Source organism: Cryptomeria japonica, chromosome 9 (assembly GCF_030272615.1).
Source record: "Cryptomeria japonica chromosome 9, Sugi_1.0, whole genome shotgun sequence".
Lineage (NCBI taxonomy): Eukaryota > Viridiplantae > Streptophyta > Pinopsida > Cupressales > Cupressaceae > Cryptomeria > Cryptomeria japonica.
Window position 1 is genome coordinate 383,830,308 of NC_081413.1, and position 144,179 is coordinate 383,974,486.

Consider the following 144,179-nt stretch of genomic DNA (forward strand, 5'->3'; position numbering starts at 1 on the left):
CTTTTTCTAAGCCTTGGAGGGAGGTTTTGTTTGCAATCATGCGCTACATCACTCTGGATGGAAGATTTACCAAAGTCTACAGCTACCATTTCGTGTTGCTCAGCCACTTTAGGTATGAAGACAAAGTTAACATGCCCTATTTCCTGATTTGCTTGATGAATGCCACTATCAAAGCCCATAGAGAGAACCCTAAGGTAGACACTGCTATGCACCAAGGTCTAATGGTTCTAATCTATGATCATATTAAAGCTAATCAAATCGCCCACCCCCAGCTTTTTATCTCTGATTCTAAGGAGGAAGGGTCAGACACTGATTTTTTTGTGGGTGAGGATTATGTCAGTGATTCGAAAAGTGAGACTGAGGAGAGTCTGGAGGACTCCGAGGTTAAATTGGGTAAGAAAAGAAAACAAGAGAGCAGTAAGCCATCCTCTTCTAAGAGCAAGAAAAAAAGAAAAGAGAAGGTCTTCCAGATTCACTCTTCCTTGGAGGAGGAGGTCTCTAGGAACTTTGAAAAGGATCACTCTCTATCCCCTCGGAAGAAGAAACATAATTCTTCTTTTCAAAGAAGGAAAAAATAGAAAAGGCAGGGCAATCCTGAGCCAAAGACAGAGGACAAAGAGTAGAGCAAGGATTCTGATGCGGACCAAAAAGTTGAGGAGTTTACGGGGGATGGTTTCAACTAGAGTGTTGGTGGTGATGTCGAACAGATTACCGATGGAGAAGATCCCAAAACTGATCATGCCAAGGTTGGTGAAAAAATCCCCCCTTATAACCCTTATGTTGAGGGTTTGAAGGGGTTTGTGGACATCCTCAACTAGCTCATAAATAGTCACAAGAAATCTATGGAGGAAAACAAGAAACTGAGTCATAGGATTCAAATTCTGGAGACTATTAGCATCGGTGAAGGTAAATCTATGGTTGAGTATGTTGAGGATTTAGGAAAGACTATTGCCGGAGCTGAAGAGATTAGGGATGCCTTCAATCCAAGGTTTGAGAAAGTGGAGAAGGCCCTAGAGAAAATTAAAAATAATGACACTGTTAGGGACCAGAGAATGGTGGATGCTGAAAATAGACTCAACAAAGTCGATACATGTCTCAGAAGCATTGTTGAACAAAGTTATAATATTCTGAAGGCCTCGGCTGACAACATCAAAATCCTAATTAGTAAGCTAGAAAATGAGAAGGGATCCCTGGAGTAGGAACCTGACATGGAGGGCATGGAAGGTGTGCAAGGACCAAGAACAAGGACCAGAGGCAAGACGAGGGAGAAAAAGCCAAACGAGGAAATCGAAGAGCTCAAAGTTTCTTCGGCGAATTATGACTTGTTGGTCATCAAGGCTGCTAAACTTCTAAAGTCTCTATAGATGTTGCTAGCTATCTAGGTCTTTATTTCTGGTTTTTTCTACTTTGTTGTTCCTAGTTTTTTGTTGTTCATTCAGGTTGCTAGCTTTCTTGCCAGTCCTTTGTATGTTGTCTTATGCTGGTCTACTTGATCTTTGTTGAACTATCTTTTGATCTTTTTGTAAAAGGTTTCGGGTCCTTAAAACCTATTTTTCTAATTAATTAGAACTTAGGAAAGAGGATAATCAACTCCAACCAGTTAATCAAATCAGAATCTCAGCCCTTTCCTTATTTGGATTGAAGCTAGATCTATTGGTTTCACTCTTTTTTCCATTTTTTTGGTTAATTTGGAATTGTTAGTGATTTAATTATCTTAATTGCATGCTATATTATGATTTAAAAGCATTTATTATTTAAATTCATAATCCAAATTGTTTAACATTGTTTAATTTCTTGGTTAATCAATCATTGTTATAACAAATTGCATTGCTTAATCATAGTTTTCAATTTTGGCATTCAAAATTTCCTCCTTTGTGCATAAGTTTTGTTGCCATTAGTCCTACATACAATATTCTAATGAGAATAATTTGTAGACATAAGGCTTCCCAAGGTTTAAACATTAAGGATATGGAGCCTTTGTTGGATAACTTGTTCCATGAGAATGTTGGTGTTTCTTTGATCCAACAAATGACATTTTATAACCATTCTCCTCATACTTCTAATGTTGTGGATGAATCACTAACTAGGGTTACTATTGACCAAATGGAGAATATTGACAATGAATTTGAAAATCTTCAACAATGGATGAGTCAACAATACCCAAAAAGTAAGGCAAACCCTTTGCTTGAAGGATTGAAAAGAATGGTGCAAAGTGATAAAATTGGTGTGGATTTGTTGTGTGACCTTTCTCATATTGTTGACACTAATATCATTTCAATCAAAAGTTATATCAAAGTCCTTGGTTACTCTCAACCCACTAGTCAAGTCAATTATTCCATTCCTATGCCTACATCCTTTCCTAGTGTGCCTACATTTACATCTTCTATCATGACTACTTCCATACAAAATGTTAATCCTACACATGTTAGTCATGGGGGGCAATCTTATTAATCAATATTCTTACATACCTCCTTTTGTGAGTCTTCCCTTTGTTTTACAACCATCTCCAATACCAACATATCACAATGTTCCACCTCCTTATTCTCAACCTCCACCTACATATAACAATGTTACTCCTCCATCGCAATCCAACATGTCCAATTTCAATCCATCCACTGAAGAGACCATCAATAACCTAGCCCAAACTATTGCATCCCTACAACATCAATCGGCTTACATTACTCAATCCAATTTTAATGTTCTCACATTTGATGTAGTGATCTCACTATCTGATGGAATTATCTGTGTGGTTCCCCCTAAACATATGGAAGTCCCTCAATTGGAGTTGTATAATGGAAAAGGTGACCCCTTGACTCATGTGAAGACATTTCAAACTTTGTGTAGCAATTTTTCTCATGACCCAATACTTATGACTAAGTTGTTTACTAGAATCTTTAGAGATAAAGCTTTGTAATGGTATTTTTATTTGTTTTCATATTCTATTACTTCATTTCAACAATTGGATAATGCTTTCATTGAAAAATTTCAAAATATATTTGGTCTTAAAATTACTTTGACTGATTTGATTCATTGTAAGGAGTTAAAGAAAAAGTTATTGATTTTATTGGTAGATATAAGCATTTGCATTCTTTAATTGCTTATCAAGTGTCTGATTGTGATATTCAAAGAGTTTTTATTGCTAATTTACAAAAATATATTAGAGATAAGCTTCTATTTTATAATTTTACTTTCTTTACATAATTTTGTGTAGTGCTTCATAATTATGAGCTTCATGTGAGTCAATTTGAATCATCCTCTTCAATGGCTCTAGTTGATAAGAATGAGGGTGCTCAATAATCATTTGTGAAGTTTAAACCCAACAAAGGTTACATCAAGATAAATGACAACATCAACACTCAAGTGGCAACCACAACATCAAGTGTGGCCCCTTTATCCAAATACTATAGAAAAGAATTAACACCTATTTTTGAGTCTTTACATTGTATAATGTCCAAACTGGTAAATGCTAATGTCTTGAAACTTCCTCCCATCGACCCATTTGACACTTCTAAACCATTTCCACCCTACCATGATCCTAAATCCTTTTGTAAATATCATTGTCAACTTGGCCATGACACCAAGAAATGTTACACCTTTTTGCGCACACCATGACATGCTTTCAATACTCATGTGACTTTGCAAATTAGGCCTTTTGCTTTGTAATTTGGTATTTTTATATTTCATGACTCAAAGTAAGTAAATCTTACTAGGCTAGTAAAGTCATGCTTTATCTTTCTCTTTCATATATTGTCCCTTTTATCTTGATATTGTTAGCACACCCTCTATTTTCAAACTTAAAATTCCTACTTCCATTTTACTAGTTGTCTTCTTTATCGGTTATGCCTTCATCGGTAAAACCTTAAAGGTTCTTGAGTTCTAATTTGATCCAATGTCCTGATCCCAAAGGAAGAGTCATTATCTATTGGGTGGTTGGGCAACAACCAAAAATCATTACTACCCAAAATTCATGATTCTTTCCAATGAGCGATACTCCCTTATAAGTCGATATCGAGTCATCGAAGATTTTAAAATCTCTTGTTGCAGGTTCCATAAGCCTTTGGGTCATCTGATTGTCGTAAATTACACAACTCCCAAGTGACAAATCAAATGAAAATTTTTAAGTAACCTCTTTAATGGTTGATTAAATGGCTAAAGGGATGTAAATGTGGTGGCACAATTCACTTATTGCAGATAAGATTTAATGCACCAACCTTTGAGTTGATCGAAGTAATGCACCCTATCATTGATAATGTAATTCATTTTTCATAATGGTTTTGTCTTGTGATAACCAATTGTCGATTGTTAATCATGACTTAAACTAGCCAAATAGTGAATGGGGGAATATTATCCAAGGGCAGCATACCCTTGTATGGAAAAAATAAACTGATTTTCCTGAATTTAGAAAGACAAATACCTTATTAGGTAAAATTGCAGAACAAGCCAAAAATATGAACAATGACTGCAAGAGGAAATAATTGTAAGAATAAACCTTGGTAATTATCACTTCAGACAATAATAAATATGGTGCTCAAAGGAAAAGCTCCAATGGTACAACCTGATGTCAAACATATGCAGGAGGACATCCTCTTTGATTTGACTGACTTTGCTCGAGAATATATACAGGATGAAGAGGAATTTACTATCGTTCTCTGGGTACTGATTGAAGAAGAAACAAAGGCAGAGATGATTGAAAATCATATTGTGGGCAGGAATCCAGTGTCTGATTAAGAAATAGAAAATTGGGATTATTTATGGTGTGGGTTTAGTGTAAAAGATGTTTTTTCATGAGTTTTTATTTGCTTGGGGTAATTTTTGAAATGGTCATTTTCAAGACCGTTACCTTCCCAAAAACCATTACTTTTAAACTGCAAATGTATGTTAGTCATAAAAGGGGCTTTTAGACAATAGATTAATGAGAGGGGAGAGAGGGAAGAGGAAGAAGGGTTTTTGTTTGGGGTTTTGGGAATGCAGACTTTGTGTTGTGTTCTAAAAAACAGGACAGATCTTAGTTTAGTTAATTTTAATACTTTAATATCAAGTTAGGAAGCTTTGAATAGTTTATTTGATTGGACTTTTCTCTATAATAAATAAGTTTGCATTTTTCTTATGTGGATGCATGTATGTTCAATTTTTTGGGCGTTGAGTCATTTAAGTATATGTTTTTCCTTCATTAATAATTGTTATATAGAGTTTATATTTGAATAAATATTGAATAGCAATGCCAATTGTAGATCCTTTGATCTCCTCGTCTTGAACTTAATAATATCTATCATGATTTGACATGAGAGTGATGATTATGTTGGAAACAATGTAGCAAACTAAGAGGGAAGGGTGAATCAATTTGCTCACAAACTTTACACAACTTAAACACAGTTTCAGATTTGATAATTAGTAATGAAAGCACAAATCAGTGCCACATCAAAGACACACATAATACCAAGATTTTTCACATGGAAAACCTGGTTAAGGGAAAAATCATGGTGGGAACCTACCCACAATGAGATAATACCCTATTAGAAGTATATAAAATATTATAATGGGGAATGCACATGCATTCAGGCACACTTCCTAGAGCTCACTGCTCAAAACACATAACAAGAAGGCCTCCAACCCTAAGGAATACTCATTGTCTTACAAGAACATTCGGATTACATCCGAAAGATCATGAACTGATAGAATAGCATATGATGCCTGGTTACAATTCCGATTAAGAACACAGTCTGATCTACTCTACCACACTTCTTCACACTTCTGAAGGATCAAAACATTTGTCTGCACACTTATCCGATCACATACATTCGAATATAATCGCAAATAACATATAGATACATCTCTCATAAGATTATTACATATATTTATACAAATCATCAACCTATAATTCAAGGTCAGCTCAACACACATTATAAATTACAAATAATATGACCACAAACGCTACAACATTACATGTAGACCAAAACAATGTCAGCTAATACATAGTATGGACCTAAACCAACACCTCGAACAAGAAACACCTCTAGAAATTATGCCTCAAACATCCCCAACATGTTATAATCATCCAGTCGACCAAGAACATCGTATAACATGAACATATCGATGAATTAATCAATAACGAGCACAACGATCAATATGGACTATCAACATGGATAGAACATAATCTAGAAATAGCCACAAGCATCATGAATTACCATAGAAACAACTACAACATCACCACTTACTAGAATCTTCATCATCATTATACTAAACCTCAAGAACACACACTGAACTGACTGTCAAACTAAAAGATTCACTTACAGACCTTCAAATCATGAACCATCTAAATTGAGGACACATATGAATGTCCCAAAGACCGCCAAATCCACAAACCAAGATATTTCAATGCAGAGCAATGCAAAGCAAAATCCAGAAGACCGAACAACACAAACAACTGAGAAACCAATTGAAATACTGAATCTCATAACTCAGTCAAATCACCATGTTGACATCTGAAACTCTAATTGAATCAACTAGAGATACCTATCTCAAAACCCTTTAATCCGCAACAACTCATCTGCAACACACTGGTTAGACTAACTCATTTAATTTGACTACAACTCTAGAACAAATAGAGGAATATGTTGGCATCAATGACAACACATCATTCCATCAAACTTCTCAACAATATCCAATAGATTAGTCGGAAAAATTCTTTCATTATTTGCATGTTACTTTCTTATTTTCCTTTAAGTCTTTCTAGTCAAAGGGCTCACCTTTCTTGCTTTCAAGTTAAAAGAATCCTCCGAAAAATCTCAAAACTATATCATAAGAGGGAGTTGTACCTCTCAAATTCAATGGAAAGTTGCAGAAACAATTGCAACTTCTCAAACTATTATTAATAGTTTGTTCTCATGTCTAGGCTAAGAGTCAATATTGTTATATTTTGAAGAGAACCAAATCTATTAACTAATAGATATTAGAGTAGTAACATCCTAAAGTCCTTGAGGATTTAATGTGTCTTGTCTCTTTGATATCTTGATGGAATTTTTTCAATGCAACTTTGTACTTTACCATGAGTATACTTAGTCTCATACTCCCACTAAAGTGGGGGCTAAATGTATCATCATAAATTGTATTCGATTACAATTTTTTCATCACCTAGGCCTCACTTTGGCATTCCAACTTTCAATGCCTGATCACAATGTTGATTTTGCTCACACCCCCTATCAGTCTTACATTTTTATTATTTTATCTTCTTCTGCCTCATGTTGAGTCCTGATTTTTTAGGACAAGTGTGTTGGGCACCCTGGTCCACTTTATCAGGATCCATTTTTGGGCACTACAATGGTCATTTCATTTGAGCAATAAATTTGATCCCATGACGGCCTACTCTAGAAATGTAATTAGTTTTTGAGCAGTCAAGTACAAAAGGAGGTCTAGCCCTCTCATCTGAAACCTAATCAAAATCAAGATCTCAGTTACACTCTAGAAAATTCAAGTGAGAAAGCAATTAGTGATTCATCAAGCATAGAAGCAAAAGTGAAGTCAAGTTCAAGTATTGAAAATGGAATACATGATCAACATTTTATGAAAACATTCTACTTGAAAAACCTTATACATCTTTCATCTCTTTCATAAAAAAAATTCAATTCAACCCATACATATTTTTGTAGCATTGTAAATTGTAATCGGTCCAATTTAGATCTCATGTTTGTGCTCCTAATTTAGTGTGTCCTATCACCATCCCCTCTCTAGGTCTGATTTGATCCTATTCTCCAATTTTGATGCCATGAACAACATTTGGTGGGCCCCATCTTGGAGGTCCCTCTCGCATTTCTCTTTGTATTGGTCTTATTTGTTGGGGGACCAGGGTGTGGAGTGCCCTGTTCTAGACCAGCATGCCCCAAAATGCCCCAGTCCCCTTCAAATAGGCCCCAATTTGAAATGGGGTAGGCTCTTTACCTCTTCGATGGATTTTGGTCCTCGGGGCTACACATGACCATTGGAGGTCCTAATACAATGCACATACTTGCATGAAGATTGAAGTAACTCTACTCCACAATGCTTGAATGATGAATATGTAGCCTTGAATCTTTGAATATACTTTATGATGAATGCTTCATGGATGCACAAATATTAGTTATAGATAATGGATGGACACATAGCTTAAAATGAATTGATAGAATGTCTTTCTTTATATAGGGTTCCCTAAGTAAATTACCAAATAGGTTGACCTCCAATGGTCATGTGTATCCCCGAGGACCAAAATCTATCGAAGAGGTAAAGAGCCTACCCCATTTCAAATTAGGGTCTATTTGAAGGGGACCGGGGCATTTTGGGGCACCTTGGTCTAGAATAGGGCACTCCACACCCTATTCCTCCAACAAACAATACCAGTACAAATAGAAATGGGAGAGGGACCTCCAAGATGGGGCCAACCAAATTTTGTTCATGGCATCGAAATTGGAGAATAGGGTCAAATCAGACCTAGAGAGGGGATGGAGATAGGAAATGCTAAATTAGGAGCACAAACATGAGGTCTAAATTGGACCGATTACAAATTACGACGCTACAAAAAGATATATGGGTCAAATTGAAAAAAAAATATGAAAGAGATGAAAAAGTCAAGCAAGCAAAGCTTCAGAACTAGAAAGCTCAATTGGGAAGTCTAAAAATGGAGGATTACATTATTGTCTTTTTGCTCTAGGCTGATGAGATTGTCAGCTCTATTAAATCACTCAATGATTAACTAAAGGAAATGGTAATTGTAAAGGGCATACTTAGATCTCTACCCTCAAAATTTGATCCCAAGGTGGTCACAATTGAAGAAATTAAATATATTAACAAAATTATTTTGAATAAGTTATTGTAGTGTCATAAATTGTATCCTCATACAATTTTTCATACTCCTTTGGGTCTCACTTTTCTATTTCTCCCTTTATGCCCCCAAGATTGAATGATTCTTCTCAAATCAATGCCAAATCTGAGGACTCTACATTGTTTATGGCTCTATCACCTAGATCCCATCCTAGGAGGACTAGACAAGGGTGCCTAATGCCATAGTCCAAGCAAAAGGGGGCAAAATTTGAACCCTTTAACAATAAAAAAATGTTGAATGGGAAAGTGATCTCGATATTGACCTTCTTCAAAAATTTCAACATGCTTCATGAGGTTGAGTATAAAAGCAATTCTTACCTCCTCATTTCAAATGTCTCTCAACTACATCTCTCTAAAAGCTTCCAATTCAATTCCAATTGAGCAAGTAATGAAGCATTCTCAAGGTAGTGAAGGAGAGGTAAAGTATTTAGATATTCAAGAATTCAAGATGGCATCCATGATCAAGTTCAAGTGAAGGCATGCATGAACTTCCACCTATCAACATCAACCTTTCATGAGACTTGAAGGAAAGGAGGTTCATAGAAATGTATAACATTTCAAATATGTATTTCCTTAAGGTTTTCAGCCTTATCCCTATAAGGGTAAGCTCTCTTTTCCATCACCATTGTTGTAGGGTTGATTCCAACCCGAGGCTTGACCTAGGAAAACCCTTATACAACCCAATGCTATTTTCTCTCTCTTCTATTTGTAGGATTCAGATCTGGCATAAAAGGATTATAGATTCATAAAGTGCAAACTAAGACAAAGATCCAAACTTTGAATAAGCAAAAATCTCTAGTCACTAGCAACTATTGTCAGTGATCGATACTTTTTCGATGAAATTTTAGAGAGATAATATGTGTGACATCTTGATTTGAAATATATTTAAAATATTTGCATTAGACATCTTTAGGTCAGTGGCACCTAGCCACATTGATCGACACTTTGGACTCAAATTGCATATGCAAGTTCCTTTCTGACTCCTATTTCCATATTTGTCTTCAAACTTTTCAAATTTGTTCAGTACCTTACTTTTCATGTTGATTATTGTCAAATTTACATCTTTATACCTAGTTCTTGTTGGTATTATGGATGACTTTGTCATGTGTTGCATTGGTTTTGTCATTGATGTCAACACTTATCTTTCTGGAGGTCTACTTTTTTGATTTAGCACTCTGGTTACATTGGTTTGTTGTTGAGCCGGCACATTGTGGTCTCGGCATGGATATTGGCTTATGCACAGTCATCGGTATATGTTTCACCGGCAGCTGAGGAAGTTGATGATGACTTGTTATCATCTGGATATCATTTTTTTATGTTGAAGATATGGATTGGATGTTTACATTTGGTGTTTTTCTTATTGGACTAATTGGATTCACATATTTGCCTTTACTGGCAAATAGCTAGGATATGGACGGGTACAAGATATCATGTTCCAGATCAACACGGCCCGTTTTGGAAATGGTTTATTGATTGGATAATATGTAAATGTATTGAGGCCGACATATTGTATTGCATCAAGACTTATTTTGTAAATGTAATATCTTTAGGGAGCCTACCTAATCATTAGGTCTTAGGTTTTGTATAAATAACTATAAGATCTTATTTGAAGATCATTATGAGTGTGTGCAAATATTGAAGATCATTATGAAGAGAAAAAATAAGTAGATCCTTGTGCGAATCATGCAGATATTATCTGAAGGTTGAAGGAAAGGTTATGAAGGTTTTTGGCACTCATGGTCAGAGCTTAAACCAATACTGAATCCAGTATTGCAGATGTTATTCTGAAGCAGTGCATTGTTTATTGAATTTAACCATCCAATTGTAATCAATGTGACTCCTATTTTGTGATTGAGCAGTGAGCTCTAGGCGGTTGGCATTTCCGCATGTGTAGACCCCATTATTGTATACACTTACTATCTACAGTAGTATCATCTGATTGTGGGTAAGGTTTCCCACCATGGTTTTTCCCCTTACAGGGTTTCCACGTCAAAATCTTTGTGTCATGTGTTGTGGATGTGTTTTACTTTCTGTTTCATGCACTAAGTTATACTGGTATTAATATAACTATTAATCTATTTTACCGACATTGAGCTTTAAGTTGGAATAACTTTTTTCTTTGGGTTATAATTTATTGACAATTGATTCACCCCCCCCCCCCCTCTCAGTTGTCCTTCCCAGTTCCTAATAGTTCTTGCATTTTCTCATTCTATCATATCCAATCATATCAAAAATAAAAGAAGGAATAATCAACCATTGTGCCCAGCTCTTCTAATGGTTTGAACTTGGGCCTATTGATTATTCTTGAATGTATTGTTGATGTGAATGGGTTTGATTCCTAGTTTGAATACTTAGACTAGTGAACTCCATTTACAAACACTTCATTTTAGTGAACATGACATTTCTTGCATAATTTCTAATTTGTAAGTTTGCATATGAGTTTAATTCATGACATTTTCAAATTTAGAGACATTAATTGTTGGAATCTATCATTACTACAGAAAATTTTGCTTAATTAAGTGATTGATTGACCATTCTATTGATATATTGCATTGTCCAATCACTTGTTTCATTGTTATAGTTATATATCAATTTTTAATTGTTTTATTTATAATTGATAGTTGTATAAAAAGAATTTAGAGCATAAACAAACTTTATTAACTTTTTATTCCTTGTGCATGAGTTTCATTATCCATTGTCCTGAATCTAATAACGGTGGGAAGAAGTTATAAAGTTATGGCTTCCCAAGGTTTAAACACTAAGGGTGTTGAGCCTAAGTTGGTTAACTTATTCCCTATGAGCTCGAGTGAATCCTCTTCTCTTATTCCAAAACCTACTATGCCTAACATTGTTAAGAATCCTTCCTTTCATGCTTCTTATAATCAAGATGACTCTTCAACTCAAGTGTCCAATGAATAATTGGGGAAGATTCACAAGCAAGTGGAATGTCTTCAACAATTTGTGACTAAAGAACACTTGGGTGGAGAGGAAATACCCTTAATTGAAGGTTTTAGGAGGTTGATTCAAAATGATGAACATGGTGTGCAAGTGTTACGTGGTATAGGTCACATAATGGATAAAAACACTATTAAATTGGCTAGTTGTGTTGAAGTGATTGGGCATTCCAATCCTCCAAACCAAGTTAAAATTTCTTTGCCTATCCTTACATCTCTACCTAACATGCAAACTTGACCATATACATAAGCATCATCCAATCTCACTTATGTCCATCTCAATAAGAGGTTCATGAAATATTATTACATTACAAGAGGACTCAAATGTCCTATCAAGATACAATTAGATTTCAATAATCAATTGGAAAGAATAACAAAATACATGGGAAATGGATCCACTAAGAAAGCTTGGTGTGCTATGCTTCAGACCCCAGTGATGATATACACACTGCCTAACCATGTGGAATAAAAAGATCCACTTCCTTCATGCTAGGAGACAATCACAAGGCCAAAAGACACTCACACATGTAAGACACATGTGAAGAGGTACAAACACTCATTCAAACATGAAGAATACACATCAAAGGTATGAAAATACACAACATCCAAGAATGAGGGATATCAAAACATCCAAATTCCAATAACATATGTGGCAATCACCTAAGAATCAACAAGTCAATGCCCATAGGAAAATAAAGATCGTCTCAACTACTCAAGGGTTAGATATTAGATAGCAAGAAAGGAGAGTATCGTCGCATAGCTTGAAGGGATAGCTTACTCCGAATTGATTAGTCTTTTCCAATAGACAAGGAGACTTTATCTTACTAGATCAACTCCCCATGAATGGCCATTTCTTCCCAAGTCATCATTTGTCGTTACAAGCACTCAAGGCATGAGAGGGGCACCCCTTTTGGTTCATTATTAAGAATGTTTTATTACTTTTTACTTTTTACCATAACTTCCCAATTGGTTATCGTAGCGGCCCCTTTGTGTGCCATTCTTGATTGGAAGCCACTCCATCATTGACTCCAATACCTACACCCTAGGCTCATCATATTTACCAAAGAATGCAGAATTAAAATCAAGCAAGGCCATCTCACAAGGTTTCACCTCACATTGACAATTTTCTCAATTCATGAAAATGCATACAACATAATCCAAATAGATATAATTTAACATTTGATAAGGCATATCTATACCTCCACATTATTCCATCATTATTTTCATCAAAATCACATTTTTTCATTTTTCTCAAAAACTTAAAAAGTAGCAAATTTCATCAAACTATATTAAAATACCTTCAAAATTTATAAAAAATTTAAAATCGTCAAATCAAAATTTCAAAAATATTCTTTTGGTTTAAAAGTGTCTAATGCCCCATTTTCAACTTAAATTGCACGTCTTCATCATTCAAAGAAAAATTGGGCACAGTAACCCCGTATTATAGAAAATTCAAATAAAAAATTTACAAACAATTAAATGAATTTTTTTTTTCAATTATTAAAAAAAACAAAAATTGTTTTTCCTACTCTATTAAACATTTTCCAAGAAAACAAACAAGAATGAAGGAAAATGGAGAAATGAGGAACATACCTCAAATATTGCTGAAAATCCCAAATTCACTCTCTACACAAAATAATAGCTCGAATCAATCCAGCAGTATGATCTCTTCCCCATTCCTATCCCAATTCACTCAATCTCATTCAAATCCATTCATGAATGCTTTCCCCATTTACAAAACAAATTTCCCAAAGAGGACTTTTGCCCCATATTTTTTCATCAAAAAATAGAGAAGTATGAAAAATGAACTCTATCTTTTTTTTTAACCCCCAATACATTATTGTATACACATAAAAATTGGCTATGAGCAATTAAATAAATATTTTATATTTATTTAATAGTTATTTTTCTATTAAATAGTTAATTTGAAAAGATTAATTTATTTAATTCATTTCGTGTCTTTCTATTAATTAATTTAATTGAAATATTTTATTAATTAATTCATCTATCATATTCCTCTAATTAATAAAATATCTAATATTTAATTATTCTTCTAATCAGTTAATTAAACATCTAATATTTAATTATCTCCTCCAATCATTCGAATATCTAATATCTAATGATTATTCTTCTATCCTATAGTCTCAAAATATTAAATGATTTCCTAAATTATTTAATTTTATTTCCAACTCACCTTCCATCTCCACTTCATCTTCCCTTTTCCAACGCATCCATCATGTGACTAAATTAATTCAACAAAATTAAAATAAATAAAACATTTATTAGCCACTTATCTTCAACCTCCAAATTTAATGAAATATTGTGTACATACACATATTTCATAACCTTCTTCTATATTCTCCCCAACATCCCTACATCTGAGGAAGGACTTGAGTCCACTTGTCCTCTCATGCCTAAATCTTCTCCAACCATCCCTAGATTCCCTCAGTCAGCAACCCAACCAAGGTGAGATGAGTGACACTTGTCTTCTCCTTCCCCCTTTCTCTCAACCTTCACCTTTTCTCATAGCCATCCAAACTAGCAGAACTGATCATGACCGTTGATTTAGGCCACATTATCTTATCCTCTCAAAGTCTATAAAATCAGGAGTTTGAGTTGAGAAGAGTCAGTCTTCAAGTGAGTTTTCAAAGCTAATCATTTGTGAAAACTTATGCATCTGTGAGTTTTAATCTTGAAGCAAATAGCATAATCATTTTAGCATAATCATTTTAGCATAGTCATTTAGCATTGCATATCATAGTATCAATTAACTATCAGTTATCAGTCCATTCTTCATATACCATCTTGGAAGCTATCAGTGCTTGTCTGAGAGCACACCATCTGCAACCAGGAACAGTGGAGTTAGGACACAATGAAACATAAATCATGAAGGTAATAATAGTATTTTTATTTTATATGTATTTCATGTAGTTTCATTGGTTGAGTTTGGATTTCCTGTAGCATTTCCTTTGTATTTTATGAAACTAACATGTTGCGGGTAGTATTGTGATGATGAAATTCAAGTCGACACATTTTGACGCCCACCATGGGGCTCAAAGCCTCGCATATTCTTTCTAATATCCTATCTAATTCTCGCAAAAAGCAAATTTAAAGCATTTGTAATACAGATTCATGCCTGTGTGAGTTCTGACAGTGCTTTTTTTATAGGTTAGCACTTTTGTCCTTCAAGTTAGCGCTTTTGTTTGTAAATCAATGCATTCAATCTCTAGAACAGTGATTTTGTCCTTCAGGTTCGCGCATTTGTTAGTTTGGTTAACGCTTTTGTCAGAGAATTCTCGCTTCTTAGTCCGCAAAGCAGCATTTTTGTGTTTCAGGTTAGCATTTTTGTCCTTTAGGTTAGCGCTTTTGAAGTGAAAGATAACACATTTGTTAGGATAGCACTTTTGTTTGCAACTGACAAAATTTTCTTGCAAGTCTGAATGTCTAAGGAATTTTTCAAACTACTGACATGCATATGCAAGGTTATTTTTAAAACAAATTTCATGCATTTCCTCACCTAGTTAATTGAGAGTTCTAATTTGGAAAGTAACACATCATGTCATGCTCATTTAGCTTAACTAAGGGGGATAAATTAACAGCATGCAACTTGCATTTTTGAGTGACTTCTTTAAAATAGTTGCACAAATTTTACAAAAGCTAAAATGGACTTGTGTTTTCCGTACTTGATGAAGTAGTAGGTAAGTATGCTCTCACCATCATACGGTGATCAGAAAACTAGACCTACTTTCTTTTATGTATAACCTTTAGAGGGCCTACCTTCTTGAGCTTCCTTGAGGAGGCTAATGAGAGGGGAACGACCTAAAGTGGAAACGGGCTAATACCGAGTCCTTCCAATCCACTCTAAATAAATCATGTTTGTGATGAAAGTCACAAGCAACATGTGCTGATAAGTTCATACCGACACTATGTTTCCCCATAAACCCTATGGAGCGTAACCTCTATAGGCTGGGAACCTTCTATATTTACAGAGTTGAAAGTGACGCATGTATGGCCACATGACCGGAAGCCTTTACTAAAAACCACTTGTACTAGTTGCCAAAATCCTTCTAGTTGTTGGCACAGGAGATTGGACCTCTGAAGTGGCTCACACATATACAGTTCTTAGTAGAGATATAAAGTTTGCCATGGGGAGTTTTCATGGAAATTGGTGCTTGGCTGCCCCAGAGAAGTGAGTGCCAAGGGTGGAGCCTGTGGGGTGAAGCATCTAAATATCCGCTTTGAATAGCGTAGCCTCGGGGAAAACCCCATGTGAGATTCAACAATTATTGTCTTAGCCTGCCATAGGATTTGTACTTGCTTGTGTATTTTGTTTTTCAAAAACATTGTGTCTTCTATGTCTAAGACATGTTCAAAATGGTCAAAAATGTGAGAAAATCATCATCTAAAAAAATCAGCGAAAATCCAACAACTTGCTGAAGGATTTGAGAAGAATCCTTTAAACATAATCAGAATAGCACTTTCAAACAACAAAACAGTGCTTTTATCCCATAATTTAACGCTCTTTGCCACAAGAGTTAGCACAGAAGCTTTTTCACATCTAAAAAGCATATCAAACCAAAATTTCAACATCAGTATCAAAACACTTCTTGAGTAGATTTGTCTCTAAACTATCACACATTTTCAAACTAGTTCAACAACTGGGTCACTAATCCAATAGGCTATTTTTGAAAAGTTTCCACAAGCATAAACATTTGACAAGCTATTGATTCAAACATTTTAAGTGCAAAAAAAAATCAACATCATTGTCAAGTCTCTCATCAGGATATATCAAATCCTCTATCACGAAGCTTTATCAATTCATCTTGTGTTCATTATCTTGGATATATCTTTCCTATTTTGAACCTGGGTCATATCAAAATCAAAATTGCACCAACATTGGAATCAAACAAACTTGTGAACTATCAGATGCTTATATGACTTTTAAGTATCGCCTTAAGAAAAGAAAACCCAGTTACAAAGCTACCCAAAAAAGAATAATATTATTGTATATCAATCGCAAGATATTATTAAAACATATGACATTCCTACACTGTTTTTGTCGCTATTTACGTGGCTGCGGGACAGAGTTTGATGGAGAAATTTTGCAAGGACATGCTTTTCAACAAAGAGACACTTTATCACAATGAACAAACAATAGCGGTAAAATAAACAAAGCATATCTTCCTAAACCAATAATCACTTATTGAGTTGTCCTTTGGAAACTTCAAAAATTTTGAAACAATTACATGCTAGTTTGGACTAGAGCTCAATATGAACAACTTAGAAAACAAAAAACACAAATGGAGGAAGAAGATAATTCGATATTCCAAACTTTTGGGTATACCGTTGTTGACGAAGAAGCAGTCAATAGCACCATTAGAGACCTTAAGCAAGATTTCAAATTTGATAGACTAATGGAAAAATTATTGGTAAAACAAAAAGAAATATCTTTTGATGTTGGCAAAATCAGGAGCTAAATTGCCACAAGACTTTAACATAGAAATCTTGAAACAAGATGCGAAGGCAAGTAACACCCAAAATGCAGATGATCCAAATAACAAAGATGAGAACAAAGAAAGTCATGAAGAGACAAGAAAAGATTGGGATGACACAAGAAAAGAGCATAATGATAAAAGAACTTACGAAGAAATAAGGAGAAACTATATGGATAGTCTGTTGTTAAACCTCACTCAACAAATGCAAACTCTACAACAACAAATACAAGATATGCAAAATGGAACAAGCTCCAAGAAGTATTCATTAGAATATATTTTCCCATATCCTTTCGATAAAAATTTGAATATGGCACCATTTCCATAGCATTGCGAGATCCCTAAATATGACAAATACGATGGAAAATCTGATCCTCAGGATCACATTAGGGAGTTTTGTACTATGAGTATGGAGTTTGCGCACAACGAAACTTACCTGATACATCTTTTCCCTAGGAGTTTAAATGGGCAATCAATGGAATGGTTTTCAAGATTACCATCCAAAATCAAATCTTTTGAAGAACTCATGAATAGATTTATTTCATAATATTCCTACAATGTAAGGAATGAGATAACAATGTTGGATTTATGCAATGTTAAACAAAATAATGGTGAATCTTTTATGATCTTTTTGCAGCGATGGAAACGGATGTTTAATAGGTATTCAAGAGATGTACCTAATCAAGAAAAGATGGACATATTCATTGATAATCTTATCAGTGAAATGAGTTATTGACTAGAAATACAATGTCCTCCCTCCTTCGCCAAAATGATTGAGAATGGTCTGAAAAGAGAAGATGCGATGGTAAAGAAATGAGAGCTAAAACTTTACAATAATTCTTACAACAAAAACAACAACAACAACAATAACAAACCCAAATTCTGGTCAAAGAATAGGAATGTCATCAATGGAGGAAATGACGACAATAGTGCTAAGAAACAACAACCAATTTTTAATCTATCAAGTCAAATCCCAAACAATAACAATCAAGAAAGCAATAAAGCCAAGTCCTTTTTCTCCAATCCTTGCAAGAAATTCACAAACATTGGAGAACCATTAGAATCAACTTTAAAAACTCTTCTTGCAAACAAACTGATTGTTTTACCAGAAGCAAGAAGTTATGAGCCACCAATCAAGCCTAATTGGTGGAATGACAATCATTTTTGTAATTACCATCGGAATAAAGGACACCAAATAAATGATTGTCAGGGATTGAAACACCTTATCCAGGATCTAATTGATAATGGAACTATCACAGTGGATAGCCATAAGACAAACGAATCACACCTAGCTTTCAAAACTCCACTCCCGAATTATGATAAAGCTGAACCATCCCAATTGAAAGATGACAAAGGAAAAGGCAAAGTTAACTACACTTAGACATGTGATGATGTGGTAAATGTCATCATTTTTAAAGATAATCTATCTTCAGAGCCAATCAATGTCATTACGAGAAGCAAAGCAAAGGTCACCTTTCCGGGTATAATAAAAGACTCAACATCCACTTCACAACAATACAATTTAGTATAGCAATTACAAAGGATACCCGCTCAAATATCAATTTTGGAACATCTCAAAGTTTCACCTATGCATAAGGAAATTTTGGAAAAAGATTTAGTGGAAACAACAGTTCCAAAAGACTTGGATGTAGATCAATTCCAAAACACGGTGGGACACCTTATAGCCCCTCATTGCTTATCCTTTTTTGAAAATGATGACGCGTCCTTGCAACATCCTCACAATGCTCCTTTATATGTTGAAGTCACCATTAATAAAACTCGTGTCAAACGCGTACTCATAGATGGTGGAGTGGGCTTAAACATTCGTGCATTAAGTTTAATAAAAGCTTTGGGATATTCAGAAAATACAATAGATCCAAAGAAGAAAATAACTATTAAGGCTTATGATGAAGCAGAGCATTCTTCTAAAGGAATTGCCAATCAAAATAGGACTTGTGGAAAGGAATACATTATGTTAGGTTTTAGATTTGAACCTCTCTTACAACATTCTTCTGGGAAGACCGTGGATTCACACCATGCAAGCAGTTCCTTCTACATATCATCAATGTGTAAAATTTCCTCATAAAGGACAAGAGGTCACTATAATTGCAGACTCTAGCCAATATTGTAATAATCAGAAGCCAACACAAGATACAAGAGTTCCACGTAACAGAGAATCAGTATATCCTACCAAATAAATTCAAGAAAATTTATGGGAAACCTTTGAGAAAAAGCTCAAATTGAATGATGAAGGAATGGGGAAATATTCTTTGCATAATTTTCCACTTTCACCTAAGTCATATGGAAAGCCTACAAATATCCAATCAAAGATCTCAGAGAAATCAAAAGATATGTTTAATGGAGCATTTGTTAGAGCTGGAACCCTTGAAGAAGAAACCAAAGACAAGGACATTCTTGGCTGGTTGTACAAAGATGAAAATGAAACTATAGAAATGGCTGTAGAAATCAATATTCCCATAGAACAATATGGCAATGGTTATAAAATCATTCAAAAAATGGGATATGAAGGAAAAGGACCAATTGGTAAGCGACATCAAGGTATTTCAGAACCTATTTGTCCCCACTGTGAGGCCCTACCCCGACCTATCCTATCTCTTCAGTTATTTTCATATTAGAACTATTTTGGATGCTAATTTTGACACACTATGGATATAGAACTTTTTATGATCCCACGATTTTTGGTAATATTGATATATATTTGATGCTCCATTTCTATGCCTTGTGGATTATAGAATATTATATGATTCCAGATTAGGGTAATATTGTGATGATGTATGTTATTATCTGAATTTTAGGAATTGTTATAATGTTAGAAACACGTTTGCATAACTTGTAGATGGAGCAAATTTTGAGGATTATGATGAATTGCTTTGATTTGTGACAAATCGTATTTTATAATGACAAGTCTTTGCAGAATGGATGTATTGCATTCTGATTATGTATTTTATATTATATGAGGCTATTGGGAAGTACTAATGTTTAAATTGAGTTGTGCAGGAGATTAACCATGTGACCATGGAAATATTATGGAGAATCGAGCCTAGGCCTATGTGCGTTAGTAAAACCAGGGGTTGTCTATTTGGAGAGACAACACCCCGTATGTATTGTATTTTATTTTTTAAATGTAAAATGTTGCATGAGTGTAAATTGTGTTTATTGAATTGTTTAAATCATTTAAGGGACAATTGCCATGTATGTAATTGTGATGTGGAATTATGTTGTAGTGTCACTTGACACCTATGTGGTATGTTGTGTTGGCAATTTGTCATGTCACCTTTTTCGAGAGTTTTATTTTTTGTTAATTGTTATATCTCCTATTTATCCTTGAAGGAACCAAGAAATCTAGGTTAGTGAGCCACAAGGAGGGTCAACTCAGAGTTGACCCGTAGGTTAACTTCAGGTGGACTTTCTGAGGGTCAAATCAACTCCTAGAGTCAATTTTAGAGCATTTCTATTAGGCCTCATGGGGTACCTATGGGTGAAGGCCAAAATTGGCCATGTGTCTTTCCCTTAGGACTTGTTTAACCACCCAAAAAAGTGGTTTTCCCAAGATGGACGAATTCCATCTATAGGAGTGCCCTCCTTGGTAGGATAACCTTCTTGAAGGGAGTAATCCCTCTTCCCCATTCCATTTCCCTTCTCTAGACACCTAGGTTAGGGAGTGTGTAAGACCTAGGGAAGACCAACCCAATGAGGGATCCCTCACTCTATCCAAGAGGTTGGAAGGAGTGAGAGAGGCCTTCTTAGGCTAAGAATGGAAGCTTAGTGAGCTAATCACCCACTCTCCATCCTTAGAGATTTTTGGAGAAATTTTGAAGAAAAACCAGTTTTAGGATAGCAGATCTGGGGGCTAAGGAATTTTGCAGACAAAAGATTAGAGGATTGGGTAGCTCTTCATCAAGCTTTCCCTTAGATTTCCTTTGGCAGGTCAAGGTTGGTGTTATTTTTCCCCTCTTATGTAAATGTAAAAATGTTATAGAATGTTGGAATGGAAATTGTTGTAACTCTTTATTTGTGTTGTATTTGTAAAATTTATGTGTTTCTTGTTTATTTCTGTTTTATGTAATGTTGTGTTTTGGGGAGAGTTCAAGACCATCCTTTCCTTGGGAGGAAAGATTGGTCTTGGGGGTGGAAGGAGCTTGATAGCCCTTAGGGTGAGAGGCTCTCATTTTGAGAGTGATCTCAAGGGTCTGTCCATGAGACCCTTGCTGCTTTCTTTTGTGTTATTTCACTTGGGGGTCATAAGGGGGAGCAAATATGGCATGCTTGCCTTTTTGGGGGTCATAAGGGTGCAGGGATTAACGATGATTTTTTTTGGTTATGCTTTCATGGGTGCCATGAGTTGGTTGTTAGTTCTATTTAGCAGATTTCTCACCTAGGGTACTTGGTCCACTTCCACCCTAATAAGGCATCACATTTTGTGATGGAGTTTTCAGCTTGGGAAATGGTGTCTCTGTTGTGTTATTTTCTTCCCCTTTTGCTTGTTGTATTGCTTGGTTGTAACCCCGTCTAGGTCTTGATTCTCCTAGCTCGGGGGTGGCTTCTGGTAAGCCTAGGCTGGGAGGTGAGCATCCCATGGTCACAGCCCTAAAATGTTACATGCAGGTTGCTGGAAAAAAAAAATCTAGGAGTTGCAGATTTGTTTGGTTGCAGATTTTACTCAGATACAGAAAAGCAAAAAAAGAAATGATACCATGTGTTTTTCCAAGAAAATATTAGGAGTTTTAAGATGTTTTCTTTTATTTCAGTTTGAGGAAATGTTTTCTTTTATTCAAGTCCTCATCATTAAGTATGAGAGACTGGTTGGATTATTACACCCATTTTAAGTATGGGCCATTGTAATTAAATATTCTGTAAGCAAAGTAAATTTTATTTAAATTCTAAAGCCTATTATGTTGTTGTATACTATATAAAAATTCTGTCTCAGAAAGAATTATGTTATCTTGTTTATTTCTGCATATAAAATAAAAGAGAAAAAAAAAAGGAATGCATTAGGTTTCAATATTTACTTGCATAGTTTAATTACTGTTGTTTTATTGCTTTGAACTCTGTTTAGGCATAGCAAAAAAAAAAAGGATCTAGTATTTACTCATTGTTGTAGAAAGCATGTTGCATAGCTATTGTAAAAAGAAAGATATATTAGTGAATGCTGTATATTAGGATAAATTACACCTAGAAAATGGGAATCTAAAATCAGTGAATGTGCCAGTTTTTAACCCACTCCTGCAAGTTGTGAAACAAAAAAATATAAATATATATGAACCTGGTTATTGCTGTTAATAGACTAAGGCCTATATGCTTAGATGTTAGAACTTCAAAGCAAAATAAGGGCTCCCAACCCTATTGTCTTAACGTTTAATTATATATATATATCTATAAATATATAAGTATATATATTGAAAAATATATACCTATATATATATATATAAATATATATAACTTTCTATATGTGTATATCCCTGCAACAACAAAGAAAAAGAAACATATTTTGAACTTGTGTATCCCTGTTACAAAAAAATATATATATAAAGGATTGCATGCTGCTGTGTTATAAATAATTCAAAATAAACTTCCTAATCCTAATCCTATATATATATATATATATCCCTGCATTTGAAAACATACTCCAGAGATACATACAAAAAAAAAGAGGATATACGTATAGATTCTGATCATGACAATGGATATATATAAATAATATATATATAAATATATACATATATATATATAAATATATATTTATATTTATATTTATATTTATATTTACATACTTATATTTTTTTTTTTTAAATATCATACAAAAGCAAACCACATAAAAAAAGGGGGGGGGGAAATCGTAGCACCGGCCGAGCCACTGTGTGTAAACACAGTGGACGGCTCTCAGGCCGCGCCACTGTGTTTACCCACAGTGGACGGCACGGGAAATGTCGAGCCACTGTGTGTAAACACAGTGGACGGCTCTCGGGCCGCGCCACTGTGCTTACCCACAATGGACGGCACAGGAGGTGCCGCCACTGTGCGTAAGCACAGTGGACGGTCCGCGGCTGCCATTGTGTGTATACATAGTGGACAGCACCACCGTTACTGTGTATAAACACAGTGGCGTCCGGGAGAGCCCCGCGCCACCTCCTCCGCCTCTTCCCACTTCGAAACCCTCCGTCGTGCCCTAATCTGCCTCCGTACCTGCAATCACACATTAAACACACAAAAAAAATGGTATAATATACCCTAACCCATTTCAGGTTAGGGCATAAATTTAAAAGAAAATAAACTTTGGGAATAAATAGAAATGCAACCCTAACCCAATTTCGGGTTAGGGTTAGCATTTTATGAATTAAGGATTTCTTTATTTAAGGGAATTTAAAATTGGAGATGGGAAATTTAAATGGGTGTTTTAAAAAAAAAATTTAATTTTAACTAATAATTAGGGTTATTTAAATAATTGAATTAATATATGCTTATATTCTATAGAGAATTAAAATTAAATTATAGTTAAGCGAGAGGGATTTAAAAATAAAGAATTAATATAGTTGGATAAACTATACGTTAAATCAATTAATATATTTAATTAATCAATAGACTTTCCCCAATATATTTGGACGTTAGGAAAATTTAAAAGGAGAAATTGTAGAATTAATTTCATGAACCTTAAGCCCTTGAGACCGATTTTGGCCGGATCGAAATTAAATCATCAAAATTAAGGGTTTAGGGAAAATTAGAATTGGCTTTAGCTTATTGTCGATTTTAGTGGGCAAATAACATTATAGTAATTCGAACCCTCATCGGTTGGATTTAAATAATAAATTTGCATGTGCATCAATTAATTAATAGCATTATCATTATATGATTGGGAATGATTTAATACATTAAGATAACCAATTAACCCTTGTTTTAATTAGCGACAACTTGATTTAGGTAATTGAGCTAGCTAACTAATCCGTGATGCTAATTATTCTCCACCAAACAAGTCGCTCGTTCGAGTTGGTTAATTAACTTAACCTTAGTAAGTGAATTTATTTACACCCTGGATAAGACAAAACTCTAATATAGTTATTATATTGTAGGATATGTTGCGAATTCATGATGTCAAAAAAAATTTTGGTTCCGTTTTTGTGCCCAAAAGTTGGGCACGACACCCACTCACAATCTAAAGAAGATAAATCAGGGCCTGGATATCTAAAAACAAATCAAAAGCAACATAATCATCAACAACCAAAGTGGAGAAACAAATCAGTCTCTAAAGAAGAACAATGGCAAGAAAAGCTACATCAAGTAGTAGAAACAGTAGCCAATAAGCAGAAACAAGAAGAACATAAGAAACAAGAAGAAGAGATTGCAATCAAAAGAAAAGAAGAATCTTGTCAACAAGTTCAAGGAATACGAGCAAGTGCAAAATCAAAACAAGATATTCCAGAAGTAGTGAAAATCGAGATGGCAGAAATCAAAGAACTTTTTGCACCATACAACATTCCTGTGTGGTATAGTGGTATAGCCCTAGACAATGGTTCAGAGACAGATTCAAATGAATATGAATGGGGTCCATATGTCTCATCTAGTATATCAAGTGAATAAAGAAATGAAGAGCAAGCAACTATCACAAAGGAAGACTTGTTTATTACAAAAAAAAAGATGGAGTTAGAAAGAAGACAAGAAGAACTCAGAATCTAGAGAAAAGAGGCATATAGAAGACAACAAAAGAAAGGGGATGACAAAGACAGAAATAACGCGACAAGGAACAAAAACACATATAGATCAAGCATCTGGAAATATCATATTTTTATCCAATAAAGAGCAAGATGTACCAAGGTATGGCAAAACCATAGAAGAACTAAGAGATAGTCAAGTAGAATTGACTATTAGTCCAGAAGAAGTTGAGTTTGAAAGAAGACAAAAGCTAGCAAAAGAATTATCTATATCATGTACACTAGTATGTCAACTTCAAAATGCAAATGCAAATTTATTGAAAATAATCAAGAAGGAACTTGCAGTACTAAAGACGTGTGTGTTGATATAATCCATTTGTTTAAGGGACAAACGTCAGATGAAGATCCATTTGAGTGTGAATCACAAAATGCTAATACTAATTTTGTTAGAACTAATTGGAGAATACTTGGGAGAGATAATCCTCAAGATCATTCTATCTATGACATTACCTACTCTACGCCAAATTATGACCACTATGTCATGAACTTTGAAGCACCTAACGATGACAATGATTATGACTTACCCCTTCTTCATCCTGAACTAATTGATTGGGATAATCTAGAAAACCCTGAATTAGATGTCTTTTCCAATGATCATGACATAGTTATGTATCTTAATGTTGTCGAACCCATAACACCTAAGATATCTTCCATGGTGGAATCAAGTGATGTTTCTTGCAGTCAGGAGAATGCCAAACTTTCCAGTCACAAAATTGAAATAAAACAAGGAAAGAGACCTATTGTTAAAAACCATTTCATGGCAACACTAGATCAATCAAAAGGGAAAATAAAGGACGTATATGACGGTGAAAACCTCTTGGAGGTGCTAGAAGATGGAAAGCTTGACATCCTCCTTGCATATTTTCAAGAGAGATCTTCTATTCTAATAGAACCAACAGAAGCAATAAACATTGGAAAATCAAAGGATCCCAAGATACTTCATTCTGCTACCTCATTATTAGATAAAGAAAAGAATACATGGAATTCTTCAGACAAAGACAAATAAATTTTGCTTGGTCCTATGCTAACATGTTGGGACTTAATCCAGATTTTATAACGCATCATCTCAATGTGGATTTAAAAGAAAAACCGGTTAAGAAAAAGCTAGGGAAGATCCATCCACTCATTGCTCTTCTTGTAAAAGTCGAGCTAATGAAACTATTAGATGTGGGTTTCATAAGACCTGTTGCCTATCCAGAATGAGTTTCAAGCATTGTACCAATGTCAAAGCCAGATAAAAGCATAAGAGTCTGCACTGATTTCAGAGATTTGAACAAAGCATGTCCCAAAGATGATTTCCTACTACCCAAAATTGATATAATTGTGGACTTATCCACAGGGCATGAGATGTTTTCATTAATGGATGGCTTCTCAGGATACAATCAAATAAGAATCTCCCCTGAAGATCAAGAAAAGACAGCATTCACCTATGCATGGGGTACTTATTGCTAGAATGTTATGCCATTTGGGCTTAAGAATGCGGGAGCGACTTACCAAAGGGCTATGACGACAATTTTCCACGATATGATGCATACATTTATGGAAGATTATGTAGATGATATACTTGAAAAATCTCATACAAGACAAGAACATTTGAACATCTTAAGAAAGATCTTTGATAGGCTGGAAAGATATCAGTTGAGATTAAATCCAAAGAAATGTGTATTTGGAGTAACCTCGGGAAAACTTCTTGGGTACATTATATCCGCCTGTGGAATTGAAGTAGATCCTGAAAAGGTAAAAGCCATCATAGAGATGGAGTCACCTAGGAACATAAGTCAGTTGTGATCTTTACAAGGAAGATTGCAATCAATCAGAAGATTTGTCTCTCAATTATCAGATAGATGTCATCCATTCACTCATCTTTTACATAAGAATGTTCCATTCAAATGGGATCATAAATGTGAAGAAGCTTTTATGCAAATCAAATAATATCTCATGAATCCTCCAGTACTGGTATCACCAATCAAAGAGACACCATTGTTGCTCTATATCTCGGTGACAAATGTATCATTAGGCGCTCTACTAGCTCAACATGATGAAGACGGAAAAGAAAGAGCAGTATATTACATCAGTAGAATACTTGTTGGCTATGAACTCAATTATACATCAATAGAGAAGACATGTCTAGCAGTTGTATTTGCAACTCAGAAGTTGTGACATTATATGTTGACTCATTTTGTGAAGCTAATAGCAAAGATAGATCTACTAAAGTATTTGTTGAACAAGTCAACTTTGACAGGCAGATTAGCCAAATGGGTTATGATACTGAGTGAATTTGATATAGAGTATGTTGATCAAAAATCTATCAAAGGACAGGTCATTGTTGATCAATTAGTTGAAGCTCCTTTACAAAATAACATACCATTGCACATTGAATTTCCTGATGTAGACATTCTGACAGTAAAAACAAAATTTTGGGAATTGTACTTTGATGGTTCTTATACACAATATGGATCAAGCACAGAAATTTTATTTATCACACCTCAAGGACATACAATTCCAAAATCATATAGACTGTGGTTTCCATGCACAAACAATACTGCAGAATATGAAGCATTGACTATTGGGATCAAAATGGCTATTGAATGGAATATCAAGAAATTACATGTTTATGGTGACTCACAGCTTATCATCAACCAAATAAATGATGATTATCAAACTAAGGATGACAAGCTCATGCCCTACAAACAGCTAGTAGAAGAATTTAAAGAACACTTTGCAGAAATATCATTTACTCAAATCCCAAGAAATGAGAATAAAGCAGTAGATGCAATGGTTAAAATAGCATCTCTCTTGCAGAATCGAGAGAATCAACAGCATTGTGAGTTCCTCGTGGAAGATATCTTAACCCCTACCATTCAATCCCAGCATACCTACATGATTTGTCATATATCAGGAATCAGTCAATCCTTATACGGCCAAACCTATCAGTACTTAAAAGAGAATATCCTTCCTCCTGACCTATCCTACAATCAAAGAAGAAATTTTATTCGTCAGTCATCCCGCTATACTATTATTGTTGATACCTTATATAGGCGAGGTCTAGATGGTACTTTAATGAGATGTCTTGAACAAGAAGAATCTAAGAAAGTTCTTAACGAAGTTCACGTAGGTATGTGTGGCACACACTCAAGTGGATTAATACTGGCTAAGAAACTTCTTCATATGGGTTACTATTGGCCTACTATGGAGAGAGATTCATTCACATATGCCAAAACATGCAAACAATGTCAACTCCATGGGAAACTCATTCACGCACCAACACAAGAATTGTATCCTATGGCCGGATTGTGGCCATTTTCTCAATGGGGCCTTGATTTGGTAGGAAAGATAAATCCTTCATCTTCTAATGGACATATGTTCATTTTGACTGCTACTGAATATTTCACTAAATGGATTGAAGCAGTACCTCTGACAAAAGTGACAGGAAAAAAATATCATCATTCATCTTGAATTATATAATATGTCGCTATGGAGTTCCTATGACCATTATCACTGACAATGGACGACCATTTAAGAATCAAGATGTGAAGGAACTATGTGAGCAATTTAATATCCAACATAGGTTTTCTACTCCGTATTATCCACAAGGAAATGGTCAAGTTGAGGCATCAACCAAAACTATCTTGAAGATCTTGAAGAAAACAGTCAATGAAGCTGGAAAAGACTGGCACATTCAACTAAATCGTGCTCTTTGGGCATACCAAACTAGCATCCACACACCAACGGGGGCAACTCCATATTGCTTAGTCTATGGATCAGAAGCCATATTACCACTAGAAGTAGAGATACCTTCTCTATGAGTTTCCTTGAAAGGTCTTATACCAGAGGAAGAACAACGAGTCTCTAGACTCCAAGAACTTGAACTGATCCAGGAACGTCGCCAAAATGCAACAAATCATTTGAAAGTGTATCTATGGAGAATGGAAAGAAGTTATAATCATAGAGTCAAGCGACACATTTTTCAGATTGGAGATATAGTTCTAAGGGAGAATCCAAGAAATCAACAAGACCGAGAAAAGAAGGGTAAATTTGAACCAAATTGGCTAGGACCTTTTGTCATAGTAGCAACATATGGCTCAGGAGAATACAAGTTATTTACCCCTAAAGGTGATTGGTTTGATCAACCTATCAATTCCATCCATCTCAAGAAATTCTATGCTTGAGATATAAAGTCCTGAAGAAATCACTAAAAATCAAAAAATCCCTAAAAAGCATAAAACAGTAAAAAAAAAAAAATTTAAAGAAGAAAAAGAGAGAGAAAAATGCAATAAATTTAGATGGTGAAAACCTGGTAAACAGACGCTATCTAAAAAAGTGAGTTCTTCCATCTATGAGATCGCTTTGTGCACCTATCCACTCCATCCTATCGCATCTATCGCTTCCATCTATCTTAGCTTATCCATTCCATCTTTCGCGTCTGTTGCTCTAAACCATTTAATAGAAAATATGCAGCTTACCAACAGTTATCGATTTTTGACATACTTGTCATAGTCATTGTCTTAGATTTTATCAGAATCAATCAGTCTGCATTTGTATCCCGCCATGGTTTGGATCTTCATCAATTCATACATCCATAATAAATTTTTGTTTCCGTTGGGGGAAAAATCCTAATTCCTTTTGCTAAGGTGATCTTTTGAATCTTTGAAAATCCAAAACATTTGAAAAACTTAGAAAAACCAAAAACACCTAGGGTTTTGAAACAGATAAAAAGCAACAAAGCAACAAAGATCAAGGCGTTTTATAACAATTGAATCGTGAAACTCAGAAAACAAAGAATCAACCAACAAGTAATAAAGGATTATCAAAGATCATTCATCAAGATGATTATATCAGTTAATGACCATGAGAACATGTGAATGGCATGCGAGATTCAATGTTTATATCTTGATTTTATTGCTAATCATGTACTCTGCGACTCAAGGATGTCCATGACTAGAGAAGCTATGACGAGGCATGATTATTTTCTTTGATTGTTGTCTGTGGTTTATCTCTTATTAAAGTATGTACTTGTCTAAGGATATGATCAGCAAAAAATCAAGGAGGACATTCTGAGTCATGCATGAAAGGAGATAATCCTTGTCTGTTCTGCAAGCAATACTCGGGTCAACTTGATTCATTATATCAAGATGCTTGTATTAACTTGCTATATCAAAATCCATGTAAGAAATACTCAGGTCATCTTGAATCATTATGTCAAGTTGCTTGTATTTTCTTACAACATTTTAAAGCTCAATGATGAAATCAAGCACTGTTACAAGATAACATTTGAAGAATGGTAGTATCATTTTTAGTTAGATCATTTTAGATTAGCTCATTATTCATTTGCATTATAAGTATTCATTGTCAGTTGCATTATAAGCATTTCATTTCATTCACAGATCAACAGTCATGAACAAATATTGAGTATACTTGGACAAACAAAAAAACAATTTGCATTTGATCATTGTAGGTGCATTCATCATTTTAATCATCATCCATTTCATTTAGTTGCATTTTAATCATTAGATTAGTTTTCATTCAATTAAATGCATTTCATTAATCATGTAGTGTATCATCATTATTATTTGCATTATCATTTCATTAAAGATCATTTAGTTGCATCTTTGCACTTAGATTCATAATCATTATATGCATAAACATTAAAGCAATCAATCATTCATTTGCATTCCCATATAGATCATTGCATTCATATCATTTGAGTTAGTAAATCATTTTCAGCTGCATCCAAGGTCATCAAAATCAAAAATCACAAACATTTCATCATTGCATCATCATATGAAACATCATCATAATGAAGAAAAAAAGATCATCACGTCATCCATCTAATCACTGCATCCATATAATCAATGCATATAGATCATCATAAAATAGAGTAACATGCATAATAAAGATCATCATCATATAGAGTCTATGTCTGCATATAGATCATCATAAAACAATAAAAGTCCCAGTATACAATGATATCATATCAAAAGTACGAATGCCTCGTCAATACAAAGTCAAGTCAAGGTTGTCCTATACCACTACCACCTGACTTTGTTCGTCTTTATGGCTGTGGGCGAGAAGATCCTCCAAATGCTTGTCTCCCACGATCACTACTCCTCTGACGAGGTCCCATGACTCCACCGCTGCTAGTATCCATCCTCACAGTTGTATGATAACTACCTTCTCTCTGTCTCTCTACGACTAAATCCTCATATAGTCATCGCCAACGGGAAGTCTCCTTCCCGACCCAAACTAGTGCTCTAATAGTATCAATTGAGAGAGTGCCCGATCCAACTTGCTGAATGTGATCAAGAAGGCCCTAAGTATCCTGATGTCTCCTAACAGTTGTGTCTCTCTCTGTCATGAGTGTTTGTATCCATTCTCTAAGTTGATCTATCTTTGCTCTGAGACTATCAATGGTCTCCTGCTCTGGCACATGAACCCCAATATCCTCATCTCCACCTCCCTCTCCACCTGTTGGAATCTCAATCCGAGTAGCTCTTAGAACCCATTCTCTAATGAGTGGAACATGATCCTCTAGATACTCATCCTCTCCACCATGCACTGCAACAACCCTAGGGTTTGGTTGAATCTGACCAAAATCAATGCCTCTCCCGCAACCCCCATCCAGTCCAGTCATCATGCCTCCTCCTGTCAATGGCAACCCTCTCAGTGATCTCATCTCTACCTTGCCAGTATCCCTCCCAATCCATCCAACCTCTCTCCCACCCATAGGAAGCGGTCTCCCAATCCTTCCAACTGGTCCAAACGGTCCTCCACAGATTCTCAATCGCCCTCCTCTCTGTCCGGGTCTCCTATCGCCACCACCTCCATCTCCTCCCTCATCTCCATCCCCTCCGGCCTCCTAAGAAGCTCTAAGCTCTTGTCTCCATCTTCATCTCCTGATAACTGGATCATCTGAATCATCATCCTCATCTCCTGATCTAGGAGGAGGATCTGTTGGATCAGTAATACGAGGAAACGGGTGTGCCAATATGTATTGTGCATAATCTGCAGTAACCCCAGGATCAAGAATGTGCAATCTCATATCATAAGTTGTCCTAGGAGTAGCCAGAAACTCTGCACATGCTAACTCAAATGACAAATAAGGTCTCCAATAATGCCTATCGTTGTACCATTGTGCATATATCGTGACACCAATAGGCATAGGCTAAATGATACCAAACTGTCTCAAAATGTGACTAATCAACTATCTCTCAATAATGAATGGAGTCTGACCAATGAGATATCTACTCTACATAATACATGGTAATGTCTATGCACCAACCATCCATGGCTCACAATCGATACAAGCTCTCCAAATAACACTATCCAATGAATCAAGAACCCAACGCCAATACCCCATCTTACCCATCTTATGTTGAGTAAGGATACATGCGTACAGATAAACATATGGTTGTCTCTCACCATGAACTCTATGATGAATAGGTCGAGTAATAGCAATGTGCTCCCAGCACCAGATCTGCAAAAGTGTGCATCTTGTCGGCAGACTAGCACCATCATCAAAAACAACCTGATGAAGATCATGATACAAATGAGCAAGCATGCAAACACCCCACGCATATCGAGTCCGACGCTGCATCATGCTCTGAATAATCTCACCCCAACCAACAGCAAAACCTCGAGATATCTTATCTGGACAAATGAATCCCCCAATCAAACTTGCAAGAATCACAGGGAGAGTCTCGTAATACATAATCATATCCTCCCATTGGATCTCTCCTACCAAAGAAGAAGGATAATAACAAGGATCTACCCAAATGTTTTGACATCTTTAAGGCTGCCATGGATATCTCCAACTAAAGCTCCCTATGGAATTAAACTATATATCATGGAATGTCAAGGAGTTTGAATCTCAGATAGGAAATATGTAGTCAAGAGATTTTTGAATCAACACAAGCACATTGATGCAGTGTTTCTACAAGAAGTAAAAGCCACGAAATTCACCTTGTATGTGAATCTCAGGTATATCTAGAAGGATGCAACCCAATTTGCCACTAGGCACAATAGAGGAAAAGGAGATGGCATCATCCTTCTAGCCAACAAATGGGGAAATTTGGTCTCAAACAATGGGGCCTCCCCATGCAATAGGGTAGTTTGTGTCATCATCAATGACAAGCGGTCCAAATTGGGCCTGTGTTCTCTGTATGCCTCTAATGACAACAAAGAAACAAACAAAGTTCAAAAATGGCTCTTCAACCTCCTTGATGTACCCTAGGTAATAGGAGGTGACTTTAACATGATTGAGCATGAGGAGGACAAATTAGGGGGATTGGATCTTGAGAGGAAAAGTAATGAGAAATTTTACTGGACCGGGATGAAAGATAAACTCACCTTTAGAAGGCAAAAGAAGGGTTGCAATACTATCTGGTATACATGGTGTAACTTTCAACAAGGAAAAGGATATATTGTAGGCTTGACAAAATTTATGCCAATAGGGGTCACTTCTCCTTCAATCAGGAGGAGAATGGTACCATTGTCATAGTGTGTCCATACACTCTCTTTGATCACCACCCTATGAAGGCTTTGGTTACTATGAACAATTATCTCAGTAAACCTCTTATAAGGAAAGATAACTTCATTCTCAATAACAATTTGTTTAAAGATCAAGATATCATGTGTGCAATCTATATGATAAGAGAAATTAACAAATAGTATAACACCCCATCTACCATTGACAGATGGAACAAGAATGTCAATAGTTGGAAAACCCTATTTCAAACTGTGGGTGAAATTAATGCTAAAGATGATAGAAGGATGGAAAAAGAGCTCAATGACAATCTCCTCATTCTTGAATTCCAAATCCAATTGGATCCTACCAATTATACAATCTCAAAATTATTGGCTCTTACCAGAAACCAATTAAGGAGTTTGCAAACTAAGAAAATACAAGGCCAAAAGGTGAGAGTCGGAATCAATTGGCTGCAACAAGGACATAAGGGCTCCAAGTTTTTATTCAACTTGTAGAGGCAGAAAGAATTGAAGGAAAGAATTGATAAAGTATGGGGGAAAGGTAGAGGATTGGTAGATCAAGATGACATAAAAGATGCTTTCCTTATATATTACCAAAAACTTTTCTCATGTGAAGGAAACTTGCCAAACAACCAAAAATCCAAACATATATGTAAAGTGCTTATTCCTAAGAAGGTATATGAGGAAGAAGCAAGCATACTTAAAAGACTGATTGCATTGGACGAGATCCTCAAGGCCATAAGAATGCTTAATAATAATAAAGCACCTCGCCCTGATAGACTACCTATTGAATTTTACAAAGAGGCTAAGAACTAGATCAATATTGAATTATTTTGTCTATGAGGAAGCTATCATATTAGGTTCATTGGGAACTAAAAGTAACAAAGGTGTCATCAAACTCCTCCCTAAGGTGGTGACAAATCCCCCATTAAGAATTGGAGACTGATAACATTGTTGAATGTATCTTACAAGAGTCATGCAAAATTTATTGCTCTTAGACTAGTTAGCATCCTTCCCAAGTTTGTTAGTAGCACTCAAACTCGACTTATCAAAGGCGGGTACATCCTTGAGAATCTCATTACTAGTTGAGAACTACTAGTTGGGAAAATAGAACTAGTTAGAAGGTAGATATGTTCTTGATCGATTTTGAGAAGGCATAAGATCGGGTTGAGTGGAGGTTTCTGATTATGATGTTGGAAGGATTTGGTTTCCCATGGAATTCTGTCAAATAATTTGGGTCTTGTTGAAGAATGTTTCTACCTAGATTGAAGTCAATGAATCTCACACCCACAGCTTCACACTGGGTAGATCCATCAAACAAGGCTACCCCCTTGCACTAGCACTATTTGTTATTGCATTTGATGCAATATTCTACCTTCTTAGAGACTCTTCCTATTCCCCAAGGATTAAGGGTATTACTCTTCCTAACAATGAAGACTTGATTAACATATAGTTTGCAGATGATACCGCTCTCTTCTTGGAGCTTGAGGAAGACAATATGCATTCCCTACTTAAAAATTTAGATATATTATGTGAAGCTTCTAGGGAAAAGATATCTTTAGCCAAGTCTATTTTGTTAGGATGGAATGAATCCCCCCAAATGGTGCAATAAATACAATTACTAATGGGATGGCCCAAACAAGCAAATAAGATACCTTATTATTCCATTTGCAGTCAATCCATGCCTGAAGGACATGTGGCTATGGATTAAATGTAAGATTGATCACAAGCTTAGCAAATGGAACAAACAATACTTATATGTGGTTGGGAGGTTGCAAGTTTGTCAGAAAATTCTATCATCTTACAATATCTCTTATGCTTTGGTTTGTCTATTCAGTAACTACCAAGTCAATGACATTCAAAACCAGATTAGGATATTTTATGGTCTAATGGCAAAGACAACAAGAAATAGCATTTTGTCAAATGGAAATGGTGTTTCCTAGGGAATAATATGGGAGCCTTGGGAATTAAAGATATCAAGCTACAATGGATTTTTATTGCTACCAAGCAAATTTTTCATGCCCTAGATGGAAATGAGCCATGGAAGGTGTTCATAAGGAATAACATCAAGTTAGCCATTCCCAAACAAGCCAAGGCCTGGAAGTTGCTCCCCTTAAGTAACCTAATCACTAGAAATTTTCATGTTTCCCCTATGGGCTCTAGTGTCTTCAAGGCTATATGCAAGACCTAGGAGTTTGTTCAGAACCTAGTTTCTCACAATGAGATCAGTATTGATGATAACACCTTATGTGGGGAGAGGTCCATCTGGTGGAACCTTACCCACAAAGGCAGGTCTCTTGCCCTTATTCAAGGTTTCTTGGCTAAGAGTTGTAATATAAAATGCATTAGTTGTTTTAAAGATATTACCAGTGATGGATAGTTAATTTCCTGGAGAACTCTTAGTCAGTGATACCAACTTCCCCCCTCCAATTGGAGAACTTATTTTGTTCTAGGGAGGTGTGTTCTGGTCTCTTACTCCCTAAGACCTGTTCTTTAGTAGATGATAGATTTAAGTTCTTTAAATGGGAGGATAGTAATCCTTTGCAAAACACCAAGGCTAAATCTATTTATGAATCATTATGTTGCAATAAGGATTTAATTTCTCACCTTAACAATGTGTGGATTTTGATTGTTCTAACAAAGAATGGCAAAATGTTTTTACTATTTTATGGGGTGGTATTGTTATTGTAGCGTCGTAAATTGTACACCTTTGCTAGTATGTCCAATTCCACACTCTCCTAACACCTATTTTAGTCTTTTCCTTTCTTCTATGCATTATAGGACCTTCGTTGATTTAAATTAATATTATGGGTCGTTATTCCATTTTATTACATCATCACGCTCTTATTTGGGCCCTTGATTCTAGGTGTGCCCTTTATTGTTTTATCCTAATTTCATCCCAATCTTAAGTTAATTTCAATCTTCAAGATATATTTCGCACATCTACACATTTTAATTTATGCCACCATGTTGGAGTTAGCATTAGAAACATGATAGCTCGCTTCCCTAAAAAATCAAAAAAAAGTTGGTCGGACTAGGTAGTATACTACCTAGTCCCGAACTTTTTCCCCAAATTTTGAGAGCTTAATTGGGCGGTCCTACCCTATTCAAATCTAGCTCCATGCAAAAGTGTATCAATTATAAGTTGGCCAAAAGGTGATTTTAATTATGAAAATCCCTATATAAGGCATTCATCTCAATTCATTTTCATGATCTAATCTTATGTTAGCATTATCATCAATTCAAGAGCAATTCTTCTTCCTCAAGAGTAGATCTGATTCAAGGAGCAACAAAACTACATCAAGGCATCTTCATATTATATTTCAATTAAGATTCCATGATAGATATTATGTTATTTATCATGTTATTGCATCAACACATGGAAAACTTATCCTAAGAGCATTGCATCACCTATTCAAGGTATAATCATCTAAATTCAAGCATTTCAGCCTTTCCTTCAAAAGGCAACATTTTCTAATTAAGTTCAAGTTCAATTTCTATTTCAATTAGGGTTAATTCCAAACTCGGGGTTTGACCTAGGCAACCCCTACCCACAATCCCCTTTCTTTCCTCTTATGTGCAGCTACAAGTACCCAGTGGAGCTAAGTAGACCATAACAGCATCAAGACCCAAAAACAGTGCATATAGCCAAATTTCAACAAAAAGTGACTGGACCAAGGTGCTTTAGGGCACCATGGTCCAAACTAGGGCATTTTGGAGCGCCATAGTCCTCCTAGAACGGTCTCAAATTTGACAAGTGTCTCTCAGACTGCACCAAGATTCTGACTTTCAGACCAAGGCATTGGGTGCCCTAGTCCTCTCAATTTAACCCCATATTTCAATTACAAGTGCACAATCAGATTCTCCTTCCATTTTTGTACATGTTATGAAACTTTTGTTTCATTACAAGTTAGCATAATCAGTCCAATTTGTTGATTTATGCATACTATAGATTTGGCATTTAATTTACATATTTTCAATTACACTCACCTCAAACAAAAGGGGAATAGGACTACAATTAGCATTCAACCCTCTTCTTATTAAAATTGAGGTTGGATCTATTGAGTTCATCCTCCTTTTAATGTGATGCATGTGAAAGTTAGGTCATTTCCTAGTTTACAAAGCATAACTTGTGAAACCCTATTTTTCCATCCATTATAATTATGCCCAAGAAGAAATTTTTCAAATGGTTACTTATTTTACAATGGTTACCTATTAAAAATAGTGAACAAGACACTGATGTCTATAGCATTTGCAAGGTTTTTGAACCCATTGCTCACATATTTTTTTAATGTATTGTGGCTAAAGAAATTTGGTACATATTTGGTATTAATCTTTTTGTCATTATTTCCTTTCATGATATTGTTTATGGTTTCACGAAAGGGCTTAAAAAGGATTGTAATCTTTACTAGTTTTTGTTATCTTGTGAGATCTTATGGCAAATTTGGACTCTTAGAAATGAGAAGAATATCAAGGTAAGGGCAACTTGCTTACTTAATGTTGATGTGTAGGTTACCAGTGTCATGAAGTTGGCTAAAAAAAATGTGAGAGATTTGTACAAGATGGAACCACAAGAGTATATACCTCTGAGCTATCACATGGGTACACATGGTCATGATACAGGGGGGAGAGGACTTCGCTTATTAGAGCACTTGATACCTTCATGCAAGAACTCAATGAAGGAATAAACTTATACAGGAATCAACAAGAGACCCTGACAAAGGAGAACTTGGAGAGACCTATTGGACTCCCCCAGTAGCAGATTCGAAGAATTGGAACAAGACCGTCAAATGGATGGAAGGGCCACTGGGCTAGATAGCATGGATGGCGCACCAACCAAACTGCTAAAATAGATGCTATCATTCCAAGAATCATTTTTGGCATAGTGTCCTTTTGTGTAGGAAATTAGATATTGTCACTCTTTTGTACAAGTTTTGTAAAGATGTAAAATTATTGTATAGTCCTCTCGAATGTAATTATGTAGCATGATACTATACTATTAGAAGATTTTCAGATATACTACCTGGTAAAGGCCTCAAATTATGATGTAAGATGTTTGCTCTCTATACTCAATATAAAAGAATTATTAAAAAATTAAAATTGTTTTTCCTACTCTATTAAACACTTTCTAAGAAAAGAAACAGGAATGAAGGAAAATGGAGAAATGAGGAACTTACCTCAAATTTTGCTAAAAATCCCAAATTGGATCTCTACACAAAATAATAACTCGAATCCATGCAACAGTATGATCCCTTCCCCATTCATTTCCCAATGCACTCGATCTCACTCAAATCCATTCATGAATGCTCTCCCAATTTACAAAACAAATTTCCTAAAGGAAGAGGATTTTTGCCCCATATTTCTTCATCAAAAAATAGACAAGTATGAAAAATAAACTCCCTTTTTGTTTTTAACCCCCAATTCATTACTGTCCATTTTGAATTAAATAAAATAAAATAATTCCTTTTCATCCAATTTCACTCTTAGACCCGAAACAAACATTCAAACATATTCTTATGCATGCAACATTCATATCCTCTATTAAAATCCAAATAGTCCTATTTTAGCATTAAATTACAAAAAATTACCATTTAATCATAAAACCTCATTTTCACACTTTAATTCATGAGAAATATAAATTAGCACCTAAGTACTCTTTGCTAGACAACCACATAGGGGTTAGGGTTCCAAAATATTACCAACCATAGTGTTTGAGGTAATTACTTAATACAATAATAGAAAATCATACTCAAACCGAGTACAATGGGCTAGGGCTAACAATTACAACCAATGTGATATCTCTCATATAATCATCGTTGGGGTATGCTTAGACCTTTGGAGGCAGGTGGAGTTGATACCTTGTATCTATAATCACTCCACAAACGTCAAGTGTCCCTATGCATGTATATAATAGCCAAAGCATCGTAAATTACCAACAAGGTTTAACATATATAATGTCATTTCATTTAACTACTATAAACACATTATCATTTCATTTTAGCATGAATATTAGTGTCTCATAATACCATAAGTTCATAATCACATTTAACCAATATCTCTCAAATCATTAAATTTTAGTAAAATCGAGCATAATACCATCTCGCATACATCGCAAGGTATATTATCACTAAATAATACATCAAGTCCTCACGAGGAACTTGGCACAATATCAAGCACACATCTCAATGCAAACAAAACCAAAGGTTGACATCTTGAGGAACACCATCTCAAACATGCAGGTGGACCATACACACCATAAATCATGAAGGTGCCATAAAAATGTTGAAGTAGCAAATCTAGAATAATCACTCAGGAGCAAAATACAACCACAACCTATGCATCCCTAGATACATAGACAAAACATTTCCAAGATCAACACATCTTTAACTTGCAAACAGGAAGGGCTCTACATCCTTCCCCATTAGATATAGGCTTAATCTTGGAAGCCTACACAAACCAGGTATAGGGTACACCTAGTACTCAATCCTTCAAACTCATAAGAATGACCTCTCAAGTCTCTCTAAGTCTAGGTCGCAACACCCTCACCAACCACCACTGCACTGGGAGCAAGGACCAACTACAAGGTCTAAAAGAGCATCAACAACCAAGGGCACTAAAAGCATGCAACCTTACGTCACCATGAGGCGATGAAACACGAAACTGAACTTCTTATGGTTCTTCCTAAGAACAAGGCACTTAACTTCTAGATACAACCCAAAAACTAGGAAAAATCTTGTTGTAAGGCAAGAGAAAACACCATCACGCTCACTAATAGAAGGCCTCACTTCCAAACATGATCCCACTTCATCTAGCATCACTCTAGAAAAGCAAGGATATACTTGATACACCTATTTTCCATTGAGAAACTAAGGACAACCTACAGTTTAGAAAGATATGTCTCACAAGAAAAAGCACCCATACCAAGGAGGCTCAACAACCCCAAAACATAAGGTCTAGGAGCAAAACATGATTTGATGTCATCGCAAAGCTCAACAATGACCAAGGGTAAAACACCCCAACAAGATCATGAAAACATAATCGACAAGATGTGAAGAACCTCGAAAAGGCTCAACATCACTTAGCCACCACTAAACTACGCATTAAGTACTACCAACCACGTGGGCAACAACATGAAGCAAATGTCCTAGTGTTGCAACATGGGATCTCATACTAGATATAATGCCTTGTTCGAAGGACCAAGGGAAAACTTGGCAAAACAACTTTTTTAAAATGAAAACTGATAGCATCAAAGATACAACTACTTTAAAAAAAAAAAATGACAACTGATAACATCGAAGATACAACATGTCACAATTGCACAATAACATGCACAAGAACTACACAAGACCTCATCATTGCACAAGCAAGGTGGTAGCAATAGAAGACTAACAACCATGGGACAACTCACCACAATGATATAACGAGAGAGAGAGAGAGAGAGAGAGAGAGAGAGAGAGAGAGAGAGAGAGAGAGAGAGAGAGAGAGAGAGAGAGAGAGAGAGAGAGAGAGAGAGAGAGGACACCTCGACAACAATTGACATTAATCCATTATTGCGTTCTCTCACAAAATGACACTAGGTTGTGATGAGGGAATCATCAACCTCTAATACACATCAAACCACATTCACCAACTTGAGGCCAAAAGACTTACAACATACTTAGAAGATTGACACTGATGAAGGGCATTTAGGAGCCCACGTTTGACTAGATGATGACTTTGTTGATTTCAAAGGCAAGGGAGTAGGTTGAGGGCCTAATCACCTCTAGTCCACTAAACAAGACCAGTGATAAGCCTACAACAAGGGTTCAACCTACACGAGGTCTCTCAACCAAAAGGTAACAACTCTCCACTAAATGGAAGGATGACAAGCCACTTCTAAGCAATGACTCACTTCCCAAGGCAAAGGGATGCCATAAAATCTATTGTAGGACACTCATCATTATAATGACCACCTAGGAAAACCCTAAAAAACCAAGGGAACCAGCTCACCCCGACAAATGGCCGACAACCAATTTCATGCAACCAAACGACAACTAGACACCTCAAGGACATAGTGCCCAGATGTGACACTAGCAGCCAAGGGGGACACTAGCATGCCATGCAAGTGTCCCAATTCAGCGTCAGAGTCCTAGATCAGTGCTAGCCTAAGTTTAGTGCTAGAATCTTGCCTGCACACTAGAGCCTGGCAACACATTGGTATCGAACTTTTGCACTAGTGTCTTGGTTAGTGAGAAATCAAGAGTTTGAGACTAATCACCAAGCTACATCAAATATAGAGGACACACCCACAAGGGCCTACATTGCCACGAAAGCTCAAAAATGACATAATAAGACTCGACGAATGAAATCAACAAATGACTTTGCTAGGTGTTAGACACCACCAAAATGTGAAAGGAGAGGCTAGGAGGGACCATAGTGACCTCACCAAAAATTGGTATTTGTACACTCTACCTTGTACCTAGTCATATAAAAAAATGTGACCACAATGACAAGTTGATAAAGAATTGAAATCTAACCTCTACGCATGCCAACTTAAACACTTTTGTCGCACTACTTGTTGAAATCTCTATAGATGAGACAACTTCCAGAAATGACATTGCCAGTGAGTGGCATTGCAATTGATTGCAGCTCAAATGAAATTGAATAAACAATTGACTTCAATGCTTTTGACGAAAAGCAATATGAAGTTGATAAAGAATTGAAATCTAACCTCTACGCATGCCAACTTAAACACTTTTGTCGCACTACTTGTTGAAATCTCTATAGATGAAACAACTTCCAGACATGACATTGCCAGTGAGTGGCATTGCAATTGATTGCAGCTCAAATGAAATTGAATAAACAATTGACTTCAATGCTTTTGACGAAAAGCAATATGAAGATTTTTTAATATTAAATATTAATTATATATTTGTTTCAATTGGCATTTAACAAATCATTGAATTATGAATTTAAGAATATTTTCTTATTGCAAATATTTATGAATTCATTTTATATTTTCTTATGGAGTATTTTTTTAAAATGATAGATATACACAAACCCTTACCCGTACTCAGGTAAAGAAAATGGTGTACCGACGTACCCAAAACTCAAACCCGTACATTTAACAGGACCAGAAACCTAGGGGAAAAAAAACCACCAGTCGCTACCACCATGGACAAGTCTATCCCCTTTGTATTCCTCTGTTCTCCCAAACTTCCAACCACTACAACACCTCCAACTATGACTCCCAGCGAGTGTGCAGATGAAAGATTGATTCTCCACATTATATTGGTGTGCAAAACATTACCTAATGTCCATATAGTCAATATTCATAAACAAACTATTCACCATCCATCCTTTCTGGCACTCGCAGCATTGCTTAAGGCAATAAGAAACACTCTCAATAGCAATCCCAGAATAAGGAATACTTTTAATCAACCTGCCGCATGTTAACAATCAGCTGCAACAACTGCCATATCACCTAAAGCAGCTTCTAATACATTTGCATCTCTGTCAAAATAACTTCCCTTCGCTGCAAGTAAACTTCCAGCAATTAGAAATGCTCATAAAGACCACCATCATAAGTGATATTTTCTTTGCACCAAGTTACAGAACCTTTCCAATCCAAACATCTCAAATTATCAATCATTTTTGGATCAATAGTTTTAAAGACAAATAAGGATAAAAGAAAGAAAACACACAAAAACTAAAAAGTCAAACATAAGTGTTTCACAGTTATTTTAAAAACACCCCAAATTGTACTTTACTTGCATGAAAAGGCAAGAATCAAAAGAGACCAGGAGCTCAAATGCAATTCTAGGTTCCACAAAAACGTACAAAAAGAATCTACCCAAACAGTTGGATCTCGTCTATTTCAGGCAGAATAGAATGTGTAATTGAACAAGAGGGAATAAACAGGTCCCTGACTTCATGTAAAGACAGTGAACAGGGCTCAATATATATCACGAGATCTTATAAGGACTAGAGTTGTAATTAGACGATTTTTTTAAACTGGACCATAGCCACCACGCAGGGCAAGCACAAGATGAAGAACCGAGCCACCCTCAATGTTGTAATCTCGAGCTGTTTTATCATCATTCATCTGCTTTCCAGCATAAATAAGCCTGAAAAAAAGCAAAATAATAAAATTATAAACAACCCCATGTTGAAAAATACCAATATTGATACTAAATAGTAGATCAAATATTAGCAAATGTCCAAGTAATGCATTGTCGTATTTAGCACAATCTCTTTTAATGATATAATAAATATCTCCAAATAAACAGAATCTGATATAAGCAAAAAAAATCAATCACTGGAGAAGCAATCTAATATATATTCTTGAAAATTTTGGCAGCTGAATTTTGAAAGAAAAAGAAAAAGGAATTAAATAACTTATTGCAGAAATTCTCAGAGAATCTAAAAATCTAAATTTCTCAACTGAAACCTGACTAATTGCATCTCAAACTCTACAGCAGAAAGCTAAAACAATCTGCAGTTGGACAGGAATAGGACTGAATAATTGAGATCTGTACTGAAAATGGATTTATTATTATTTATGTTATAAATCAGAATATATTAAACCCATATTTGCAGTTCCATTGATTATCAGTTGCATCAGGTACAGCTTGTTGATGTCATTTTGTATTGGTAGTATGTACCTTATTTATGGAACCTACATATATTAGTTTACCTACTTGGAAATTAAATGACCTACGTGCGTAATGTGTATTATAATATTATATTGGGAAATGTGGCATTACTGTTCCAACCTAACTTCATGTCATATGTGTCAATGGTGTACAAATAGAAGCGAACCTTCTCACTGTTACATCCAATTCATTCTTATTATATTTCTATATAGCAAAGTTGGTTTTTCTCATAGGTGTCTTTCAACACTTCAAATTGGTATTTTTCTCTCTTCCATTTATTTGCAATATGGCCATGGTTGTATAATCTATCATGGTATCAAAGCATAGGGGTTTAAACCCCCCTAGATTCTGGTCACTTGTGGCTGCAAAGTTGGAGGGAGAAGTTGATGGAGTTGACAGTGAACCCCACAGCTCCCAGAAATCACCTGCAACCGAAATGCCTATCACATATGGGTCTAAACCCCCCTAGATTGTGGTCGTTTGTGGCTGCAAAGTTGGAGGGAGAAATTGATGGTGTTGATAGTGAACCCCGCAGCTCCCAAATTCGTTTGAAACCAAAATGCCTATCACATTTGAAGGAGAAAAAGTCATGATTGAAAGCTATGCAACCTTGAGAGAGAGTGATCCGAAAAGCATAAAGATAAAACCTGGATGATTACAATGATTACAATGAAGATAAAACCCTAGATGAAACCCTAGATAAAACCCTAGATGAGGATTAAGTTGGATCATGACAAGTGTCCTCATCTTATTCTATGATACAACATGACTTATAATTAGCTCAATCTAAATATAGAAAAGCACTCCTAAGTTTAGTTTAAGTGAATAAAGTAATAGGGAACCTAAGTAATTAATGATTGGTTAACTAATTACCAATCTAATTCCCTAATTACTCCAATATAAGTGACAGCACTCCAGATGGGTTTTCCAAGATGCAGTTTTATTCACCAAAATCTTTTCAAAGAGTAGAGAGATCCAACTTTATTTCACAAATGATGGGCATGTTCTGATTTCTGATCCACATTTTGCTGCAACTCAAGGAACAAAAGCAAGTCCCTCCGAAGAAATCAAATTCATTTTTCCTCTGTAGCAACATTTTTGTCTACATTGAAGATCTATGACTTCTACAGGAAATCATACTTTTGGTGCATCAAGGAGCACATCCAACTAGATTTTGGGAATCCTTGAAAACAACTGTCAGGGTAAACCTTTTCTAACTCAAGCTCATATTCCTTCATTTTTGCCCTCAAAATATCCTTTGAAATTTCTTGATTTGAGATCCCTACAGTCAGGAGCACTGTGACATTGGCAACCAGGGTGCAGAGCAAGGATGTGAAGTTGGGTGGCCCAACTTGCCACTTCTCCTTGCTGAAGTGTTCCCCTCTGAAGAAAACCTGAGAGGTACCCAATTGAATTTTGGTGATGACATTAGCATTTTAGGCAACACCATGAACAATTATGTCAGCAATTCTAGTGCCACATTGCCAGTTTTAATCAGTCTCTGTCACCTAGGAGTAAAAACTGCAAAAAAAAACAAAGAATTGAGTTGAGACGGGTGTCATGTATCTGAGAGTTAGTGGCCAAACTTTTGCCATTTATGCTCCACCCAATCAGCATTCATGCCACCTTCAAGCCAGCACAGTCAGCTATGTATCCTAATTACTTAATTGCTGGCATTCATTCATCTCACAGTCAGCAGAGCACCCCAATCAGAGCAGAATCAACATATAATTATAGCATGCCGGTGGAAATATTTGGTAGTTAACTGCCTTTATTTTGACATTTTTGGACTTTTTTGCATGAAATAAAATTTGAAAGTCATATTGACCATCACTTACTTCTATCGATTACTATTTGAGTACGTTACCTCCCATGGATCACAACTTTGCATTCAAACTCTGTCTCAGCTCTTCCTGGAAATGCTAAAAAGTCCATTTCAAGCAAAAAAAAAATACATATACTTTGGTACCTATAAGAGGTGTTCTCTGAGGCCTTGATGCCTCTGAAGATAAAGTACCTTGGGGATCCCAGTGCTCATGGGCTACAACTTTTAGTGATGGTTCTCTTACATAGAGATTCCATCGAAGGCTAAAGGAATGTGGCAAATAGATTGTGGGGATCAAGAAGTCTCAACAGTCAGACTCCTGTGTTGATCCGGTAAGTGGTATAGCTTTAGCCACATTGCACTTGAATTATATTTCCATTTAGAGCTTCTAAGGACGTGTTTGATAAGCTAAAGAAAACTTTAATGCCCTTCGAGTTAAATATGAGCTTTCCACTCTCAATCCTTTGGTATTTGGAAAAATATTGTCTCTAGTGAAAGGTCTTCTATCTGAATTGAATTTGTGCAATATACAATATTAGAATTTAAGGACAGTGACATAATTGAGATCATCGTTGCTAACTTGAGGCTGCAAAACAGTAGTTTACACTACATATTTCACTAATAGCACCATTGTGTGATGGGATGAGAAGCCCACTTCCTTTGACATTGTGTACTCTACTAGTCACGGCCAAAGCGAAAATCACAACAATGAGAACAACTGGCTCATATCAGCAAAGTGAAGGAAAGCAAAGTTTTGGGAGAATCGCAATAAAGATTAACATACAAGGGAAAACCAAGGAGAAAGAAAGGGGACAAAAGAAGAGCACTAACTATGTTTATCACAAGGGAAGACACAAGCATGTGAGAAAGGAGAGAAAGCAATGCACCTTTTGCAGAATACCTGGCCACATTCAGTGTGTGCGCTACAATTTTTTTTAAATTAGAGAGAGAGAGAGAGAGAGAGAGAGAGAGAGAGAAACAAAATGAGCCAAAGACAGCATAATGAAGAGCGTAAGAACAACATCCTTATAGAATATAGTTCTACTTCATTTCATACTCACACAACTCCATGTGAGTTCATCATGGATTCTAATTGCAGTCATCATATAGCCAAGAATGCTTGTTCATTTTGTAAGCTTGGTCAAGCTAATAAAGTCTACTTCTGGGATGGTTCAGCACTTTCTATTATGGTAGTGGCCATACTATGTTTAATATGGCATGATTAGAAATGTGTACCATGTATATAATTTTAGTGCAAACGTTATATCTATCTATCATATTACCGAACAAGGTAACTGGTCTGAATTAAGCTGGTAATACAAAGGATGATACACTAGTTCAAGAACTTATTGTATTATAAGCAGCAACTGAATAAAAATCAAACAACACAAGATTGGTAATCACTGAATGGATTAACAAAGTAAATTTTTATTTGAACTGTGAGCTTATACATAATAGGCAGACTATAGAGGAGAGGTGTATGTCTTCTACTCTGATTATATGCTTTTAATGTAGCCACTATAAATAGCTTTTCACACAAGAAACTAAAAATTTACTAAAACAGTAAACTCTATAGGAGAGGTCAGAACCAAAGAATCACATACTTGGCAGTGACCCATGTACTCCTTGGAAGTTGAGATGGAAGAGCCAGATAAGAAAAACTTATTAGAAAACTGGAAAAACCTGTTGGAATTATTTAAATTTGGTGCTCCTATTTTCTAGGTAATAACTCCTAGCTCATTACTCGAAAATGGAAGTTTGAGTATTCATTGGCAAAGCTTAGTTCCTGAGCTAATCAATACGGTTTAGACCATAACACAAATATGGTCCAACTGTCACATTATCAAATACCACTCCAAAGGGGGCTAAAATAAACATAATACAAAAACTAGAAAAAAAGATCTTCCAAAATCTTATTAGATCTGTCCACAAGACTGCCACTTGGACAAATTGGGAAGTATTTTGAATCATTTACCCTCCCTGAGATGAAATGGGCTCCATTGCTCCCTCCTAGCTTCTGCACTAGATAGGAAACTTTTGGTGAATTTTAGTTCCTAATGAATTACTTACTCTGAAGCAGAATTGTCCTACCTTTGACACCCAATAGAGTGGAAACTTCTGATACTTTATCTTCTTCACCAATGTATCAATGATCTGATCTATAGGGCAGTGTCCAGATTTCATTATGTGCTTTGCAACTGTTCAACAATCTCTAACCTGTCCCATAGTGTCAGAAAGTATGGCTCGAATAATTCAGTATCAAACACTGAATGCAAGCCAAGACAGGATAGCAAGTTGCATTCAAATGTGTTATAATCTACCTTCTTGGAAATGGAGTATGGACCATATCACAAAGGTTTGAGTTTCCCACTTATGCCATAAAGCCTTTTTCTTTGACTGTGCAACTATACCTTATCACCAATTTGGGACTAATGAAGGACTTGATGTATATCATATCACTACTAGTATTTTTCACTGGTTCTTTGCAAAACCTCATGAACTTCTTGCTGAATATGTCAAATCTTCTCATTAAATCCAGTAGCCTTATCCAGTTCCTTTTCATTATGTGGTGACGCCGCATCTAACAAAAGTAGTGCTAGATAAGGCAGACTTAAAAAATAGTGTCATGGGAAGCTATGAAAAGGTCGATTGTAGCTATGTTAGGTGTAGGGAAATTTCTCAACCAATGTGTGACCCGTAATCCTCTACAAGATTATACTTGCAAATATTAACAATCAAGATTAATTTTACCAATGTTCCACAAGAACTTGTCCCCCCAAAATGACACATTTCAGGGGCTTGGGGATGGGGACGAAACATCCCATTGCCACCTGCAGGTGGGGACATCCTGGCTGCATCCCACTTTTCACGCAACATGATGTATCATTGGGACAAGAATTGCTTGAACGCATAGCATTTGTGGAAAACTAATAGTGGAAAGATGTTTCCAAGTTCTCAAGATAAATTGCCCAAGTTCCATAATTGTTTAGACTGTGTTTGGTAGGAGTACCTTTCATATTTCTAAACTATTTGAGGTTTCATATTCATAGTGAAAAGACTTCGTACAAGGCATCAGATAAGATCAAGAAATTTTCAACAAGCCAAATGAAGCTCATTTTGGCCAAATTCACTAGGATTTTGTAATCCTAGATCCATCAGGGTTTGATTAAATTGAAGATCACTCAGCCCAATGCAAGGAAATCCAAAGGAACAACATAGGTAGAAGGATCTACAATTGATTGGGATCATTCTTCTAACACTAAAGGCTCCATAAAATGTCTTATATTCTTGTTTGCTCACTATCATAGCTCAGATGAAAAAAACAAAAGATGTATAAAATACCATTTTGTGAAAAACTCAAATATGTCCCAAGGGTTGAACTCAATTGGCTAAAGCATTGAGTTCTCAATGTGGCGATCCAAGTTCAAATTCCAATGGAGCATCTAATATGGAGTTCTAAGTTGTGACTCTTAGTCTTCAACAGTTGTCTTCTAATGTGGAGGTGGTTTTCAAATAACCGGATTTCTAAGTTGTGGTCTTCCATAGGTGGTTTCGAGTGTGCTTTCTTGAAATGAGCTAGTATTAGTCTCATAGTAGTGCTCGCAAGAGCTTGTGTTGGTCTCATATTGATGCTCATATTAGCAGCAGATTTGTAAATGATTACCAATATAAAAAAATAAAAATAAAATCTCGAACATAATGATTTCTATTAATTGTGAATTATTTATATGAAAGTCAAAAGTTATGGTCAGTCAACAATATTACAAATACTTCAAGTTTCAAAATAAAATTTATTGAGCTAACTGGATATCATAGATACTTCTAACAGCCCCTAGAATATCAAATTTGTGTACATGTCTACACAAATAGTCAACTTCTGAATTTGTCAAATTTAATGTAAGGAATTATTTGGTGAATCAATCTGCAACTTAATCCTAAGTATGTGGAGCTTCAATGCAAGCCTTTGGTTTGGTGTTGAAAGTTGGTCACAGTTATTAAATGGCAGATAGCTTCTTCTTGGCACATCTTGGTAGTTGGTACAAAGGTGGAGCTCAGTTTATCTAGGTTAGTTCTTTGTTGATGGCAATCATGTTATTTGCCTTGTTCTGGAGAAAAGGGTCTGTTGGTGTCAAAGATTAGAACTTGGGCCTGTGAACTTTTTTCCCCTTCCCTGTTGTAATGAGATCACCTTCTATTTCAATGCCTATGATTTGTGCATCTTCTAAATTTACAACCCTGTTTCTACACAAAAAGAAACTCACATCTGTTGGTTGTACTTCCATAAAGAAGAATTTTTTTATTTTTTTGCAATTGGCCTAGCAATTACAAGTAGTTTATTTATCAACTTGCTAAACTTAACAATGAATTCCAACTCCGGCTTGTGCATTTCTTTTTTCATTTATGTGATCTACACCAAGAGGTCATGTCCATTTTCTGTTGATTTATAAATCTTGCTTTAAACTTCCTCTTTACATGTCAAATATCCCACCTTGTTCTGGATGATTTTTCTGATTTAGACCCTACCGAAATTCTTATTTTTCTGATTTATTCTCGTGTTTATTGTTGTATGATTGTTTCAGTTGGGTTTTGGCATAAACAAGTGCATAAAATGATATAGAATACAAAGTAATGAAGGAACACACAATAAACTTATTATTTCTCCTCAAATGTCAATTAAGGTACAATGTTATCAGATCTAATATAGATCTGATATAATTACAACAGTAAGATATCTCCTTCAATAATATAATCCTGGATCATATGAATGATTTTGTAACACAATAGGATGCCATATGATCATTTTGCCAAGGAAGAAGTTGGCGTTTCAGCTGGAAGAGGTACGGCTGTAGGTGATAATTCCTAATCAACAATGAACACTTGGAAAGAAGCTGGAAATCTCTCACATAAATCTGCAATATCAATAATGCCTTCAAACCCTAGGTGTGCTTGAACTGAAATGATGATTAATGATGATTACGTCTTCAATTCTCACAAATACCAATCACCCACATGCAAAAATAATTTTATAAATTATTTACCAGCTGATATAAACTTGGAACCTTCACCAAATGCTTCCCAAATTCCACAAACCAGTCACCCTTTTGCATAAAATTATTATAAAACATTTGATCACAAAATTACCAAAATATCTCAAAATAAGGATCTAAAACCCTAGTGCCCAGCTATTCAAGTTTAAACCAGCAACAAATCCTGCACCAAATAAATCAAAATGATTGCCATAATGCTGTCAAGAAACCCTCTTGGTTGAATCTTCAATATCTCACAAAATCTCAAATACCCAGCTTGGAATTTTGCTTGCAAATCTCTTCCAAGTTGCTCCAAACCCCAGCCAAATAATATCAAAGCCTACAAAATAAATACCATTTTCAGCTCCTTCTCAAAGCCAAATACCTGCAATAAGCTCAAGTATAATCTCTGGAAGAGATTATCCACGAGTGACTTTGGGTGATCTTACACACCTGCAGACACTAATCCCTTTGAGAGTTTTTGTTCTTAGAAAGCCTGAAACTTCATCAGCAAACCCTTGCTCCAAAACTTCATTGATTTCTCTAAACATGAATGAATTAATGAGCTCTCAAGGGCCCTTTTATAATCTTTTCAAAAACCCACGACTTGGAGGAAATGAAATGCACTTTTATAATTTCATTTCATCTCGATTAATCATTTAATGTAGTTGGCGCCCCCATAAGGCTTAATAAAAGACTTTATCATTAAAAAAACTTATGTAGTTAATAATTTAATTCTCCTTATATCCCCTTAATATAAAATCATTAATTTAATTAATATTATTAAAGTCCAAATTTTTAATAAATTAATATTAATCATTAACTCCAATAAATGCCAATATTGGAACATTTAATTAATTTTGCCAACTACCTAGTAATAGCCGTAGTACCCTCCGACTGTCTAGATGACTTATTACTATATATAGTAAATATGGGACCAAATGTTCAAGAGACTTACTAAAAATAGAAAAGTATGTACAAATGAAGCCTAAAAGACCTCTAGAAGGCCAAAAAGCCCTAAATCATCCACAAAGAGTCCCCTAAACACTCAATTAACCTACCAAGACCAAAGTCATAGGCTAATACATGAAAATAACTAATGCTTAGGAAGATGCAAAAATGGGAACATCGCAGTTCGCCCTTCCCAAAGATTGCTTGTCCTCAAGCAATGCCCAAACAATCCAAAAATCATCTGGCTGACCCAAACTAAAAATAAGAATAATCCCAAGGTCCCAAGTCAATCTTAGGAAAGGACCATCAGGCTGACGTTGCGCCACTTTCATCACAATTATAGAACCATTTTGCCCGGAATATACTCTCCTCTCTAGGAATCCAATAAAGTAATCACCATCAAGAGGCAAGACGAAACACCGGCAAGAGCTCAATCTTATACCATGAAACATCCCCTGCTGGAATATCCCTGAAAGATCCATAATTGCAATCCTTGTACCAAACATGAAGACTCTTACTGTTCCAACTCTAAGGCCCTTAGAATGGTGAACCAAAACATGCCGAAATTCACTGTCATGAACCAGCACCAAGAGTAAACTGCCAAAGTTTACATTGCAACCCTCCATAAGATGAATTCTCTGAGTTTGGAAGGTCTGAAGTAAACAATAATCACTGCTATTAAAAACGGAAATCAGCGATGTACAATCTGCTTTTAGTGCTCTAAGCAGAGGACAACAGTAGTACCAATGAATTTTCCAAGTATAAGCATGAGCAAAAAGCATTGTGTTGCCCAATTCAACACAGAAGTGCTTGGAAAACAACCTCCAAGCAATCACCAACTGAAAATCCTCACTACCTTGACAAAGAATAGTGTGCCAACTCCCCTGAATGAGACAAAACCTTGATGTTAAGTGACTGACCTGCAACCAATCAGCAAGATCACAACTAAACATCTGAGCCATTCTTTGCCAAGGAATACTCCCAAGAGTATCCATTTAATCAATGCTCCAATCCTTACTTAGAATCTCTCCCCAATCAACATGCAGATGAAGCAATGGAATCGCATAGTTGCTGGTAAGAAAAAGAACTACACTTTTTAAGTCTGAAATTTTGATCCTTATCCATCCAAAGATCATTCCTATAACTCCCATTAATCTTTGTCAATCCTTGTTGAGAATCCCAAGCATGGATACCCAACCAAGAATGGTTTCCAACATTCCTACAAAGGTGCACAACATAACTCCAAGTGCCATCCAAATCAAAATACATATCATGTAATTTTGTGACTTCTTTATTAACCCCTTGTTACCTATCCACAAAAGTATATACAACTGAAGTGCAAGGAGCAATTGTTGTCTTCAAAATAAATCCCAAAAACAGATTAGTATGATATATAACATCACTCAATCCAAAGGATGGATTGTCAAGTATATAGATGTCATATTTATGTCCTTTCTCCATAGCTACATAAGAAACAAGCTGGAAATTGCCTTTCCTTACCGCTGTTTTGAAAATTCCAGCAAGCTTCAGACCAATGTTTGGAAACCTTTCAAAATTAGAAATGAAGAAGTCTCCATGAATCAATACATCCCATGAAGATATTGCATCTCCTAGAGTCATAACACTCCCTATGCAATCTTCATCTAGCTCCTATTTTGCATATTTCATAGCTGGTGGTCTCCCAAGTGGATAACCAATCGTCTCATTATGTGAACCTAGATCAAAATCAAGCTGAAAACGCCAGACTTACCCAGATCCACGGGAGGCCGTGAACCCCGAAGGAGGTGCTGACCACCAAGTCAACAATCTCCCCCTCAGCACTGACTGAGGGTTCCGCACCGACGGAATGAAGGAGACCTCTCGGGATTCGAACCCATGACCCAAGGCTCTAATAACAATTGTAGGTATGTTTGCCGTTGCGCCAAAAGCTCGAGCTATCAATGCCCGCTACAAATGCCAAACTTACCCAGATCCACGGGAGGCGGTTAAGCCATGTCCCGAACCCCAAAGGAGGTGCTGACCACCAATTCAACATCATTCTCATCTTGTCATCTTCACCATCATTTGTCTTTGGTTCTAACATCTTATTTTCAGACTCTTCCTTATGTTTCGTTTTCGCATCATCTTACAAAAAGACTCATCAACTGTGAACATGATTCTAAAACCAATCCATTGAAATTGATAGCAACCATAACCCAACAGGCTGGCAGAAGAGACAAGCTCTGATACCACTGAAATATCCCACCCTGTTCTGGATAATTTTTCTGTTTCAGTTGGATTTTGGCATAAAAAAGTGCATAAAATGATATAAAATACAAAGCAATTAAGGAGCACACAGTAAACTTCTTATTTCTCCTCCAATGTCAATGAAGGTACAATATATCAGATCTGATATAGGTCTGATATAATTACAACAGTAAGATATTTCCTTCAATAATGTAACATTGTAATCCATATTGATTCCAAATGAATTATAAACATACCTGGATCATACGAATGATGTAGTAACACAATAGGATGCCATATGATCATTTTGTCAAGAAAGAAGTTGGCGCTTCAGCTGGAAGAGGTACAGCTGTAGGTGATAATTACTAATCAGCAATGAACACTTGGAAAGAAGCTGAAAATCTCACACATAAATCTGCAATATCAATTATGACTTCAAACCCTAGGTGCGCTTGGACTGAAATTATGATTTCCTCTTCAATCTTCACAAATACCAATTAATCTTCACAAATACCAATTACCCATGTGCAAAAATAATTTTATAAATTATTTCCTAGCTGATATAAACCTGGAACCTTTGCCAAATGCTTCCAAAATTCCTCAAACCAGTCACCCTTATGCACAATATTATTATAAAATGTTTTGATCACAAAATTATCATAATATCTCAAAATATGGGTCTAAACCCCTAGCGCCCAGCTATGCAAGCTTAAACCAGCAATAAATCCCTCATCAAATATATGAAAATGTTTGCCATAATGCTGTCATGAAACCCTCTTGGTTGAATCTGCAATATCTCGAAAAATCTCAAACACCCAACTTGGAATTTAGCTTGCAAATCTCTTCCAATTTGCTCCAAACCCTAGCCAAATCATATCAAACCCTAGCAGCTGTAATCCTGCAAAATAACTACCATTTTCAGGTCCTTCTCAATGCCAAATACCTGCAATAAGTATAATCTTTGGATGAGATTATCCACAAGTGACCTCGGGTGATCGTCCACACCTGTAGATACTGATCCCTCTAAGAGTTTTCATTTTCAAAAAGCCTGAAACTTTATCAGCAAACCCCTTTCTCTCTAGGAACTTCATTGATTTCTCAAAACATGAATGAATTAATGAGCTCTCAAGAACCCTTTTATAATCTTTTCAAAAACCCACGACTGGGAGGAAATGAAATGCACTTTTATAATTTCATTTCATCTCAATTAATCATTTAATGTAGTTGGCGCCCCCATAAGGCTTAATAAATGACTTTATAGTCATTAAAATAGCTTACGCAATCAATACTCCTTATATCCCCTTAATATTAAGTTATTAATTTAATTAATATTATTGAAGTCAAAACTTTAATAAATTAATATTAATCATTAACTCCAATAAATGCCAATATCAAAACATTTAATTAATTCTGCCAACTACCCAATAATAGCCATGGTACCCTCCAACCATCCAGATGACTTACTATATATAGTATGGGACCAAATGCTCGAGAGACTTACTAAAAATAGTAAGTATGTAAAAACGGACCATGAAAGACCTCCAAAAGGCAAACCACCAAAAAGTTGAATCTCTGGGATGGAGAGCACTGAAATATCAAATAAACAAACTAAGGGTCAGCCGAAAAGCCTGAATCACCCACAAAGGGCCCCCTAAACACTCCATTAGCCTATGGGGACCAAAGTCATAGGCTAATCCATGAAAATTTTAAATAACTAATGCTTAGGAAGGTGCAAAAATGGGGACATTACAATATGAGCCAAACTGGTTCTAGACCCTTGTGGAAGGTGGTAACACAACTTAGCTGCACAATCACACAATGTTTCAGCAATAACCTCACTACCATAGTTTCATGTTGCACACCCAAAACACTACATGCAACAGTAAGGGCAGATATGTGTTCATTAGGGTGTTGTTTGCCATCCCTGTTAAATCTTGGGGAAAAAAAAAAAAAAAATTGGTTCCTCTAGGTAGCTTGTCGGGTTGGCACCTAGTGCCAAAGGGCTTATTTGTGCACCTCTTCTCTCTGTAAAAAATTTTCTTGGAAAGTCTTGGAAGGGGGGATTATTTGTGCACCTTTTCTGATTCATATTCTACAAGGCCTGTACTAGCTCAGCCATGGAATCTCTCATCGTCCTTTGAATTGTCCTTACCAATTCTCTCTGACCTTCACTGATGATTTTGTGCAAAAAATTCATTTAATTTGTAGATATTCTTCTTTCTCTATCCCCCATGACTTTCTATTTCTTCACCTGGTCCTATAACTTTCTCCATTCCTTCTAATAAAATCTGATTTCTCTTTCACTGGGTTGCATTAAAAGTGAGATCTACGCCTGCAAACTAGCAAGATCAAAGCTCTAATACCACTATAATATCCCTTTTAGTATTTTTAAAAACCCTACAAAGAAATTTTGAGGTTCTTGGCTAGGTTAAGGTCAAGGACTTGGCACTTTCTGATCCGCCAAGATCCCATGAGGGTGACGTGAGAGCATACAGTAGACAAGCACAATATATTGAATTATGTATCTTCTGGAGTATGACAGTTAGCAGAATCTCTACCCAATCTAATTACAACAAGAGGTTGAACATAGAATACTACTCATTATGAAATGTCTATTGCAAACAAAAGTGGAATTATGCAACAGCTGATTAACCACTTAACGTAGAATTCCACCACTAATCATGCCAGCATAAGAATACATGCAAACTGTTATCATAAATGCATGTATAAGGACTATTGAAATACTCAAAACCCTAGCACCAATGTTAATATATTTATCGATTGCAGCACATGTAAAAATGAAAGAATATGTATTATAACCTTATCACATGATGCTGGAGACATTCAATGTTATAAACTTTTGAGTACTCATGCAGATGCAAATAGTTTATTGAAATATACACATATTTATTGCAATTACAGCTGGATATGGACACACTGAAACTGATAGCATTGCATATATGACTGTTAATACAAACTGTTGTAAACAGAATATGATTGATACTCAAAATTCACAACCTTGTTGTCACTATGGCTGTCCAATTGTGTCTAGCAGCAGCAATAAAGAGGGTTCGGCCTGGAATCACCTAAAGGTACAGTGGCCTACAAAATGGTGCAGCTACAGAAGCATGTTATAGCAGCAAGGAAAGACTTGCGAACTATTGCGAATGTTGGGCACAATAGGCAATTAGGTGAACGCGGGTTATAGGCAGTACAGTAGCCTCCTAAGATGTATGACAGTCCACAAAGGAATAGTAGTAATCCAAGCGGCATCGACAAATGCACTGAAATTATTAACACTAAATTCAACACCAATTATAAAACTTGATCACGATCTTCAACACAAAAAATGTCTTCCAAGAATGATTCAAAGTGCCTGAAATTGGATTTAAATTGCAATATTCAACACGAATGTTATCTCAAGAAGGAATCACCTCACTTGGATAAAAGAGATTGCCTTCAATCTCAAATGAAACCAAGAAGGTTTTTGTCCTCTAAATTCCCAGACACCAAAAGTTTTCATCCTCAGATGAGAAAATGAACACAGATGCTCAATCTCAGAAAAGGATTTGACTACAAAAACATGGATGATCCCTTTGATCCAATTGCCCTCCTTTTATAAATTCCTTTTGGACCCCCTTGAATTTGAATTTCCTTTTACCTCCTAAAATTCCATCCAAAAGTGTTTAAAAACACTTTTTAAATTAAATATTACATGACGCATCATAATGTCCCATTTAGATGACCATTTCATTATATTAATAATATTTAGGTTGTCCTTACTAAATAAAGTTAATAACCCAACTTAAGATATTATTATCAATCATTTCCTTAAATTACCCCTTAGCCTACAGGAAAAGAATAAATAGGTCCCTAACTAAATTAATTAGAAAAGAGGACATGGCATATCAAAAGCCAACCACACCACATTCCTTGGGTCAGATGACAGCTAAGGTATCAATCAGATGTATGATTTGTCTTCCTCCAATGAAGTCAAGTACTGAAAATGAAATTAAAACTCTCAAAATGAACACTTCGACCATAATGCTAAGACCTATCTTGATATCAACCTGAGAAACTCCATTTGCAATACTTTCAATGTATCCACCATTAACAAACTCAAGAGGTTATGAGTAATCTAGAATATCAAAAGTCAAATCATTCTCATATTCTAAACCACTCATACTTTATTGAAATAAATTCTCCTTATAATTGTGATAAACTTACTGCAAAGCTGGTTCATCTAAGTTAGTCCATGCATAAGGAATTTCTTATGTATGAGCTTGACCTCTATGCAATTCAACTCGATCATGGAGCTCCTTGGTTGCAATTGTAAGCTAACAACTTTTTTCAGCTAACATATTTAGATAATGCCTCAGATATTATGTACCCTTGAAAGATTACATTTGTTCCCATCAGAGTTTTTATCTATTTGCTTTTTTTATACTAAAACTTTCATCAATATTAATAATGTATCCATGATAAAACCCAATTTCCTCAAAAACAAAACAAGTTTACGAACAAGATACTTGTCTCAATGATGCAGCTTCTAACAGTAAGAAACCATAAATAGCAAGGAAATAGTGACTTGATCAAGGAAATTCATTGTGTCCTCTTTCCAATCAATTATTGCAATCCTTAAAGCCACAAACAATAAAACAAGATGCCTTATCACGCTGGCATCCAAACTATAATGTAATGCACCCCAAGCCACCCCCTCCCCCTCCCCCTCCCCTGCCAAAAAGAACGACAACATCTAGGAACAAGACAAATCAGACACTTCATAAATCTTATAATACAAAAACCCTTCTCTGACCAAAATATAATCTCTTTTAGAAAACAATATGAACTAATCTTGCCCCTTTATAACACTCTAAATTGACGATTTATGAAACTGCTCTTCAAGATTTATTAAAAAAATTCAAATATTTATTCACCAAAAACAAAAGTACAAATATCTTGAAATTTTATTTCTAAGATACCTTTGAAATCTTCTATTTGAGAAAGTGGCTCTTCCCTTTGTCCCTAGCCTACCATAAATTTGCCATAATCTTTTGTGCTAAATTAGTTGTTGGGGATTTAGTTCTCATTAAATGAAAAACTTCTCCCTTTTCAAGTATTTGTTAGAACCTTTTAAAAATACACTGAACCTATAACATGTACAATTGCCAGAAAATGTCTGTCTTTCTCTTTGTTGTTGTAATTGTCTTCCTTGAGCTCATATCAATACAATGTCTTTGTCATGGTCATTTTTTCTCCAATATAGCTGCACTCCTCTTTAGACTATTGATTAACCTGCTCAGATAGTTTTATTCAGAGATATTTCTTTATTCACATGTAACTCTCATATCAAGAGGTGGGGTGTTCACTCAGGTATAGTTATGTTACTTAATATACAGAGTAAACGGGAATGTAATTTACAGAATCATAGGATGTCAAGTACAAATACAATTTCCAAAAATATAGAGCCGTTTATTCCATTCAACTAATATGCAGTGTGTGCATGGCAAAATGACAGTCGGTCCCCAACACATACAAAATGAGCACATATATAGCTCCTCAATTGGTTAAGATTACCAACCATTGAAACTGCTAACTAACAAACCACTCATCGGGGACTCATAACATAATTTACTTGTCAAATAGTCAATTAACTTTTAACACATTTTCAACTCTAGGCTGACTAATATTTATTTATTAACATACTCGGCACACTCGGCCAACTACATCAGCCCCCTCAAAAAAGAAAGTTGTTTTCCAGACAACAAGACAAAACTATGGCTGACTACAAAAAGAACTGCTAAGGAGGAAGAGAAGATGGTCCTGGACAAGCAGAAGACATCGGTGTGGAGATGGCGGTAGCAAAGAGATATTGGCAAAGGCGCTGCACCTCCTCTTGCGGATCTTCAAATCCCTTTTGGCCACCAACTCTCATTCCCTCAACCCCTTCACCATGAGGATCACATCCAGGTGGTGTGCCTTCGTCTGCTCCAATTCAGCTACCTTAGCCTCATATTGTTGCTCCTTCTTTGCTAGTTGTCTACTCAACTCAATAGGCTGTACATAATGCTCAACTAACTGATCTGCTACCCCTCCATAATGGCCTCCATTGCTACTCAACACTCACGTTCAACAGTTGTGAGCTGATTCTATTGGGCGAGTTGCTTCTAAAAGTGTCTCTTTATGACCTGCCAACTCTACCTAGACACTTTCTGCCCACCAAAATGGATTGTCCCTGGCCTCTTTCGCCTCTTCATAAGAGGTTGTCATTTGTCGTAGTTTATAGAATATCTCCTTGTAACAACTCTCCATGTCGTGGAGTGTAGTAAGCACTTTGTCATGTTGTCCACCTGTGGCAGGTCTGTGGGTGCCATACTGCCAACCTGTTTGGCATCTCCATGCTCAGCCATCCCTGAGATGTGAAAAATCGAGAGAACTCTCCTTCACACTCTCCCTGCATGAATCCAATGATCCTCTCGGCCTCTGTAGCCACTAGAAGAATATGACCGACATCCATCTAGCGAGATAGCTCGACAACCGATGCATCACTAGGACAAGGTCTGTTAACAACTATCAGAAGGCAAAATTCAAAGGGTTTTGTAAAAACTGCAATAGATATGGACATAGTATCGAGAAGTGTTGGATTAAGCAAAAGAATTATATGTGGTTTGCACACCGAGCAAACACTAGAGGTTACCGAACTCACACAGACTCCAACTCACCTAGATACCGTTGCACCGTGCCAAGTATATCCTATGGATCAAGTCGACTGATCTCAATGTGGATCCCAATTGTCTCATCCCCACTAGATGATCCAACTCCTCTAAGATGTTAGCCTCGAGAAGGTGTTCTAAAATGTCTCTCGATACCTCCTCTAGTTGTTGGCTTTCTAACCCTAGTGCATTTGGCAATGGCCCTTCTAGCTGAGTGAGTACCATCTCTATTGCTAGCTCTAACCCTGGCACATTTGGCAATGGCCCTTCTGGCTAAGTGAGCACAATCTCTACTGTTGGCTTTGCTCCTTCCCCTAGCTACACTACCGATATGTCTAGGAGACCTGGTGATGGTGGTGGAGTGTCAACTGACACCATGAGTAGGCCCAGCCAACCCTCAATCCTCATGGCCTCCACTCTCCCTTGAGTGTATAATGTTGCCGCTTGTTCTACTAGAATGGCCATTGGTGGTACATCGACTCCTGGAAAGAGTGACTAGCAAATCACCTTTGCTAAAGATGAAATAGTCCTCAATGTTGGTATGTCTATTGCGGATGACATGGCCGAAAATTTGGTCGACAGAGATGAAATGGGCAAGAACATGTCTATGCACATAATGATGACAGCTCAATGGCCTCGTCTTGTTGCTTTCTTTTCTTCGGCAATTGTGCTCCTGGCTAAGTCGCATCCTCTCACCATCACCACCTGCCTGGACTCCCAAGTTTTCCCAACAAAATACTATCGGCCATGTGGGGTCTAACTATCCAACTGGCAGGAATCTTCCCCACGCATCTATAGGTACCTATGTGTGTATGGTGTTGAGAAGTAACCCAATGGCATGTTGGGTCATGTAGAAGGCTTTGTGCCTTACGCTCATAAACTCATGTATCCACTCAGATAACCCTCATGCCCAATTGTACACCTTGCCAATGCTCAAAACCTACATATAATCTACCATCCACAATGCGAGGTTTTATGTGCGGCTAGCCCACGTCAACCAGCATTTCATGAGGTCCAGTATGCAATGCCATTTGGTTGTGGCAAGGAAAGTCTTCTTGAGTCCTCGGCTCCCTGGACTCCTAATGCTATCCCTCTCCTCTTGTGTCAGGTCATGCCTGCGCATGCACTTGATGAGGTTTTCCCTGTGCTAGTGAGAAACCTTGGTAGGTTTCCCTACGGAGCTTCCCACGAAGGTATGCTTAATACCCTTGTGAAATCCTTTGGCCTGTAAGAGATACTAACCTAGAGCCTTTTGTAGTCAATAGTGGACCGACAAGTAATTCTATTGTCTTATACCACCATTGCATGCAAATACTATTCGAAGTCCCTTAAGTTGAAAATGGAAGTTGCATTGCTTTATCTACCTGGGCATGGCAGAGTGCAACCTTCAACACATGATCATTTTTAGCCACCAACTTTGGCACACACTTCCCATCAAATTTTCCCATACTAATGAGTCTTACTGCAATTATATGTTGGAAAGGTCTCTTTCCTTTGCTGCTACTCACCATTACTAGAGCTTGTGCTCTTGATAATGAACAATAACCCCTTAGAAATGCCTACAATTAATAATGCCTTAGCAGTCCGTTATGATGACTATCGTGATGAGGCCATACTAGTTTTAATGTATGTCGTACCAATTTGAGCAGTCATACATTGTGTTTATGCCTGTTTGACTGTACAAGGAGAATGTATCATCGCATGGTGGGGGTCTCGCTAGGGGAGTAAGTTTGTTTCCGTACAGGAGTAAAGTCTAGCAAATCGTACAGTTCTATGTCAGCTCTGTTGTACCAAGGATGTCATATGGATCTCCAACTGAGGGTGTCTTATGTGTCGTACCAGAGAAATAATACCGTAGCTCACTAAGTGTTGTACAGCAGGAAGAACAGCCCATAAAATGAGCACACAACTAGGCGAGTGTCATGCAGTAGGTAGAACAATTCGTAGGATGCAATTAATTACTTGTTGTACTAAACTCAATCCTTGCATACTATGTGGCCAAGTAACTTGCCCTAGGGTACCATGAATTTGCACTTCTTCGGGTTCAACACCATCTATGCTCTCTTGCACCTCTCCATGCACTCTCCAAGCGCTCTCAAGTAAATGTCCTACCCACTATATACTATCCAATCATCCAAGAAGGCTTTGAAATTCCCCATCGACATCTTGTCAAAAATGTGTAGAATGATCCACTGGAATGTTTTCGGAGCGTTACATAAGCCGAATGACATTCAATTGTGCACATACACTCCATCCTCCATTACAAAGATAATCTTTAGATTATCCTCTTCAACGATACTTATTTGGTTGTACCCAAAGAATCTGTCAATAAATGAGTACATCTCATGACCAGCAACTTCTTCCAAGATGTCAGTGAATGGGATCAAGAATTGATCCTTGATAGTCATTGCATTCAGGCACCTGAAGTCTACACATATTCTAATTTGATCTGCCTCCTTAAGAAAATCACAATCAGCGAGACCCATTCACTTGTCTCCACCTTGAAGATTATGCATGCCTCCAACATTTTCTCTATCCCTTCTTGCACCTTGGCAACATAGTTCTTGTTTATCCCGTACGGTCTCTTCCTTACCAGTTGTGCTCCAAGTACAAGGGGAATTCTGTGTACACACAATTCTAACAATATGCCCTTCAAGTCCTTGTACGTCCAAGCAAAATTATCCTTGTACTCCATGAGATATTAAACGTTGTTGCCTTCAATACTGGGTTCCAATCATCACCAACGAAAATTACTTGTGGATTGTCTTTGTCATCTAAGTTTACTCTCTTCATCTTTGGCCCTTCATATTTTATCTCCTTGTCTCGTTCAAAATTGTGACCTAGTGTGTTGTCAACTTTTGTAACTCTTTTATATTCCTCATACTCGAGCAAGAATGTCTCACTCAATGCTTCTTCCTTGTCCATTTTTGTTATCTATAGCATGTTGCACTGAGGGTGAAATACTTCATAGTACTCCATCTGCCAGTAGAATAGGTCGTTAAGAGAACTCATCTCGCCCACGGAACAATTCTCAAGATCAAGCACTCTATCTTCCGGTTCTATTCTCCTTCGTCTATCTTTGATTTTGTATTGGAAGATGCCAACTCTTCACTGACTGACTGGTTCTTGAGATCAACTGCGAACTTCCTCCTGTTGCTCTCAATGGACAATGTGTTCCTCTTCTAGTTGTGATCAGCCTTGGCTACTACTAGCCATCCTCTACCGAGCAATATGTCAAATGCCTTCTTGTGTAATGGAATGACAAAAAAATTCAACAGAAATTGTTGAGTGGCAATCATCACCTTCTGCACCATCAACATACCCAGTGGCTTGGATACCGTGTTGATTGGCACCTACCAGGTGGAATGTCAATGGCCACAAGGTTGGCCTTTCGAGACATTTTCACGTCTCCTCTAGTAGTACATTCACTCTTGATCTTCTATCCAATATTGTGTTCGTAAGTTTCCTTCCCATGATCACAATGGTTAGCTTTCTCAAGACGTTCACTATGAGCATCATAGGATCGACGGCTTCTTCGCCACTTGGCACAACTGTACTCTTTCTTGGACTTTCTTGACACTACTAGTTGTCACCGCCTATATTGGTAATTACCACTATCAATTGTGGCATTATTTGTAAGAGGTATGTCACCTTGATGGGAACTGTCATCTGGAATATCTACTATACTATGCTCTTTCTAGACTCCGACCCGGATGTGTTGGTTGCTTCATTGGATGTTCTCTCCTTGGCCATTGCTTCATCATTTTTTGCCTTGGCCACTCGAAGTCTTTCCTTCTCCATACGAGGGTCTAGGTACATTGTCTTCTTAGTTTGTGCTCTGCTAATTACATGAATCTCCTCGTCCTCTACTTTCAGCACATTGATATGCTTTTGTTTTAGGCAATTAGTGTCCTCATGATCGCCCTATACACACCACTTGCACGACATACCTCCCTTGTTCTGATTGCTCTGGGACTCCTTGGCAAAGTGACCCCATTTGCTACACTTCTAGCACTGGATCATGGGTCTCCCCTTGGAATCATATTGAATACGGCTTATCAGCCCACTATTATTGTTATTGTACCAGTTATTGTTCCCTCTTCAGTTGTAGTTACTATTGGAGATGCACTATTGTTGGTGTTATGTGGTTCTGGCGATGTGGTTGAGGGGGTTAACTATTCCCCTTAGGTGAAGAGCAATTGTGTGCTCGTTTTCAAATTGTTTACGACCATTCCTTAATGGAATGTTAAGGAATGTCCCATTACTTGGCAGATGTCACAGAATAATTTCTTCTGACAATTTTCTTTTGTGTGGCCTTTTGCCTTTCAATCGGTGCACCACAAACTTTTGTCTCCTTAGTGTTCTTCTCGATCTTGAGTTCCTTCATCATGTGTAGCATATCCTGTCTCAAGACTTGCACTATCTTTGACTCGTCGTCATTGCTTTGTCCTTTGTGCTCTCATCATCACTTATCTTCTTCTTTCCCAATGAGGATGTTTTATTCTCACTCTCAATGTCCATCACTCGATTGTAAGCATCGACATACAAGAATGGAGGCACCACTTTCATCTTCTTGCGCAATGAGGTAATTAGTCCCTCAATGAACCACCTCTTCTTCAACCTATCGATTGGTTGATTCTCCAACATAACCAACAACTCCTTGAGCCTACATTCCCATGCTTCCCTTATCTTGTGATATAGATTTCAGCCACAATTTCATTATCATCTCTCAAAAGTTTAAACTACACCTAGAACGCCTTCTTCAGTGCTTCCCAAGATTCTGTGGATTCATCATCAAGTTTTGAGAACCAATCAATGGCTATTCCCCATAGTGTTGTGGGAAATGCTCTCAGCCAATAATCTTTATCCAACTAACCACCTACTATCCAAATAATCTCACACGTCTTACAATGCCTTGACAAATCCTCCGATCCATTTCATATAAACTTTGGGAGTTTCTGCCTATCGACATTTGGAATCGCCAAGGAAGTCACCATCCTCCTTTGTTGGTATGTACCATGTGCCTTGGACCTAGTTGGACTATTTTGCTCTCAACATTCTAGTACTTCACTTGCACTCACGATCACATACGAGTCCCCTCCACGTCCACCCTCAAGTGTCCCTTGCACATTGGTTGCCGCCTTCTTAGTGCCTAGATTCTCTTCTCCCTAGGTCTTTGGCTCAGTGCCCCCTATTCTCGGTTCTTCTTAAATGGATATATTCTCAATGTGTGTCATGCCCCAACCAAAGATAACAAAAGAAAGAAGAAACAATAATATAAACCCCACATTCGCAAAAGTTCAATTTAAATATTTGAACATGATTATGGAGCGATCATTATGTAATGAGGCCAACAAGAATAAGGGCAGCGACTATGTATATTAATTCTGGCTCATTTATTTATGAACAAAGGGCAGCGATGGTAATTATGGCCGACTAAACAAGGGGCAGTGATAGTAAATGATTAATAAATTGTTTATTAATCAAAAGCAGCGATCAAGAGAAGAAGGGGTGTAACCCTTTCAAAAGAGTATTGGTGGTGAAAGGGTATGACTCCCTACACAAAGGGAGATATAAAAGAACTCCATTTGAAGAAAAGGGAATAGGTCTCGAACCAATTAGCATAAGAACTCATCCCAAAGAGCAGCGACCAGCAATGCAAGAAAGCAACAGCATCAAGTCAGTTCTGCCTAAATTGCAACAGCAGATTGATATATATATAACCTGCAATAATTCTATATTCTACAAGTATAATGGTATGAATAGTACAATCAATAATTGTTGTGTGATAATGTGAAATATATATTCTAAAACATTGGTCTATCTATAACCCAACAAGCAATCATGTAGAGAAGTGAAGGAAATGCAAGAAAGGGAGTAGATACGAGATCACCATCTAAGTAGGCCGCCCCATGATGGATGTCCAATGTGCCTACCACTTGGGGCGAAGAGGGTGAATCTCCGCTCTTGGGCTTAGATAGGAGGATTTCCAAGCACCCAATTACGATTTCCTTTCCAGCCTCTAGGGTGGTTGATTGTTGGAGAAATCAAAGTCATATGAGGATGAATAAGGAGACATGAATAGGGAGGGCAGATACAAGCACCTCACTAGATAGACCAACCCATGCTAGATGTCCAATGTACCTGCCACTTGGTGCCAAAAGGGTGAGTGTCTTCTCTTGGGCTTAGTGTGGGAATTTCTTCAAGCCAACCTATCATGCCCCCTCATCCAAACCTATTGTAATTGAATACTAAAAGTGAATATAGGTGTAACATGGCTTATCTAATGAATTATGATGATTATACATATTGGTACTCATATGTGTGATTACTAAACCTGATAGAAATTATGAATTATATATACATATACAATATTGTCTGATATGATTGCAAGACCTAAATCAAGAGTATCTTGTTAAAAGGCATCAATTGGTAAAGTTATATCTCTATCTTACAATTCTTATTTTAATGGAATTTGTGATTCTAGGGTGAAATTAGGGCAATCCCAAAAAGGGGACATTACAATACGGCAGAATATGTCTAAGTTAAGGATTTCCCTCATCATACTCGTCCGACATTGACTATATAGGCGGTTTGTCTACCTGGTCAACATGGTTGAGATATGTTTCGTCCAAGAATGGTAAGCGTCTAGTAATCTCCTCCCACTCACTCCTTGTATGATGTATGCTTTCCTCGCCGAATGGTTTCTTTCCCTCTTAACTACAACTTCTGCTGACACTACTAGTTTTACTTCACGGTGGACTTTCTAATTCATCGGCAATTATTCACAATTGTCATCGTCGTTCACTTTGCTCTCTCAGCTGAAGATATCTTCTCACCAATCCCTCTCCCTCTACTCGACCACTTGTAGTACTTGTTTTGTCTTTGTTTAGCTACAAGGGCATTAATTACCAAAGGTATGATGTCTACTTGTGTCCCATTATTCTTCCTCCATCTAACTCCTTTCATTGTATTGTTGTAGTATCTACTGCCTACGTTGCTTTTGGACACTCTCTTCCCGAAGGTCTCAAAGGGCAATAAAGTTACGTGCCAGGAACCTCAACAATCTCTGGAGAAGATCGTCAACTTCATCGTTGACTATTATGTTATCTTGAATGGCGATCTTGGGAACCTTTCATTGGAGAGCCTCCCTTTGAACGGATGAGTTTGTTGATGTATGTAGCAAGTCTGACATATTGTCAGAAGTAACCTTGGACGAAGAGATCAAAAGATTGATTTCAGCTTCACAGGGAGCTTGAGCAAGCCTAACATTTCAGCTTCAGAGGGAGCTTGACATTTCAGCTTTAGAGAGAGCCTGACATTTCAGCTTCAGAGGGAGCCATGTCATCATGAAAATTTTGTTAATGAGTTCTTCTTTGTGAGGGAGAAGTTCGAGGTGCAATCCCTTGTTAATGAGTTCTTCTCTCTGAGGGAGAAGTTCGAGGTGCAATCCCTTGTTAATGAGTTCTTCTCTGTGAGGGAGAAGTTCGAGGTGCAATCCCTTGTTAATGAGTTCTTTTCTATGAGGGAGAAGTTCGAGGTGCAATCCCTTGTTAATGCATACTTCTTTGCGAGAGAAGTTTGAGGTTAAAGCCCTCGTTCCACCCTCTGCGAGTAGGTATGGTGGATCCACCCTCTGCGAGTAGGCATGGTGGAGATGCATTCTTCTCTGGGAGAAATCTGAGGTTAGAGCCCTCGTTCCACCCTCTGCGAGTAGGCATGGTGAGCCCACCCTCTGCGAGTAGGCATGGTGAGCCCACCCTCTACGAGTAGGTATGGAGGGTATCATGGAAGAAATTCCATGATGTGCTTGTTCACCCTCGGGAAGCAGCTATGGTGAACATCATCCATGGGAGTAGCCATGGTGGTTGTATTCACTTACATTTTTCATGGGAGCAGCCATGTATCTTGGATCTTGAGAAGGTCTCCTCCCTAGCTAAGAGGGAGTGTTGATGTATGTAGCTAGGTCGGAGCCCTTCTAGGGCCGACCTTGCGTGCCTAGCATGCATGTGACCCTGTCGGCCTTAGAAGACATTAATAGTCGGGCCCTAATTGGGCGTCATATGTAACTTGTGATTATGTTAAATGTAACTTGCAACGAAGGGAAACTCATATGTAACTTGTAATATATAGGTCTAACCCTATCCTTGGCGCCAAAAGTATATTGCCGACTTGAGGTCCATTAGGAGGTATTGATTCATATATATGCAAGGTCATGAATTGAATAACATGGAGGACATGCAGTGTGCTCGGGGGTGACAATAAGAGCTTATCGTCTATGGTTGGGAAGGCAACAGATCTGATGTTTGCCTGTGGTTAACAAGCACTACCATAAAATCAACATGGTATCAGAGCCAAGTCCAGGCTAGGAGCCCCAAGCACATGAGAGGTGTGGCTTAAGGGGGGGTGTTGGTGTTGGAAATAAGCCACACCCGAACCGACGATGGACTGGTACAAGAGGGGCCAGTAGCTCAGTGGTAGAGCACTCCAACAGCGTATGGAAGGTCCTAGGTTCGAGTCCTAGCTGGTCCATGTCTCAACAGAGTTAACCAATGCTTCCCACAAGTACACCAAATCTTGTGTGAGTTCATCTTTCGTTGTATACTCCTCTTCTTCGATTTGAGTTACTTCTGGTTTTTCCATTGGTCAACTCATTACATCGCCATACTGCATGTTGGCAATGACGCCAAATGTTTGCTCAAGTATGGTTATAATACTTAACATATAGAGTAAACAAGAATGTAATTTACAGAATCATAAAACATCAAGTACGAATGCAATTTCCAAAAAGATAGAGCATTTATTCCATTCAACTGATATGCATTGTGTACATGATGAATGACACTTGGTCACCAACACATACAAAATGAGCACATATATAGTAGTGCTTGATTGGTTAAGATAAGCAACTGTCAGAACTGTTAACTAACAAACCACTCGTCAAAGACTAATAACACAATTACATAACATATTTACTTGTCAAGTAGCCAATTTACTTTTAACACATTTTCTACTCCCAGCTGACTAATATTTATTTATTAACTCAGCCAACTACATGGGGGAGTACACTGGATTGGTAGTTATGGCTTTTTCAGTTCTAATACGATGTAGGATCATATATGATCCACAAGGATCCAGTAAAGGATGGAATGTCCCACTTGTATTTTCTTTCCCCAAGAGAAGATGAAGTGCCCCACACATGACTTAACACGTTCCATGCATCTCTTCATTTCCTAAGGCAGGGAGATCAATTTAAAGACATGTAGAGAGTGATTTAGGGCAAGGGAGGCAAGTTTGAGTGTTAAACTTACTAGGAAAAGAAGAATTACAGCTGAAAGGTGTAGCGGCACACTTGACGGTCAAAAAGAACTAGGATTTGTATCTCTTATCTCCTATGTTACCCCAAGTTTCTAGGATGGGGACAGTAGGGGATGGGGGGACACGTTTCTGGGACGGCAATTTTTTTGCCAATTTTGGGGACAGCTATATAAAATATAGGGAGAATTTAAAATATATAGAGAATTTTAAAATATTCATATGAAAACATGGATAAAGCATGCATATTTTGTTAGCATTTTGGGTCACTCAACTGTTGTTCCTGGATGCAGAAAATTAGCAGAGACATCCTAAATTTAACATACTATGGTTACCTTTCCTAAATTTAGGTGCCAAGTTTATGGTTAACAGATAACCTTGCGATATCCATCTTTTATATTCAAAACTCTAAGATTCTCTCATAATAATAAAGAAGATTCTCCTATAATAATAAAGATTGCAACTTCAGGGGGGTTCACCCCACAGTGCAGTGGTAAGCTGCAAGGCCGTGTTGATACGGTGTCATGAGTTCGAATCTTGTGCAGGTCGATTTTGAGGTGTTAATGCTCAGCAGTTTCGATGCCCTCTCGCCCCCACATGCCACGGTCTCAAGGTTCGTATGTACCCTTGCGATGGTGACTGTACCATGTTCCTTGCCCATCAAAGATGCTGCAGTGGTAGTTGCGATGGTCAAAGTGCGAGGTGTTGAGGCCTCCACGATGGATACCACATGATGCAAAGACTAATGTTTGCAGACGAATGACTAGCTATGGAGTGATAAGGAGTCTCAGCGATATGAGCAGTGGAGTGATAAGAAGCTCTGGAGGGATAAGGAGTTATGGAGTGATAAAGAGGTGCTTGGTCGTCCACAGGAACAGGAGGAGGTCCCCCAAAATGTGACCCTCACTGGTTCGTAGCTCCGGTCAAAAGCGATTACTAAATAAAAAAATAAAAAAAAAGATTGCAACTTCAGAATTTTGGTTTCAGTTTTATTGTCTTATTTTTTGTACTTCCAAAAGTTTGTGCATGCAAGTTAGAGCACTCACAATTGCAAATTTGATCAAAGGTTCAGTTAGTCAATTTGTTTCAAGCCCTAATAAGAGCAATCTACAGACTATGTGCTGAATTTCAAAATGGTATCAGAGCACTGTTACTAAGATCTTCCAGGTTCATGAATGGAATTTGCTGCTATCTGTGATAGGGAGTTGCAGGAAGATTTCAGTGCTTTACTTCAATGATTCAAGTATATCAGACCTGTGAAAGGTTATAAGGTGTGATGCCCTAGTTGCTCTAGTAACTGAATTGTTGATTTACACCTGTGATAGATTGTTGATCTGATTCAATTTTAACCGATTTGTTGCAAACATGACTAGTATTGGCAGTGAGGTTTTAAGTTGTGTTTTTGTTTTTTTTCAAATGCCCCCTAACATCTGGTCGTCTCCTGCTATCCCCAAGACAGCCAGACGTCCCAGCATCAAGGGACACCATCTCCGAAATTTGGAGGCGTTTCCTCTTTTTTTGCAAAAAAGGAGACGTGGTGGGGACGTTCCCTGGCTGTCTCTGGTACAATGACGGGGTTTTCAGGCCTGGGGATGCGTCCCCGGGTAACATAATCTCTGTACTTATATGTTTTGAGCAATAACAATCAGGTAGATGAGCAACTGCTGCTAAGAACTGGTTTTTCCCCATCCTACAGTTTCCTGGGATAAAAACCTTGTGTTGTGTTGTGAACTTTATTTGTTTAAATTCTTATTTTCAGATATAAACAGCATTCCAGCCCTCTAATCAATTCTCATTTGATCTGATCAAGTAGCATAGTAACATAGATTTTCTGGTTTGTGCATTTCTACTATGAACTAGAAAAAACATGGATAAATATAACCATACTGTACTAAACAGAAAACAACAATGGAGCAAAATGACTTCACAAGAACAGCTCCATGTTACAACTAGCTATAATCATCAAGGTACCTAACCGAAATGGCTAGGTCCCTCAACTAGTTGTAGTGCTTAAGAAATCTACATTGAATAATCTAATAAAATATAAGTCCTAGAAAATACTATAGACTTTTGATTAGGAGGAATATAATTGCTAACACTTAAGGTTTGGGTCAAATTAACAAAATCATGCAACGTGAGAGGAGCAATGGCATCCTATGAACAAACTGAAAATTATCAAATATTGGCACTGATTGATTTGACAACTATGTAATAAAGGAATGTCATACAATTGCGATCCTTGGAGAGATGAAGTTCCATATCCTACTTTTTATTGTGTTTCATAGTCTAAAAGTACAGCATTTCTTCAGTGATGATGGTAGATTGCATTTTAAAACAAATGTATGTATGTATCCTTGTCTTTTGATGATCACGATTATCAGCAGGACCTGACACTATCTGGTGTATATATGTACAAAGCAAGTGTATCAGCAGTGAAGCAACAGTTTGTGGCCAAGAGATCAAAGCATGTCTTATGGGAAAGAATTGGGTGGAAAACATAAACCAACTTAAGAATTAGACATCTTATCTAACAATGGATGCTGCACTTGCACAATGGCATTGCATTATATATGTCAAATCAATGTCACCAAGACATTCTGTGCAAGAAATATATGTGTTAGCAACATTGCTTGTTACATTTCCAAAACTTGGTGTGATGATTATTTTATAGCATGCATTAGCAAATTATATAATTGCATCTAGTAACGAATTTTGGTAGCAAGTTTTCTGCATTAGGATACTTTGCGTTAGCAATATATAATTGCATCTGTAGTCTATGTTCTACGTTTTGCATGTAAATGATTTGAGTTATGATTTGTGTTCATCAATACAGGTCATGAATTAAGAGGTGTTTGACCTTAGGAACGAAGGTCAATTAAACCTGGACCATATAATATCCCCTAAAATCTAGAGACACTAATCATAGTCAAGAGATTGGAAAATAAGAAAAAAATAGAAGGGAACTGCAATTTCTGTTGCTTGTCATAACATCCTTGACAGGGATTGTTGACAGAACTATGAGCTTTATAAAGTTTCCAGCAAGTTTATTTTAGCTTTAAAGGCAACTGCTGAAAAAACTATGTGCTCAGCCAACTTGCCAAGAACTATATGGCAAGTGGGCAGTTTGATACTTTTGGTGATGGAAAGAGAAGTGGTGACGGTTGAAAAATAAGAATGATTGCTTTTCTATTATCATTTTTTTTGCAATTTTGGCAAAACTTGGTTGTGACATTTTCTAGACATTTGAGTTGAGCCATTTTCCTTCAGAAACAAAATCTATATTTGTACAACAAAACGTGTCATTTTAGCAATCTGAGAAGAATTCTAAGAGGAGAAAAATTCAGTGCTTTGTCATAGCATTCGGTTTTTTCAGGAAACAAGTAGGAATGAAAAATATAGCTATCCATCTCCGATGATTATATGCTACTATTGCAATTTTGGGAAAACTTTGTTGGGACTTTGCTTGACATTTGAGGTGAGCCATTTGCCCTTGGAATCGAAATATATATTTAGCATCATTTTTGCAATTTGAGCAGAATACTAAAAGGAGGAGAAAATTCAGTACCTTGTCTTAGCATTGGCATTTTGAGGGAACGAGTAAGAATGATAAATATTGCTATGCATCTCCTGTGAGTATATATTTTTTTTGCTTTAAAACTTTAGCCTGTGGTAAGGCAGGAATGAGCCACCAGTAATTGGCTGGGATCAGTGATTGCTATCATCTTGATGTTGTCTTAGGGGCCATGTACCAGTGTGGCCAAGTTCTTCTCCTTGGGACTATTGTTATTATTATGAATTTTTTAACATTTTCATTTTCGAGCACATACACATGACAATTTGTCCTAGGCTCCTAGTCTATGATAGCCACTAAGTTTTTATTTCTCAGAGACCACCTACTGTGGGAGTTTTATCTCATTAAGTATTTTAGTGCAAAAGGTAAAAATGATAAAGATCGCAAATCCTCAGAAGGAAAGGGCCCAATGATGTGAAAAACGGATAATCTGGGAAGTATATCCTCATTTTTCTTAAAAATTTGTAAATGTTAATGATGGCAGGCCTGCACTTGCAAAGTAATGTTTTGGGCAGGAGGCTTGTTTCTGTTATTCGATGTAGTTCTTGTTTTTTGTTTAGTGAATTAATTTTCATGATGGTTTTAACAAGGGCTTGTTCCACAATATCTTTGTGATGATGTGCATGATGTTGGGTAAGATGTGTAGTTTGACTAAGTGTTGTAACTTGAATTCATATTAGATGTTATTATTGCTTTCTCCTGAGGGTGAAACTTCCATATGCTTGCCTTTGTGTGAAGATAGAGCACAGGCAGATTGGAAGAGGAGGCTAGTATTCTGCAATTGTCAAACAAAGCACCTCACAAGTTGGTTGTTGCCCTTGCTTCATTATTTGGAACTGAATTTTTTCTTCTGTTGCAACTGATACAGACTTCAAAAAAAAATTGTTCGAACTTACAGACTATTTTGACGTCTTATGAGCAGTAAAAATGATTCCTGGACCTGCAGAGTCTTTTTTGATCAGATGCTTCGTAAGAATTTTGTTTGGAAATGTAAAAGGTAGTTCTGCCACTTGATATCTGTATTCTTATATAAGCTCAATGTCCTCAAGAGGACCATTCAGAAATATTTGTTTTACAAATCCTCCTGATGATCTCATTTGATACATTTTGGGATGAGTGTAAAAAAGTCATGAAAATTTTCCCTGTGTTGTGTTTGGCCATATTAATATTTAGTATAATTTGTTCTATTTCTCGTTTTAGTTTTAATTTTAATTTTAACTACATATCAATAAATATCACATATTAATTAATTGATATTTGCCATTTGGTGTGCTTTTAATAATGTGTGCACAATATAATTAACTTCAATGTGTACACCTCCTTATAACTTCCTATATATAGATATCTTGCATTAATTGATTTTTAATTATCTATAAATATCATATATATTAATTTGTTTTCTTATTTCCCTTATTTAATATATATATAACTAACATGATTAAAATTGAAAATATCTCTTGTTTTGGGATTTTATAAATATAATTTATTAATTAATGGTAATCTTCCTAAATAGCATATATTAATTAATTTTCATTTTCAAAGCTACTAACAAATATTCTATTATATATGTGTGAAAGAGAGATTTGTTTTATTTTTTCCCTTGTTTTACATACATATTAGTATGATTTGTCCGCAACCCCCCCTTCTCCACTTTTTATTTAGCTTGGTCTACTAATAACCATTTATTTTTTCCCTTGTTTTACATGCACATTAGTATGATTTGTCAGCAACCCCCCCCCCCCCCTCTCCACTTTTTATTTAGCTTGGTCTACTAATAACCATTCATTTCTTTTCTTTTGCTTTCTTCTTCCTAGTGATGCTTAACGTAGTTTATCTGAAATGTTGAGGAAAAATTTCATTCTATCGAAACCGAAGGCAATGCATATTAATTCAAGGACTGTGGAAATTACATGTTCATGATTTCTAAAATGTTAAAATTGAGAAGAAATAAATAAAAAGATTCAAGAATGGCAACAGTCCTATCTTCAGCTATACAACCTTCATCATTTAGATTGGTTAGATTCTCTAACTTCACCATTCATTCTCTGAAGAATGATGATTGCATCAAAATAGTAACTTGGTCTTGGATAAAACATAGTGATAAAATTGTGAAAAATGGCATGTACCATGAAAATCGATGTGGTCTGGAAGGCCTTGAATAAGGCCCCGCATAATATCACGACAAGGGCACTAGCCCCAAACCCTACAAAGGGTGAGGCCACCACCCCTAAACCCCTATGAGGGGTGATCCAGCCCTCATGAGGGATGTTGCCCCTCAACCCTATTTGAAGCTCTACCCCTAATCCTACTCTAATCTTAGTTATATAAATATATGGCCGCCAGCCATTGCCCCCCACCATCCCCAAATTTAGATCCATGGTCCCCCATCTACTATCCCTAAAACTTTGCAAAACATAGACAATAAGTGAGTGATGTTCTAGTAAGGATTTTTTCCACTAAGAGTTTCCAAGGTAAATTATTGGGAGTGTGTCATTATTTTCTTTCTAACGCACTTATGATTTTGACAGCATTGCTTCTCCAACATAGGTTCATTTGTATCTTTTCTTCTAGGCCTATATTCCTAGACAAGTCACTAAAGTGGCTCAAACAATTGGGTTATCTATTCCAATCTAGCAAATGCCAACATAAAGTATACCCTCTTCTCCCTAGCAATCACATCTACTTCATTCTACTTTACCCTACTTACCTTTTCTCTTTTACGAATCATTTTCTACTTAATTATAGTGTTATCTTTTTTTGCCAGACTTTGAGGGTATGATAGGTTTGATTTGAACTCAATCATTAACTTTGTATAGAACCTCAACTATTTAGATGATTTCTTTATTGTGAGAGAAGTAAACTCTATAAGAAGTTAGCAACTTACTTGTAAGTGATAAAAGTGTATAGCCTACACTTTTACACCTTTTCTTTACACTATTTTCGGTACTGTCCTATTTATATTGTCATTGTGTTTGACTCCTTTGACATGCACAATTTGACTTTAATCTTGAACCTATCACCTAAATTGATTTATTTATTGCCTTAGTCAGGACCAATACAATCCCATAAGACTTCTACATTCCTAGACTAGGTCGCATACCCAATCCTACCCCTAGGACTAAATCATGCTGCAATCAATCTAGCCTACCAGATTCAAATTTCTCACTCTTGAGGTTAACTTGATCCATAACAATGATGTAGAATGCATACGATAGTTGCTCAACAACAATTCCTTCTACAGAATATGACAGATAGGAATTCTCTTAGCAATGCTAAAATTAGAAACTGCAAGGAAATGAGAGTAAACAATTACATAATTGAAGACAACAAAGATTTTACTTTGGAGAATCCAAATTTTGGAAGAAAACTCCAACAAAATGTAAGCCAAATTACTGAATCACTATCTCCAATGCTAAGACAAATCGTAGGTCTCTTGGGCACACAACGATCTCTTTTAGACTCTCTAAACACCTCACTGTTTTGTTATTGTCTAAAACATTGTCTATTGGAACTATGAACTTGCTTAAATTCATTTCTAGTTCCAATTGCATGTCTTCCCACTGCTCAATTCAAGTTTACCATAGTTTATTTATTCTTTACAGACAATAATAAAACTTGAAAAGTCAAACGAAGTTGAACAACTAAGAAAATTAGAATGCCATAAGTTGTTTTTTGTCATATAACGATACTGATGTTTGTCAACAATAGGTGATTATGAAACTATCAGCTTTTTAAAAGAAACTGATGCATCAATTGCAAAATCATTGATTTCCTCTATATAAAACCACCACTTATCTAGATGAAATTGGCGATCACCCAAAAGCTAGAAACAGTACTTTTTGACTTAATCTTATCATCTACCAAAGATTGCTATGAGATGTCCCATACCATCCTAAACATTCTCCAACATGGAAGTATCTAACTTTGTCCCAAAACCTCTTCTTCCTTGGGGTTTTCTTGAGATGTACCTTGTTGCCATGAAGTTTATTCAATCCCTTTACAAATTGCATATCCCCAATATGGAGGCTTTCAATCTCCAAAGTTCATGAAGTCTCAGAGTAAGAGGGAATGATCCTACATGTCTAGCACCTCATCTTGCACCATTCTCACCAACATTTGGCTAACCTTTGTTTCCAACTATTCAAATGATTCATTATTGTCAAAGAGCTTGAACTTGATGGAATTTGATCAGCATTCAATCTCTCCACCTTAGAGGGAATGATCCTAGTGCTTCCTCTCAAAATCCTTCCCATATGAAGATTCAGAATCCTAGGTTACTCCTTGCCTTTGTAAGCAAATTAGCAAACACCATGAAGCTTTGTCCAACTTTGATCAATTGGTGCTTGTTTATGCTTTAGTAGTAAACAGCTTTCTTATCATAGTAGGGGTTACTAAACACAACTCCACACACATCCAAAGGCACAATATCCACAACCAACTCCTCAAGAAATGTGGCATTACAAGCAAATTTCAAGCCACATTGTCTACTCACAAGCAAATAAGCACCTTCTTTGATCTAACCCAACGCATAAGGCCCGGGCTGTTGATATTCTAAACCAAGTTTTCCAACCAAAACTTGAGATAAAAGGTTAGTTTGAAAACAAAAATTGAAAAGTGCATCAAACTTAACACTCTTGACTTGAATCTTAATGCTAAACAATTTTGATTGCTCCATTTCTTCTTGCACCAACACTAATTAGCCTTCTTTGTAGCGCATAAGTTTTAGAATCCACCTCTAAACAACTTCCTTTATCTTACTTTATCGTAGGCATAGAGATCTATTTACCTTTCTTTCCAATCTGATAAGGACACTCCTCCCAATGCAGCTTCCAACAAGGTGAATTTGTATGATCATTTGCATTACAATGTCATAACGTTTTACAGATTTCTTCTTTGCTCTAGTAGGATTTTCTTTCATTGTCTTCACCTTGTCTTGACCTTGGCTCCTTTTACCCTTGGAGAGGATGGAGGACTGACTACCTACTTCAAGGTAATGAACCGGTTTCATCAATGTCCATCAGTTTAGAGAGCAATATGGGCCTTCAAACATGGCTATGAAGGCCTCTAATGTATTTCATGAACACCTTACATCTTTTCTTATTTGGATAGCCTTTCTACAAATTCACCAATGTACTCTTGCGTTGGTGTTGGAAATAAGCCACACCCGGACCGACAATGGACTAGTCCAAGAGGGGCCAGTAGCTCAGTGGTAGAGCACTCCAACAGCGTTATGGAAGGTCCTAGGTTCGAGTCCTAGCTGGTCCATGTCTCAACATGGTATCAGAACCAGGTACAGGCTAGGAGCCCCAAGCACAGGAGAGATGTGGCTTAAGGGGGGGTGTTGGTGTTGGAAATAAGCCACACCTGAACCGACGATGGACTGGTCCAAGAGGGGCCAGTAGCTCAGTGGTAGAGCACTCCAGCAGCGTATGGAAGGTCCTAGGTTCGAGTCCTAGCTGGTCCATGTCTCAACATGGTATCAGAGCCAGGTCCAAGCTAGGAGCCCCAAGCACACGAGAGGTGTGGCTTAAGGGGGTGTGTTGATGTTGGAAATAAGCCACACTCGGACCGACGATGGACTGGTCCAAGAGGGGTTAGTAGCTCAGTGGTAGAGCACTCCAACAACGTTATGGAAGGTCCTAGGTTCGAGTCCTAGCTAGTCCATGTCTCAACATCTTGCACACTGTGTTCATCATCTTTTACTTCAAAAAAAATTGCTAGTCTATATATTTTTCCTCTGTATGACAAACAGAGTAAAACTACTTCTTAACCAATATCTTAAATTGATCCCAAAAACAAATAGGAGTTTGTTTTCTTACAGCTATAGAATATAAGAGACTCTCAAACCAAGTTAAAGCATCCTTTGTTAATCTCAATCTACCAAAGGAAATCTTTTATTCCAATGTATGAGAGCATATTCTAAAGTATACCTTCGATTGAACAATTCAACCATCCAATCGTCAAGCTTCTCTGCACCCACTTCTCCTTTGAGTGGCAAAAACCTCATCCTTGAATTGGGGAAATCATAGTAGACTCGATTCACCATGTGAAAACTCTTTGTTATTGGACTGGGCTTTCCCCTTGCTCTTGGCACCATCTAAAGAAACTATCTTCTCCATCAAAGCCACCACAATCCCTCTCATTGTCTGCATGGACTAAGATATTATCGCAACATCAACTTCTAGCTTGAGGAATCTTGCTTCTTCATCAAGGAAATTGGTTTCTCTTTGTGTGCTTCTTAATTTTCTTTTCAAACTACAAACTATTGAATCCATACCAAAAAAGTTGTAATGACTCATTTTCATATGTAGATGTTGACATTTCCCCATTATCACTTGTAATTTTGAAATACTCATGCCCTTGCTTGCTTTCACATAAATTTAACTCAAACCGATTTCATTGTATAGCCAACAACAAAAGCTTTACAACACCTCAAACTAGGTATACTTGGAATCTAAACAAGAAAATTATGGATAAACAAAAAAAGTGGTGAGGGGAATGTAAAGAAACTCCCTGATTTTAGTTGAAAGATTGGCAAATGAGCCTAATCAACAAGAACATATAATTCATGGTTCGATGCTGTTATAAGTTTAATATGGTTGTTGGAAAACATGCACAATGCTGCTAATATCAATCGCTTGATGAATACATTATTTCAAAATCAATTGTTCACACACATTGTAATGTCCCCTCCCTGATTAACATAATTAATCTATTTCAATCTACTAAAATTGACTGAGAGACTAATCATGAAGCCAGTCATTGATATTCTTCAATTTATTAGTTATTATTATTAACAAGTGCTTATTTATTTTCCTCGTTAGATGATTAATTTCATTATTCATAGTTAATATAAATATCAGACCCTGCTACTACTTCAGTTTTAAGGGAGAAGGGCCTATGTATGTTACAAAAGCGCTTAGAGACCAAATACAATAGGTTCCCTCGAAGTTTACAGATCCAAGCCCTTACCTATCTTGGGTCTATCCCCTCAAGGCTTATGGGTCGCTGATCCCCACCCTATCTTGGGACTTAACCTGTTGCTTGGATTTAGACTGCCCCTCTTTGGAACATCTCATTCCCATCTTCTTAAATACTGACAGTAATAACATGATTTAGACTATAAGTATACTATTTTCTTATGTATTATGAATATATATATGAAATTAAGTATGACTGTCATACATATTGCAGTCCATATTAATATTGCTATTAATTCTGCATAAGAATATTATCGGGCTTCATATATTAAGCATACTTATTAAACACATTCCCATGCATACCACCAAGAACAAGGATGTTACTGCCTGTAACTTGATAACAGTTCTGATCTGCTCTGATCCATGGTAATGTCACTAGATGCTTTTGATTCCTTCCCTTTATATCTCTCAATGTGAGGGAGAGGTCACACCTCTTCATCATGTATGTCCTTTGGCAAGAGACACAACCTTTCACCATTAGCACCCTTTGAAAGAGTTTAACTCTTCATTCTTTCTGCCCTTTGAAAGGGACGCAACCTTCCACAATCAGATCTGCACTTCTCATTTCCAAATTCTCCCCCTCTAAAATGAGGTTCTCCTCCCTTTCATATCTCACGTTTGAGGGAGTCACAACTTATCATTTCATGCCTTTTGACCATTCATTAACTTTAACCAAATTTTAATTATATTTAATTATATTCTTTTATATTTTAATTTTAGTTTTTATATTTATTCTTTTGTATTTGGATTTTATTATTATTATTATTATTTATTATTAAATTATATTTCAAAGTAGGGACATTACAAACATCATGAATAGATTTCATGGAAACACAACTTGAAAATACCTCAGGTTAACAGCAAAGGACGAACCATAAAAGTCTGATTTAATAAGCTAAATGTTGACAAGACTGAATAAGATTAGCCACATCTGCAACAGCATTAATCTTCTTGTCTCCACCTTCAAAAACTTAATGGAATCAGCTGCTAACGGTCTGAAATATCAACTGTTTATTGTCTTGACTGAACTGAGCCTGAGGTTCGTTTCAAACAGCGAGGGAAGTCTACCAAATCTTCCACCAATGCTTCCAAATGCACAAAAACCACAACCTATGGACTGTAAACATAAGGCACCCCTCAGGTAACACCTCCAAACAACCTTTACTCGCTGTTTTGATCAAAGTCCCCAGCAGCAAAGAGAACCTTTGTCACATACTTTCAACAACACTCCGAACTCCCCTTCAATGGTAAAATCCAACACAACAAATCCAGCCAACTCAAAATCTCCTAAATTGACAATTTTTCAAAATAACTTAAGTCTGCAGCAAATAAATTTCAGTCATAACCAACTAACGGAAGAGGGGCAGCAGCCTTAAGTGAGGTCAAATCTCACTCCAATGGTCATTTTCTTCTCTCCAATGAAACTACATCAATCTTCAAACACCTGGGAACCAAATTAGAAGGTTTAAACACCCCTAAACTCAGTTTTTGCACTCCAAATCCCACACGCAAGCTTCTACCCAAGGGGACGGCCTGCAAATAGGGATGATCTGCTCTAAAATCAACAACAGCTGTTACCAACTAAAACAAACTTGCAAAAGGTTCACCCAGCATAGAGGAAACCAAAAAAGAAATACCCAAAATGAGAAAATGACTCCATTGACCTAGGCGTTCAAAAGGAAGTATACAGCCAGCCTTGAAAGGATGTATGACCAGACCCACAAAGCTCTGCAAATCGCTGGAAACAACACACAAAAAATACCCAAAATCCAATGCCAACATTCACCAAAACTCACAATCAGTTTACCTTAAAAAACTTCATTTTCTCTTGAAACCTCGAGTCCAAAAACTTACATGAAAATCAATGTGTTTCTTCTGTGAAAAGACCAGACTAGCTAGGATGGATCTTTCACCGTTGAAACTATTAAGATTGAAGAAGACTTTCATCCTCAAAATCTCCTGGAAGAACTCCTTTGTTTATTCCAATAGCAGCTCCTTAAATGTGCAAACTCTGATTAATGAAAATGAGAGCCAAAACCCCATTATATAGAGTTGGAGGGAATTAGGGCAATTCAAATTTCAAATTATTTCTTTTTCCCTCAAAAAGGCCCTTTAACATTTTAAAACAACTTAAAGGTCCCCTTTTTCCATTTCCCTATGCGTCTAAATTGGGGACATAGCTTGACTTTATTATATTTAACATTAGAGTGGATATTAAAACATTATAACTTCAGTACAAATATTAAAATAATCCAAACCACTTTGTGTAAAGCATTGCCAAGGCATCAAAAATTGAAACTGAACACACCAAGAAGGAATTGACGCTGAAGAATGATGTCAGGTACTAGAATGAGCTCTTAATAAAAATAGCAGTGTTTTCCAAGAACTATGGAGAACAGTCTAGAAGGCCCAAACACTAAAAAGAGCATCACCACAAACCTGAAAGCCAATTGAACTCCAAAACTCCAGTAGATGCCAAGAAAACCCTAAATTGAGCTCTTTGAGAATGTTGGAACTCTCCCAACTCACTTGGGAAACCTTTGGAAAACCCTGAAAACTGGCCAATGCTCACAAAACAGTATGGAATAAAAATAGGGACATTAAAGGGCACCTCAAAGTGCAATTATGGCCTAAAATTTGGAAAGTGGCAAGAGGGGTCAAAAAGCATGATTCCTAACTAGGTTCCAAAAAGGGGAAAATGGCATGAGAAGTTGAAAATGCATTATTTTGGTCTTGGACTAGCAAAAGTGCAAAAGGGTTTGGAAATTGTGATTTTACACTACAAGATGAAAATGAGCAAAATGGTGATCAAATCATGAAAATGTATTTTTTGGTCTACAATTTAGTTGCAACGAATCATGACAACAAGTGGAAATCAAACATGGCAAGTGCAAAAGCATGATTTCCTTCCCAAAGGTGTCAAAAAAATAATAGCATAACGGCTTCAAAGTCACAAAAAATGTGATTCTTAACTACATAGGTAGATTGTAAAACCAAGCAAAGTAGCGAAGGATGCAAAAATTCACAATATTCACTTGATTTTCCAAAGTCATCGAAAAGTAGCAAAGTGGAATGTTGGCATGATAGTGTGATTTTTTGCAATTTCTAATTGTAAGATTGAAAAATGTTTTGAAGTGACAATGGATATGCAACAGCACAACTTTGGTGTTGATTCATGTTTTCGAAAGTGCCAAGTGGCTTCAAGAGGGCAAAAGCACAATATCTAACACAACATAGTGGGGAAAATTAAGTTTCAACAAACATGTTTCCAAAAAAAAATTGCAAGGAGTATTGCACAAGAAGCATTTAAGATGTCGTGTTGCAATATTATTGCAGGGGAAGCACCTAAGGTTTTTATTGTTGAAGTTTTTCAAGGTTTTCAGGAGCACACGACTAAGGTTTGAAGAGCTTCTAAGAAACTCATTGCGAGGAGAAATCATCATATCAAGCCTAGAGTTTTGGGTTACAAAGTGCTTTGTGAGTTTTACTCAGAATTTGTAAAGAAAGTGATACATTCAGAAAAAAACGAAAAGAATGCCAAGAGTAAAACTAGCTGATGCATTGTTGTCTTGCAAAGCGTCAAGAAGAGGCATTTGAAGTGGCCTCTCGGGTTTTGGAGGGCTAAATCAGTCATTTGCAGGACTAGAACCTTTGAGATCTCAGTATTTGTTAATGCTTTTTAGCTATGGAACATCAGTTTCAATTCATTGACCCTCCATCCAAACTTACCTCCAATTACTCATTGATCAAAGAAAAAGCTAGGCATGTTAATGTAGAATTCCATATAAACGAATGAATAAAGAAAGGGAATGTCATCACTGTGCAACTTTGGAATTGTCAGCTTTTTCAAGTGGTGGCATTTCTTATATCCATTCAAAGCCAAGAGTTTGTCATTGTATGTGTCAAACATTCTGATGCTGAAACCAGGAGAATTTGAAAAGTGGGCAACAGCAACATCAGATAGCTGAATTCAGATTTCTTAGAAAAAGCCCTCGGACTGCTACCATTCAAGAAGGTCCAGGAGGTGAAGTAAGGCAGATGTTAAGCTGAATGGAATACTAAGGTAAAAGAACACCAAAAACAGATTAAAAAATATTGCTTGAGAAAGAAAGGCCTAAAAGACTCCCAAAAGTTATGAGTTGGAATGAATAATAGGAGAAGTTGGTGATCATGCTTATACTGCTGATCAGAGTTCTGGGACAAGGAAGCTCAAACACTCAAGATCTGAATGTTCTACATAATGAATGTTATCTGTGAAGACACAACATATCTAGATTAGAGCTTCTTGATCAGTGATTCCATTCGTAATAATTTATGCCAATTCCTGCAAACAAGTAAGTTTCATATGAGTTTTGTGAGATTTAAAGTGTGAGGGTGTGATGCTGTGCAAATTTATAAGCATCATCCACAATTGGATTAGAGAGTCTCTAAAACACTACAGAAGAGTAAATGAAGCCTTTGATATACATTTTGTAAGAACATTAGATAATGAGTTGCATATAAGGATATTGGAACAGCAAGAGTGGCAATATCAGAATGGGCTGATTGTTTTGTTCAGTTCCACACCATCATAAATCAGAATTTTTGGTTTCAACTCCTGACCATACATCATGTCAAAACATTTAAGTGGTCAGGTAATATAGATTGAGTATTGTAGATAGTTGGCAGCAGTAAACACCCAATAAATTGGGTGTTAGATTCGCAATTCAAATAAGGATTGACAAATGTCCATCAATACCAAAAGTACAGTACATGGATGGGGAGCTTACAAAATTCAATTTCAAAGTCTTCTACAAAAAGAAAATCATGCATGAAAAACTGCACAGCAGGAATGCTCATGTCCCAAATAGTGAAGATTACTGGGGCAATTGTTCAAATGAATTTGCTAGTACAAGGCGCAGTATGGAGCTCTAGCATTGGGACACAAGAAGGGATAGTTTGTGATGTCTACAGAATATTTGAATTGCAATATCCTTTCCAAACCTCCAACTATGCTTGAGCATGCCTATATAAGCAAAGCCTGAACTTGTGTGGTGGCAGTGCCTTCTTGTACTCCATTGACTCTTGGTTAAGGGCTTTTGTAAGCAACCCTGCAAAGTGACATAGAACCGGGTTGTGTGTGTGCAAGAGTCAGGCATATCAACTATTCTGTCATTTGCAACACCTAACACTTTATAAAAACATGACAATGTGGTTTGAAAGTAATTATTGAACTTACCTGGTTCCAGCGGTTCAGCCACATTATCCACCATACTTATTGATGTAAGGCACATTGATTGTGTAGTGTGGATTTGCCTCTGAAGTTCCACATTTCTGTATATGCACCTATTCTGCTTATATTTCATCCTCAAGTGATCCTGCTGCAAGCTTTTGAAACTCTCCTTTCACATGCCAAAAAAATTTCGTAATATAGCCTTGTTCAAATTCAGAATAAACTTAGCTGCCTGCTGTTTCACTACTCTCAGTTTTTCAAGGACCACCAGCTTGTCCAAGTCAAAAGCCAGATGTTATTCAACAAAGATTGTGATTTTTTGATATCCCAGCCATGAAGAAAAAGTCACCATCAGTTGAATGTGACAAAGGATCCCTTTCCTTGACCCTGCTATCATGGAAACACTTCCAAGGATCCAAATCATTTCCTTCTGTCAGGGTCTTCTTGGCCTTCTTGGTGGATACAATTGATGTTTCCAGCTCATCAATCACAATAACATCCTAAGGTTCCCACTTCGGTACCATTTCAGATGTCTTCAAAAAATTTACCGAATTACGTGTTTACAAGTTGAATTTGCAGAATTTCCAGTATAACTTTGTAAGGGCTAAACTAATTTGATCACACTTGAATTAGAATTCAAACTTAATATGTATCCGATCAAAAGTCCAAGCTCACTTCTTTCCTAGGGTTTTCGGAAATTCAAATGATATGTGCTCCACAAATGTCCACTAGGGTTTTCGATAAAACTAGGAAAAGGATCACAATTACAAATTGATTTTGACAGCTTTTAGTTTTAAATTAACCTAGTCCCTGGCAATTCAATTTTTACACAAACAACACTTAGGAAATCTTAAAGTTTCTCACAAGCACAACTAAGAAGTAAATGAAACCCTTACAACCAAATTCAGTACATCCTTAACCCTTTTGAGAATTTGGAACATGACAGAGAATATAAACTTACCAGCTGAATGCTTAGGAATCCAATTCTTTGCAATTCCCCATTTTTGAAATGTATACTCATTCAGTCTGCTGAATTAGTAGTTCCTTCAATTTGTTATGTTTACTTAGAAAATTTACCATGGTGTGAAAGAAGGTGAGTCGACTTGAATATATGAAATATTGAAAAGCGTTAAGCATTAATGCTGAAAACACTTTGGCATTATCCATTGCATTTTGAATTTTCCTTTATTCTGTAATGTCCCCATTTGACTAATATGCAGCCTTGAAGTTGCCAACTGCCAGACAGACTGAGTTGACTAAGTCTTGGTTGGCATTTAGCAGGGAATAACATAGTTAGTTAGTTGGCACTCTTTTATTTAGTTTGTTGACCAGTAATCAAGTCAGTCAACAATGCCTATAAATTGGGTAGGTATGTGGGAATAAATCAGTTTTCTGTTAGAAATCTGTGCAAGTGGTGGAAGATCAGTTGAGTTGGTTCCCTCCATTTAGAGTGTTGTCTGCCATGACTTCAAGCCACAAATTCAAGATAGCAAAAAGGGAAGCACACTAAATCTAGGATTCCAGCCACATCCAATTTCATTCCAAGATCTATTCTAAACACTAGGGAATCTAGTGAGTTACATAGAATGATTTTTTTTGTGGATGGTTATAGTTATCAAAAGATTTAATAAATGTCCTGTTGTCACCTTTTCACACATCGCCCCATTGCAAACGGGGACCCCCTCTTTTCTGCTTTCCGTGTTGGTTAGTTAAGGTTTTGGCAGCATAGTGGGCAGTTTTGATTTCCCATGCCCGAGTCTCGGATTTTTGATCGTGCCTAATTGTCGTATAGGGTTTTTGAAGTTATAGGATCAAGCACGTAAAGCTGAGATTTTAAATGATCCTAATTTTGTCTAAGTGTAGACCTTTTGAGCGTTAACGTGTTTTTGAACGTCCACATCGGTGATTTTTAAGTGCCTAGGTGTTTCAGGACCTCTAGGAGTTGTTTTCTCGCTCCTAGGAAGTTATTCAAGTTTATTTTGCACTTTGTCCTGATAGATTTCCTTGTGTTTCGCTCAAATTTTTTGGTAAATTTGCCTAAGTCTAGATGAGTTTTATTGAGTTTTAAAGTTTCTTGGTGGTTTTGAGTGGAAAAATCATCATATTCCTGATGAAAATCCAATATTCTAAGGGTCAAAAGGTCAAAATTCTAGACTAGAGATGCTTTTCCCCTCATATTCCTGACTACCCATGATTTTCCCCACTCAAAATCCACACTGGACATGGATTTCCCTTGGAATCCAGACATGCCCTATTTTTCCCCCATTCAAAATACAGACTAGGGGTGATTTTCCACCAGGATGATTAATTTTTGTCTAAGTGTTGGGAATTTTCCTGACTACCTTCGAATTTCCCCTAGGGAGTGTGGATGAAGTTGTGGATGACTTAAGTGAGAATTCCTGATGACAATCGATTTTCCACCAGAGATTTTCATGACGACTTTTTATGGATTTAGTGCAGAAAGTGATTCCGGACTTGGTGTGAATTTCCACCAAATACAAATTGAAGATTTTTAAGTCAGGATTGCTATCCAGAATGGGGTCGATTTTCCCCCAGAATGTTTTTTTGGCCAAAGTGATGATTTTAGTCGGGATTTTGACTCCCAACATGAGTCGATTTTCCCTTGAAGGCAATTTTGTGCAATTTAAGATGAAATTTTGTCCAGATTTTTATCCAAACATGGGTCGAATTTCCCTAAAGTGCATTTTTTTTAAAAAAAATTAATTATTTTTATTTGGATTTTTTATCCAAATTGGGGTCAATTTTCCCCGTGGGTCCAATTTTGGATAAAATTTTAAAATCTTTTTAATGAAGTGACCCAATTTTAATTGTTTTTTAAAATGTTGACGATTATTTAAAAAATAAAAAAACAATTAATAAATGATTTGCAATAAGCATTTAATAATTTTCACCTTCTAGAAGCAAATCGATTTTCCCCAGGCAAGTATAAGTACAGCTGGCGAATTTTGGCGAAGTGTCAAGTTGACACATTGGGCTGAAGATTGTTTCCATTGCTCATTTTTCCTCATTCCCAGCCTAGGGCGATTTTGTTTGGCTGCCATTGGAGTGATTTACTTGCAGATTTTTCAGACTTCGCAATTTTGCAAGGGTGGTGCCATTTTTGGGAGGTGGCGATTTTATTTTGGGGAGGTTTTACCTCCAAATTTTGGTGATTACTCTCCTTGGATGGTGGTGCCATTGTTGGGAGATTGCTGATAATTTTTCTCAGACCTGATTTGCATCATTTTTCAGATTGTGTGACCTCCATTGTTGGCTGGGCACATCATTTTGAGACATATACTTCATTGCCAGCTCATTTGTGCCTAAGGCGATTTTGTCTAAAGGCTGATTGGGAGTGTTCTAAGTCAATTTTCAAATCTTCTAAGTGCTGTTGCAGGTCGAAGACGCCATTGTTGCAGGCTGTCCTCAGAAAAATACCATTTCCAGCCACTCATCAACATAGACGATTTCACATGGGAAGTATTTTTGCTTCCAGGACCACTTTCTGAGTTTATCTTCATTCCTAAGGGTACTGGTTGCCTTCAGACTTAACTCTCATTTCCAGCCCTACATACATGCTCAGATTTACCCATGTTTGCCTTGAGAAATTGATTTTCATCATATATTTTGCATTTTGAGTGATTGCAACATGATTTTAAGGACTAATTTACACAGTTGCAGGTTGTCTTCAAACTTTTGGCAGCCATTGTTGACTTCGGAAGGGTGTCCTCAGACATTATTCGTGTGAAAGTTATCCTTTTCACACCTTTCCGTAGTCATTTCTTGATCCGGTATACTCCTTTGCGATCTATTTTTGGCAAATTTCCTAAGTGTAAGGAGGTGTCTTCAGACTTTCTAAGTCTGAAAATGATTAATTTTATGAGCTTTCATGAGGGTCTTGTACCCTAAATTATTGTATTTACGTTCTATTTTCAAAATTCGTTTAAAAATGGACAAAAAATTTTATTTCCATTCCCAAATTTGTCTACATTTTAAGAAATCAAAACTTTCCTAATTCTGAAAATAGCTTATTAGGATTGATTTTCCGAAGTTCTAACTTCTAGCTTCGTACAGGTACGATGTCGAAGTCCGGAATCAAGGAAAGGAGGGAACAACAGAGGATAGTTGAGACGGGATTCTATCCAAAATCCAAGATGTCATCCAGATGGAAAGAGATTACAGACACGAACATGCATTTCTTGAACATGGACCAAATGCGACAGCGGATGTTCGGAATTGGAAGCCAGATTCCTTCCCCAGCTTATGTGAACATTATGAAGAGTGGCATTTATCTAGCCACGGGATTTTCGCAATCCATATAGTGCAGCGAGCTTATCCTGGAGTGTGCACGATGTTATGATCCTCGCTCCCTTATGATCAAGACTCCTAAGGGTGCCATCATTGCCTACCTTGTTGAGGATGCGATTGCTAAGGTGTTTGGAATTCCACGTGGAGTAGACATGAAAGATATAACTAAGGATGAATATGAAAAAAGATATAAGAAGAAGATGGATGCATGCAAGACCGTAGTGAACAAGGAGTGGATGATTGATCCTAGCACTCATCAGTCCAAGGCTCCCAAGACACTCATGTGCACAGACTTTAAAGATGAATATAGTGATTTAATATTCTTGCTTAACCGAGTGATGGGGATGTCGTAGGGTGCAATATATGATGGATGGATGTTCTATTTTATCCAGGGTTGTCTAAAAGGAACGTTAACTAATTGGTCTAAAATCATAAGTGACAATCAGGATTTTCAACTAAGGAATGTGGAGCGGTCCAAGTCATTCACCATGACTTCCTATTTGGTGTACCTGCTTGTATGATTTGCTACCTACGAGGGATTGATATGCAGAGGTGAAGTCGAGAATGGACAAGGACAATTTAGGAGTTATGAGTGCTATCCACAGTTGAACATGTATCGAATTGAAGATTATGAGAGTGAATGATGTATTCACTATGTACATAACGCGAATGTTGCAAGGCGGAATACACTGGAGGTTATCCAAGGAGGCTACAGAGCTGATAGAGAAATGTGGATCGTGGTACATACAGTTGCCCACTTTCACATACCTAAGGACTCGTGGATTCAATCCAAACCTTACAAGCTTCCTAGGTATTCTACTAACAAAATCATCTTGTTGGAAGTCGTGAGACAGCTTCTGGAATATGATTCTATCCACAAGGAAAAGCACAAAAAGGGCATGTCATTTCCTATTTCAGTGGGGAACACATTGGAGGTTTGCCAATCCGCCGCAGCAGCAAGCACAGCAATTGAAGAACTTGCATTCTATCAATTTGCAACATACAAGAGAAGAGAAAGATTTGATCCAGATAAGAAAGTTGGAAGGATCAGGGGAGATAGGTTCATCCACAAGGTAGAAATAGAAGATTATTGGGCCAACCTGATGGACGAGCAGGCAGTAAAAAGAAGAATGTGGTCCAGAATGTCAACGGATTTCATGAGGAAGTGTGGACTTTTCCTCATTCCTGATCAGGTATTAGATGATAAGGATCATACACATCCACAATATGAGAGTGAAATGAAGAAGGCGATTCTATTGCCTAATTGGTCAGAACTAGAGGAAACAGATTTGAATGTGTTGATGAGAGAGGTCTTGAGTTTCTCCCAAGGATGGGTAGACCATCAGATGAACAAGTTAGTTGACATAGGTGTTACCTTCACTTATGAAAGGATGAAACCAGAGGAATCCGCTTCTGAGGATGATCAGAGGACTATCAGTGATATCAGGATTCATGCGGATGAGGAGAGTCAAGCTCCCAAACGAAGGAAGAACACACCAGGAGAAGTCAAGGCTAGGGGAAAGAAGATTGAGGAGGTCAAGAAGAAGAAGCAAAAGACTATCATTCCTTCGCTTATCATCCCTTCACCACCCCTCAATGTCTCATCAATCAAAGAAATTGAAGTGCCAGAACAAAATAGGGAGTTTGAGCAATGTTCCAGCACTGTGATATTACCAGAAAATGTTTGGGATTTATATGCTACAGCTACATTTGCTCCACCTAATGAGGATGATGATCAGCCAGGATATCCTATTGTCCTTTTGGAGGTTAGTTTGGGGAAGGATGGATATGATTCGACCAAGGATAACCCTGATGATGATGATGATTTTATCTCGGCATTGAGAGAGCTTGATCGAGAGATGTGTCTCGATGATGGTATGGAGATGGCCGCTATTCGTGATTGGCTGATGAAGAGTATGAAGAAAAGTAAGAAGATGGTAGAAGCACAGCCTATTGATGATATTGATGACTACTTAGCTAGAAGCAACAAGGAGAAAAAACCTAGGTAAGTTGAGATTTTGTCACACATAGCTAGAGATGAGACAGGGATGCAGATTGCGCAGGTGGTTGTTCCTATTGGAGATGTGACGACGGACATTGCTACTCCCATGGATTTCCAGATGACTTCAATTGCCCTTGGCCATACTACAAAAGAGCAGGAATTTCAGGAGGTTGGTGATACCCTCAAGGCAATCATTGCAAGATTGGACCGGGAGATAGAGAAAGGAGAGAAGTACGAAGCAGAGAATATCAGACTTAGAGAGTACATTGCAGGGACAAGGCGTGAGAATCCCACCCTTATTTCCCCTATTGCAGTTGATCATGGACTACATACACATTATGAGGCAGCGAGAGATACACTCTTGGAAGTGGAGAAATGGATCGAGGATACGAAGAGACAGGCGGATGATTTCCTTACTTTGTCCAGGCTTTTGACAGGACATCAGGGCTTATATTCAGGATAGAGTATTTGGAGGGAGTTTGGGAAGAATTCCGACCCATTCAGGAGAAGACTATTCCACACCTCAAAGCTTTGAAGAAGATTCCTATGTCCACATTGATCAGGGAGAATATTGTACACAATGGAGATAGATACGATTTCCATGGCTGGTATTTGTTGATGTGTTTTTAAGGCACATGTGAACACAATAAAATACCTAAATTATCTTATCCTCTCTTGAACAAAATCTCTCAAATGCTGAAGAGAAGCTTAAGGATCACTTGAGAAGACTCCAAGGTTCATGAATGTAGGGTCACTACATGTGGATAAGCTTTGTTGGTCATTGTAATTGTTGTTTCATCAAGGGGCATTTATGGTTACGAAAGATTTCATGAAGTGTTTTGCAAATGATATGCAGTGAGGTTCTTTCCTAATGCTACTGAATGATTGTCAAAAAAATGGCAAAAGCTAAGGGTTTAGAGAAGTTCTAAGTTATCCTAAGAATGAATGGATGAAGAATGACACAATTGAAACTCAACTAGTTGTAGCATCGCCATACACGAACAACTCCACTTGAACTAGTGCAATCTTCTAAGGATATTTGGAGGTTTTCAAATCATTACCCAGCATAGATACCATCGCTTGAATGCATATCAATGATTGAACAACAATCTAACTTAAGCAATTTTAAAGGTTCCAGTTGACCACACAAGGCTCACTTACAATCAACAAGAGGCTAGTGGTATGGATAACAAGTTTCACAATACATCAAATGCAACATTCCATCATTTAATCTAAATGCTTAAACTAATATCAAAGATTGACTTGAGAAGATAAAGAACCATGCCATAGGCTTCAAAGATTGAATAACAACACCATAACTTCAATGTTTTATTAATCCAATGGCCAAACAACAATTCTTCAAGTCCTTCTCTTGTCACTCTTGACTTTTAATCTCTCTATTCACTATTCTAGCACTATTAATTGTTCTATTCTATTAACCTTTACAAATGATATGAGTGGAGTTTATATAGGACTCCCAAATACAATGAAGGGCCGAGATCGAATGAAGATCAAGGGCCAAGATTTTGCCACCTAAACCCTAATTAGGGTTTGATACAAATGAAACCCTATCTAGATAATTATTACCATGAAACAACCAATGAGAAAATAGCATATGCTGACACAAAAATTGAGCAAGCATCCTCCAATAGGATATGAAATGTTGAGTGGGATCATAACAAACTATCTTCTAGAATCTAGTTCCCTTTCCCACATTCCTTTTTGGCATATTCAATGAACCTGGTCACTATGCCTTCTATCTCGGTCATCGAGGTCTCGGGTAGAGACTTCAGCTGCTCCTCCATGTGCATGACTTCTTCGAAAGCTTTGACAATGGCATTATCCCATTTAGTTTCGAGTTCTTGAGTTTTGCTTGCTAAAACCACAAACTCCAGCATATCATCCAATTGTTGCCTAGTGATCATCCCATCAGTCCCATGAAAAATGACTCTTATCCTTTCCTCCAATTCTCTAGCTTCTATGATCGTTCCTAGATCAATCTTTCTCTCTAAAACAATTTGTGCTACTTCCACTATCTTATCATGAATTCGGTGCATATCATCTTGAACTTGACTACATCCGTTTCCAATCTCCTCAAAGATGATCTTCTTGTGCGAAGTCGGTTGCTCCATCATAGAAAGCTAGGTGTAGATCCTTCTCTTGTTATCTTCTCTCTTGATAAGACTTCTCGGGATGTTTTCCTTATTACCTTGAAGCACTAGAATGATGACATCTCTAGCATGAGCAAATGCTTCGAAGGCTTCTATGAGGACATGAGTTCTCGCAAGGACCTTTATAACTGTATCTAGTGTCTTCATTATGCCTTTCATGAAACTACTAACTCTAGTGTATGAACCGTCTATCCATGTATCCATCAACTGCACCGAACTCCTCATCTTCTCCATATGATCAACTGATTCTAGAGGAAGCAAAGGTGGTGGTGAGGTTGCCGAACTCTGATGTCTCAATGGTTGCTGAAATTGCTGGACATAGTTCCTCCACGCACTTATTTCCTTCTCCAATCTTCTATTCTTCTCTGTTTCAGCTCTCAACATGTCATTAACTATCTTCAATGAATCGGATGCATCACCTATAGATTGTTCGAAGGTGAGTGGACCCAAATCAATAGTCTCCATGTCATACTCATCCGCTATGATCTCACCTTCGTACTTCTCAACCCTTGGAGTAGCTATTTGTAACTTCCTTGATCCAGAATCATCTTTAATCACCTTTGACATCTTCGTAGCTTTCCTTTTCTCAGTGACCTTTCAAGTTTGGCTTAGAAGGTTTGGCTATATCATATGTTTGCTCTTCCTCAACTACTATCACTTCTTGAGCTAGTCTTTCTTTTAGCCACTCCGGAATAGAAGATCTTCCTTCTTGAACTTGTGCTTCTTCATTCATTTGCTCATCTCTAGGTGGTGAAGTGGTCTCATCATTATCTTCTTGTGCGCCTCCTTCGATCTCTTGAATGAGATGGGTGAGATCTTCTTGTCCTTGAGACGACTTCTCCTTTCCTTTATCATTGTGAACTGTGGACTCCACCGATTCATTAGCTCCTTGACTCAACTCTTTTTCCATCCTCTGTTCTTCATGTCTGGAGGAAGGAAGACTTGAATTCGATTTATGCTTCTTCCTTGAGGTCTCCTTTTCTCCATGATCTTCTTTTCTCTTTGATCTTCTTGAATGAGATGGTTGAAGTGCGCTTCCACTTGCACTTGCTTCATCTTCATCATCTACTCTTTCCTCTGTGTGGAATGTCGGTGCTATATTCTACTCTTTAAACTGTTGGTGTTGTATGTCTATCCATATGCGCGTGTACTCTAAAACTGGTTTCATCAATTCTTTCAAGTCATCAATCTCCATATCCGCCCATTTGAATTTGATCTCTTTATCTTCTTTGGCGTAGGCTGCTTGGAGATATTTGCCACTATCTTGAACTTGATCGGCAACATTAGACGTCTCACATTTCCGGATGAAATCAAGAGGTAGCCTAGAATACATCTTCTTCACTTCTACATCATCTTGAACGTTTATCCAATAGTCCTCAAGGTGCCACTGGTGTCCATACTTCTTTCCCGACACTTCTTTTACATTACCATATGGGTCGAAGCAATCTCTAGTTGTAAATGGCTTGAGTGAATGGAATGCCAACTCTCTCTCGGCATCTTTTGTTGCATGAGTGGAGGGGCATGATTCAATAAAATTTCCAAGCGTGATAGGAAAAGAAACACCGACTCCATGCTTATGCCTCTATGCCTTGATGTATGCCAATAACTGTCTCACCACCTCGAGTAGCACCACTCTATTTGTTGGATAGCATGGCAACATGTAGGGAGGAACAAGACATCCTTGAACTCTGATGTATGTGAACTTCGGGAACTGGATGAACCATGCACCATGTTGTTCTGCCAATGCATGTGCTTCTGGAGAGAGTCTCTGTTGCAATCCACCTCGAAGCTTCCTCGTGATCTGCATAGTGAATGCATCATTCACCCTCCTATAGTGTTGTTTTAGTGGATGTTTAAGTTGTGGATAACAATCATATACTTTAATCTTTCCAAGTTTCCTTCCAACTACGCATGTGTACATGAGTCCCGGATACTCATAATTTCTTTCAATGGAGTATATGACGTAGGAGCTCATATAGAACGTTTTGGTGCGCATTAGCCTCCTTAACTGTTGATCAATGTTGTTGCTAATGAGCCTCGCCTAGTTGATTGCATTCTTGCCATGAGTGACGGTCTCAATGAAGTAGAACATCCAATTCTCGAAATATGAAGCCTCAAGTGCACCAATCAGTCGATGGAGTAAGGTGATGAAGTCTCTGAATTCATCATTGAAGTCTATCCTATGTAGTTTGTCAGGCCATCTGCTTCTTCCACCTCTACTCTTCTTCAACCAAAACTTATCAATGATCTTTGCACAAGCATCTAAATCATCATCGTAGGTGGACTTAACTCCTTCTATGCTTATGTAGACCATGTCTTTAGGCTCGGGTAGATGAAATGTATCGCTGATTGCTTCTCCGAGAGATATGCGAGCATTGTTCCATCCTTTGCCACAATTCTCCTAGAGGCACAGTCATAGTGTTGAGCACATTCTACAATCAGCTCGTAGCATTGCACTGCGGGAGGAAAACCAGCTGCATTTATGATCCCACTTTCAATCATCTTCTTGGCTATAGCTGTAGATTCGTTTATGTATGATGGATGCCGAAACTTCTTGGTGTCGAACTTCCCGAGATTGGTGTCTCCTACTTTGCTCCAATGCGACGTGATCCTGCTTTCGAATGCACTTCCCTTCAAGTCTTCCTTGATGAGTGCTTGGCAGGAGAGGGTCTTGTTTGGTTTAGGAGCCGCCATCTTTCACCTATGAGAAATATGCAAGTTAGAATAGTGGTGAAATATTGAAGCCTATTTACTTATGAAATGAATCTTGCACCTTGAATATGAAATTGATTGCTAAATAAGACTGATTTGCTCATTAGATGCACTAGGAAGGTCTAATTTGCCTTACAAAATCACTATCAAATCGAAATCAGACCTGCTCCTGACTTTATATCAGTCTAAATGATGTACTTACTTTCAATTTCTGATATTTAACTTCAAAATCTAATCAATGATAAGAATGTTTATGCTCAAGGGTCGCTGTCTCCTTAGTTCCTTGCTATTGAAGGGTGAAATTCGCCTTCCAATTCTGCTAAAACTCGCCCTTGTGAGGATGATATTGCTGCTGTTGACAATGATTAAATTCGCTTCTCCTAATGAACTTCGCTGATCTGCACTTGAAATTCGCTAATTGCTGATGGTGAAATTCGCCAAAGAAGAAGAGTTGTTTGATGTGATGTTAAAATGAATATTTCGAACTCTCTCTTATAGGCAATCAAGGTAAAAAGTTATGTCTTTTCCTATGAAGGCCGACTTGGCTAAATTAAAATAAAATAACAAATTGCCTTAGCCAACTCACATCTTGATCAATTTCAAATTTTATTTTGAGCGCTGAAGTAGTGTTTGATTAACTTTAATGCATTGTAAATCAATGAAGTTCGTTCTAATTTTTAAACTTATGAAGTTCATCTTTGTAGGAATTTCACTCCATTTTCTCAAATCATGAAGTTCGCTCCAATTTTCAAACTCATGAAGTTACTCACGCTTCTCCATACACTTGTGATTCGCTCTTCTCCATTTAATCATGAATTTCGCTCCAAATTCACAACTCATGAAGCTCGCTCCAAATTCACAATTCATGAAGCTCATCTTTGTAGGTCAAGTTGTGATATTAAAAGTCATTCATGTAAGCTTTAGATATGAAAGTCGCCTTAATGAGTGTGCTCATGAAATTTGCTTCTCTCACCTAGCTTATTCGCTTGTCTTTCTCAACTCATGAAGTTTGTTTAAGTGAAATTCACTCCAAATTCCTAACTCATGAAGTTCGCTCCAATTTTCAAACTCATGAAGTTCACCTTTGCATGAAATTCACTCCATTTCCTTGATTCATGAAGTATACTTGTATGAACTTCACTCCATTTTCTTGACTTGTGAAGTTCGCTCCAAATGTCTCAAACATGAAATTCGCTCCAATTTGTCAACTCGTGAAGTTCGTTTAAGTGAAATTCGCTCCAAATTCCTAACTCATGAAGTATACTTGTATGAACTTCGCTCCATTTTCTTGACTTGTGAAGTTCGCTCCAAATTGTGAAGTCATGAAGTTCGCTCCAAAAGTGCAACTCATGAAGTTGAAACCTCTAGAAAACTTGGAGATGAAGTAGATTGCAAATGAGCTTGTCAATCATTATGTTGCATATGAACTCAATTCTTAGACTATCTCATTCGAACGTTCAAACTCATACCTACAATGCACTCAAGGGAAAATTCGTTCATCTACCACTCAACGTGAAGTGCGGTTTTGAGGCTTGGAGACTAAGATGATTTGACATCTAAAATTGCTTATTTGCATATCACCTTGGTTCATTTTCTCCCTTCAATCTTGTGAGATGAGGCCTCTTGGAAACAACTTTGGTCAAGGATATCTAAAGTGAATTTTGCTTCTAATGAGAAGCAATTTGGGGTTTTCACCTAGAACTCTTGGAGTATCACTAATTAGCAACCTCTTTGGACTATTCAACTGAGCCCCTGATCAACTGACATGACATCTAAACCCTATAAACTCACTCATTTCACCTGCAAAAAGGAGAGAAACTAGACTAAGAGGCTAGGACTCGAAAAAAAAAGGGGGGTCCCCATTTTGATGGGACGATGTGTGAAATGGTCACAACAGTATTGTTCACTAGCCATGAAGAAATCAACTTATGAGAGCGCACAAAAGAGTTGTGCAGAGATGGAAGGATCTATTCATGATATTTAGTCAAAGATCCTTGCCTCAATTGAGGAGTTATTGGGAGTTGATGTCAGTGAAGTCAGTGGGTTACACTTAGCAAAATTGAGAGACAAAATGAAATTTATGTATTTCAATCAGTTGGACTCTTTGAAGAAGAGTCAGATAGATGACTTGGTCTCTTTGTTGATTCATATTCATAATTCGCAGAAGCTCATGCCAAATTGGGAGAACACTTTGGATGCTTGCTCGGATGTGTTAATGCATGGTAGCTTATGCAAGATAAGATCTTCCTAACCTTCCTTGTTCTGTTATTTATCTACATGCTTCATGTCTGATTTATATTGCATATGATAATCGGGCTTAATTATATCGAGCATATTTGTTATCGGGTTTAATGAATACACCGCTTCATTTGGCATTAACATTGGTTAACAAATGCACCGGTTGGATTATATTCATCGTGCACTTTGAATCATCGGTGTTTATATGAACCGATTCATTAATTATATTATGATATTACAATATGCTATCGGGGGTTTTTGAACCGATAATCAGCATTGTGTTAATGGTATAATTGTAAAGGCACCGATCAATGGGTGCATTGATCGGTCATGCCTAAAAGGCATGACCGGTCAATACACCAATTGACCGGTTGCCTAAATGATACATATGCCAATTGAATTCATTTGGAGAAGACATAGAAAATATTAAATGATCTCTTTTAGGCATGACCGGTCAATACACCAATTGACCGGTTGCCTAAATGATATATATGCCAATTGAATTCATTTGGAGAAGACATAGAAAATATTAAATGATCTCTCTCCTTCAAACCTGCAGATAAAAATCAGAATTATTAGACATTGACATAATTCCTCATATCCATATATAGCATTCATAGTTCATAACTTGTTCTTTAATTAAAATTGAAATAACTTTACATGGTATCAGAGCCAAGGTAATCGAACCTAAGGCTATTCAATTTTGATAAAATTCAAGGACTAAGTTACAAACTACATCACATTTCCATAATGGCCAACGCTATCAGATTCGAAGATAGACTCGGAGGTAGCGAAGATTTTTCAGCTTGGAAGTTTAGAATCAAAATGATTTTAAGAGAAAACAAAGTTGATTCATATGTCCAAACTGAAAGTGCACAACCAGAAGATGAAACCGAGAAATCCACATGGATCGAGGGAAATGATAAGGCTATTAAAATAATAGTGGATGGGGTAAGAAATAATATAATGCCCATCATTAGAAAGCAGGAGACAGCTTATAAAATGTTCAAGGCACTTGAAAGGACATTTGAGATATCAAATGCAAGTCGTACTCTGGCATTAAAACGAGAGATCAACCATATCAGTATGAACAAAGGGGAGACAATTAACTCCTACTTCATGAGGATATCAAGCCTAAGAGATGACCTAGCTTCCCTTGGATACGACATCCAAAGCAAAGAGTTAACACTCATTGCTCTAGATGGATTGCCTAGTGGATGGAACACATTCGTCCAAGGCATCAGTGCTAGGTCCAAATATCCTAAGTTTGAAAGACTAAGAAATGACTGTCTACAAGAAGAATCCAGATTGAACAAGGTAGGAATAAAACAGAAGAATGTAGATGAAGACTTGCAAGTCCTAAATACAAACATCAATAAGAAGTACAAAAAGAAGCAATTCAGGAAAAGAAAAGCTAAACAAGGCAAGAACACTTCTAAGAAAGACCTATCACATGTTCAATGTTATAGGTGTGACAAATTCGGACACTATGTTGCAAACTGTCCGGAGAAAGGGAAGCAAGCCACATTTGCAAAAGTGAGGAAATCTAGAAGAGAAAATGACTCCGAGAACTATGTCCTCTACTCAGCACTTACAAGCCATGCTTCAAACAAATCTAACTCATGGGTGATCGACAGTGGTTCATCCAGACACATCACCGGCTTTAGAGAAATACTAGACTCCATGATAGAGAAAGATGATGAGGAAGTAACCATCGGAGACGATTCTTCACATCCAGTCAGAGGAATTGGAACCTGCACCATCAAACTGAAGACAGGCATGTCACTACGACTTGAAGAAGTACTATATGTTCCAGGCATCAAAAGAAATCTAATCTCCATATCAGCACTAGAAGATCAAGGATACAGAGTGACCTTCATGGAAAACAAGGTGTTGGCTTGGCCAAAGAGATCCTCTGTCAAAGACACTAAGGTCATTGGTCGAAGACAAGGCTATTTGTATGAGCTATGTACAGAGCCCAATCTAGCATTGATCCATGAAGCAACTAATGCAAATGAAGTATGGCACAGGAGATTAGGCCATCTAAATTATAGAGCTTTGTCAACCATGGGAAACCTTGTCACAGGTCTACCTAAGTTGAAGCAATATCATTCAGAGGCATGCAAAGGGTGTGCCTTAGGTAAAAATACCAAAAATGCATTTCAAAATAGTACTAGGAAAACTAGCAAAGTTTTGGAGTTAATTCATTCTGATGTATGTGGACCTATGTCCGTACCCTCGCTAGGGGGATTTTTGTACTATGTAATTTTTGTTGATGACTACTCTAGGAAGACGTGGATCTACTTTCTGAAATGTAAAGAATCAGAAGAGATCCTAAGTAGGTTTAAAGAGTTTAAAACATTAACAGAAAATCTCTCTGAAAACAAAATTAAAACCTTAAGAACTGACAATGGGGGGGAATACACATCAGGACTATTTAAAGACTTTTGTAAAAATTCTGGGATTAAGAGGGAGTTGACAATACCTTATAATCCACAACAAAATGGAGTAGCTGAAAGGAAAAATAGGACCATAGTAGAAGCTGCCAAAGCCATGATACTAGATCAAAATCTAAACTTGAACCTTTGGGCAGAAGCAACTAACACTGCTGTGTACATACAAAATAGATGTCCTCATTCACACCTTGAAGATAAAACTCCTGAGGAAGTCTTTACCAAGACAAAACCAGATATCAGCCATCTTAGGATATTTGGGTGTCTGGTCTATATTCATGTACCTAAAGAGAAAAGACTAAAACTAGAACCCTCTGGAAAAAGGGGAATACTTGTAGGATATAGTGAAACTTCTAAAGCCTACAGAATCTATGTACAAGGGCAGAGAAATATTGAACTCAGCAGGGATGTAATCTTCGAAGAAGATTTAGCCTTCAAAAGGGCCCAAAATACAATAGAACCTGAAATTCATAATCCTACTCCTAACCTAGAAGAAGAACCTACTCCTGAGCTTCAGAGGGAGTATCTTGAGGAAACTATAAGTGAAACACAAGACCCACCTATAGATAATCGTAAGAAAAGACCACTATGGGCCACCAAAACTATAGCAGAAGCTCAGAAGTTCGCTGCTCCTTCAGGAACCTTCAGGGAAAGCAAGAGGCCTAATAAATTCATCAACTATGTTGCACTTATGAATGATCTCTCTAAAGCTGAACCTAACAATGTTTCAGATGCACTCAAACATCAAGTATGGATAGATGCCATGACTGAAGAATATCAATCCATTATGAAGAATGATGTTTGGGAGATTGTTCCTAGGCCAACCAAGAAGTTTGTCATGTCTTCTAAATGGTTGTTTAAAATCAAGCATGCTGCAGATGGCAGTATTGAAAAACACAAGGCCGGATTTGTAGCTAGAGGGTTCTCACAGAAGGAAGGAATAGATTACGAAGAAACATTTGCACCTGTTGCCAGGTACACATCAGTAAGAGCTGTCCTAGCCATTGCAGCAGCAAAGGGGTGGAAGGTACATCAGATGGATGTTAAGACAGCATTCCTAAATGGCGAGATCGTGGAAGAAGTCTACTTAGAGCAACCTGAAGGGTTTGAAATTCATGATGCAAAGTCTCATGTGTGTAGACTCAAGAAAGCTCTTTATGGGCTCAAACAGGCTCCCAGAGTTTGGTATGAAAGAATTGACACCTATCTCTCAAAGCTGGGTTTCTCTAAGAATGATGCAGATCCTAATCTCTACCTCAAAAGAAATAAAGGTGATATGTTAATATTAATTTTATATGTTGATAACTTATTAATTACAGGAGATGATCACCTAATAGATCAATGCAAGAAAGATCTATCCACAGAATTTGATATGAAAGACTTGGGGCTTCTTCATTACTTCCTAGGATTGGAAGTATGGCAGAATTCTGATAATATTGTACTGAACCAAGGGAAGTACACCTTGGACATATTGACAAGATTTGGAATGCTAAACTGCAGACCCATGACCTCTCCTATGGAAACCAACTTCCATAAACTTAAAGAAGCAGCAGCAGAATCAAGACCTACTGACCCCACTCAATACAGGCAGATGATTGGGTCCCTGATGTATCTAGTAAATACAAGGCCAGATATCTGCTATGCTGTTAATGCCTTAAGTCAGTTCATGTGTGAACCTAAGGAGATACACCTGGTTGCAGTAAAGCATATAATGAGATATCTACAAGGTACCCTAAAGCTTGGTCTTAAATATGAAAAGGTTGACATAGATCTACATGGATTTACAGATTCAGATTGGGCTGGCAGTGTGACTGACAGAAAGAGCACTTCAGGGTGCTGCTTCAGTTTAGGGTCAGCCATGATATCCTGGATCAGCAGAAAACAATCTTCAGTAGCTCAGAGTTCCACAGAGGCTGAATATATTGCAGCTTCAATGGCTGCCCGAGAAGCAGTATGGCTAAGGAAATTGCTCGTGGGATTATTTGGAGAACCTATGAAACCTACAGTCATTCAGTGTGATAATCAAAGCTGTATAAAACTCTCTATAAATCCAGTATTTCATGACAGGTCCAAACATATTGAGATTCCATATCACTATGTACGAGATATGGTTGACAGGAATGTGATAAAGTTAGAATATGTGTGTACAGGAGATCAGACTGCAGATATTCTGACCAAACCACTTTCCAGAGTGAAGGTTGATCACTTCAGAAAGGGTTTAGGTATGATAGAAAGGTAATCTGCTTTGTAATCTATACTTACATATATTTAAGATGTTTAAGGTGTAAACTTCTTTGTCATGTTTGGACTATCTCTTGGCTTCTTGCCACCTGTGTTCATATCTAAGAGGTGACGATCTCTCAGATACTGAACACTTGTATGTAGACATCATAAGGTGACGATCTTATGATAGTCAAACCAGTAATCATGTTGGATCACTGGTAAGTCATGGATGTGCCATGACTATGTTGTGATACAACATTTGTACAAATGTTATTGCATTATCACAACTTGGATATGATGAGAACTTAAGCACTTCTCATATGGTTATCCTTGTATTGCGTGTTAGGCAATACTGATATCACGTGTAGGTGATATCTCAACCATTGATCATGTTGGATCTCTGGTAAGTCATGGATGTGCCATGACTATGTTGTGATAAACATTTATAAATGTTATTGCACTTATCACAACTTGGATATGATGAGAAACTAACCTTTCTCATAGACTTATCCTTAAGTATTGCGTGTTAGGCAATACCGATATCATGTGTTAGGTGATATCTTGATGAATCTTACAGATCACATGTTTTGGTGATTTCTCACATGATCAGGTGATGATTCTCTTACTTTTATCACATGTTAAAATAATACTTTATGTCACATGCTCAAGTGATGTTCTTCTATTTTGTATCATATGTCTTGATGGTACTTCTCATGTATAAATGATTTTTGCTGACAGACATTATCTTAGTTATGAAAAGGAAATGTGATGCAGGTTGCCTTATCTATCTTCCAAAGCTAAGAGGGAGTGTTAATGCATGGTAGCTTATGCAAGATAAGATCTTCCTAACCTTCCTTGTTCTGTTATTTATCTACATGCTTCATGTCTGATTTATATTGCATATGATAATCGGGCTTAATTATATCGAGCATATTTGTTATCGGGTTTAATGAATACACCGCTTCATTTGGCATTAACATTGGTTAACAAATGCACCGGTTGGATTATATTCATCGTGCACTTTGAATCATCGGTGTTTATATGAACCGATTCATTAATTATATTATGATATTACAATATGCTATCGGGGGTTTTTGAACCGATAATCAGCATTGTGTTAATGGTATAATTGTAAAGGCACCGATCAATGGGTGCATTGATCGGTCATGCCTAAAAGGCATGACCGGTCAATACACCAATTGACCGGTTGCCTAAATGATATATATGCCAATTGAATTCATTTGGAGAAGACATAGAAAATATTAAATGATCTCTCTCCTTCAAACCTGCAGATAAAAATCAGAATTATTAGACATTGACATAATTCCTCATATCCATATATAGCATTCATAGTTCATAACTTGTTCTTTAATTAAAATTGAAATAACTTTACAGGATGCATTGGACGTGATTGACTTACAGTGGGATACCTTACCCAGCATTTCCATAGAGGAGTTAGATTCTGTATTGGCTAGATTCTTGGATTATGCTGAGAGAAAAAGATGCAGGACAGAATCTTCTAGAAGATTCCCTATTTGGTGACTAGGTATCTTTCTATTGGGCCATATGTTGGTGGCACCATTTTTTATGTAAACCCTAATTAGGGCAACTCTAGGGCTTTGTTGGCATGATCTTGGCCCTTGATTTAGTTTTAATCTTGGCCATCCATTTTGTATGAGACTCTATATATACCGCATTGCCTCTCATTTGTAAGAGAGAGATTTTGTAGAATTGTTGGTATATGCTGCAGCTTTTGAATATAAATCATTGTTCGACTTGATGGTGATTTTGTTTAAGTGTTGTTTTGCATTCAAGGTTCTCAATTCCTCCAAGTTAGATTAGAATTTTAGATTAGAATTTGCTTTCAATGTTTGTTAGATTGAATAAAAAAATTGTTGAGTATATTTGTGTGGAATCTATTAATCCATACCACTAGCCTCTTGCTGATTGTAAGTGCCCCGTGCGTGGTCAACTGGAAATTTATGCAAGCTTAACTTCAATTATTATACGTCCATTGATATGCATCAACTTGGATGGTCTCAATGTTTGATGGTAGTAATTTGAAAATCTATGAAATAAACCTTAGATGATTGCACTAAGCTCGTGTCAAAATCTGTTCCACTTGATGGTGAGACCTTGCCTGGTTTGATTCCACTAAATTTGTTCATCATTTCCAACATTCCTAGGCTTAGAATAGATTTCCTTAACTTTATTCCCATTTGCCACTTTTTTAGAAAGTCTTGTTGGAATTGAGTCAAGAACTCCATTGCCAAATCCTAAGTTATCAGCACACCCATTCCATATTCATGATAAGCAAAGTTAATTCGAACAATTGTGTAAGTCCCCAAGTGAAAACAGCAATTCACATCGACCATTGAGTTACCCACTCGTCAAGACCTGACTGTAGAAACCTTGGAATCATTTTAGTTGATCTTATCCTTAGCATCTGAGGTGATTTTGTTCAAGAGAGGGTAAAGTACTTTGGTATTTTATTCCAATGCTTGCATGTGCATAAACACGCATCAACATGTCCTTTTATCAGTTTTTCCTACATCATTCTATATGTCTTTTTAGTTAAATTTCCTTTTATCAGTTTTCCCTACATCATTCTCTGTGTCCTTTTATCAGTTTTTCCTACATTGTTGTATATTTCACATTTGCTTATTTAGAGATTCACCCGCGTCAAATTTCTCAAAATTTTGAACCTCTGATCATAGCATTCCAAGCTCACTTGATGAGGTCCATTTCCATATATGGCAAAATTTGGTCCATTCAATCACAACAAATCACTAGTGTGTACATTCAGCCTTAGCTCTATGGTCACTTTTTACTATCGATGAATAGTCAATCAAAGGATTAAAACCCCTTCATTGACCTATTTAGAGATTTGAATTTCATGTCTAAATAAAAGTGTGAATACATGATTAAGCAACACATCATCCCTTGGTGAGAACCAACCAATGGTGATTATGTGAATAACAACGAGTCACTTTTTAGAATCCCTAAATACCCAATCAAAGCAATCGAACTCCTTACATATCTCTTTTTATTAGAGATTCAGACTTTTGAAGATACCCTAGGTAACATAACACAAATACACAATTGCCACACGTCCTTAGGTAGGACCCTCATTAGGTACACAACAAAATTGTACAAGTATACCTCATCTTGATCAAATAGCTAACAAGTATTCACTTCTCCTTAAATGGATCTCATTTCATAATCTCTAAAAGCCCAATCAAATCCCCTTGCCTACCATAATCACAACCATCCCACTCAACAAAGATCAACAACTTGTGTCAATTTTCTCTCCAAGAATTTATAAATCCTCTTTGACATGAGATTTGGACTTTCGAAGATATCTTTGGAAACATAAATGTGAATGGAATCAAGTGAAATGAGCACACTGAATGAGGCCCTAATTACATACATGGCAAGATAATATCGATAAACCCCATCTTGATCAACAACTACTGGGTATTTGCATCTTCGCAAATGGGTCTCATTTCATACGCTTTGGATGCTCAATCAAAGCCCCTTGTTTGCCTACTCAAAGGTTCCCTTTTCAACACATTATGCAAATACCTAAATACCTATCAATGCCTTTTCAACTTAGCCCAAGCCAACCATTGCTATATGGCAAAATCACAACGACCCAATTCAATAAGATTAATGACATGCCAATTTGCTCTTTGAGACTTTACACATCCTCTTTAACCTAAGAGTCAAACTTTTAAAGTATCCTTGGATTCATATATAAAAAATAAACAATCAAGTGATACATGCCCCCTAGATGGAGCCCTCATTAGATACATGGCAAGGTTGTAGCAATAGACCTCATCTTGATCAACAACTAAGAAATAATTGTTTCTCCTCAAATGGGTCTCATTCCATTATATTTGAATGCCCAACCAAAGCACCTATTCACCTATTTAAAGGTTCAATATTCAAAATATTATGCAAAGACACATACCAAATCAAAGCCTTTGCAACTTACACCAAATCCACGATTGCACATGACATTATCACAACCACCCAGCCCAATGAATGTCAACAGCCTGCATCAATTTGCTCTCCACAACTCAACACCCTTGTCAACAGCACAATGGTCAATTAAAGGCTTTCTCTTTCCAATAGTGAGGCCCTCAACGTATGATGTGTCCTCATCTAATCTAACAAGTTGAAGAAGATCAAGGGTCAAGATGTGTTGATTCATTAAGTAAATCCACTTTAACAAAGCACTTTAATTTTGACTAGGCATTTAGACACCTTAATTACTGGTTGACATAGTTTATGAGTGTCTAACAATCTATTCCCAATCATCATGCCCTTTAAGCAAGCATTCCGACAAAGCGAGATTACAAGCCAAGCCAATATACAAATCTGTGAATAAAGTGGCATAAAACACTTGGAACATTATTTAGTTGTCAATTCAAAGATTTACATTTTTGTTGGAAACCCTATGCTTGAAAGAGCAATTGGCAACCATAGTAAAAGATTTTTTTTAACTTAACCAAAACTAGACAATGTCTAAGGAATAAACAAACCAATTTAGGATAGAACCTAATCAACACAACACAAAATTTGCAAAGAAAATACCCCAAATTTGAGAAAGCATTTGCATTGTCTATAAGGAGTTTTGGTGGCACGTTTTCAAAGATTGGCATACTTCACCACACCATTCCTACTGGCGGCCCGACCATGGAACATGAGGAATCATCTATAGAACATGAGAAGTCATGTGGGGATGTGAAAGGTCATGTGTGAAATGTGATGCATCATGTATTGAACATGAAGAATCTATGTGGCATACTTCACCACACCATTTGTACTGGTGGCCCAACTATGGAACATGAGGAATCATCGATAGAACATGAGTCATGTGGGGATGTGAAAGGTCATGTGTGAAATAAGATGCATCATGTATGGGAATATGAGAAGCCATGGATGGCTTTTGACCATAGTTTATACCCTTTGTATTGTAATACTGCTTAGTGGTTTTATGTACTAATGTGCCTATAAATACTCACTCATGGCTTAGGATTCAAAGCAGCAATTTGTAGTCTCCCTCTTTTGCCCTCATCCAGAATTCATAGTGAACTCCAACTTTCTAGGAGAATGACATCCTTATTGGTTTGGAGTTCAATTATTGGCACATCGAGTTTTTGGATTTTGTTGATTCCATTGGTGCTTTCTAGGAGCAGTTTCAATGTGTTGAGTGCATTCCAAACAGCTTGGAGGAAAGTGCCTATTTTTAGCAAGTCAACTCTCGGGTGAGCTCTTCCAAACTATTTCTGCATTTTCCGTACTTGCAGCTGGTTGTGCGGGAAATAATTAATTGTAAGTTGTTGAAAAATAAAAAATTTTAAAAGACAACTTAAATTAATCATTTATAAGGTAGATGTAAAAGTGACCAAAGTGTTGGAAATGTTACATAATTAAACAAAGTCACTTTTGAGAAGCAATAAGGATTATTATTTTTTTAAAGGTGATTTAAAATATTAAATCTCGGAACACTCTCGAGGAATTTAGAAAATGGTATTGGCCTTGTCGAGATTGAATAGGTTTGTTCAAGTATAGTTCTAGGACAAAAGTGTAATGTTCCTTTTCTATGGGTTATATAATAAATTAAAATATTTAAAAATAAACATATATTATACATACATATTATTAACAAAATAAATAAAATATAACATTAATACATATACTCAAATGAAAGGTTGATATCGTTTGGTGCATTATTTCCTTAAGTTGCCAGCAGTACACTTGAATAAGGAAACCCCAGAGGAGACGATTTCTGACACAAGGATTTGTTTTGTGCTTGACTTTATTTTTTGTTAGACATTTTGTCATTGATGTCAAGTGGCTTTTGTCAAGCCTATGTCTTTCAAGCTAGAGGTTTGCTCATAATTCTATTGAACTAAGTTTGAAGTGTTTTTTGAGCTACTGTTTATTCATTAAATTTTCTCGATTTTGGTTGAGCTGCTTGAGCTGCCTGGTTGGCTGCTTCAGGTGTCTGACTGTCAGCTTCAGCTAGTTGGATGCTTACTTGTCTTTTTATCAGCTGCTTAGTCATATCATGTGCCATGTCATCCTTTGAATAGTCAAAAAGTTGTTAATATCTTTTTCCAATCGAAGTATGTCTAAAGCTTTTGGGGGTTATGTGAAGAGGCTGACTTTTCTTCTAGATTCGATTGTTAGCTACAGCTGGCACTTTAATTCTTTACCACCTCCGTGAGACTCCTTTACACATGCTATGTTTAGGACTGACGGCTTCAAATATAATTTTCCTTTTTCATATCGTGGGCAAGGAGATTTTATTAAAGGCTGCCGTTATAAAGTTTGTGGAGCCTAATTAAATTCATATACATTTTTATGGGCTGCGGTTTCAGATTTTTTAATTGTGGATGGCATCGTTTTGGGAGGTTGATGATTACGGATTTATTTTTCAGGAGCTGCTTAAGTTTATTGGTGTGCATGCTTTTGGCTGTAGACATGTCTGCAAAAATTCTGATTCTCTTTATTATTTTGTACTGAATGGATTTCCATATCAGTTTTGGGGGGGCTGCTTCACATCGTGCTTCTCTTTTATGGTGATGTGTTAAGTAAAAGAATTGTGGTTAAAAATAGGTGTGGAATGATGAAAAGTGCGGTCTCAAAGTCGTGTTATTTTAATGTGTTTGTAGCATACAAGAATCGGTTTTGTAGGTGTACGATATAATATGGAGGTTTTTTAATACATGAACTGAAAAAGAATTTGTGTGGATAGCAGTACGCTGGTATAGATGATTTAAAATAAGCTTTTCTGTGTAAATACTGTGTGGTTATATACAACCTGGGTGCCATTAAAAAAATAGTGTGTTGGGTGGAAGTATTGCGCCTGTGTATTGGTGTGTTCAGTTGATGTTTCTTGAGAGGAGATGGTATAGAGACTGCTGGGCAAATTTCGTACTCTTTAGAGGGATGGTTTTGCTGTGATCATTTAAGTGCTGGAGATTGCCTTGAATCAAAATCTTTTGTCCTGAGAAGACTATGATTTGTTTCAGATTGTTGTTGATCTGAGTTGGTGACTGAAAAGTGTTATTTAAACATCTTCTCTGCAGCGAGAGGTGTTCTGGAATAATCTGGAAGTTCTTTTTAAAAATCTGAGTGTAGACATGCAGACTCTGTATATAAGAGAGGAAGATTTGTAATGGCCTGAACGTGTTGGCTTGTCTTGAAATCTTTGGAAATAGATGTTGGAGTTGGTGCTCTTAGTATAAGGGTTGGTGCCTTTGTTGTTCCTCAGTTGGTGCTGAGAGGAGAGTTGGAGCTCTCTGTTATTGCTTTGTAATCTGGGCTGGTGCCCATTCAAGTTAATGAAAGTATTTTAATGTTATGGTTTTTCACCAGAAAGGGTTTTCCACGAGAACTCATTTGTTTGCATTTTCAGATCTTTGCTTCACTTTGTTTTCAATTGCTATTAGTTGGTTTAAAATTGCAATACTGATTCACCGCCCCCCGCCCCCCTCTCAGCATGGCCTGCGTGCCCTACAATTGGTATCAGAGCAAGTACCTTCTAGTTAAGCTTAAAAGCCTGAAGGTCGATTCTGTTGGATTTCGAAAATGAGTGCTTTAGAAGGATTGGCAACGAATAGAGCTCCTCTATTTGATGGAGCGAATTATGCCTTTTGGTGTGTCAGAATGAGAGCTTACCTAATGTCACTTGGGTTTGATATCTGGAATTCAGTGTCAACCGGCTACACGCCTCCTCAAAATCCACCATCTACTCCTGATGAAAAGAGAGTATTTGAAAGTAATGCTAAAGACATGAATGCCATACTTTGTGGATTATCTGAATCTGAGTTCATGAAAGTCATGCACTGTGATAGTGCTCAAGCTGTGGGATAAACTGAAAAATGCTTACGAAGGAGATGAAAAGGTGAAAAAGGCTAAGCTTCAGACCCACAGAATGTAGTTCGAAAGTCTGAAAATAAAAGAGGATGAGAATATTGCAGCTTATTTCCTAAGGGTTGATGAAGTGGTCAATTCTCTCAAAGGTTTAGGAGAAACAATTGATGATAATATTGTCATACAGAAAATCTTAAGGTCTCTACCATTAAGATTTGATGCAAAATTTTCTGCAGTTGAGGAGATGGCTGACCTTGATCAAACGACTATTGACAAATTTCATGGTATTTTAACAGCATATGAGATGTATTGACAGAATTTGTGGGACATGGGATCCTCTTATTGCTGGACACTTCAAGATTGAGGGGCGATTCTCATTTGCTAAGCATAGGAGATTGTGACCGCAGTTGGTGTGAGCCTTTGGACACCAATCGTGAGTATTCTAGTAATGCTAGCGCACATTTCAGATTCTTTCAGCATTGGTAACAAATTAAATGGGTCTTGACAATATATAGACAGATTTGAACAGTATGAAGTTTCATTCTAGCAAGGCATGTGAACTGGTAAATATTTCCTTCCTATTCGTTGGCTGAGATAACTGTAAAGATTGGCATGAGGCACTTGTTTGCAGATTGGGAAGGTTGGCGTTAACATTTAAAGGAGGTTGCTGCTGTACAGAGGCAATCGCTGGAAGTTGGGGAGCCTCTGTCTTTGGAAATTGTAATACTCCATACTCAATCGAACTTGACTGTTGAAAGTTGAATTTGCTCTACACAGGCGATCGATTAGAAGTTGGAAAGCCTCTGTCATTGTAAATTGTAATACTCCGTACTCAATCTACTTGACTGTTGAAACTGTTGTAAACAGGTCAGCAAAATATATTTTATGTGTTTGCAATTATGGACAGTTGTGATAAATCATTCCAATATGGTTACCACTTGTATGGGTGCGTAGTGAATATGTGTAAAAAAATTTCTAAGTTATTATGTTAATGTATAGTTAAACAAATTCTGGAAAAAACTTATGTGTCATATGAACATTGCAAACCAGAGAACCCTCTTCGGTGAATACATGATAACTGTTAGATAAAATCAAAATGCCTAATTTCTGAAAATTGGGAAAAGGGGAAAAAAAATTGGTCAGGTACTTCTACACAAGTTAGTGCTAAAAGAACAAGGACGGGAGAGATATCTTATTGTATTGTAAACAGTTAATACGGTGAGTGAGAGCCGTTCTGACTGAGGTTTTTTTTTCCGCTGCACAAGTTTACCAAGTTAAATAATTGTGTTATAACATGAGTATGTCATTATTTCCTTTCTTGTTAGCATTGCTTATTCTGCATAATTTTATCAGTATCTTTTCTCTTAAGAATCCGTATCCCTGATTAGAATATAGGAGAACAGCAGCTACGTGTGGAAAAAAACACTCATGTTTGGCAGAAGATTTTCATTTCACTCCGTACAGAAGCAATATGCAAAAGAAACTGCATATATTACTAAAGCTGACATTGCGTAAAACAAAATTAAGAGAAGCTACTGTTTGTGTGTATATGTCTATACATCGCCCGTACAGGTGGAGTAGTACCATGATTAGTAGATAAATACACTCATTAAATCATACATACAATTGCAAGAGCAAAGCTCTACTAAGTTAGGTATATCTTGATATCTGACAAAATGAAGCAGGCAACAAATCAATATAGTATACGGCGCATACTGAGGAGGGATATAGTACGAGGAATCGGACCAGAGACCACACACGTGAAGGAAACGCCAAGTTCGATATACAACCATGATGAAAAAGAGAACTATTTGACTAAGATCAGCAAACATTGGAGTTCAACAGAATAAGATCCCAAACGTGGATGTTAAAAATTTACAACATAGTTTTCTCCAAAAAGCCCAAAAATTCAATAAAACATAGAATTATTAAATAGATGGATAATTTAAATGATGACAAAGTGGTACCTCTGTTGCACAGGTGGTATGCCCTCCTTTTCTTCGACTCGTTCCTTAATTCTCTCAATGCTATCAGTTGGCTCGATATCAATCTCAATCTCCTTTCCTGTGAGAGTTTTTACTTTTATCATTGTCCCTCCACGCATCCTACCCAACATCTCCACATGAAAAATACCATTGCGACTCCTCCTGCACTTGATTGCAGCACACTCTTCTCCCTCCATCTGCTGCACCTGTCCCTTGACATACTCAATATCAATGGCACTGCTCTCCGCTTGCAGGCTTATGGTCTTCCCACTCACTGTCTTGACAAAGATCTGCATCCTTTCGGTTCTTACCACAAAACCCCAGAAGCAGAAGCAGAAGCGGAAGCAAAAGCAAAAGCAGCCCACTCCAGCCCAGCGCCGTCTGTTTACGGCGAGATGCGTAGAAAATGTTGGCTACTTGTGGGCCTCCGCTTTCTTTCTCCTTGCCGGTGGCCAAGATTAGCGATTGATTGGCCTATATTTTTCCATATAACCCTGAGTTTCAATCAGGAGAATGTCTAAAGAAGCGTAGGCATGCAGAATATGTTGTTTTGTATTTTGGTTTAGTGGAATCGGAATAATATTTAGGTCAATGGTAAATAGCAAAAGGTTGAAGTTTGAATATATATATATATATATATATATAATACTGATTATATATAAGATAATACAAAATTAAATGAGAGAGAAAATTGGCAACCCTCTATGCCAATATGCAATAAGAAAACAAGATCAAAAGGAAGGGAAAACTATCAACCCTCATCTGATAGAAAGAAGAGAACAAAATTATATGTTATGATAAAGAAGATCTTTCTCAAATAAAACCTTTGTGGATTTGGAACCGTTATTTCGCATTTGAAGATTCTTTCAATGAAGCTAAGTCTAAAACAAGAGGGAAAGAAGAAGGATACCCATGAGGATCAACTTCAACATGGTCTAGAAGTACCCATATCCCATCAAACTTCACCAATGATGTGCAGAAAAAAGGTTCACCAATGATATCTCTATATGTTGTTGAATATTCTAATGCACAAGACAACTGAGGGAGGGAGGGGGGTAGGGGGTGGTTGGGGAGGAAAGGGTTGAATTAGTTGTATAGAAATCTTAAAACTATTTCTTAAATCAAATATGCAACAACTTAACTTTAACACATAATCCACAAAAACATATGAGCATGAAAAATTAGAGCACACCATACACAATGAGAGACCAAATTTTATGTGGAAAACCCTACTGTGGGAAAAACCATGGAGAACCTATTCTCAATATATGAACACTTGTTAAGGTGACACTGGTTAAGGTGATTTTTTATAAAGAAAGGCTCACTGCCCAAGAGAAATAAAGAGAGGCTCACTACCAAAATGAAGAAGAATAAAAGAGAAAGATTCCACCACTGATGCATTTTTGCAACCGCAAGATCTATAGATACATTCGGCTCACTACTTTTGGTAGCTAGCATGTGAAAGTTCACAATACTCAACACTTTTCACCAACTTAAACACTAGTCATCAAATAATCAGAGAGATAGATGCTCTTTCACACACCTTCACCGCATTTCACTTTCTTTCACACATACACCACGCACAACACCCACATCATCCCCAACAAATTATCTCTTATTTATATCATCCTCACATATGCAAAGTCTCCCAAGGTCGGCTAATCAACTCAACCGAACATAATTCAAGTTAGGTCCACATAAACATTATCGCGATGGAAAAGAATGTAAAGTGGACCACAACATATCTTAATTAGGACCAAAATAAACATCAAAAATGTTATACAACTGTGTGATGAAAAATGTGCGTGCGAATACAAAGGGGTAAAAGATAAACTAATTAACCAAAATAAGTCATTAAACTCAACACTTCAAGATCAAAATGGTAAAATCAAAGCAAAAACACAAAGAAAAGCTATGCAAACCCCAAATCCTTGCTTCGATTCAATTATTTCGCAATTGGATGTGCGCTCATGACGTTGATTCGGATGCTTGATTGTGCTCCATGATTTGATGAAGATGATAATGCAAATGAAAATAGATGTGTGAGTGTGACTAGTGATTTAAGCAGAGTAACGATGTGTTGAATGAATAGTGGATGATTTGGTCTAAAATGAGGGGGATTAAATAAGAGAGATGAGAAATGGAAGGGGAGGTGAAGAGTAGACAAGAGGACGAGTGGCTCAACTAGAAAGAAAACGAATGACATGTGTCCATGAGGACACATGTTTATTTTGGGCAAAGCCACCCAAAAATAAGAAGAGTGACATGTGTCCCTAGGGACACATGCCCATTTTGGGAAAAACCACCCAAAATAGGATATTTTCCTCAAAAGGAGGAAAAGTGGTGTGTGGGAGGTTAGAAGGGATAGGATAAGGTTAGTTGGAGGGTTGACTAGGCTAGGGAAGTGGGTTGGAAGGATAGGGTTGGTTAGGATAGGATTGGAAGGAGGTTAGGGAGAAAAGTTGGTTAGAATGTAGGAGACATGTGACTAATTTAAATAATTAATTAATTATTTAAATGGGGAGGGGTAATTAATTAATTTAGGATTAATTAATTAAAGGGGATTGGAAAGGGAGCATTAATTAATTAGGAATTGATTAATGGGAATAGAATAAAAGGGGGATTAATTAATAGGATAGGATAAAAGGAGGATTAATTAATTGGAAGAAAAGGGTTGGGAAATTAATTAAGAATTAATTAATAGGAAGAAAGGGGTTTAAATTTGATTAAATTAATTAGAAAAATTTAGGTGTCTACATTTTGCCCCTCTTTGTGGTGGCGCTAAAATAGCGTCAGTGCAAAGAAAAATAAAACCCCTGAGAGCAAGGAAGCAAAAAACACCCCAGTCCCAATAGAGAACGGAGGATGAGGGAAGGGGTGCCCCCTCGAGAGGGTGCACAAGAAAAAGGGCCCAAGCGGCATCTCTAAAAAGACACAGCTCCAACCAACGGAAAGAAAGGGGACGAAAAACTGAACCAGCAGGCGAAAACAACACCTCAAAAGGAGGTCCGGGGAAGGAGATATGCTCAAAACAGTTTTGCAGGTGCGCAAGGCAAAGAAAAGAGCCAAAAGTGCACTATATAAGGCCAAAAGTGCACTATATAAGGCCAAAAAGTGCTTTTTGCATTTCATTTGTGCATGTTCATTTTCTGAAAAAGAGCTCTAGAGAAGAAAACCTGGTGGAGGCAAGATGGTGGAACGGGTGAGACCAAGGCACCGAGCGGACGTGGTGCGGGGTGTGAGGTGGCGCGAGAGACCAAATGGAGAGGTACGTCTCGAAAAATGAGCCCTTCTAATTTTCATGAATTTAAATCATTTTGAGCAAATTAGGGTTTTTTTGTTTGTTTGTTTTTTGGGGGGAACCGAGGGGACGAAAGAAACCGGGAGGGGGGAGCAAAAAAATCGTTGAAAACGAGGAAATCGCAAGGGAAAAAGAGGCGAGGGCGCATCCCCACGCTTGCAAGGGCGTGACCCCATTGTCACGGGGGTGCAATCCCACAGTCGCTAGGGCGCGACCTCGCTGGCGCGAGGGTGCAAACCCGCTGTCGGGGAGAGGCGCGACCCCACTGGCGTGGGGGTGCATCCCCGCGGGCACGAGGGAGCGACCTCGCTAACGTGGGGGTGCATCCTCATGGGCGCGAGGTGAATCCTTGCCAGTGGGGGAGCAACACCACCGATGCAGGTGCACAGCCCTGCGTGCAAAAGGGGCCAACAGAAAGAAAGGGGGCAAAGAAACAGAAGAAGACGGGAGCGGGGGAAAGAGGAGTTTCTTCGTGAGCAGACATAATCTTGCAAAAGGGATTGCTAAACGGGGTTAGTGAAAAATTCCCATAAACGTCGAAGAAGGGACAGCAAATCGCCAAAAAGGCAAACAAGGGGTCGGGGAAAAGAAAGGCAAAGGACTGATAACTGCTATTTGCTTAATGTGTAGCGGAGCATGGACATTCTCACGAGTCGCGAGAGACATCTCGGGGTACTAAGGCTCAGAGAGGGGTTGAGCGATGCAGAGCGAGAATGCATCGATGGGATAGGACTAGGCTATGTGGCATGAATGCCACACATTCAGTCGCATATGCCGATGTTGGCAACGTTGATAGAGAGTTGGAGGAGCGAGACCTCTACCTTCCATCTACTTACTGGGGAGATGACCATGACTGCGAAGTATATTTTCTAGATCCTTAGACTACCGATATGAGGAGTGCAGTGCATTGCAAGGAAGATTGAATAGGCAGAGGCCATCACACTCCTCGCTGGGAGAGAGATTTTCCTGCATCGAGATATGTTGTCCCCAGAGCACGCGACGACTTAGGCACCACGAGATAGATTGATATACATCTACATCTATGCACTTGTCAATAGATACATCTTCCAGATCGTGGCAGGAGGTCTATTATACTGGGGATGATCCCAGTGGTTTTTGAGACAAATGAGAGCGACAGAACGATGGCTTGGGGGACCTTAGGTACTGACGGAGCTATATAGGGAGCTCCGTGAGATTGTATATCATCTCGACAGAGGGTTCAGATTTGTCACACTCTTACAGATATCGGTGTGGGAGCATATTGTTGTCACGCGACCAGCACCTAGGCTAGATAGAGATGCGATCGAGCTCATGGTATTCAGCTGGCGGGGAGCACTGAGATACAAGGTTATCAATGACATTGATCATTGGAGGGAGGCGCTTGTAGATTGACAGTGGATGCCATTGCATGGAGACCGTATATAGGGATCCCTCCATGGCCAGAGGATCAGCGGTACATGTCATACATGATGACAGTAGGATACATCATTGGGAGATGGGAGTGGCTGATTGAGATGTACCATTCGGACCGAGTGCAGTGACAGTTTGGGCAAGTACAAGATGTACCTGGAGTACCACACAGATTCTGACGTACCACCTGAGAGAGTGTGGTAGAGTTTGGGCCTCCAGTACTGGACAAAGCCGATATCATTGACAGGTGGACTCGGATGGCTCCAGTTGTATGGGATCCACGAGCGGGACCCACAAATGCAGGGGTCACAATAGCTTACAGAGAGTGGTGGGCAAAGGCTAGACCGAGCCCAATTGGGAGATCAGGATTGGCACCACTCACAGAGAGGAGGGCACAGGCACGAGCCAGGGGGAGCAGGATAGGACACTATCAGCCAGTTAGATGGCTAGCTGAGGTAGTGGCAGAGCGTGTGATTTGGACGAGGTCCAGATCAGCAACAGGAGCTTAGAGGGCAGTGGAGGAGAGGAGAGAGGAGAGGAGAGAGGGGGAGAGGAGGTAGCACCCATGGATGTGGACTCGTCACCACAGGCAGAGATAGGGGGATCAGAGGAGGAGTAGGCCAGAGGCAGGAGCTTAATGAGACCGATACCCGCCAGGACAAACAAGAGGGATGAGAGGGGAGAGGGGTTCAAAGAACCACTAGACCAAGCAACACGAATTCACACCCTTGAGGAGGCACTGTGGAGGTCATAACAGAGACTACAAGATGTCAGTACACAGAGAGATAGTCTACGCAGGGAGAGAGATGTCGCAGAGGGGGCCAAGAGACAATTGCAAATAGAGAGAGATAGGCTCCTCCAAGAGAGGGATGCAACAAAGAGTGCCAGGGCACAGATGCAGGCAAAGAGGGATAGCTTCCTCCGAGAGAGGGATGCAATGATAGCTGGGAGAGAGGCGATGGAGCACTCTCGATGAAGGACAAAGGAGACAGTGGCCCACTATTAGAGGGAGATGGATGAGGCCAGGAGACAGGTTGCACCAGTTGGAGGTGGAGGGGAGCTAATGCAGGTTGTGCGACAGTGGATGGTTGAGATGGAGGCCTTATCTCATCAGGTCGGATGGTACAAGGGCCAATACAAGCAGGCAATATCAGCAAGGTAGAGGGAAGAGTATGTGCCACCTCCTCAGGCTAGGGCATCTAGTTACTCACACAGTGGAGGATCCAGCGAGGGAATAGGGAGATCTAGCCGCAGCACAAGTGTATCGACTAGACAGAGGGCTCAAACAGAGGACACTACAGTGCCGGGATCAAGATCCACACAGGAATTATCGAGACAGGGACAAGGGAAGGGATAGCGACCAACCCAATTACCAAATAACAGGTGACTTATGCAGATGATGCAGTTTTGATATTTTGTGGACATAGAAATGTATATATATATACATATGCCTTGCATTCACTTTTTTGCACCTCATGCGAGTGTTATGAGCATGATAGGTGATCACCAGTCATTATGATAATGTATGTACTTGATTCATCTTTTGATCAGATACACTAGATGATGTACACATTGATATACATGTACATTTTGTATTGCCATACATGTTTAGACCATGATGATATTTATGATATACATTTCATTTTGGGTCCGGCAGATGATGTTTTTCTATGAGATTTATGATGCATGTATGGATGTATATGATGCCATGATATATGTTATGTATGATTTATGCTTTGTGATGATCTATGCTTACATGATTATGAGATACATGGATGTATGACAGAGGTTATATGCGACGAACTGACTCATTGGTGATGCAGGATGTGATGCTATTATGCATGTATGCCATGAGCTATGGATGCAGATGATGTGATTGCATATATGGATTATGTGCTAACCCATATGTGATGCAGGATGCTACAGAGAATACAATACATGTGATATGATATGATAGATATGAATTATGTGCTAACCCATATGTGATGCAGGATGCGATGGATACTACTCTAGGAGAACCATGCCAGACAGGCGAGGGAGGAAACAAACAAGGGAACACATGCACATCCCAAAGAGGACGGGAGGAATCAAATGCATGGACTGACACGTATGCACATACACGCAAGCCAGTCCATAATCACATAGAGTTATAGAGGCCTTGCAAGAAACGACGCTAGAATGAGCACAAGCAGAAGATATGGCCTAGTGTAACATGAGATAACAAAGACCTCATGAGGGAATAACAAAGGGACATACCAAACAGGCACACTAGGCAAAAACCAAAGAGCGGCAAGATCCCCTCTTGAGCCCTGTTATTCCTATTGGAATCCAATAACACTAAGAGGGGGGGGGTGAATCAGTGTTATACCGGATGAATTAATTTTAGCCTTATTAAAACATGCATACACCAACCGGTATACCGGTACATACAGAATTGAAAGAAGTAAAGCAACCAATAAGCCAATCACATAAATAAGAATCATAACACACAGAATTATACGTGGAAAAACTCAAAGAGGAAAAACCACGGTGGGATTTGCGACCCACAATATCAATCCACTGTCCCTATGAGGAGATATTACAAAATATAAGAGGCCTGCACTTGCAAGAAGGCTTACAGCCTAGATCACACTGCTCAATCACAAATGGAGCCTCACTGACTACATATAAATCAAGACTACAATCCGGAGAAGAGTTGAAATGCTAAGATAACATCTTCTATGCCAAAATACAGTTCCGATTTAAGCTCTGTCTGTTTCGGTCTGAAACCCTAAACCCTTTACCGGGTTATATATCCTCACATACATAATCTCTTTGATATATTTCACATTATATCAAATTCACATATCCATCACAACGTCTATATCAAAATTATCTAATCCAACTGACCTATATATCCTATACAACTTATCATGCCTTGTGTCGGCTTACAAAGATAATTACAATATCAAATTACATGTCAGCTAGATAACATAAATGCATAAATATAAAAAATAATTGTCGATTCCAGATCCAAGAGATGTCGGCCTACAATACCGATAACCATATTCTAAAATATGGTGGCCTGCATTGCCGGTAACCAAAAAAATCCTTATGTTCTGACGGTGCTGGTGTCGGTGTAGTGTCTGTGAAGTGCCTGTCGGTACACAACTAAACCAAAACATGAAGCCGAAATAAAATACCATGTTGTCGTCAATGACAACATAGTGAAACCAACCAATTGAGTGTCAATTGCCAACAATCTCCCCCTTTGGCATTGATGGCAACACTCATGTGAAAAATGGTCAAGGTTTCATCTGCCAGTTCCATCTTGCCTCCTCCCCCTGAGCTGAATATTCATTAATGCAAAATACTCCATACACCCATATCTCCATATCTCCCCCTAATGTATACAACTATTATTATTCTTCACATCTATATCACTCCCCCTTTGAATCAAAGCCATAAAAAATTCTCAAAAGAATGTCAAAGATTAAAAAAAAAAAAACTGTACAATGAATATCCCAAAAATATCTTACTGGAGCTTAACAAATTTCAAAATTTCTGGATAAGCCTTCTCCAATAGCTCAAGATAAGTATCCCAACCAGTTTTGAAAGTGTCGAAAATAGATACAAGACCATTTAATAAATGTGCAAATGACTCTTTCTTATTTACCTATGTCGGTGTGGGCCTTCCAACCATATCCATACATTCTTTCTTATGTACACTGAGTGAATTCAACCGGGGACCCACCAAGCCTCTCATACTTCTGGATCTTCTTATAATTTTGTCTCTTTCCTTCTCAAGAACAAAAATTTGGGCTTCCAAAATCAAAATTTAACCATCAATGGATGTAGTCAATGAAGTCAATCCATCAAAAGAATTAGCTATATTTGCAATTTTCTCCTGAAATTCTTTTATCTTCTTATCCACATTAACTGTAAGTATATCTGTGTTACAACATACCCTATAAATATTTGTACACTGCTTCAAAGAATTATCTATCAGTTTCATCTTTTCATCAATATTCTTCTTCTCAGATTCAATCACCTAATCAAATGCAACTCTTTTAGCTTGAGTGAACCTTTCCAGTGCTTGTTGGTTTGAAATCTACTGTAAGGATTGAAAATCCTTTGAAATGTGCTCAGTAATCGTCTTAAGCTTGTCAGATGGGCTCTCTTCATTGTCAATCTTGCACTCTGGGACTAGTCTGTGTAAAACACTGACTGATCAATAATCCCTTTATCTATAGATCCCTCCTTAATTATTATTTTTCTTGCCATCATCATGAGTTCACTAGGACTCATCTCGGTTATGTTTTTCTTTAGAACCTGCGAGGTGTCAATTGACAACAATGATGGACCAACTACCGGTTCTTTGTCGATTTTCCCTTTCTTCTCCTCTGATGATTTGTCCTTTATAGCTTCCTCACTTGCACCGGTGGCTTCGCCACTTGGTGCAGTCTCTGTAACTGTCGGTTCCTCTGTAGGAACTGTAACCTCAACCTCTACATTTGTATCCGAAGGATTGTTATCCTCAATATTAGTATCCTGTACATCATCAACCTTTTCACTCTTTGTATTAGTCGGTATCTCAACATATGTATGTACATTTGTATCTATCGGGGGCTTGATTTCCACTATCTTAATGTTTTTCAAAATTGAGGGTGAAGTACCCATAATCCCCTTTCTTTTTCTTTCAACTGGGGTGTCTACAGTGTCTAACTTTGATTCCGGTGAAGTAAAGAAACCTTTGTTCTCTCCAAAGAACTTAACCCATGCCTTTTGAGTCTCCTTTATTATCTCATTTACCCTTCCTAGCATCAGACTGGTTATTCTATGTTTGATATTAATGACTTTTCTATCTGCCACCTCAAGTGTCCTTTCCATTTCCTCTGGAGCAATAGTAACACAAACAGATAACAACTCTTGAATTTTAATATGCTTGTTTTCTTGCATTGCTGACAGTCTTCTAGCATCTAACATATTATATAATTTTGTCGCTATTTGGTTTTCAATTTCTATTAAGGCTTTCTTATAAATATCCAAATATAATAATATTGCTTCCTCTACCTCTCTTTGTTCATCATCCTCTAAGTGTTGATAATAAAACTGTACATTCTTTAACATGCCATCCTTAGTGATTTCATCTACTAACTCTGCACAAGTTTCTGGTGGAATGATAGTCACATTACCAGATTGAATTGTCAGATCGATGTCATTCTTCTTCTTCCTTCTTGTAGTACCGGATGGAGCTAAAGTGGTTACTTTTGGTGCTTGCTTCTATGTCGGTATTTTGAATGTAACCTTCCTAACCAGTTGCTTTTTAGCCTCTACCTTTGTTTCCTTTGTTTTCTTCCTTACAACCCTCTTGAATGCCAAGGGTGTGTCATCCTCAGATTCAAACTGTTGTAACATTATCAATGTGTACTTTTGGATTCTTCCTCTTCCTGCCTTTCTCTGGGACAACATCAATTAATGCTTTAATGTTCTGTGAGACCTTCTCAACAAATTTGCTAGCCTTTCCTTCCTACTTCTCTCTCTTCTTCTGGTTGAGCTTTGTTTCAACCTCTTGTGATTTTTATTTTGCAGTACCACAGGGCTTTTGTGCCTCATCAATAGGTGCATCAATCAACATTTTTTCATAATCCTCAAGGATCTATGCATCCACTTCATAGCCCATTTCCTCAATCCAAATCTGTGTGGGCTTAACCGCTTCAATAAGTATTTCATCCTTCTTCACCATGAAGCATATATCAGTTGAATATTTTTCAACAATATGCTTAGGAACCCTTTCCCTAGACTTCATAGATTTCTGGAACCCCTTAAAATATCCCTATACTCTATCATCTCTTTGACTGCCTAAAGTAGCAATTGATTGTTTCAATTATCTCCCTATCGAGATAACAAATTCCCATTGCCTCTTCCCAAAATCGGGAGTGTCATTCCTAAAAAATAACATTAAGAAGACAATTAAGTTGTCATACCGGAAGGTTCCTTTCTTTTCTCCCTTAATCTTTCCTAGGTTTATTAACAGTTCATCTAACATCCAACTGCATAGGTCCAATTTCTCATTTTCTCTCATCATTTTGTATGCTGCGAAAAATGCAGAAATTGGAAACAGAGTTCAGTCAGTTTGACTGAGTTACCTTATATTTGATGATCATGCTACCAAATCTGATGTCTGTATCGGTAATAGTACTTATTCTCATAGATCTCCTGTCAGATGTCACGCCGGTGATTTTATTCATGTAATCATTCGAAACCTTCTTGTTTAGACGTTGCCCAACCTGTGGCAAACCAATGATTGCCCCGATGACTTCTTTGGTGATCTTCTAAGGTCTATCCAACCAGATAAACTCCCCATGTACTCTGCTCAAAACATACCTAATTATCTCATCTTTGAATTCTGAGATATCCAGAATGTCGATAAACCCTAAGTCTTCAATGTGCTTGTATGTTGGTTTGATCTTTCCAAATTCTCCCATCAGCTCGCTCATGTACATGCCCTTTATTCCAGATGTTCCCAAGTCCTCAATGTGACAATGTATGTATTCCCTAACATCTTCAACATAGATAACTCCCTCCGGAACACAAGAAAATGCTCCAATCGAATCTTCCAGGGTAGCCACATGCGGATACCGCTTGAAAATTGGCCTGGGGTGGTCCTTGACCTCTACTATAGTCAGATTTGCAACAAAGATAGGAATAGATGATGATCTCGCTTCCATGTTTAAAGATAAATACCTGTTGATCGCTTCTGGTGAAAACCCTTAGCAAGTTCTTCCAGTAGTCGGTGAAATCGCTCAAGAAGAAATCTGATTGCTCTGAAATGCCTTTGATCACCCTTAGTCGCTCTGAAATTGCTCTAAATGCAAGGTGATCAATAATGAAGTGAATTCATCCTTTTAACCTTTGAGAAAAACCCTAATCTTCCATTGACAGTAATGACTGTCGATGAAAGATATCGGATCTCGAACATAACATATCCATGCCGGATAAGCATCTCCAATGTCTGAAACATCTTCCAGAACCTCTTCCCGGGGCATATGCAACATCTTCATGAATTTTGCCTACCCCTATGGCATCTGCCTTAGTTACCAGATGAGCTACCTGTCGGTGTAGGAGCAACCTCCTCTGTTGGATAAGTAATCGATGCATTTCCATTTGATGATTGTTCTTCAGTATTCCTAACCCATCTCTGATTATGATCTTGCCGGATTTCACTAACCTTCTCTTTCCCTTTCTCATTTGATCCTCCATTACCAACTGACGGATTTATGCTTCTATAGAATTTAGCAATATGTCCAACCTCATTACATGCATAACATGTAACATTGTTCCTATGAATTGCTTTGCTAAAACTGGTGAAATTGCTTGACCTACACTGATTAGCCATATGTCCAAACTTTCCACATGCATAACATTTAACATTCATTCTACAATCTTTTGTCTTATGATCATACTTATTGCATTTAAAACATTTATCGGGAGCAGAATCGGGGTTCTGATTTGCTCTGTTTCTACATTGTCTAGCCATGTGACCAAATCTATTGCAAACAAAACATCTACCATTAAATTTATAAGCATTAAATTGCCTTGCCGGTGCCTTATGGTTTTGATCTTCATTAGCAGTACTAGAACTCTGCCTTTCTTAAATCCAAGTCCACTAGAATCTCTAATCTGCCTTTGTCTCTTCAACAACTCATCTATCTGTGCTGAGCTAATCTTAAATTTTTCTTTATACTCACTTGCAGTAGTTAGATCTTCTCTCAGAATTATTATTCATCTCTCAAGATCTTGTTCATTACTCTGGGATTGTACTAAATTAGTTCTCAACATATCATTCTCATGAACCAACCTACCACATTCTTCAAATTTATTCTTCAGGGATACAACAAGATTTTTTTCCTTTTTCTTTCGATCCTCAATCTCCTTAGACATTCTCATAGTTATAGATTGCATTTCATTTCTCATAACCATGTTCTCTTGACTCAATTTCTAACATTGTTCCTTAAGTGCATCTTTCTCTTCATCATCCCGACTTTGCAAAAGTTTCTTCCTCCTAGCTTGAATAGATGATAGTCTCTCTTGTAGGACAAGAATGAATTCCTTAACAAAATTCAATTCATCTTGTAGCTTTAAGTTCTTCAAGCTTTTAGCATCATAATCTTCAAGTGCCATCTCAAGTTGTTTCTCCAAACCCATGTCCATGGATTCCGGATTCAGGATCTTCCTCAAGCTGTTAAACTTCCTCCGAGGCAAAAGGCTCTGATACCAATTATTGGAATCCAATAACACTGAGAGGGGGGGTGAATCAGTGTTATACTGGATGAATTAATTTTAGCCTTATTAAAATATGCATACACCAACCGGTATACTGGTACATACAGAATTAAAAGAAGTAAAGCAACCAATAAGCCAATCACATAAATAAGAATCATAACACACATAATTATATGTGGAAAACCTCAAAGAGGAAAAACCATGATGGGATTTGTGACCCACAATATCAATCCATTGGCCATATGAAGAGATATTACAAAATATAAGGGGCTTGCACTTGTAGGAAGGCTTATAGCCTAGAGCACACAGCTCAATCACAAATGGAGCCTCACTGACTACATATAAATCCAGACTACAATTCAAAGAAGAGTTGAACTACTAAGATAGCATCTTCTATGTCAGAATACAGTTCCGGTCTAAGCTCTGTCTGTTCCGGTCTAAAACCCTAAACCCTTTACCAGAATAACCCTTACATAAATATCCTCACATACATAATCTCTCTGATATATTTCACATTATATCACATTCACGTATCCATCACAACTTCTATATCAAAATGATCTAATCCAACTGACCTATATATCCTATACAACTTATCATGCCTTATGTCGGCTTATAAAGATAATTACAATATCAAATTACATGTCGACTAGATAACATAAATGCATGAATATCAAAGATAATTGCCGATGTCGGATCCAAGAGATGTCGGCCTCCAATACTGATAACCATATATTCTAAACCATGTCGGCCTGCATTGTTGGTACCAAAGAAATCCTTCTGTCCTGTCGGTGTCGGTGCCAGTGTAGTGTTTGTGAAGTGCCTGCTGGTACACAACTGAACCAAAACATGAAGCTAGAACAAAATACCATGTTGCCATCAATGACAACATAGTGAAACCAACCAATTGAGTGTCAATTTCCAACAATTACTAGTGCACCATGATATAAAGGATCGCGGTGACCAAGAGGAAACATGATTCAAGGAGCTTTGAAAGATAAACAAAGATTGAAAAGAATCCAAAATCAAAACAAGGTGTCACAGATGTCTTTTGTCGATGGATGATGGACGGATGAGGATTGACAATGTTGTCTAACTAGAGGAAGGATAGATCTTGTGTAGACTGACAATAGGTGTTGGTGAGAAGGATACATCTCAGAACAACACCAAGGAAGATGACGGGTGAACCAAGGACCAACAAAAGGACCTGGGAGACACACAAAGATCCAGATACTAAGCAATCTTGTTGAAGGACCAGCTAGGAGGAGAAGATCTTACTAAGTAAGACAAGGAACCAACAAGCAATGTACAACAAAAACCCTACATACAAGGTAGCCTATGAACAACAAAAGACCATCTATGCATAGAGGACCAAGCACAAATAAGATATTTACAAGGATTAAGTACAAGCGATGAGGATGGAGGTGAAAGGAGATGCAGTATCATGGGATACCGTGTCAAAAGGAGATGGATGTGAAGGAGATGGATGAGATGCGATGTAGCAGGTTGCGGGTAACATGAGATACCATGCGGGGAAAGAGAGATGATGGTGGCCGATAGCGATAGATACTGCACCAAGAAGGATTAGAAGAAGGGCCGAAAGATAATGGAACTTCCCTTTGGTACATATAACGCCTGTTTCCAAGTTTTCACCATATATACATGCCCAAGGTGCCACAAGAAGTGGTTTTCACCACAATACACATTATTCTTTTCTTTTCTTTTCTTTTTTTTTATTTTTGAAACATGAGGTATACTATCACAGACTAGGCATAGAATTTCTTCATATACAGGATGTTGAGGGGATCGTTGAGAGGGTCCCCTTCTGGAGTGGATAACTAGTATGCACCTAAACCATATTTTATTGTAACCACATATGGATCAAGCTAGTTTGCTTCAATCTTTCCTTTCTTTTGGCGGTCTTGCTGATTCCATGGGTTTTCTCTTAGGACGAGATCACCCACTTCAAACTCATGGTGGTGGACTTTCTTCTGATATTGCCTCTTGAGGCGGATCTAATATATTTACATATGATCATAGGATTTTTGACGTTGTTCATCAAGAAGATCTAGTTGTGCTAGCCTTGCTACTCTATAGTCTTCATCAGAAACAAAATCCTTCAGAGATATGCGCAATGATGGTAGTTCGACCTCAATTGGTAAGACTGCTTCTGCACCATAAACAAGGGAGTAGGGGGTAGCTCCCGTAGGAGTCTGAATACTAGTTTGGTAAGCCCATAAGGCGAGATTGAGATTTAGGTGTCAGTCACGACCAGTTTCATTGACAACTTTATTTAGGATACGGAGCAATGTTTTGTTAGTTGCCTCGGCTTCGTCGTTCCCTTGGGGGTAGTATGGTGTAGACCAACGAAGCTAGATATGGAATGTTGAGCAAAGGTCACACATGTGTTGGTTTTTAAATGGGGTTCCATTGTCAGTGATAATAGTGGAGGGAAACCCATAGTAGCAAAATGATATGATATAAGATGAATTTGGACACTTGGACACCGGTAGTGAGGGTAAGGGGAATGGCTTCCACCCATTTGGTGAAGTATTCTATTGCAACAATGATAAACTTGTGTCCATATGAGGAAGGAGGATGGATCTTACCAACGAGGTCGAGGCCCCATGTGGAAAAAGGCCATGGTATTGCAATAGGTCACAAATCATGCATTGGAACATGAATCAAATCCTCGTGCCGCTGACAACTTGACATATTCACAACATTCATGCTCCATGGTGGGCCAGTAATATCCCACTCTTAAGAGTTGTTTGGCGAGTACATATCCACTCTTGTGAGCGCCATAAGTACCGGCATGCACTTCTTGCATCGCAAGTTTAGCTTTGTTTGAATCTGTAAAGCGGAAAATAATCGAACCCTAGTCGTTCTCCCCTCCCCAACTCCGAGGAGAGAGAAGGGAGAGTCACTAGGGTTGATGGTTTTCACTTAGGAGGGACTTTACATTCAAAAGAGGGGTTGAAACACACAAGATCCAATCCTACGCAATGCAAGATTGGATTCTATATGAGTTTCAAGGGTTGTGATAGCAAGGATACCCTCTTTTGTAAAGAATGTAGATAGAAAGATTGAACTAGGAATGCATAGAAAGTGGGAAAGATTCGCTTATAAACTGAGTTAGGGATATAGGATGAAGCTGCGGACCTGGAATTAGCAGTAAAATGTCGAGACGGCGCTGTCCTGCAAATTTGAGAAAAAGTTGACGGGACGATGGCGCCCGGCGTGCACACGGTCCTCCGAAAAATCCGCGAAACGAAGGGGGATCTGTTCGTCTCTGCACAAGGATTCTAGATCTTCAATTTCAGCCGCGTACCTGCAACCTACACACAGAAAAGCGAAGATGATTGGGGGGTTAGGGATTAGGGGTTTGCCCTTAGGTCAAACCCCGGTTTTGGAATTAACCAAGAAATGAGAAATGCTGTAAATGTAATGTAAAACAAGTACTAATACCTTGTTGTAAGGATGTTTGTATCCTTATATGCGAAGGTATAGATGTTGTTGTTTGTTGTATGTTGTATGTTGTAGCATGTAATGTGTTGTAAGTGATCTCCTCTTCAATGGTTGAATCCTTGTCTTGAATGCAACACTTAGCCTTGAATGGAGACTTAGAATGATCAATTGCTTGAAGGAATGCTTGAATGCTTGAATGTTTGAATTTTTGAATATCGTTTTCACCTTTTTTCCATCCTCCCCTAAATGAGAGAGGAAAAGTAGTTTATATACTTGCCAATTAGGGTTAAAAGACTGATTTTCTCGACCTTAGGCCGACCAGGAAATGTTATTTTCCAATTTGCAAACAAAAAGGCCCGAAGTCCCATAGGAGACCGGGCCCAAAATAGGGCTAGGGACCAGGGCGCTGGGCGCCATGGTCCTAGGGGACCACGGCGCTGGGCACTCTGGTCCCACCTCCCGGGACAGCAGGGTGCAAGGAGGATCAGGCCAGGGTGCTGGAAAAATGCAGTTTTTGGTGTCGTGAGCAAGTTTCGGGGTCTCCATTTAGGTTCAGTGTTGCATCGCCATCGTGAAGACCCAAATGCGGTCAAAATTGCAAGTGTCGCAATTTTAGGATGCTACATTTAGCCCCCACTTTAGCGGGAGTATAAGCGTACGCTCATACTTCCGGTAAAGTACAAGGAAACAACATTGAAAAACTTTCACCACGTCAAGGAGGCAAGATACACCAAGCCCCCAGTGGACTAAGGATCTTACGACTTCGATTGAAAAAGTAAAAGGGAAGATCACGAGGGAGAACCATGACTATCAGTAGTAAGCTTCCCTCACTATGAGTCATGCAAGAAAGATATCAAAAATTTTCAAGGCAAGGCTAAATTTGCCAAGAAATTTTCAAGTATCTTGAAAAGATATGAATGGGATGTATGCCCCCCTACGTTAAAGCGATCGCACACGCCTCACCAGGGGTGATTGCTTTAAGGTAGTGATACATATAAGAAATGAGAAAGGAGCACGTTATCACAAGGATTTAGCCCCCAAGTGTGAGATAAGCCCAAGGATAATAGACACAAAACACAAAGCACAAGGTGACTTCGCTTTCCTCGGGGTCAGTATGCTGTATGATTATTCATGTATATCATATGTATGTATGCATAATTGTTCTTCATTCCCCAATCAAGGAAAGTCACCTAGAAGAAGGGAACACATGTGTCTTTTGAGTCAACATGAGAGAGACCAAGAGATCTCAATGCTTTGCATCGTCCTCAAGTAGACAACACTAAGGACAACAAATAGAAGAATGAGAATAACATATAGAAGAAGTAACAAAAGAGAGGAGGAGAGAATCTGCTATGCTAATGAAACTAGTCTAGCACGTCATCTACCCCCCGATCTTGCTGATCAATGTTTTGAGAAGGTAGGGAACACGCTAGAGGAGGAACATCCAACACAACAGATGGAGCTATCACAAGATCCAAACAAGGGCTATGTTCATATCCCAAGCCGCGGTGTTCTTGTCTAGGAGCTAGGATAAGTGCTTTAGAAAATGCGTTAGATAAATGGTTATCAACATCAACATATTCATATTCACTATCAGAATGAACAGGAGTAACATTTTCATCATGAATAACATTTTCATCTATATCATCATCAAGATTTATAAAAATAGGATCTTTAACTCGCACAGGATCAAGACCATCATGCATCTTATGTTTAGGAGATTTCGGCTCAATCGTCGGCTGAGGAGAAAATGGAATAATGTTGGCTGAAGGTGTTTTTGGGGATTGCAAGGTTTGAGAAGTAGCTGCCTGAGCTCTAAGACGACGCTTTCGTCGGCATTCACGTGCAGAACGATTTCGTCTAGTCTTAGTAGGAAGTTGCGAAGAGTGAGGAGGAGGAATGTTCTCATCCTTATCACTTGGGTGTTTAGGTTGTGGTCTCTTAGGTTGAATAATAGGAGAAGAGGAAGGTCTCTTCTCTCCATAAGAGGAAGGAGGAGGAACTGCTCCATATAAGGGAGGAATATTTGGTTTAGGAAGGAGACCAAGTCCATCATGACGAGGAGGTATAGGTCTGCTTTTAGAAAGTTTATTAGACATAGGCATAGTCATATCCATAGGAATGGGTTGGGAATCTTCTTGAGGAAAGACATTGGTTTTATCTTTCAAAGGAAGAACTTCCTTCTCAAGAATGATAGGAATGTCAAGTTTGGGTGTTCTAGGTTCACTTAGAGATAGGATCATATCTGTTTTCCACTTTTGATAAGATTTGAAAAGATGATCACTTCGCGGAGGAAGAGATTGGAATTGTTTAGGCCAAAAATAATCAATAGGAACGCTAGAAGTTCTTTCAGCTGGTTTAAAGAGACTATGATTGACAGTAACAACTTCACCATTATGGGGAAATTTCAAACACTTGTGGATAGGAGAAGCAATAGCTTTCATGGAAGATAGCCAAGGATAGCCAAGCTTCACACGAAATTGTTCGGAAGATGGAATAATAGCAAAGTTCACATCAAGGGATTTGTTACGGACCTCAATAGGTAATGTAATAGAACCCATTGCAGGAGAAGAAAATGCATCAAATAATTTCACAATCACATCTGTTTTGTCATAGATCACTTGATTCAATTGCAAAGTAAAAAGAAATTCTTCAGTAATGACATTAACCATACAAGAAGGATCAATAAGCACTCCACGGCAAGGTGTGTTCTTGACTTTTGCAACTATATATAAAGGACCATCAGGTGCCCTGATAGTTTCACTGGAATCAAATGTGATGGAAGGTTCTTTAGGGATTTTCTGTTGCTCCACAAAATTAATCACATTCAGAGTCATAGACACGAGATCATCAGGTGAGACAGAGGAATCAGTAGTATCAATCGCATTAGAGGTATGAGAAGGCAATGGATCAGTAAAAATCTGAAGATTTTGGTTAGGAAGAGCTACAGATTTGTTGCGTTTATCATTCACACCAGAAACAAAGATAGTATTATTATCAATCAAATCTTGAATTTTCCCCTTTAAAGCAAAATATTTTTTAGTATCATGCCCAGGTTGACGATGAAATTGACAAAAAGATTTGTTATCAAAATAGGGTGAATTAATCTTTGCAGGATCAATTTGCCTTATAGGAGGAAGAGTAAGCACATTTTGTTGCAATAACTTATTCATAATACTATGCAATGATTCATTCAAAGGAGTAAACTTTCTTTCTTTCTTGAAAAACTTAGAAATAGGAGACACACCTGATGCTGCATTCACATTGTTGTTGATGATGTTTTCATTGAATTTAATGGACTCTCTGTTCGGTTTAAACTTCCCAAATGGTTGTTGACTACTATCACCCTTATCACTCGGAGCCATAGGATGTGATTGTTCCATTTGACTCACAGTCAGTTGATAATTGTGAAGAGTTGCGCACAACTGTTGGAAAGAAGTAAACTCAGAAAACAAGAGTTTTTCTCTAATGTCTTTTTGTAAATTAGAAATAAAGATTCTTTGAATATCATTGTCAGGCACTGGAAAAGAAATTTGAGCATACAAATGCTTATATCTACCAATGAAATAAGTCACTTTTTCTTTAACACCTTGTTTACAATGCATTAAATCAATCAAAGTAACTTTAGGACTTATATTGTTTTGAAATTGTTGAATGAAAGCATTTGCAAGTTGTTCGAAAGAAGTAATAGAATAGGAAGGCAACGAGCAATACCATTGTAGGGCTTTGTCTCTTAATGTTCTAGTAAACAGTTTTGCAAGCAACCTTTGGTCATAAGCAAAATCAGTACATATTGTTTGAAAGGTCTTAACATGTGTTAGAGGATCACCCTTACCATTATAAAGCTCCAAATGCGGAATTTCAACATGTTTAGGGGGAATAGCTCGGACAATGTCAAGAGAAAGTGGGCTCGCAACATCAAATGTGGGCACACTAAACTTAGATTGATTCATAGAGGCAATTTGTTGCTGTAAAGAAGAGACAGTTTGTGCAAGATTGTTAATGGTCGCTTCAGTCGAAGAGTTCATATTAGACATGTTAGATTGTGATGGAGGTGTTATGTTATTGAAAGAAGGTAGAGAGTAAGGTGGTGGGACACTATGATAGTTAGTCATAGGAGATGATTGGACAGGAGGAACACTACAAGGAGGAATGGAAGGGTTAAATGAATTGCCCCCTTGTGTCATGTTCATTTGTGGAGATATAAGAGGAACACTCACTGAAGGAATGAATGAAGAAGTTGGATTGAATGAAGGAAGAGGGTTGATTGAAGAAGAGGGATTGCCCCCATGACTGGTGATCATAGGAGGAATGTCTTGTGTTGAAGTAGTCATTATTTTTGATGTAAAAGTAGGTATACTAGCAATAGAAGTCGTCAAAGGAATAGAATGATTGTCTTGAGTAGGAGGTTGTGTATAACCTAAGGTTTCGGCACAACTTTTCATAGGCATCACATTTGAATCCACAATGTGTGCAATACCACGCAAAATATCAATTCCATTCTTATCACTTTGAAGCATACGTTTTAAACCCTCAATTAAAGGAAGAGCCTGACTATCAGGGTATTCTTGAGACATCCATAGTCGAAAATCATCAAATTGGTTATCCAATTTTGAAAGTTGTTCTACAGAAACCTCATGGAGAGCTTCTTCATCATTAAGAGGATTAGAGGAATTACCCATGTCCTCGTTAAAAAGACCATTCAAATTAGGTTCCATCTCCTCAGTAATTAAACCTTGGAAAGACTTAATTCTAAGGCTTCGTCTAACGGGAATAGTGTAAGTAGGGCTTATTGTTGTAAAACTCATGCACTAAAGAAAGAGAGAAGATTTTGAATTTTAGAGGTAGCAAATTTCAGTAAAACCAGCCAATCTTCTAGATTTAAGCTGTTAAATACAATCAGGACAATCTCCTGAAATTTCGGAAAAAATGTCCGGGACCGTGGCGCTCGGAGTGCACACGGTCCTCGCAACTTTTTTTGAAATTTGCAGGGATGAAAGTTATGATGATTTTACAGCTAACCTGAAAAAATTGAGTGATTTTACGATCTGTAGATAGGCCAAATTAAGGTTGCAATCTCAAAATTGAACCCTACCAAGATTGTCGAAAAATGCAAAATTTGAATTTTGAAAAAGAGAGGGAAACTAAAATTTTGAATTTTATGATTTTAGAGGAAATACCAAAAGCAATGCAAGGTTTGAAATTTGAAAGTTGACTCAATTTCATGCAAAATTCAATTTTGAAAGCGGAAATCAAAGTTGTTGTAATTAAGCACTTAATTTCAAAAGTCACAAATTGCAAAAATTTGAATAAATCACTGAAATTTCGAATGAATGCTAACACACTTTTCAGATTTAGGACAGTAAGAAACACAATTTTGACACAAATTTCAATTTCAACAATTTTTGAATGATTAGAAGCCTCAATCCAAGCAATCGCTAGACCAACTTTGACTGTATTTTTGAAGGTGTTAAAATTGATAAAATCAGCCAAAATTCTGGATTTTAGCAGAAAAATACAGTAAGATCTCGCTCTCGAAATTTCGGAAAAAATGTCGGGGACGATGGCGCTCGGGGTGCACATGGTCCTCGCAACTTTTTTCCAAATTTTCAGGGATGAAAGATATTGTGATTTTATTGCGGAATCCAAAGTTACAGCTGATTTGGAGATGTTTTGATCAGTGAAATTGTCAGACAAAGGTTGAATCAAGAGGGTTTCAAAAATTAGGGTTTTGACGCTTAACCACTTAATTTTCAAAGTTAATGCACAAATATGAATTGACAATTTGTAATAGAAGGGCAAATCTGAAACAAGCATTAACAATTAAACATTTCACAAGTTTAATTACTTAAAAAGAAAATTTAGGGTTTTTATGCAATTAACCTCTAAAATTTTGCAAAAGATCAAACATGGAAATGTAATCAAGGAATCCAATTTTCAGATCTAACTATGAATAATCAGAAAGGATGTTCACGTCGGGTTCACCAAAATGTAAAGCGGAAAATAATCGAACCCTAGTCGTTCTCCCCTCCCCAACTCCGAGGAGAGAGAAGGGAGAGTCACTAGGGTTGATGGTTTTCACTTAGGAGGGACTTTACATTCAAAAGAGGGGTTGAAACACACAAGATCCAATCCTATGCAATGCAAGATTGGATTCTATATGAGTTTCAAGGGTTGTGATAGCAAGGATACCCTCTTTTGTAAAGAATGTAGATAGAAAGATTAAACTAGGAATGCATAGAAAGTGGGAAAGATTCGCTTATAAACTGAGTTAGGGATATAGGATGAAGCTGCGGACCTGGAATTAGCAGTAAAATGTTGAGACGGCGCTGTCCTACAAATTTGAGCAAAAGTTGACGGGACGATGGCGCCCGGCGTGCACATGGTCTTCCAAAAAATCCGCGAAACGAAGGGGGATCTGTTCGTCTCTGCACAAGGATTCCAGATCTTCAATTTCAGCTGCGTACCTGCAACCTACACACAGAAAAGCGAAGGCGATTGGGGGGTTAGGGATTAGGGGTTTGCCCTTAGGTCAAACCCCGGTTTTGGAATTAACCAAGAAATGAGAAATGCTGTAAATGTAATGTAAAACAAGTACTAATACCTTGTTGTAAGGATGTTTGTATCCTTATATGCGAAGGTATAGATGTTGTTGTTTGTTGTATGTTGTATGTTGTAGCATGTAATGTGTTGTAAGTGATCTCCTCTTCAATGGTTGAATCCTTGTCTTGAATGCAACACTTAGCCTTGAATGGAGACTTAGAATGATCAATTGCTTGAAGGAATGCTTGAATGCTTGAATGCTTGAATGTTTGAATTTTTGAATATCGTTTTCACCTTTTTTCCATCCTCCCCTAAATGAGAGAGGAAAAGTAGTTTATATACTTGCCAATTAGGGTTAAAAGACTGATTTTCTCGACCTTAGGCCGACCAGGAAATGTTATTTTCCAATTTGCAAACAAAAAGGCCCGAAGTCCCATAGGAGACCGGGCCCAAAATAGGGCCAGGGACCAGGGCGCTGGGCGCTCTGGTCCCACCTCCTGGGACAGTAGGGTGCAAGGAGGATTAGGCCAGGGTGCTGGAAAAATGCAGTTTTTGGTGTCGTGAGCAAGTTTTGGGGTCTCCATTCAGGTTCAGTGTTGCATCGCCATCGTGAAGACCCAAATGCGGTTGAAATTGCAAGTGTCGCAATTTTAGGACACTACAGAATCGAGACACCAAGAAAGTATGTCATGATAGCCGCAACGATATAGATTGTCTCTTATAAGGGTGAATCAAGAACAACAATGGATAAGATTTTGACGGTCATTACGAGATATGTTTTCAGGGAGGGTACCATCTTTGAGGTAAGCATGGATATCATGGTACCAGGGTGATCTCATATCCAAGAGGGATCCAATGGTGATCATTGCATCAGTTGCCCTATTCTGAGCTCATGGAACCTGATAAAAAGATAATATTTTGAAAATTACTCTTAAGGTCATCAACCATCCTTTTTTCAGGTAGAAGCTTATCATCCTTAGTCTGGTATTCATCATTAGTCTATCGAATGACAAGTTGTGAATCTCCATAGACCAAAAGATCTGATATATTCCATTCGATAGTTGTCTTCAATCTAGTGATTAGGGCTTCATACTCAACAATATGATTAGTGCACAGGAACGCCAACTTGAAAGATTTTAAAATTAGATCTCCCTAGGGTGTTACAAATAAGAATCTTGCCCTAGCTCCCTTTTGAGTATGTGACCCATCAAAGGATAGTTTTTAGGGAGGTTGTGCACTGACTGTGCATACATATTCATCAGGGAATTTTATGATTAGTGGATATGCATCAACTAATAATGTTTCTGCTAACTGATTGGCAATGACTTGCCCTTTGACAGCCTTTCGATCCACATACTGAATATCAAATTCGTTGAGTAACAGGACCCACTTGGTCGTATGTCCTGTTAGAGTAGTCTTGGAAAGTAGATATTTAATAGGATCAATTTTACAAATGAGCTTCACTGTGTGGCTGAGCATGTAGTGTCACAATTTTTGAGAACAAAAGACGACAGTTAGGCATGCTTTTTCCATTGGAGAATAATTAAGCTCATATCCCACTAATGTGTGACTGATGTAATAATTTTCTCTTTCCTTGCCTTTATCATTAAGTTGTGCAAGTAATGCCCCCACTATTGTTGCAGTTGTAGAAATGTATAAAATCAAAGGTTGACCTGGAATAGGAGACATTAGAACTAACTGGTGGATGAGCTAGATATTCTTTAATCTTATCAAAATCTTGTTGACACTGGATATCCCACTTAAATTCTGCATCTTTCCTGAGTAGATGAGTGAAATGATGGCATTTATCTGCAAGTTGGGCAATGAATCACCTGACAAATTGCAATTTTCCTTGTAGACTGCGTAGATTCCTTAATGTTCTGGGAGGAGGCATTTCCATTAATGCTTTAACTTTCTTGGGATCAACTTCAATGTTGCGCGAAGAAACAATGAATCATAGAAGTTTCCCCGATGTAACCCCAACACACACTTTTTAGGGTTGAGACGCAACTTGTATTTATCCAAACGCTCAAATATCTACTCAAGGATTGTTGGATGTCCTGCTCTTGTTTTGGATTTGCATAATATGTCATCCATATAATCTTCTATTACTTTGTGCATAAGGTCACAAAATATCACTGTCATAGCGCATTGATATGTGGCACCTACATTCTTCAATTTGAAGGGCATTACCTAATAGCAAAATGTACCCCATTGTGTGGTAAAATTTGTTTTATGTTGATCATCTTTTGTTATTTTGATTTGATTGTATCCTAATAAGCCATCCATTAGGGATAGCATTTCATGTCCCGTTATAAGATCAACAAGGATGTCAATGTTAGGAACTGGAAAATCATCTTTAGGACATGCTTTATTCAGGTCTCTGAAGTCAGTACATACTTTGATATCACCATTAGGATTTAAAACAGGGACAATATTTGAGATCCATTCAGAGTAATCAATTGGTCAAATGAATTTGACTTGTAACAATTTTTCTAATTCTGCTTTGACCAACAATGCAATTCTTGGATGCATCTTTCATAGTTTCTGTTTGACTTGTTTAGCATTGGGATCAACTACAAGATGATAAACAACCAAATTAGGACCAAGGCCAAGCATGTCCGCATAGGACCATGTGAAGTTTATGGGCCATCTGTGAAGGATATTGGAGAACACTTGAGCCTCATCCTCATATAGAGATGCTGCCACATGAGTAATTTGTGGATTTTCAAAAGTACCCAAATTTATCTCTTCGTCAGGTCTAGTAGAATAGGTGAGTGCACAAGAACATAATCATTAGCAAGGGGAAGAAGAGAATCCTCATCCTCTGGTGCCTCAGAGAGGTTTTCACCAGAAGATACACCCTTTATTTTTACTATTTTGGAGTCAAGAAGCGCCTCTGAGAGGTTTTCGCTAGAAGACCCTTGATCTTTTATTTCTTTTTCACTTTTGTGGTTAAGGATTCCCTGTTCCCCAAAGTAACCTTTAAGATTAAGCTTGTAAACTATATTTTGATCTGGATTGTAATATGGTGCACACTCAGTCACTCCTAGAAATTGCAAGAGCATTGTGTCATTTTGGAATGTATCTAGGTGTGCAACAATTTGGTCCCAATCAATGAGTTCAGGGTGGCGAAGGGGAAGGTCAATAAGGAGAATGGAGTTTTCAAATAGCTTAGATGTACCAAAGGATGAGGAGATATCTATATCACCATACGCATAATTGACAACCTGAGGGATATTTTTGGGATCGACCGGAACATCCACATTGTTTCCAGAAGTGCCAACCGGACTTGAGGCTTCACGGGAGGGACATCCAAAACCAAGCCCTTTGTGATTCTTATTATCAGTGGGATCAATAGGAGTTCTTATGCCTTGTTCTACCGGACCTAGTCCACCACCTTGATAGTTCTATTTCTGAGTAGCCCACATGTGTTGTTTTGGATATTTGTGCTTGAATCCTTGGAGACGGGTCTCGTTGTCTGTAGGGACATATTTTTATAGCCACTGATTCATATCTCCTTCTATGACCTCATGGTTAAGCTCTCATTAAGCTTGGAATGTGGTAGAGCCATATTGTTTTATCACTGGTCCTTTCTTCTTCTGTTCTTTAGTGGGTTTCCCATGAGAATGTGGATCTAAGGGCAGAGCACCCACTGTGAAAGTACCTTGCAGGGAGTATTCACCACAGCCAGCGTTGTTGACCTTGAGTTGGGAAAAGGATGAAGAGACAAATGTCTTTCTTTAGCTATGACTAAGATGGTATTAGGACCAACATGTGAGGATGATGTGGCATTAGGTGCGTCACCGCTATTGATGCCAGGGAAATGATGGGAGTATGGGGATGAGGTATCGAGTCCATGACAGTACTCAAAGGGTTGAGCATCACCACGAATGGTGATTTTGCATCCTTAAAATGGAAATTTGAGGCATTGGTGATAGGTGGAAGGAATGGCCTGCATGGCATGAATCCATCAGTGATCGAGAAGTATGTTGAATGGGATATAAAGACCAACGACGTGGCACAATGTGTTTTGTGTTACCAGGCCCACTTGAAGTGGGAGATTGATCATCCCCACTAAACTTCTTTCATCATTATCATATGCCTTGATGGTTATGCATATCTACAACAATATACCCCACTTGAGTGACAAATATTGATGTGCATAGATTCATGGCAGAACCATTATCAATCAGAACTCGTTTCACTCTATGACATTTCACGATGGCTTCAATATTCAGAGAGCGAATATGGTCAGGATTTGAGGCTATAGTATCAAATTGTGTGAAACTAAGGTGATAAGTGGAAGACAAATGGGCTACCATAGTCTAGAATTGTGTGGGATCAATGTTAAGAGGGATGTGAGCTTCTTGCAAGGTACACGTGAGAATCTCTTGATGAGTGGGTGAAGCTTTGAGCAAATCCAGAATGGAGATTTGTGCAGGAGTTTTTGGTAAGTGCTCAAGGATATTGTACTGCGGCGATATGAACACAACAGGGGTAACATTTGATGTGGGTGCACCTAAGACTGGCATACAAGCTCTCTTAGTGGTTACGACACATTGGGCATCTGCCCCTTTCACTCGGATCATGTTATCATGATCATCGACCTGAGAAATGCATCCTACCGTAGGACCATAGTCAAATGGAACATTGTTGTAATTAATGTTATTGGTAGTGTGACCTTGATTAGTAGCAGATGTGCTTGCTTCTCCTTGATGCTTGGGAAGGGCGTCCTTATACATGCCAAGACTAGCATTAGGCGATTTTCTTGTGAGAAGATCAACAGTGATCTTGCCTTGGTCAATGAAGTCTTGAACTAGGTGTTTCAACTTCATGCATTTGTTTGTATGATGACCTTTGACACGATGATAAGTACAATATTCATTTTCCTTGTACCAATCAGGCTTAGGGTTTGAGTCATCAAATGGTTGTGTTTGAGGATACATGACCATTTTATGTTGTTACATACGCTTAAAGATAACATCTAGCAGTTCAACCATGGGTGTGAAATGTCAGCGAGGGTCGTTGTTACCTGAGGGTCGTGGAGGAGCCTGAGAGACAGTGATATTGTTAGTCCCATTAGCCTCCACATTTGTTGTTTGCGCTTGTGGAGGAGGGATATGCATTGGTGGTGGAGTCATAACATATGTTTATGTGGGTCATGGATTTGTAGCCACAATCATTTGCACAATCTTGGAATCATTGACTCCATCACCAACAACATTCTTGTTTCTATTCCAATAACATGACCTATCATTGTTAGGCTTATCTGAATACTCTTTGTAAAGTTTTATGACTCCTTCGTCGATGAGTGCTTGTTCTATCGATGGTCCTTTAGAATTGGTATCTTTGAATGTGTTAGCACAGTTCAATCGAATATGATATCCTATATTTGGATGAAGTTTATTGATGAAAACATGCACCAATTGGGCGTCTGACAGTGTGCATGGGAGGCAACTAGCTAGGGCTCTCCATCGTTGGGTATAATCAAGAAGACTTTCACCACCCATTTTCTTAGCTTGACACAAGTGGAGCATGGAGGTGTCATTTTCTATGTTATAGTGATATTGTGCCACGAAACATTCAGACAAGTCTGCAAAGGTGGTGATGACACCAAATGGTAATTTGGAGAACCACTCTAATGAAGTACCACTAAGGATTTTAGGGAACAACCGAAAAAGATAGTCATCATACCACGATACTTCTTGACAAGCCATGAATAATTCCTTGACATGATGCCTTGGATCTCCTTTTCCTTTGTATTTATCAAATTTGGGCATTTCAAAGTGTTTAGGAAAAGCCATAGTCGTGATAGATTTGTTGAACAGATACAGACAAAGTTCTTTAAATTTGAAGACCCATTCGAAGCTATTCTCTTGTAGCGATTTAAGAGCAACTTTCATTTCCTCCCATTCGGTATTGATCGAGAAGGGATCAGGAGAGGGTGTAGCTAATTGGTATCGAGGCATCTGATGTGACATTTGTTGAGACTGATGATAACCTTGTCGGTGTGGTGGGTTTTGATAACTCAGAATTCTTTGTTGACCAAAAGGTTGTTGTTGGTATTGGGGTATCTGCGAATAGGTCACCACATTTTGCTGCGGGGCGCCAAGTGGCTGTTGATATTGCAGGTTCTAGAACTGTTGAATCTATGGCACACTTCCTTGTTGATAACCGCCCTCTGTATAATTGGGATATACGTTAGATTGAGCATTTCCTACTAGGGGATTTTGATTTGCACAACTTTGCACATGATGAACATGCGTGACAATATAGGAGGTAGGCGATGCTTGCAAGTAATTGAATCATTGTTGAGAAACAAGTGGTTGGACAGTTACTTGGGGTTGATATTGGGTCATGCCAACCATTTGTGGCATTGATTTAATAGGTGGGGGTATGTTTGATCATGATATTATAGAAGGCATGCCCCCAACTTGGATTTGCATAGCGTATGTGAGAGGGTAGCCTATCATCCCTATAGTGTTACCCATGACTTGCGATATTGATTGAACAAGTGGGGGTATAGATGATGATAATGGCATCATGCAATTCATGCCCCCAGTCAAGACTTGTGTAGTAACAGAAGGGGGATAACCGAGCATTCTGGTGGTCTAGCATGGCATTTGTGCAGAAGGCGCATTTATGGGTCGAGAGACTGGATTGGTAAAAGGCAAGACTTGCATCACACTTGATGTACAGGTATCCATGCCGTTAATGGTAGAGAGGTGGTGAGTTGTGTGGATAACACATTATCCAGTGTATTATAAACACTGCTTCCTGTAGAGGCATTCCCTTGCCACTTAGCATAAAACGGTTGATAGTGTCATGCAAGGGAATCCATAGGCACTTTCATATGTGGTATGGATATGTCTCTCTATGACAATGCTAATGAAGATAACATGAATTGCTGAGGTGATTCTTGCTGACTAGCAGTTACAAGGACATCAGGTGATGCGATAGTCATGCCACTTGCAACCATGTTAGAGAAGATGAGATCTTTACAAGCTTCAATGAACTCGTCTACCATTTGGGTGTTATCGGTGTTAGCTAAGAATTGATCAACGAAATTGATTTGAGTACCTACGTCATTAGGCTGATTTACCATGGAATCATCTGAGATTATGATTGGATTAAACATTTTGTATGTGAGAGAAATATTTTCCACCATAGTAGGATTGACAACAAACTCAAGGTTTTGATGTGGGTCTAAAAATGCTAATCCCATATGGGAAGATTGTTCCATAGCTTG

The 144,179-nt window shown here is 37.7% G+C and overlaps 1 protein-coding gene across 1 annotated transcript; it reads right to left on the reverse strand.

Annotated features, from left to right (window-relative positions):
- Positions 1-43,193: 43,193 nt before the first annotated feature.
- Positions 43,194-114,487, reverse strand: LOC131072730 (uncharacterized). Its single transcript, XM_058008996.1, has 2 exons — positions 113,923-114,487; positions 43,194-43,610 (listed from the first exon to the last, which is right to left on the reverse strand). The coding sequence occupies exons 1-2, from the start codon at positions 114,234-114,236 to the stop codon at positions 43,493-43,495; spliced, it is 432 nt and encodes a 143-aa protein (XP_057864979.1). The 5' UTR covers positions 114,237-114,487; the 3' UTR covers positions 43,194-43,492.
- Positions 114,488-144,179: the final 29,692 nt, after the last annotated feature.

Bases quoted from the DNA above. Each gene is read 5' to 3' on its own strand.
- LOC131072730 (XM_058008996.1), bottom strand. From the start codon at position 114,236: ATGCAGATCTTTGTCAAGACAGTGAGTGGGAAGACCATAAGCCTGCAA. The intron at 43,611-113,922 runs GTACCACTTTGT...GCTTTTTTTCAG, and splicing joins ATACCACCTGTGCAACAGAG to GCTTATTTATGCTGGAAAGC.